Source organism: Vanellus vanellus, assembly GCF_965231255.1.
Source record: "Vanellus vanellus genome assembly, chromosome: 2".
NCBI classification, from domain to species: Eukaryota; Metazoa; Chordata; class Aves; order Charadriiformes; family Charadriidae; genus Vanellus; species Vanellus vanellus.
The window spans coordinates 134450642-134594820 of record NC_138906.1 but is presented as its reverse complement, the minus strand read 5'-3'; the positions used below and the strand labels follow the sequence as shown (position 1 = coordinate 134594820).

The 144179-nt window shown below is 39.6% G+C and overlaps 1 protein-coding gene across 1 annotated transcript; it reads left to right on the top strand.

The window, feature by feature from the left end:
* Window positions 1–51634: 51634 nt before the first annotated feature.
* Window positions 51635–87765, top strand: TRPA1 (transient receptor potential cation channel subfamily A member 1; the record flags this gene model as incomplete). The annotated part of the gene is made up of 27 exons (XM_082499462.1): window positions 51635–51754; window positions 54407–54569; window positions 55831–56006; window positions 57773–57880; window positions 58276–58384; window positions 58744–58889; window positions 60354–60490; window positions 62736–62784; window positions 66527–66626; window positions 67523–67623; window positions 68915–69084; window positions 69173–69337; window positions 70036–70150; window positions 71391–71557; window positions 72404–72497; window positions 73135–73194; window positions 74534–74632; window positions 75482–75552; window positions 75973–76120; window positions 79258–79347; window positions 79557–79726; window positions 81564–81693; window positions 81827–82009; window positions 82933–83001; window positions 84946–85056; window positions 85589–85686; window positions 87534–87765. The coding sequence occupies 27 exons, from the start codon at window positions 51635–51637 to the stop codon at window positions 87763–87765; spliced, it is 3381 nt and encodes a 1126-aa protein (XP_082355588.1).
* Window positions 87766–144179: the final 56414 nt, after the last annotated feature.

The window sequence follows — 144179 nt, the reverse complement described above, 5'->3', positions numbered from 1 at the left end:
GGAGATTGCCGTAATGCAGTTTGGGTATAGATTTGAAATGGGAGACAACAGGGTTTTTTTTCAGGGAATACTGCACTTTTCTATTTGGTATCTCATGCCCAGAGAAGTAATAAATTAGATGGATAGACTCTTTCATCTGTAGTTTCCCCTCCATTTCTCCAGGATTAAGTGGTACTATCGCACTCCTGTGCCACAGTCTCTTCCCGTGGCAGTCTGAGTGAATCCGGGAAACAGTGGCTGATTTAGTACCCGGAGTGCCATCTGCAGAGTGGCCCAAAGGTGGATGTGTTAATCTGTGATTGTCCTTGCGGTGCCCTGCCAGCTGCAGAACGATTCCCGTCCTCCTCCTGTTGCAGCTGCCATTGCTGGAAAATGGAGTGAACTGAGCTTATAGTGCATTTATCCCATTTAAATAGAAAGCTCACTGCTTGGGAGGTGTATCATTTGACATGTCTGACACAGGGCCTTGTAGGAGGTGGCTTTGAAGTAGCTTTTTTTGATAATTATTCTTTTTTTATCAGTCTTTGTTACTCAGTTGAAATAGTAGTCAAAGAAATCTAATGACACAACTAAAAGACAAAGCCTGTGATTCAGGCTTTTTAAAGTGTTTGTATGTCAGTTTAGATTTTTAAATTTTTTTGAACAGGTAGACCTTGACACATAAAACAGTCTTTGAAACTCCTTTAGTATCTGAATTGCTTTGTTGCCATCAAGTGGTTTAAGGAGGCATTTCACTGCATCACGGTTTGATAAGCCAAAACAACTGAAGTTATAGCATCAACCAAAATTAAGAAAGGTGGATTTAAAATGCAAACAGAACTCGTGTGGTAGCTTTTCTTTGGGTTAATACTGAATGGCTTGAGGAAGGGAAGATTTTTGCACTCCAGACAGAGTGATTATAAATTACTGCTGTCAAACAGGTGTTGTTAGAGAAAATACTGTTCATTTATTCTAGCTTGCACTTTCTTGGCCAAGCACAATGTATTTTCAAGTGAATGTTACAGATAAATGTTGTTACCCAGCACTGTAACTAAGTCAATAACTGTTCTGAAATATCACAGTGTTTTGTTCAACATTTGAATTCTGTTAAGGCAATGATGATGCTGTTTATGTTTTTAAGGAGTTTCTGCTTTTCTATTGATACCTGTGTTTTAGAAATAATCTTACCCTTATTTCCAATCTTCTGTCATTCTCATTATATTGATAAGTCATGCTTCTTAAAGCACCATATCCTCGTCATTAATTTGTATTGCCTTACATAATTGTAAGTACAGAAGAGCGTTACTCACTACAGAGGTGAAGACATTCATATTTTCTGATTCTAAAAGCCCCTTCGAAAAGCAACAGAAAGGCCTGTTGACGTGTCAATTTTTTTGATTGTTTTCCAGCTCACCAGTGAAATTTCTGGAGGAATATATCAATACTGTACAATAATAAGGTGTTTCTTTCATTATGTCCACATTTTCCCCAAATACAGCACAATGACGACTGCTGGAATTGTGCTGCAGATGGAAGTGGGAACAGTCAAACTTACAAGAGATGAGACTTAAAGGAGAAAATAAAGTTCTTAGTATAATCCAGCTTTAGACTTTATGTAAGCACCACACAGACCCAACTTAAAATTTTCTATTTATAAGTAGCCCCACAAAGAATGACATAAAGAAAAGCAAATGACAGTGATGTACCTCTAATTCTAATGATGTTGTTTTTCTAATGATACAACAAAAGAGTCGAGGATTTTAAAAGGCTGAATACTTGCATTGACTGAAAGCTGGATAACTAATTCATACAGTAACATTGTATTTAACACTTAGCCATTTGTGTGTTCATAAATTGGGCGCTAATAGATTCAATGCAAAAAAAACCCACTTTGGAAATTAACTGCATTGATCTGTAGAGTGCTTGAAAATAGCTATTTGTGAGCATTTGATATCTGATACATATTGTTTAGTTTGAACGAGAAAAGTCAGTTTGTAGTTGTAGTTTCTGATATCTGGAAGATTGACTAGATCTGATTCTTAGAATCAGATTTCCAACATGAGGAAGCCAATTTACAAAGCCTAATGACTTCCCAAATACAGGTACTAATAATTGCCTAAAAGGGTTTTTTCTCTGCAGACGGCTCCCAAAGTCATCCTGCTCTGCTGGTAAATTAAATGAAGTGGTCTAGATGGAGTCATTTAATTTTGTATCTAAGCAAATTTAAGCAAAAAATATTTTGTTTCTCTAAACTCAGGTTTACTCTGCTGTTAGGGTGAGAATTACCTCAAGCAGTCCTGGCTGCACTGTATATAAGTGACTCAGCATACGAACGCTGCCTTCCGAGCACTGACTCAAGAGAAAAAGTAAAATACAAGAGAATACTCTTCATGCTGTTTCAGAAGAGCCCATTAATTTTTCAGCAGTACATCAGGTGAATTAAATAACAGAACAGTGAAGATCATGCTTAAAATCCTGAAGCTAGGAACGTGAAAATTTGTTCCAGGACACAGTATTTTACAGGAGTTTTATTCCAGCAAGTAATGCACATATATAACCTGTAATACCTAGAGCATTAAGATGATCTCTTATTTCTTAAGGGTTATGATTTGGTACATTTTTATAGTATAGCTCAAATTGATCAGGACTGATGACATATTTTATCTATGTATTCACCTTTCCATATATTTCTATGCACACATATACACGTGCTATGCATAATTACACATGCTCTGAAGGAGATCCAAGCCTAAATTAGAGCAAGTTGGAACTCCATGGACATTCTCACTCATGCCAGCTTACCACGACACTCATTTCATGCCAGGGCTATGCCCATCTCTGAGATACAACAACAGGATGTTAATGTAACCCGTAAATATAGGACAAAGTGTAATGGTTTTAAACTAAAAAAGGGTAGATTCAGACTAGATACAAGGAAGACATTTTTACAATAAGGGTGGTGAAACCCAGGCACAGGTTGCCTGGAGAGGTGGTGGATGCCCCATCCCTGGAAACATTCAAGGTCAGGTTGGAAGGGGCTCTGAGCAACCTAATCTCATTGAAGATGTCCCTGCTCATTGCAGGGGGATTGGACTAGATGACCTTTAAGGGTCCCTTCCAACCCAAACTATTCTATGGTTCTATGAAATACCTTTTGAATCTGTTGCATCGGTTGGCTATAGGCTCAGACAAAGACTGGCAGACCTGTGTTGGTAAGAGGCTTGTACTTGCCTCTGGCCTTTTTCTACATATACAGACTGAGTTTCTGATCTCACATGACTTTAAAAGGTGGGAAAGCCTCTTGCTAACCTAGTCCTCTACACATACTCTTTCTTATATAGAGTGGCTTACACAGTTACATTCATCTTTCCTTTCCTTCCTAACTTGTAAAACATGACTTATTTTGACAGCTAATAAGTGCAATAGGAGATGTAGAGATTAAATATATGTTTAGAGGATGGAGTGGTGTAAACAGCAAATAAGGGCATGATACATGTTGAAAAGACACATGTATTGAAAAGGCAATGTTGTGGAGAAGGCTTAGGTACTTCTGAATAATCTCCTCCTATTCAATAAAAATGGGAGGATTTTCCAAGTCAAAGGAAGTGTATTTAAAATGAAAAAAAGCAAACGATCCAGGTGCCTAAACAAACCCAAGTGATTCACTGCCAAAGAATACAGAATAGAAAGCAGAAGTCCTTAAGAGTCCCTAAGTCCATTCTCAAAGAAGGATCAGCTATTCACAATACAGAACTAAGGCAATGAATTTAGCAGGATTCAAAGGGGAATAAACATTTATCTAGATCACAAAACCACTCCCATTTATGTTTGAATTTTAGAAGACCAGTAGGCACAGTCTTGTGTTGAATGCTACATTAGTAAATACTTTTTTCTGTTCAATTTTTATTTTAATTTATAGAGCAATGAAACTGGACAATTTAAGAGAGGCGTTGAAAGATGGGATTAGTGAAAAAGGTAAATTAGGCAGCTCAACTGATAAATAAGCAGACTATTTTAATAAGAAAATAATCATCTGCAGAGAATGGCAAGTTGTTGGGTTTTGTTGTGGTTTTTTTCCACAGTTAAAAGTACCTAGCGATTTGAAGGAACTGCCTCTTTCTGCATGTCACCCCGGAGCATCGAATAAGTCCTTCACTGAACAAGGTGTGCTTTGTCGCACAGCTCAATGCAGACTTGCATCACTTTCAGTAAGACCAGGCATATGCCTGGAAGTACATAGGTACCACCTATGTACCTAGTGCCTACGCTCACAAACAAGTCTCCAGTCAGGAGTGGTGTGATCAGATCCGTAGGTTTAGGCAGCACTTTGTGTTTGACTGATTACTGAGAAACTGTGTAGGGTCTCTGGAGTTCAGAACCCGGACTGTTCAGCAGAGGCTGAACGTGCTGGGAATAAGGGCTTTAAATAAGAGGGTCAAAATGAAAAGGTTAATTTTAGAAGTAGTGGGAAGTATCTGCCAAGCTGTCATCCAGAATGGGCATGGTGTGGGCAGGGATAAAGAGAGGTAGAAGGATCATGCAATGCTTGGGAGGAAAAGTAAAATGTATTTTGGCTACCATCTAGTTGTACTGATTAATCAGACTAAGCTGCAGTGCTGGACAAAAGGCTGAAAGAGGAATGAATACTACTACTACAGTTAAATAGTGCCTTATGTTTGAGATGCGATATGAATACTTTCACATCTCCACATGGCCTCAGAAATTAATACACCAGAAAAGGTTCAAATAATTCAGAATCTGTTACCCAAAGTTTTCAGTGTAGTGCTCCATAAAGGATTATGCAAAGTGCAGAATATTTTTGTGAGGCCTGTAAATTACAGCGTGATGCACAGAATCAATGTAGCATGGTTGGATATGTTTTTCCAATCAATCTGTTTTGTTCCCTGCTCTGTGATGGTCAAATACGATACACAGATCTTGCACACATGTGAAAGAGAATAAGAATGACAGAAACCAGCCTGATTTTATTTATAGAGTCATTTAAAAACTGTAATAGGCATTTGTATTGCATATAATTAGAAATACACATTATGCAGTTCCCTACTATAAGCACAACAGAAAACTTGATACAAGCAGTAACAGTAGTAGATAGACTAGTGCAATGTGGGAAGAGGTTCTTTTTAAGCTTCATTTTACCACATCAGTATTTCTAAGGCCTGCTATAAAAGGCTTTGGAAAAGGAAAGGAGATGTGAATCACAGAACAGCTGAGGTTAGAAGGGGCCTCGGGAGGTCACCTGGTCCAACCTCCCTGCTCAAGCAGGGTCTTCTAGAGCCAGTTGTCCAGGACCTTGTCCAGATGGCTTTTGAATATCCCCATGGAGATTCCATCACCTCCCTGGGCAACCTGTGCCAGTGCTCGGTCACCCTCACAGTGAAAGAGTATTTCCTGATGTTCAGAGGGAACCTCCAGTGTTTCAGTTTGTGCCCATTGCTGCTGGTCCTGGCACTGGGCACCAGTGAAAGGAGCCTGGCTCCATCCTTTTTGTACTCTCCCTTCAGGTATTTCTACACATTGACAAGATCCTCCTGAGCCTTCTCTTCTCTAGGCTGAACAGCCCCAGCTCTCTCAGCCTTTCCTTATAGGAGAGAGGCTCTCGTCCCTTCATCATCTTAATCTGGACTCTATCCAGTATGTCCATCTCTCTCTTGTAATTAGGAGCCCAGAACTGGAACCAGGACTCCAGGTGTGGCCTCACCAGTGCTGAGTAGAAGGGAAGGATCACCTCCCTTGACCTGCTGGCAATACTTTGTCTAATGCAGCCCAGGATATTACTAGCCTTCTTTGCTGCAAGGGCACATTGCTGGCTCATGTTCAACTTGGTGTCTACCAGGACCCTCAGGTCCTTTTCTGCCAAGCTGCTTTTCACCTGGGTGTTCCCCAGCATGTACTGGTGCCTGGGGTTGTTCCTCCCCATGTGCAGAATTTTGCAGTTGTCCTTGTTGAACTTCATGAGGTTCCTGTCAGCCCATTTCTCCAGCCTGTTGAGGTCCCTCTGGATGGCAGCATGACCCTCTGGCATATAAGCGACTTCTCCCAGTTCTCTGTCATCCACACACTTGCTGAGGATGTGCTCTGTCCCATCATCCAGACCATTAATGAAGATGTTAAACAGGACTGGACTCCCTATTGACCCTCTGGGTTACACCACTTGTTACCAGCCTCCAACAAATCTTGTTGCACTGATTTCCACCCTCTGGGCCCAGCCATTCAGACAGCTTTCCATCCACCTGACTGTCTGCTCATCCAACTTGTACATTAACATCTTCTCTATGAGGATCGTACGGGAAACAGTGTCAAAGGCTTTCCTGAAGTCTAGATAAACAATATCCACTGCTGTTCCCTCATCTACCAGGCCAGTCATTTCATTGTGGAAGTTTATCAGATTGATGAAAAGGAGAAATAATGCTTCACCAAAGATGAAAAACTTACTTTGCAACCAGGTAGATCACTGGAGACTTGCTGGTGTGGGGCTCTTGCATAATGTTCCCAAAGTATTCAACAATAAAGAGACAACCAGAGTATTACCCAAACACAGGTTAATTTTTCACTGTCTACAAGTGTTCATACTAGTCATGCTAGGAAAAAAAAGCTACCTTACATCTTTCATGACAGGAACAAACATGGAGACCAATGGATCGCCAAGCCTAGAGCCCAGCTAGTCTGTTGCTTAGTTCTGCATGTTTCCATGTGTATACAAAAAAAAAAAAGAGAAAAAAACCCAGCTGAAATACAAAGCATAACTGAAAAAGCCAGTTCAAGAATTACTGTAAAGAAAAGGGTTGCCATAAAAAAGCCACAATTTATACTGAATCATCAAAAACAAGTCTGCAAGATTAACTCAAGCTTGCTATAATTTAAGTGTGTTTTACAACAAAATATGGTCTGGAAATCATTTATACCTATAGTAAAATTAGGTAGTAAACACAAATATAATTACCAAATGTTGTAAAAATTGGGTCATCACTGAAGTCCTGAGGCTGGCAAAACTCTCCATGAAATCGATGAGACGTTCTTCTGACTGAGTTCTTGAATCAGGCAGCTTCTATGGCTGTAGGTTTTGGAGGGACATCAGGGCCTTATTTTTCATTTCACCCATTTCTTAATTTTGGAATGCCTTTCTTTGGATCAAAGGGATGTAAGGTAAACTGACAGATTGCAATGGATGATCTCCATCAGGAAAACAAATGCCTTGTTTATTTGCTGGGGTTTTTTTGGAAGGCAGGTTTTATCATATTGCAAATATTCTTCCAGACAGATGCAGACTTTCTTGAGAGATAATCTGATGATCCCTGCTCTGGCTTTCCTCTTTTAAATACAGCTCAGCTGATGAGTCAGCTGTTCCACAGTCTCTTTTGCCATCTGTTTTGATTTAGAAATTAGTTTAAATTACAGATATGATTTTGGTCCATTCTTCCTTTTTTTCCTGCTATTTTTAAAGGAATGAATTGCTAGTAGGAAAGGAAGAAAGAGAAAGGAACATTTGATTAGCAAATGTCAGTAGAAGATGTAATCATTTACTACTGTCAGAACAACTTAATTTGTCTTCCTCAGTTGGCCTTACAGGAGTATTTGGCTACTTTTGATTTCATAGAGAGTAATTGTTGGAGTTGTTTTGTTGGCTCAGCAGGACAATTGTATAATAGATGAGAGACTATTGAATGAACGCTCAATTTCTAAAAAGTCAGACAGTCAGAGAAACCATCTAACTGACAGGCGTTTGTGCTAGTGTATTCCTGTAGCTGAAGAACATATCTTATACTTAAGGAAAAGCAACTTTTCTCACAGTACCTACCACAAGCAGTATGATTCATGAGGAGGGTTAGCTGTCACTACACCACCGATTGCGGACAACCTACCACCAGAAGAGCTCCACAAGGTCTCATGGACATGCTTCAGGCACAATGGCTTCTGAAAACAGCACTCAGCGGTCACGCATCGATGGCATGAAGTGTTTGTGTTGGTACACCCACGTGCAGAAGCAGCAGAAATACAAGAGGTCTGTACTGTTGGTGTTGCTCGTGCTGTGAAGTTGTTCTGGTCGCTGGGTTCAAATGGACCTCCACCTTTTTCCCTCTGCAACACGCACCAGGAACTAGTATAAAAAAAAAAAAGTTGCATGCTTGTGCTTGCAATCTCAGGCTTCTTATTGTATATGTGGTAAGAACTATAGACTCTGCGTGGAGAAACTCCACACTCAACATGGAGTGTGGAGTTTTCCCATTTCAATTTTGAAAAAGGGGCATGTACAGTTGTGAAAATATAAAGCCAAACAATGGAAAACTTATTTGTTCTGATCTTCTCACAAGTCTTATTTGTATTTCCAAAATATAATATGTGTCTAAGGCTCAAAGCCATGGTGCAAGCTTCACACACAAATGTCAGCATTTGTTTGACAGGTATGTATGCTAGAACATCACTGTAGTTAAAGAAAATGAGTAACATGGGTAGGGATAAGAATCAGAATCTCAACAAACGGACTGGTGATACTATTGTACACTTCTCCACAATACTCCCCGGCAGATTTCAAAACTGGAACGACTACTGCATATATTTCTGTTTCCATTCCCACTCTTTTCTTTGCTGATGATTTCTATTAAAGTTATTTTATAATAAGAACATCTGTTTTGTTGAATACTTGAAAACTGGCAAATCTTAGAAGTTTCTATTCTTCTGGACAAGTACATATAACCACAATGATGTTTTTATGATTTGAAACAACTTAGAACTGTAAATTCAGGAACAAGACAAGAAGACGATGTTGCAACACTAACTTTCATGGCCATATATCTTGTAGAAGTACTGTAAGCTTGTTTGTAGTATTCTTTATTTTGGAAATAGATGAAAGAAGAAACAGCAGTATTAAGTAAAGATCACCCAGGAGATAAAGAACATGTCCACAATGCGTAAATGAAAAAAATACTGACTGATAGTTAACAAATTCTTATATACATCACATCATTATTTATGGACGATAAACTGTTCTATCAGTTGCTAAGCATTTAGTTGGCAGCAGATGAAAAAGAAGTCTGCTGTTGATTCTGGCACAGAAACCTAATGTTACTCAGCAACACAGTTATGAGCATTATAAATGCCGCATATGGAAAAACCTACAAGCGGCTGTTTGAGTGTGTAAGTGATTAAAATTCCATGTACTTCATTGTGTAAGGTCAGCTGTAAACATCCATTAAACTTGAATCTATGTCATGTATCTCAGCTGCTTAGCCCTTGCTTCTTTTTTTGGAGTATCTCCTCTTATTCTTCTGAGCGAGAATCTTTAAAATAGTCCTCTGACTATGCCCTGGTAGAGGTCAAATGCAGATCCCCAAATTGTCATGCCCTTCTGGCTCACTTTTACCTGCCTAGGTGGCAATGGTTCCGTCTAGAACATGAAACGGAGTGAATTCTCAGCTGAACAACGGTCATGGCAGCAAAGGCCACTTGCATCTCAGGCACATATATGTCTATGTATGTAGTATGTGTGTCTTTCAGCACCATTTTAAAACAGAATGTGCCAGAGAGAGCTGTGAATGTAGAAGGGTTGTCTTAATGTTGTTTTTTTTATTTGGAAAATGAAAAGAAAGAAGTGGATGGTGGAAAAGAAGATCATTCCTTACTTTTTTAATATCTGCCTCCTTAAGGGAAAAACTCCAGTCCGTTTTGGCAGGGCTGGGATTTCTACCTCTTGCACATGTCCCGACACCCCTGTCCAGTGCAGCCGACAGCGTCCTCAGCACACAGGGAGACCCATCCCAGGGTGCTCCACGTGTTCTGCTGTGATGACCACCGCTGCTACTACCACCAGCCCTGCTGCCCACACGCAGCAGCCCCATGGCATCACCCAGCCCTGTTCCCCACCATGTTGCCATCAGCAGGGCTTTCCCCACACTCATGCCTTGTAAAAAAGCCAAGGGGAAGAGGAGGAGTTAAGCTGCCACTGGGAGACACCTGGAGCCACAGTTCCTGCTTGCCTCCTCTTATTTTCCTCTTGGCTCCTGCACAATCCCGTCTTTTTCTTTCTTTTTTTCTTTTTCTGTGAGAAATGTGACCAGCATTTCCCCACTCCTGTCATGGCACAGCTGGGTTTCCTCAGAAAGAGCCCAGGCAGTGATTCAGTGACCAACTCTGTCATTAGCTGGTAACATGTCATTGCTTATGTGACAGATTGGCTATAAATGTTATATCCTCACCTGAAAATTAATTTCATTTTTGGGTATTAATCTCGAACTATAAAGCCACTCCATGGCTTTATAGCTGAACAAATATATATTTCTCTTTGATTGAAAATCTGTGTTAGAAGAAAACAAACTCAAATTCTCAGAAGGGAAGAGGAATGTATAGAGCATCTGTAACAGCCATCCTAAGCCCTGCCAGTGTGTGACACTGCCTGCTGCCAGAAAACCTCATCTCCACCCCGCTAAAAAGAAGGTAGCAGCACTTATTATGGAAGAGTACAGGATTGAAAAAAAAGTAAAATAACCAGTAGCAAGTTAATAAAGATATTGAATTGATTTCCAGCCTGCAGCCACGGTACCGGAGCAAAAGCAGGTTTAGCTCTGATGTAACTGGTGAGGAACGGGCTACTACAGAGGACTGGATCTGTGAACACATTAAACAAGGTAGAGATGTCTGTGACCAGTAGCAGGTGGATGGGAAAAGTGGCTTAGAGTGGCTCTAGCCTGTAAAAGAACCACAGCTTAGGCACAGGGATAGGGGAAATGCTGTGCCACTACTTATTAGTCATATATTCTGCCTCTGGCGATGGCTAATACTGTGTGCTTCAGGGAAAGGAAACTTGTTATAGGGGTTCTCTATGCTGCAAAGAAAGCTTCTCTCCTGCAGTGAAGGATGAGTTGCCGTTTTGTAATAGTAAAACTGTATTATGCAAGTATACATATTCATCTCAGGCCATGGATTATTCTGTTGTTTCAACTAACATTTATAATTTAGTAATGGAGTAGCATGACAGGTGATATGATTATCATCATATACAGCTGGATTTAGTTTTAAACTTCATGGACAGGGCCTGTTCCCTCACACACATGAGACTATCCAGGTGTTTTCAGCTCATGTTAAGGGTGCTGATCTCAAAAAAAGGAGCATACCTAGTGTCATCACAGTGGCTGAATAGGCCGCGTGTTTTATGGCTCCATTAGCTTTACCTGAATTTGCCCTGATATCAGGTGAGAGTGCAGCCTGGCTACTAATGAGTTTTCAGACTTTCATCTCCTCCTTTCCCCTCTCTTCCCCAATACCTGCAAAAGTAGTTAAAGGAAACCAACATTCATTTCCCTTCTCAACATGTGGCTAATAACCGTTTCCAACTTTCTGATGAGTTCCTTCAGCACCTAGCAGAGGGGCAGATTTGGTAAGGGGTGGAGGACAGGAGACCCTCTGCCCATCCTCCCAGGTGATCCTCACCCAGGGGCGAGCACGGAGCTCAAGGCTCACTGTGCTTTGCAACCAAGGCACCCATCTGGCAGTGACGGCGAGAGGGAGCTGGGTCCCTGTCCCTCCTCCGAGAGCGGCTATGCCACGTGCAGTGGTTGATAAAGGGCAGGACCTGCCCTCACCTGCTTCTACGCAGATGTGTGGTCTCCAGCGAGATGGGGTGGAGGAGTGCCTCCTTTCCGAAGCTCACTTGAACTCGGATGTCAGCACAGCCTGAACTTCTTCATCCTATCAAGAGAGGGATTCACACACAGGGTGATAATTTTTCTTAACAACTTCATTTTTCATGACAGTAGATGTCAGGGCAGTGGGAGGCAGGGCTGCCCTGCCAGGGGAGGTGGGCCGGAGGCTGCATGTGACAGCCAGGCTGGCAGGGCACCCAGGGTCACGGTCCCTCCGTGCCCAGCTGGGAGAGCTGGGCAGGGCCAGAGATGGGGACCAGGGATCCCAGTCACATCCCTTGTGGTGGGGCAGGTTGAGGCTGCGGCAGGACTGTGCTGGAGCACAGGTCAATAACATATGGGACAAGAGCAAGGGAACAAGCCTTCCCCTTAAATGCAGCTCCCGAGCAAGGCTGGGAGAGACCAGCTGAGGTTCTTCCTCCCATGGCTGATACACGGTCCCGTGCACCAGGGCTGGCCCTAGGCATAGGCAGCCAAAGCTCTTGGCAGAGGAAAGAGGTTACTTCAAGTACCTCGGTGCTCTAGTTTTGCATCTGGCACGTTGTCTTCGGTGCTGCAGGGCAGGACTCCCCATGCTACAGACATCCTTTCTCCTTCTTTTCATCCTTTCCTTTCAAACTGGAAGAGGCCAGATTTAGATTAGATATTAGGAATAAATTCTTTACTGTGAGGGTGGTGAGACAATGGAACATTTACCCAGGGAAGTTGTGGCTGCCCCACCCCTGGAGGTATTCAAGGCCAGGCTGGATGGGGCTTTGAGCAACCTGGTCTAGTGGGAGGTGTCCCTCCCCATGGCAGGGGGGTTGGAACTCGATGATCTTCAAGGTCCCTTCCAACTTAAACTATTCTGTGATTCTGCGATTCTGTGATTCTGCACTTGCCGAGCTTTTCCAGTGGCAGGGTGATGTCTGGAGGCCAGCAGGACGGTGCCCTGTTACCTTCCCTTTTCCCACGCATCTGTGCCCAGCCAGGCATTATTTGCTCTGCAATATTTGTTTCGCGAAGTGACATCAGTGAGGTGACACTGGCTGAAAGACACTGCACAAAGCACTTCAGTGTAACTCGGGGAATATTACTAAGATCTTACATAAAGCTCTTTTTGTTAAGGAAAGTAGTACAAGGAAAGGAAGGGATAATACAAGAATAATTGAAGATTAGAGAAAAAGAAAGACAAAGCCCCCGAGCTTTTTATAATATGTAATTAACCAGGAAATACTTTTTTTTCCATAATATTCTCCTACTGCATAACTAAATTGTGAAAATACTGCCATCGTCTGGATGATTGAAAATATAAGCCCGATTTTCTTGCTACGGTTCAGTAAAAATATTTGAGAAAGTAATAGATCAGATTTCCACCCAAATAAAAAGTGTGCTAAATCACAGCAATGAATAAACAACTAGTTTCAGGGATAGAGGGCTGCAGCTATATCTATGACAGTCTATGGATGTAATGAGGCCAGGCTTATAGACCAATTCATAGAGGTGTGTGTTGGAGGGGTGTTTGGGGAGGAGGGGGGCAGATAACCTTCATGGATCTGAAAAAGTGCTTGTATGTCCTAAAAGCTCTTACAGAGCTTGTCTGGTTTTGAGAAAAATTCATAACAAAGGGCGTGAAGCTTCATAGTTTTCTTCTGAATGTAAACTTTCTTTGGAGTCATGAGGTTTTTTTGAACTTGGAATCTAATTTTTAGATGCCATTTCCTCCAGAGTCCTTTTCTTCCTCTATTCCTTACTTGTAATGATAGCCAAATTTGTAGGTGTATATGCATTAAAAAATTACTAGTATTAAATGCTATCACAGACTCAAATCTCACTCCAACTTTGGGGCATAAGACTTGTAAAAACTAGTTTTTCACATATTTTGGGGTATTGTGCAAAACTTGGTTCTGCTTATTATTTCTGTATTCAGTAAGAGGCAGTGGTTTAATTCAATTTTAAAATATGAAGGATCCATTCATGCATGTACTTGAGCAATTCTGTTAAATGAACTGAACTTTCACTGACTTTTTAAATTAACAAGGACATAAATGACTTGGAGAAGGGAAATCCACTTTATTTTTTGTCCATTAGAGAAAAGCACAGCCTTCCCACATTAAAAAATAAACAGACTTATTAATTCCTTAACATTTGAAGTCAATCCAAATGGCATAGTGAAAAGATAGATAAAACCAGGAAAGTCCATATTTTATATTCAGTCCTACTAATCTAGAAAATATATGGGCCTCCAAGGAGGGCTGTGAAAATGTCTTGTGAATACTAAACAGACAAACTGTGTGGTTTCCGAACAAATCCTTCCACAAAGGGACTCAATTACCAGAGCATCTTGAGACCGTCAGCAAGCCGCAAGAGACCAACTTCCTAAGGTCTTTCCAAAACTTTGGGTTGTTAACTAAGTGTTACTTGCCGTATCTGTACTTGAGTATACAGTATATTTCTTATATCCAGTATACTAGATATCTAGAAATTATAGGAATAGAGAACAGAGAGAGCAACTCAAATTTTAAAAGTCCATGGTTCTTGCAGGATGAAACCTGTGAAAGTGATTACGATCATTGATCCTCTTATGTAGATACTACCATTTGTTTTTGCATACTCTTTAAGAGTACTCTCCTTACCAATCTATATAAATTAAGCAGTCTAAAATACCTAGCCCTTCTGCATATTTAGAACAACTAGGAGGTAACCAGTAGCTATAGGGGTAGTAAATGCAAATCAATATATTTTTCTAAAAGGTGATTATGCAGTCCAATACAAAATTATGAAGGTGGTGAACACAACGTATCATTCAGGCAAGGACAGAGATGGTACAGATAATGTCTATATAAACTTGTGTAAGCCCAGATAAGGTAACCACTATAAAAGACATGAACTTTCTTGTCCTGGAGCCAGTTGATCAAACACCACCAAAGTTTGCAAAGCTCAGAAAGCAAATATTGGGAACTGCACTTAGTTGTGTTCATAGACTTATTATTGACAAAAGTCAGAAATAGAAACAGGATAAACTTTGGAAGTGAATTTTAGAAATCAGTAAGCAAAGCATAAACTTGGCTTCATAAAAAGATGTGAACTTGCTACAGTCTTTCTCAAGGACAACACTACGCCAGGTCAAGCGAAATACCGTGCTGGGGATATTGGAAAAAATGTGGTCCTGGGCTGTTACATAGCAGCTGCGTATGTGGGAGTAGCCATGACGTGACATCGGAGCAGTGAAGGCAGGGGCCGGTGGTGGTTTGGAAAAGAACAAACATCCCCTTTGTTTCTGTTAAAAACTGTAAACAAAGATTTTGTGTTCATATATCCAGGGAGGATTGCTTTTTTTTTTGCAATAAGTTTGGGGTTTTTTTCAATAAATATTTTCATTTTGAATGATACACTGTTGTTTCATGCTTCAAGAACCAACTTTGTCATTGTTTAGGGATCTTCCCTGTCTCTGTGTTGTTTTTTTTCTGCCTGGCTGTTGCTGCCTGTGTATTTCAGACACCTAAAATTGGAAAAAGAAAAAGGAGTGGCCGGCCAGACCTGGCTATTCTGCCAGGCACCCCAGCAGAACTGGCTGTCTTCACCAGAAAAAGAGAAGCTGCAGAGTTGTGAGGGCTGAGGAGTACCCGGGTACCTCCAGCGCCCACCGGCTGAGGAGGAAGTGTACTGCTGCCCCATCCATGCAGTGAACTCAGGGCACAAAGTATTTCTGTATCATCAGAAATGAGGAGAGGCTGAAAAAGTTGGGGCTGTTCCACCTGGAGAAGAGAAGGCTCCGGGGAGATATTATTGCGGCCTTCCAGTACCTAAAGGGGACCTACAGGAGAGCTGGGGAAGGACTTTTTACTCGGGCATGTAGCGACAGGAGGAGGGGGAATGGCTTTAAACTAGAAGAGGGCAGGTTCAGATTAAACATTCGGAAGGAATTTTTCACTTTGAGGGTGGTGAGGCACTGGAACAGGTTGCCCAGAGAGGTTGTTGAGGTCCTGTCCCTGGAGGCGTTCAAGGCCAGGCTGGACATGGCCTTGGACAACCTGGTCTAGTGGGAGGTGTCCCTGTCTATGGCAGGGGGGTTGGAATTCGATGATCTTCAAGGTCCTTTCCAACCTAAATCATTCTGTGATTCTATGATCAGAGAAAAAAAAATGGCCTTCAGCAGGGGTCCAGGCAGGTGAATTGCATGGCTGTTTTGCATAAAAGTGCAGGGTTTTTTAAAGGATCACTGACACAAAACAACAGTATCCCCATCAGTTTGAGGTGTCCAGCATTTCAATTTATTTATCTTTTAGAATGAAAATGGCTGTTATCCAAATACTCATCCAAAACTTTTTATCATTCAAATCTGACATGGGCTGAATTTCTCCTCTTCCTCCACTGCCAGTGCTTAGGATTGCTAAACTTCCACCAGATGAATCTCAATTAAAAGCCTAAAGTCTAATGGGATGAATTCAAGCCTCCATATCTTTTGATGTGGTCCACTCAGTAGTGTGTTATTTCTATAGTACAAAATCACAGAATCACAGAATCACAGAATTATCAGAGTTGGAAGGGACCTCTAGAGATCATCTAGTCCAACTCTCCTGCTAAAGCAGGATTGCCTAGAGCACATTTCTCAGGACTGCATCCAGGCGGGTCTTGAAAATCTCCAGGGAAGGGGACTCCACAACCTCCCTGGGCAGCCTGTTCCAGTGCTCTGTCACCCGAACCGTAAAGAACTGTTTCCGTGTATTTGAACGGAACTTCCTGTGTTCTAACTTGTGCCCATTGCCCCTCGTCCTGTCACTTGGAACCAATGAAAAGAGCCTGGCTCCATCCTTCTTCAACCCACCCTTTAGATACTTGTATGCCATAATCAGGTCTCCCCTCAGCCTTCTCTTCTCCAGGCTAAAGAGTCCCAGCTCTCTCAGCCTTTCCTCATAAGGGAGGTGCTCCAAGCCCTTAATCATCTTAGTTGCCCTTCGCTGGACTCGCTCCAGCAGTTCCCTGTCCCTCTTGAACTGGGGAGCCCAAAACTGGACACAGTATTCCAGTTGTGGCCTCACCAGTGCCGAGTAGAGGGGGAGAATGACCTCCCTCGACCTACTGGCCACACTCTTCCCTATGCAGCCCAGGATTCCATTGGCCTTTTTGGCGACAAGGGCACATTGCTGGGCCATGGATAATTTACTGTCTACCACAACCCCCAGATCCTTCTCCTCCAAGCTATCTCCCAGCAGGTAAGCCCCTAACCTGTACTGGTGCCTAGCATTCTTCCTCCCCAGGTGCAGGACCTTGCACTTGGTTTTGTTGAACCTCATTAGGTTCTTCTCTGCCCAGCTCTCCAGCCTGTCCAGGTCACGCTGGATGGCAGCACAGCCCTCTGGGGTGTCAGCCACCCCACCCAGTTTGGTATCATCAGCAAACTTGCTGAGGATACACTCTGTCCCCTCATCCAGGTCATTAATGAATATATTAAACAAAATAGGACCGAGTATTGACCCCTGGGGGACACCACTGGTTACAGGCCTCCAACTAGACTCTGTGCCGCTGATCACAACCCTCTGAGTCCTGTCCCGCAGCCAACTCTCAATCCACCTCACTGTCACCTCATCTAGCCCATACTTCCTCAGCTTCCTAATAAGGATGTCATGGGAGACAGTGTCAAAAGCCTTGCTAAAGTCAAGGTAGATGACATCCACGACTTTCCCCTCATCCAGCCAACCAGTTATAACATCATAGAAAGCTATCAGATTGGTCAAGCACGATTTACCCTTGGTAAATCCATGTTGACCACTTCCAATAACTTCCTGTTCCTCAACGTGATTGGAGATGACATCCAGAATGAGTCGCTCCAATACCTTCCCAGGGACAGAGGTGAGACTAACCGGTCTGTAGTTCCCTGGGTCCTCCTTCTTGCCTTTTTTGAAGATTGGAGTGATGTCGGCCTTCCTCCAGTCCTCAGGCACCTCTCCTGTTCTCCATGACCGTTCAAAGACGATGGAGAGTGGTCTAGCAATAACATCCGCCAGCTCTCTCAGCACTCGCGGATGCATGCCATCAGGGCCCATGGACTTATGAATGTCCAGCTTGGCCAAGTGGTCTCTGACCCGGTCCTCCTCAACTGAGGGAAAATCTTCCACTCTCCAGACCTCCCCTTTTGCCTTCAGAGGGTGGGATTCATGAGGGACAGCTTTAGCAGTGAAGACCGAAGAAAAGAAGGCATTCAGTAACTCTGCCTTCTCTGCGTCCTCCACCACTAGGGCACCTGTCTCGTTCACCAGCGGGCCTACATTTTCCCTAGTCTTCCTTTTTCTATTGATATATTCAAAGAACCTTTTCTTATTGTCTTTGACTGCAGTGGCCAAGCTGAGTTCTGATTGAGCTTTGGCCCTTCTCATTTTCCCCCTACATAGCTTTGTTATATCTTGATAATCCTCATAAGTTGCCAACCCCCTTTTCCAGAGAATGTAAACTTTTCTTTTTTTCCTGAGGTCCAGCCAAAGTTCTCTATTTAGCCAGGCTGGTCGTCTTCCCCGTCTGCTCGTTTTTCGAGACAAGGGGATGGCCTTCTCCTGAGCTTTTAAGAGCACCTGCTTGAAGTATGCCCAGCCTTCCTGGGCACCTTTGCTCTTCAAAACTGCCTCCCAAGGGACACTCTCGACCATGCTCCTAAACAGGCTAAAGTCTGCCCTTCGGAAATCCAAGGTGGCAGTTCTGCTGGCTCCCCGCCTTACGTGATCAAGAATTGAAAATTCTATCATTTCGTGATCACTGTGCCCAAGGCGACCTCCAACCTTTACATCCTCCACAAGACCTTCTCTGTTAACAAACAGTAGGTCCAGTAGGGCACTTCCCCTAGTTGGTTCCTTCACCAGCTGTGTTAGGAAGTTGTCTTCCACACACTCCAGGAACCTCCATGACTGTTCCCTCTCTGCTGCATTGTATTTCCAGCAGACGTCTGGGAAGTTGAAGTCCCCCACAAGAACAAGGGCAGATGATTGTGAGACCATAAAATATTTTATACTAAAATAAAGTAACCAGCTTTTATCTCCACAGTTTATGTTCCATTGAGATTTCACCAAATATTGGGCAAATATGTCTGATTACAGGCAAATAAACCTTGATTTCTGTTACCGGTTCTTCATGGAGCCTCTGCGCTTGACAGCGAGACCCACAATTTTGGGGCTGTGTCTGTAGGCAGTATTCACAGTTAAAGGGAGTGTGAGCTATGCTCCTACATCTGTCATTTAAAGCCAGAATTGTCTGCTTGGATAGAATGTCCAGTCTCTTGGTAACCTGTCAATGAAGTTAAATACAGTACTACAAATCTTAGATGCTTTTGCATCTTAGGAAGATGAATGTGCATTGAGGCACACTGAAGACAAAAATGGAGATCTTTTCCAATCGTGTAAGAGAAGATCTGCAAAATTACAGAAGGCTTTATTTTCCCTATTGCTCATTCATTTCCCCGTGATGTGGCAGCTAAGAAGCTGAAGATCCAAAACCCACAGATTTACTCTAAGCAAATACTGTCAGTTTGGTAATAAAATCAGAAAAGAATTGCCTGCGAAATGAGATTTGTCAGAAAACATCAGTTCATTGACAGGGAAATGTTTCAAGAAAATGTACCGTTTTGTGACAGCTTTCTTGGAAGCTGCTTAACTGCGGGCTCTGGGCAGCCTCAGCGTGAAAGCAGTACTGGTGGGGGGGACTCTGGAGCTGGCGTCTGCTATTCTGTCCCATGGGCAGCCCCGTGGGCTCACGGCATCCCCCACACTGTGCCTGATGCCCTTGGTACCCTGAGCCTGGTGAGGACTCTTAAAACCCAGGAGGTGGAGCTTCTGAACTCAATTTTCTTTAAAAAAATATTGTATAGCAATGCTTTAAAAACTATTCCTTTCTACAGAAAATGTCAACATTTTCTATTTCTACTCATCACAGCTCCCTCTTTCCCTTCCAGTCCCAAGATATTCCTGGGGTTGGAGCTGAAAGCATCCAGCATCCAGTCACCCACCCCTGTCCCTCCCACCGTGTCCCTCCAGCCTCCTTAGCTTCTGTCCCTCACTCCCAGCTAGTGCTGGTGACTCCATTCACCCTCCCAGCTCTTTCCTCATTCACCGGCATCAGCCAGACTCCTCTGTAGCAGCACTCAGGTCAGACAGGAGGGCGGGAGGTGCCTGATACCAAACTAGATGGTACAAAACTATGGAGACGTCTGAGAAAACTCCTGTGGCTTTGACAGAAGGAAAAGTAACTCTCACAATACTTTTTCAAGTCAGTGTGTGCTACTCCACTACTAAGGAGAGGAGAGGTACAAGTACACTACTGCATTAATACATTGTTTGCAATATTTTCTTCTTTTTTAAATGGTTAAACAGGGTTGCAAGGGAGTAAATAATGTATTATAACATAAACCATTACACCTGCAGCGATCTACTCAAACTGTCAAGCAGCATTATACAACTTGCCTGATCTTTTACTAATTCTTGCTTTTTAGTAAAGCCTGTATGCCCCAAAATAAAGTTATAGTGGTTTTCTTTAAAGGGAGAGGAAAGATCATTTCTTGGTGATTATCTGCTGCTTACTGAAACAGGATATTCCATGTAAACTGCGGCTGACAGTTTTGAGCAACTGGCAATTCCAGGAATCAAACTGTGATCACAAGGAAAACATTTGGAAAACATTATCTCCTTTGGATTTGCTGCAATATTGTGCATTCGCAGGGAAATTGTAAAAGTGCTATTCCACAGACAGAAATAAAATCATCCGGGGCGATGTGTCATTGCTGTTATAAGCAAGTCTTAAAATAGTCTTTAGGAAGCGCGAGTTCTGCCAAAGTCCTGGGATGAAATTGTCCAGAGTAGTGATGCTGGAAAGGATGGCTTGTAAAGGGAGCACTTGAGGTTGCAAGAAAAGCAAAGCTAGAGGGAGATGGGAAAAGAGCAGGGATGATTAAGGCATCCATGAAGAAGGGGCACTGTTACTTAGGCTCCAGTTCATCCGTACCCAGCTGTGGTTTATGTTACTCCAGGAAGGTGGAGCAAAAGCAATCTGTCTCTGACAGCCTTCCTAAATATTGTCCTGTCTGTCTCAACCCACTTCGCCAGGCCTTAGGAAGGAATAAGCTCAATGCATATTTTTACTTAATTGAAGTGTGCCTTCAATGCAGAGGAGTGGTTTGACTGTTCAGTGCACCGAGTCCTGAAAACTGATAAGCAAAATTTATTTGCATACAGTGAATGCATATTTTAATGGACTTAATTAAAGGCTTCCTGCGAGGCAAATGGATTCTACATCCCTTCTTCTTATTTTACTCAAAATAGTCCATAAAAAAAAAAAAAACCCAAACCTGGCTTTATTTCACAGATCTGTACGGTTTTGTCTTTGTCTTGCTAGCCCCGCATAGCATGTCTAAATCTCACTCTCTGAGCTCACTCACAACAGGCTTAAATTCATTTGGAAATTAATGCACTGCTTTCAACAAAAGGAGTCTTGCAAGTAATTAAACCTGCATAGACTGGTATTTGGGAAAGTCTAATTTATTTCTAATCTTATGTAGAGCCTGTGAGCATATTGATGCATTTGCGTCCTTGAAAATAATACTCATTGTAAAAACTAGTCAACGCTAATGCTTTTGAGTATTGTCCCATAACTTTATCAAAACCTTATTACTGTTTCTCTTTCTCACCACCGTTTTGTGGATAACAGAGAAGAAGAGAAGAGTAATGGGAAAACACCACCAAACAGCCCAAGAAATTAGATACTTCTATACAATCGTTTCTCTCTCTGGCAAATGTGTCACATTTGCTTAGTGTAGTAATCCCACTGGTGTATAAATGAGTATAACTTGAACATAAGAATGATGCAGGGACATGTCATGTATATCCAATATGAACACAATTTGTAGATTTGGGCTGTGTAACAGGTTTAATAAATCAGCAAAATTTGTTAAATAATAAAATTAGAAAATTATGCTGTGTTTTATTTTTACAATTCTCTGAATTCATTAAACATCAATGATGTCTACCTTGAAATTCTCATTCTTTGGGTTTTTTGGGGATTAAGAGGCAGAGGACAAATGTCTAAAAAGGCTTTTTTTCTCTTAGAATGCTGGAAAACATCAGGAGTTCATGCTGCTTAACATTTCCGATGCCAGACTATGTTTCAGCTGCCTGTGCTTATGGAAACCCAGCTGAAAACAGAATCTGCCTCTAAATCCTATAGTTGGATAACGATGTCCCTTGAGTGGCACTTGCATTTTTCTGCAGAAAGAAGATGTAATGGTTATACATTTAGATAGCTGTTCTGAGGACTACAAATGAAACATAAAGAGCCAAATTCCCTTATATAAAATACTGTTTAAACTAGTAGAGTTGTTCTAGTTCATACTGGTTGTTAACTGATCTATGTCTTAGAATCGTTTGATAACTAGTTAGGATATCTTTTCAATAATATACACATTCTTGTAAGAGAAAAGTAATAAGAAAGCATGTGCCTCCTAGCTGGCAGTCAGCTCTCTGGTTATTTTGTCCTTAAATCCTTAGAGCTCTTCAGTGAAAAGACAGGACGCTCCTCACTGCCAAACAGAGTTTCATCCAAGTCAGGGCTAGATCAATAGCGAATGTAAGTCACGTTTGCCTGAACATTTGTTAGAAATATGTGAAATGAACTGTTGGTCATTTCCTCTTTCTGTTGGACAGATATGTTTACTGACTACTAGGAAAAGGAATTGAGTTGGCTGCAAATTTAACACGAAGGCAAAATAGTGAATGCGTGTGAAGATATCTTAGAGCACTTTGAAGGCACTACAGGAGTGAATGGAGAAAGTTGCATTTCTGAGTTTCTTTAGCTTTTAAACAGGTAAATATCGGCATTGACTCTAAATTATTTGTGAGTTTACTCTCTATGTATATTTTCTACTAATATTTTTAAGTGGTATCCTGTTACTATCTAGACAGCATGTATGCAGACTCACCCAAAGAGACAGGCAGAAAAGGGATTTGAATAAGGGTGCTGTTAGTTCTTCTAAAGGTTATATTAGCATTTTACATTTTCTCCTCATATGAATGACAAAGTTATGTTAGGAGAAATAACAAAATATTAAGAGAAGAAAAAAGAAGAAAACATAAGCGAATATCATAAAAATTCTTTCAGAACAGTGAGTGAGATGGAGCTAGGTGCAGGATGTAACGCAAAAGACATAAAAATATGACATTTGTTCTCCATATGTCATGGACAACAGACTGAGTATACTGGTAGGATATTTCAAGCTAAAAAGGAAGTATGAATGAAAGAATCATTACGCAGATCCTTTACGCAGCATGCCCCACACTAACACTACTGAATCACGCCATGAGAACTGAGAGTAAACCAACCACAGAAAAATCCCAATATACTAAAAGACAACATCTCTTTAGCCTTCTCTATTAAAAACAGATCTTATGTCACATCTTTTTCATTATAATGCTAGTTGTCATAAAACACTATTCGGTAGTGAACTGAAGTAGAAAACTAAATTCAGGATCTCCCTGTCATATCTCTCGGTATTAAAGAAACTTTTAAATTCATAAATGGATGGTATTGTCATCTTTCATTAGGGGCAGATAGAACAAGAATTGTATTTATGATGCTGAAAATCAGCTCTTGCCATGATCCTAATTATTTGCAGTATGTTTTGCTACTGAGCAAAGCAAGGATTATACCAACTAACTTCCTAATTTTTCTCTTCTGTATGCAGAAGGTCAGACACCACTTACTACTCATACAGTAGAGAAAAATAAGACCATTCAGCTCATAAGTGTCCCTTAATTTTTTTTTTGCCATAAGGATGTTGTTGTTGCTTGTGGTAAGAATTATATTTCTAAGTGGTCAATAATGTTGTTTCTTTTTGTTGAGTAGTAGGCTAGATATTTTCAATATATTTCATTTTAAAGCATTTTAAAATTGAAGCAAAGTTCTGTAGTACAAAAAGTATTCTGCTTTATAAGAAGTTCACTGGCAATAAAAGCTTTAAGAAAGACATTTCAAACTTGCACACTAAAAGGAACTAATCCCAGTATTGCCTTAGAGAACTGAGGTTTTCTTTAATAGCTTAGGTTGACAGTTTTGGCCACAAGTGTCTTCCTGACTTTCATGACAATTGTAAACTACTTCAGAAAATGGTTCCTTTTTGAGTGGGTGAGGAAAAATATTTAAAAAGAAATGTACTGCAGAGTTCACAAAATATTGGCTGTTGGCAAAATGGGAGAGGGTCGATAAACCAAAGGGTTTAGGCACTTAAGTGCATCCTGTGTCCAAGAGAAAGGTCCTCAAAATGCCTATCTCAGGTAGGTGCCTCGCAGGACTTCTGCTCATACACATGCCCAAAACAGCTGTCCCATTGTCATGCTCTGAGGTGCTCAGCCTTGTCTCTAACACAATCTTTCTTAGAAGATATGGTTTAAACATCTGTCTGCCTATCTGCTGTGGCTGACCCAGTCTGGCAGGTGAGCTTGGACTATTCTCAATGCTTGCTACCGTGGGTTCCTTACAAAATGTTGCTGTCACATCCCCTTTCATTTGAAGCAGTATCTGTCTAGCTTGTACTGTTCGTACTATACTACTTTTTACTCAGTAGCTTTTCTGATTGGCTCACCCATGCAGGAAGTGAGAAGTTTGCATTTAGTTATCTGTTAGTGCAGAAGACGTCCACAGCCATATTTCACATTTCATGAGTGTGTCAACCTGCTAAATCAGAGGGCAGATGCTAAAACGGAAGATGCAAGTATCCTCTGGGTTCCTTGTTGAAGCCCTTCCAGAGGAGAATGCAAATTCTTCTGGCCATGCATCTAAAGCACTTTAAAGACATTTTAAAAGGGACAGAAGTGTAATACATATATATTTTAAATTTCATCCATACTCGCAGAATCACAGAATCGCAGAATGACAGGGGTTGGAAAGGACCTCTGCAGATCATCTAGCCCAACCTCCCTGCCAGAGCAGGGTCACCTACAGCAGGTTGCACAAGATGGTGTCCACGCGGGTTTTGAATGTCTCAGAGTGGGAGACTCCACCACCTCTCTGGGCAGCCTGTCCCAGTGTTCTGCCACCCTCAAAGTAAAGAAATTCTTCCTCATGTTTAGATGCAACTTTCTACATTCAAGTTTGTGCCCATTACCTCTTGTCCTATCAGTGGGCACCACTGAAAAAAGATTGTTTCCATCCTCCTGGCACCCTCCATGTAAGTATTTATAAGGCGGTAATCACAACCCTCTGAGCTCTATTTGCCAGACAGTTTTCAATCCACTCCACTGTCCATTCATCTAACCCACACTTCCTAAGCTTGCCTGTGAGGATGATGCAGGAGACGGTGTTGAAAGCCTTGCTGATGTCAAGGTAGACAACATCCACTGCTCTCCCCTCGTCCACCCATCCAGTCATGCCATCGTAGAAGGCTATCAGATTAGTCAGACATGACTTCCCCTTGGTGAATCCATGTTGACTACTTCTGATAACCTTCTTTTCCTCCAGGTGCTTGGAGATGACACCCAGAACAAGCTGTTCCATCATCTTTCCAGGGATGGAGGTGAGGCTGACCGTCCTGTAGTTTCCTGGGTCTTCCTTCTTGCCCTTTTTGAAGACTAGAGTGACATTGGCTTTCTTCCAGTCCTCAGGCACCTCGCCTGTTCTCCAGGACCTTTCAAAGATGATGGAGAGTGGCCCAGCAACGACTTCCACCAGTTCACTCAGCACTCACAGGGGCATCCCATCAGGGCCAATGGACTTGTGGATATCCAGTATTCAATTTCACTCTGAAGTTTTAAGTCCAAAGTGTGTCAATCCACTAAAAGGCTAAATGCTAAAATGTCAGTTTCAGCATTTCAGCCCAAAATTTATATCCTAAAAACCTGCTTTCTAATCCTGGAAGAGCCTAGGGTCTATTGTCAAAAATTACAGGAGTAGAAGAAGAGCCCAGATTCTGTGGAAGACCCCTTAAGTTAAGCTTTATCAACCTGGCTTTTACTGTGTACGTTCAATGCCGTGCATGTCCTTAGAGCATGTTTAATAATGCCAGGCCTGCAGAAAAATTTGGCAGCTGCAGTTACTGTGTCCCTTTTTTTCCATGGCTCAGTTTTTAGAGCTTTTACCCAGAATACGAGAGTCCTAAACCTGCAATATTCTTTTTGAGTGGAACTGAACAGGTTTCTTCTAATTCCCTAGGAGGAATTCAACTTGTAGGCTACAGGATATCCTGGAAATAATCTCATTTCAAATGGTACTTAAATCATTAGCAAATTTTCACAACCACCTTGCCTCCTCTTGTCAGGAGAACTGCTCGTAACAAGGCCTAATCCCCACATATATGGAAAGTCTACTTTGTAATTCCAGTGGGAAGGTACCAGGAATGTAGATACCACCCTTTCTTACTTTTACCCTGTAGAACAATTTTCCTGTCACGTTATTCAGTATAGATCAAAAGTATTAATAGATGTATGAATCCAAAGCTGATTGTCCCCTTCCCTGGAGATTTTCAAGACCCGCCTGGATGCAGTCCTGAGTAATGTGCTCTGGGCAATCCTGCTTTAGCAGGGGAGTTGGACTAGATGATCTCTAGAGGTCCCTTCCAACTCTGAAAATTCTGTGATTCTGTGATTCTGTTGTTTCACACTTGCACTTTACTACCTGTGCACTTAGTATGGATATGACTTTTGCTGCGCTGGAATGCATACGTAGGTTTGCAAAAAGATAAAGAGAGTAGGCCTATGGAGATGAAAACATGGAAGGAGATTAAACAACTAAATAGAAAGCTAGATTAAAGCATGGCATCTTTTCACTGTGTGCCTCCCTCTACCAATGTACGCTCCGCCTCGCTTCCACTCAACTGTGTGTGAAGCAGTAGGGCAGTCTCCTGCAAATGAGCAACGTCAAAACAACGTATAGTAAAAGGAGCACAGGAACATTTAGTGCCTTTCTTCTTCTGCCATTACCCATTAGTGCATCACACCTGGCACTAATGTAAATATTATAGTCTTGCTGCTTTTAAACAGACATTTTGAAGTATAAATATGAGAAGAGAGAAAATACGCAACCAGATGCATAGAACAGTGACTTATTTTTCTCATTTCAAGGCTGAATCTCAAACAACAGGTGTTTTCCCCTGTTGTTTTTTTTATACATACATTAAAAATGAAGGTAAATTAGGTTGATAAAAGAATAGCTTAGTTGTCTAATCACTTGATTGAGAGTTAATATGGAGGTGAAACGCTTTTTCCATCCATAGCCTTATGCAAGTCATTTGACCTCTCTGTCTGCTGACAGGCATCCTGTAAAGCCCGCAGGGAGGATGACAGCTCCCTACTTCACTATGATACTCAAATTACTTAGTGTTTCTAGACTACTTTGAATGAGAAATCAGTTAAGCATGAATACAGCTCCCCATCAGGGGCAGAAGATAGTAGCCTTCCACTGCTGTGATTTCCAGGGTGAACCCGTGTCCTGCTTCCGTTCACGTTCATAACAGAGTCATCATTTTTTCTTTTCATTTAATCACTCCTGGTCTCTTTGTTTTGGGAAAAGTAACATTTCCCAAGTTCTTTTGCATCTCATCTACGATAGAACGATGAATTCAGCTACTTGAAGCATCTTTTTCCTGTTCAATAAGTACCTAAGTAGATTTCTTTTCCAATTTCAAATGGAGAAAACCCGTAATAACTACTTTTGTGAATAGGTAATTAAAACACAATTTTAATCGTACAATAGAAAGCATTTTTTTCAATTTTGTCCTCTACGTTTGTTAAGTTTTTTTTTAAAGAAATAATAAGAAATTCAGGAAGCACTTTACTTATAATCACAAAATCAAAAGAAGATCAAAACAGGATATTTTCCATTTTGAAGTGAGAGTGTTCTCTACACTCAGGTTGATTATTTCCCAGATTTCAACATGATGGAGATTCAGGAAACTGAAGTATTCGAGGTGTGTTTTACTTGCTGAATGAAAACTGCAGGACCAAAGTGTTCTACCTTATCCTTACTGCGTTTGGGTTTCCCAATGCAAATTTTCTGAGAGTACTGACTTTTGAATACATGAATTCTTATGATCACAGAACAATTGGTTGTGTCAGACTGGGTCTTATCTTTGGAGGGGAGTTGTTAGAAAGCCAATGACTATAATTCCTCTACAGGCTACTAAAGTGTCAGGGTGTGATGGTTTAGAACTCCTCACACCTGTGGAATTCACAACCAGTTCGGTTATCTGCATGGTAGGGCTTTTGCACTAACAGTGTTTCAGAGAGAGGAAAATATAGGAAACAATCTGGCCTGTGCTAGACACCATGAAGAGTATCAAAGAGAGGAAGCTTATCTATTACCTGGGTACACCACACCTTGTAATGGTAAAGGATGGCATATCAGCATCACCAGACGTTCAGGCCAAAAAGAAGGACCCATGTGTGACCGTAACAGGACCAACCATTCAGGAAATTATAGCAGCACTGGAAAGAGCCTATACTGCTGGCAGACCATTTTGTTTACACGACTTCATAAATGTACTTTTATATTGTTACTGCCACGTACTAAACCCTTACATATTGTTAGCCCAATATATATTTTTCATTGATTTAAATTGCTCTTTTTTCCTTCTTCAAATTCTTCAAATTAGTTAACTCTGTGCTTTATTTTCTACTTTGCTGAAGCTGGGTCATAATGTTGAACACCAAACCATTATTGGATAGTTTTGCTACTTTTTGCTTTACATTAGAAAGTCAAACGGGGAAAAAAATCCCAAAGGTGCCTTCCAGAACATATGGAGAAAAAAGCAGCGTTTACATGATATTTCTCAAAGAACCCCATGAGCAATGCATGTAAGTGTTTTGTACCCAAATCATAAGAGACAAGACGGTTTTGTGATGGTGGGTATGTGAACAGTTGGTGATAGTGGACAGATTCATGATTTCATAGTCACTGCAGCTAAAACATTTTCAGTTGCATTGATAATCAGTTGTTCATGACTGTTATCTAAACACATCAGCAGCTTGCACAAATACCTGTTCATCCAAGTTGCAAATCGTGTGTGGTATTTTTCCACCCAAAGGCTGCATGAGCTCAGTCTCAGTAATGCCAGGATTGATAGCGCTGGAAGAAGACACTCTCTTCATCTAAATCATAGAACATACACAAAAGATGCCAAGCCATGGTGTCCTAGGTTGTATTCAAATATTCAATAAAGCAAGATTTAATGGCCAGAGCTACTCTCAAGTTACAGCACAAAGTATAATGAATGTTGCATTTGCCCACATACATACCTCAGAATCAGCATTTAAATTGCTAAAATTACTTAGAATACCTAGTGGGAAAAACAATGTAACATAAAACTAAATTCTTAGCTACCCTGAAATGCAGAATGAAAAACCTGGAAGAAAAGGCAGTAAGGATGTGTTTTGAATCTACTAATGCTGAATGCTCAAATGTTTTCCCAGACAATACATAAAAAGTGATAAAAAAAGTTAATAGCTAAAGTTCTGTGGTTTATTCTTTATTATGTTGGCTGAATAATGTATGAGACAAAGACCCATCTCTACCAAATATTAGCAAAGTAAGTCCATTCCTAACTCCAGTGACATAACTTTGAGGCCAGTGTGATGTTAGATGCAAAGTATCTTCATGGATTTGGGCTTCGAACATTTTGTCCTTTGTGAGTCATGAGCTGAATTTGGCAAGGGATGCGAAGAATAATAAGAGCTTCTACAGGTACATTGGCCAGAAAAGGAAGATTAAAGAAAATGATAAATAAGACAAGAAAACTGGTGATAACCAACATGGAGAAGGCTGAGGAACTCAACAATTTTTTTGCCTCTGTTTTCAATGGTAATGTCTCTCCCTACATCTTTCAAGCCACTGAACCTCAAGACAGGGATGGGAGCAATGAAGTCCCTCCCATTGTAGGAGAAGATCAGGTTCAAGACCACCTGATGAACCTGAACATACATAAGTCCATGGGACCCGATGAGATGCATCCCAGAGTCCTGAGGGAATCAGTTGATGTAGTTGCCAAGCCACGCTCAATCATATTTGAAAAGTCATGGCAGTCAGGTGAAGTCCCTGGTGACTGGAAAAAAGGAAGCATCACGCTTGTTTTTAAGAAGAGTGAAAAGGAGAACCCTGGGAACTACCCACTAGTCAGCCCGACCTCAGTGCCTGGTAAGATCATGGAACAGATTGTCCTGGAAGACATTTTGAAACATGTGGAAGACAGAGAGCTGATTAGAGGCAGCTAGCGTGGCTTTACCAAAGGCAAATCGTGCCTGACTAATTTAGTGGCCTTCTATGGTGGAGTGGCTGCATCAGTGGACAAGGGATGTCATCTACGCAGACTTCTGTAAGGCTTTTGATACAGTCTTATAAGGGAGCTTATAAGAAATGGAGAGAGACTTTTTACCAAGGTCTGTAGTGACAGGACAAGGGGCAATGGTTTTAAACTGAAAGAGGGTAGATTTAGATTGGATATAAGGACAAAATTTTTTAAGATGTGAATGGTGAGACTCTGGAACGGGCTGCCCAGAGAAGTTGTAGGTGCCCCATCATTGGAAGCCCCATCATTCCCTCATCATTCAAGGTCAGATTCGACATGGCTTTAAGCAACCTAACGTAGTGAAAGATGTCCCTGACTACGGCGGGGGGGTTGGACTAGGTGATCTTTAAAGGTCCCTTCCAACCCAAACCATTCTATGATTCTACGAATACATAAAAGGGCACAAAGGCCTCTGGAGAAGAATAAAAAGACAATATATTATAACAATACCACAGGCAAGTACTCTGATCCTATTTCAGCCAATCTATGACATCACCTGAGGATCTCCTTATCATATGTATATTACACCTTTCATTTACATGACTAGGTAATTCTGATCACCACTCTCACGGGCAGATTGGCCTAAATATAGACCTGGTATCATTCTATCTGAACAAAAAAAAAAAAAAAAAAAAAAAAAAAAGTGTGATGTCTCTAAGCATCCTTTCTGGGCTCAAACTCAGTTACACAAAGGTTTCCTAACCTTTTTGCTGGGCATCGCTGCCTGCAGTGGTATCAACAGGCACCATCAGTGATGGCAGCAGCCACTGTTCTGGACTCTGTGGTGTGCTACATGCGATTTTGAAATGGCTGGAGTGATGTTAGTTCTACACATAACCATGATTTGTATTATATTATCTGACAACGATACATCTCTAAGGCTATGACATGCACAGGTTGTTGTGTGCTTAAGTTCGAAGCTGGGAACATACAGAAACTGAACAAGTCTTCCAGGAGATACCACGGATTTTAATGGATCCCTACAAGTTTCTTGTGCAGGCAATGGTAGCTGACCCTCAGGCCACCATGGCATAGTTAAAAGAGTGGGGAAGGGAAAAAGCATTTGCAGAATGTACTGAAACCAATTATTTTTGCCAAAACTAGCTCTCTGTCTATTTCACAGAATCACAGAATCACAGAATCATCAGAGTTGGAAGGGACCTCTAGAGATCATCTAGCCCAACTCCCCTGCTAAAGCAGGATTGCCCAGAGCACATTACTCAGGACTGCATCCAGGCACGTCTTGAAAATCTCCAGGGAAGGGGACTCCACAACCTCCCTGGGCAGCCTCTGCCAGTGCTCTGTCACCATCACCGTAAAGAACTGTTTCCGTGTATTTGAACGGAACTTCCTGTGTTCTAACTTGTGCCCATTACCCCTCGTCCTGTCACTTGGAACCATTGACAAGAGCCTGGCTCCATCCTCCTTCAACCCACCCTTTAGATACTTGTATGCCATAATAAGGTCTCCCCTCAGCCTTCTCTTCTCCAGGCTAAAGAGTCCCAGCTCTCTCAGCCTTTCCTCATAAGGCAGATGCTCCAAGCCCTTAATCATCTTAGTTGCTCTTCGCTGGACTCGCTCCAGCAGTTCCCTGTCCCTCTTGAACTGGGGAGCCCAAAACTGGACACAGTATTCCAGTTGTGGCCTCACCAGTGCAGAGTAGAGGGGGAGAATGACCTCCCTCGACCTACTGGCCACACTCTTCCCTATGCAGCCCAGGATTCCATTGGCCTTTTTGGCGACAAGGGCACATTGCTGGGCCATGGATAATTTACTGTCTATTTGATGGACTTATGTACCTGAGGGGGACACTATTCCAATCTTAAGAGCTACAAACCAAAATCATTGTGTAGCCAGGAGTCACAACACACACACACTGAAGAAGCACCCAGAAAGATCAGCAAGCTGGGGACATCAATCACAGGTGAGAGATATTTAAAACTGCCCTGGGGTTATATATTTCGGGTCTAGGTGTCTTGGGGATCTTGTGATATGCCAATGTCATACTGCAGAATTAGCCAGAGAAAATAATGACAATCTTAAAAGACTTCATAGCCCAGAGGTTCTGGATGACTTGTCTTCATCACCCTAGGGGGTCTCTGGAAGAGAAGATGACTGAACTCAGATCCTGTCAATGACAGATGTGTCGAAATCAACAGATCAGTTTCACTATCTTAAGCCGCCTGTTTAAAATTTTGATGCTCAGAAGAGTTCAGGTTTTAATGAGCTGTTCAGGACATAGTGATATTGCAAATCCATGGAAAAGCTGTAAACTTGTACAAGACTTTCAGTTTCATTGATATAATTACATGAACCTAAACCAGGCATGGGAATGTAATGCACTGTGGAAAAATCGATTAAGGTTTTTGCTTGACAAAAAAAAAAAGCAGTTTTAGATAGAATAAGCTGGTAAATCCTTGCCTATTTCCACTGCTATGCCACATAGTTGGTGAGCTGGGTAAAGCTCTGCGTGTTAATGGTGAGATCTTTAATTAGTAATCAAAAAAATATATATGTATATAAATAAATACATATATTTGTATTTCTAAACTAGAAACTGAGAATACTGCTATGGCAGAGGACAGTAAAAATCACTAACCTTAAATGGATTTGGCACTACCCCTAAAGACTCAGGTTAGCTGTATTGTCCCTTTGCTCCTGCTCCCTGTTAGATGTTACTCTGACCTGGACTATAAGGCAGGTGACGTGAGATCTCCGTTGTGCACAGGGCATGGGAGCCCTGACTGTGACATCGGGGTGCTGCCCTTGAAGAAGGAGCGATTGCTTGTTGAATATGGTTACATTAGAATGGAATACTGCCGACACAGAACTGCATATTGCACTTCACTGTCCCGTCTCAGGTCTCCCGTGCTCAAACATCTACTCGTCAGCGGCCTAACCCAATCAGTTCACAAGTCGACGTATGATTACTTCATTTTCTCTTCATTTTCTTTCTGACACAGTGTGCTGCCATCTTCCCTAACACGCAGCAACACAATTGATAGTGAAATTTCTCAATCTAGTCCTTTCTGTAGCCACAGACTTCGGTCAGCAGTTGGGCTATCAATTTATACCAATGTTTCAGCTACACTTTTCTGCTGCTTTCTTCTTACAATATTAAAATATTCCATTGGATTATATATTTATTGGTAATGTTTCCCTTCTCTTCCTGAGATTTTATTCTGCTTTTCTGTAGAACTTTAAGAATAGTCTTTTTTATTTTCTTAGATGATCTTATCACTCAGTTTGGAGCTCAGTACCGTCAGGTATATACAGCTGTATACTATACTATACATCTCGACCCCATTTTTAAAAGCAAAACTATGTAGCTAAATATAACCTTGTAAATGCATAAGTATTTTGCTTTGGATGCTAAACCTTGAGCCATTTTAATCTCTGGTCAGCACACATATGCCAATACATTTTTTTGTTCAGCAACTATAGTGAATCTAGTTCTCATTATCTGGCAAGAATTTCAGCCACCGATTCTGACAGATGTGGCTTTCTTCTCTTCTGAACAAGCAACAGCCGTGGAATGTGTGTATTGACATCACATCACACAAAATCAGGGGCTTTCAAATGGATTTAAAATGGAAATGCTGAGCCCATTTGCTAGGGCAAATGGTACTGAGAGAATTTATTAAATTCACCTGGTAGGTGGGCTGCCTGGAGGACATCTGTGAGGAAACTGTCACATTATATTGTTTTTCCTAAGTGGCTATTTCACAACAACCAAGGTTTCACTCTTGAAACTGGACTGCATAATTGAGGTTATTTTCTTCTATTACTTTCTAATTACCTCGCTCTATTTCCCCTTTTTCCTTCAGTTTGTCGAACCCATAAGCATCATCTATAATGACTATGGTGTTTTCACTGACTAATAAAACATTCCACTGAACTCAGGTTCATCAGCTTTATTGCCCCAAAGCTGATAATTGGTTTAGATCCGTTCAATGTAAGTGGCATAAGCAGACAGACTGATGGCTCTGTGCAATTGCATGTCAGGTTTTCTCTTCTGTCATTAAAGAAGTGCAAAAAGGAACTCTGCATATATACTGAGCGCTTCATCAGCTGTGATCCGCTTCTTGTTGTGTCGTTTCCAACAATATATTTTTTAATTTAGACTGAATTGAGAAGTAAACAAAGTCACATCTTACCATGTTTGCAAGAACGCTATTAATATCCAAGCTAATATTTACAGTCCTAACACAATTCGTGTAATAAAGTTTCTGCTAACATTATAAACACAAAAAAGGCACCCAGTGTAAATATTTAAACCACAGAGATCCTTATCCTGCCGAGGCCAGGGTATATGGAGGTGGCAGCTGCAAACAGTGCTTCAAGTCTTTGAGCCAGCTTCTGACACAGGCAAGGCACGACCTAGCTCTGATTGAGAAGTCACACAGCCCACTTTTCCGTCATCTGATGTCTCAGTTCCTGTGAGCTAGCTGAAAGGCTCGCAGCATTTTCAGACTTTCAGCTTGTATATCCCACACTGTTTGAGATGCAAACATCTTACAAATCTTTCTAACACATTCTTATTTTTCAACAGCTCTCAGTTGTATCTTCATTTTTCATGGCAAGATATTTTCAGTTGGAGTGACTGATTATCTTGGTGCAATTTTAATAATACTTTTAGGGAAACAATTATTTTTTGAATTGCTTATGACTCTCGATAAACAGAATGAGTCATATTAACGGATGTGGTCCTGCCTGTTGCCACACACAAGCATATTGCTATCTTGTGACTTCCTATGCAACCTAGTTGATTGGCGTATGGCTGTCATCCTATTTGTTGCTCTATTTAAGTAATGCAATCACTACGGCTACTCCAAACACACATTTGGAAGATAAATGCAGTGGGCAAGGCTGACAAATGTGGCAAAAGTGTAAATAATTTCAGAGGGTCTGAAAGTTACGAACCCCATTTTAATGGAGTATTTACTGCTGTGGGGTTCTTTGAAACTTCCTAATAGGAAATAAAGTAAAATGGCTATTGTCATGAATGCAAAAATACCACAAAAGGTCAATCCAGTTGGACTATTTATGAAAAAAGGTATATTCATGCAAATGAATTTTTTTATTATTAAAGAGGAAGAGACAGTATAGAAGCAGTAATGGTGAAGAATTCTCCTTCCCTTGGCCCGGCTTGCCTCTCTCTCCTTCCTGCCTTCTGCCTGCCTCCCTCTCCCTTGGCCTCCCAGCCCTTCTTCCCCCCCTTTCCTCCCTCCCCTTCTTCCCTGACATAAAGTTTGGGCTTTATATTTTCTTCTCCTTGTAGAAATATCTGGAATTATACATATAAACTCAGGTTCTCTATGAACTTGTGAAAGACAGAAACTTAATTCTCTACTAGTTTTGCGTAATTTACATGTCATTCCATGGAGTTTCTGATAAAATGAAAAATATTATTCATAGTTATTTCAGTAAACTATTTTATCTAAAAATCCAATGTCATTTCAGTGACAATGACTACTAGGCTGCACTATAATAGGACCTACCATTTTTTTCAGCAACGACAGGAGTTTTTCAGCCTACAGGAGAGCTGGGGAAGGACTTCATACACGGGCACGTAGTGATAGGATGAGGGGGAATGGCTTTAAACTGGAAGAAGGTAGATTTAGATTAGATATCAGGAAGAATTTTTTCACTCTGAGGGTGGTGGGGCACTGGAACAGGTTGCCCAGAGAAGAAGTGGCTGCCCCATCCCTGGAGCTCTTTAAGGCCAGGTTGGATGGGGCTTTGAGCAACCTGGTCTAGTGAGAGGTGTCCCTGCCCATGGCAGGGGGGTTGGAACTCAATCATCTTCAAGGTCCCTTCCAACCAAAACCATTCTATGATTCTATAAACAGTGACTGTTGGCAAAATCTGTGGAGTTTTAATACATATTTATTAAATAATTACTTAACTTTAATACATGCTTTTTCCATTATAAGCATTCTCATAAAAATTCTCACAATCATCTGCCCTTATTCTTGTGGGGGACTTCAACTTCCCAGACCTCTGCTGGAAATACTACGCAGCAGAGAGGGAACAATCATAGAGGTTCCTGGAGTGTGTGGAAGACAACTTCCTAACACAGCTGGTGAAGGAACCAACTAGGGGAAGTGCCCTACTGGACCTACTGTTTGTTAACAGAGAAGGTCTTGTGGGGGATGTAAAGGTTGGAGGTCGCCTTGGGCAGAGTGATCATGAATTGATAGAATTTTCAATTCTTGATCAAGTAAGGTGGGGAGCCAGCAGTACTGCCACCTTGGATTTCTGAAGGGCAGACTTTAGCCTGTTTAGGAGCATGGTTGAGAGTGTCCCTTGGGAGGCAGTTTTGAAGAGCAAAGGTGCCCAGGAAGGCTGGGCATACTTCAAGCAGGTGCTCTTAAAAGTGCAGGAGAAGGCCATCCCCTTGTCTCGAAAAACGAGCAGACAGGGAAGACGACCAGCCTGGCTAAATAGAGAACTTTGGCTGGACCTCAGGAAAAAAAGGAAAGTTTACATTCTCTGGAAAAGGGGGTTGGCAACTTATGAGGACTATCAAGACATAACAAAGCTATGTAGGGGGAAAATGAGAAGGGCCAAAGCTCAATCAGAACTCAGCTTGGCCGCTGCAGTTAAAGACAATAAGAAGAGATTCTTTCAGTATATCAGTAGAAAAAAGGAAGACTAGGGAAAATGTAGGCCCACTGGTGAATGAGACAGGTGCCCTAGAGGTGGAAGACACAGAGAAGGCAGAGTTACTGAATGCCTTCTTTTCTTCGGTCTTCACTGCTAAAGCTGTCCCTCATGAATCCCATACTCTGAAGGCAAAGGGGAAGGTCTGGAGAGAGGAAGATTTTCCCTCAGTTGAGGAGGACCGTGTCAGAGACCACTTGGCCAAGCTGGACATTCACAAGTCCATGGGCCCTGATGGCATGCATCCGCGAGTGCTGAGAGAGCTGGCGGATGTTATTGCTAGACCACTCTCCATCGTCTTTGAACGGTCCTGGAGAACAGGAGAGGTGCCTGAGGACTGGAGGAAGGCTGACATCACTCCGATCTTCAAAAAAGGCAAGAAGGAGGACCCAGGGAACTACAGACCGGTTAGTCTAACCTCTGTCCCTGGGAAGGTAATGGAGCGACTCATTCTGGATGTCATCTCCAAACACGTTGAGGAACAGGAAGTTATTGGAAGTGGTCAACATGGATTTACCAAGGGTAAATCATGCTTGACCAATCTGATAGCTTTCTATGATGTTATAACTGGTTGGCTGGATGAGGGGAGAGTCATGGATGTCATCTACCTTGACTTTAGCAAGGCTTTTGACACTGTCTCCCATGACATCCTCATTAGGAAGCTGAGGAAGTATGGGCTAGATGAGGTGACAGTGAGGTGGACTGAGAGTTGGCTGCGGGACAGAACTCAGAGGGTTGTGATCAGCGGCACAGAGTCTAGTTGGAGGCCTGTAACCAGTGGTGTCCCCCAGGGGTCAATACTTGGTCTAATTTTGTTTAATATATTCATTAATGACCTGGATGAGGGGACAGAGTGTATCCTCAGCAAGTTCGCTGATGATACCAAACTGGGTGGGGTGACTGACACCCCAGAGGGCCGTGCTGCCATCCAGCGTGACCTGGACAGGCTGGAGAGCTGGGCAGAGAAGAACCTAATGAGGTTCAACAAAAGCAAGTGCAAGGTCCTGCACCTGGGGAGGAAGAATGCTAGGCACCAGTACAGGTTAGGGGCGGACCTGCTGGGAAGTAGCTCTGAGGAGAAGGGTCTGGGGGTCCTAGTAGACAGTAAATTATCCATGGCCCAGCAATGTGCCCTTGTCGCCAAAAAGGCCAATGGAATCCTGGGCTGCATAGGGAAGAGTGTGGCCAGTAGGTCGAGGGAGGTCATTCTCCCCCTCTACTCTGTGCTGGTGAGGCCACAACTGGAATACTGTGTCCAGTTTTGGGGTCCCCAGTTCAAGAGGGACAGGGAACTGCTGGAGTGAGTCCAGCAAAGGGCAACTAAGATGATTAAGGGCTTGGAGCATCTGCCTTATGAGGAAAGGCTGAGAGAGCTGGGACTCTTTAGCCTGGAGAAGAGAAGGCTGAGGGGAGATCTTATTATGGTGTACAAGTATCTAAAGGGTGGGTTGAAGGAGGATGGAGCCAGGCTCTTTTCAATGGTTCCCAGAGACAGGATGAGGGGCAATGGGCACAAGTTAGAACATAGGAAGTTCCGTTCAAATACACGGAAACAGTTCTTTACGGTGAGGGTGACAGAGGACTGGCACAGGCTGCCCAGGGAGGTTATGGAGTCCCCTTCTCTGGAGAGTTTCAAGACGCGCCTGGATGCAGTCCTGAGTAATGTGCTCTGGGCAATCCTGCTTTAGCAGGGGAGTTGGACTAGATGATCTCTAGAGGTCCCTTCCAACTCTGAAAATTCTGTGATTCTGTGAAAATCTACAGGTTTTGGTAATAGGTAATAATATCGGAAACAGCACCTCCTTCTTTGTCTTAAGATAAAGTATAACTGAAGCTTTTCTGAAGTTCTATTTCCACATCATATTTCATCCAGATTAATGCATACATATATTTTGGCATATAAATTTCTGTATTCTCTTACATCAAACTGAGTGTATTTGCAAAGAAGACCAGATAAAATACGTTGATTACTACTTTTTTAATTCCTGAGTATAAATAAAGAATCTGTCTGAGACTCAATATAATACACTCAGGGAAAACATGACCTGGTTAGACTTAAGAGGAAAAGAAATTCACAATAACTCATACTTGTTTAGCACTGAATATAGGATATTTGAAAAATTTAACTATTGTCAAGTACTAAGACAATTACAGACCTGAGGAATGAGTCCTACCTCGTTGCTTGAATCTCTTTAGTTTTGAAATCAAAGGGACACATTTTCCATTTAGGGTATCCCATTATGCCTTTCTGATTTTGTGAAACTGCAAAAATACAGATGACGTAGCTTTTATGTACGCAGTATTTGAGAAACCTATGCTAGGAAAGGAGTGGCTCGATGCCATCCCTCTTTCCCAGGGCAGTTGCAGAGCATGCTAATGTTCTTGGTGCTGAACCAGTAACTCAAAAACTGGTACAGCCAGTGCATTACCGGAACAATTTTTATGTTCTTCTAATATACGTCACAAATCACAGTGGAGAAGATGATTTTGAACTTGATGGAAAGATTATCTTCTGATTTGGCAAGAATAGATGAGGTGATTCATAAGGATTTGTACTGAAGTATTTCTGTCAAATTGTTAAATTTTTTTTAATTACATACTAATGCCTTAAATATACTGGATAATACAGCACACTGTCATCCCATTGAAGTAAACTGTATCCATAGTTATCAGAATTTTCACTAAGTAAAAATAAATATCTATCCGAGAAACAAGAGTGTAATCCATTGTTTGCAATGTGACGTTAATATTTTAATTAAATTAAGTGATAATGAAATGAGATATGAAAAAAAACTTTTCTTTTCATGAAAGCCTCCCATTCATGAGAAGATAGAACAGTGCAAACGAAACACTTGAATGTAGTACAGGTTGTATCTTTAGATATACATTCTACATTATTTTATGAACATTAATCTTTCTTCTAACTTTGAAATACAGTGCAGTAACTCAGCTCCAGAGGACAAAAATGGAGTCATTAGGCAGAGAAAATGTTGAAGAAAAATCAACAAATTATCCAGGGTATATTCAACTGAATGTATTTGGACAATATTTCAGATTAAACTCTTCTAACTGTGAATGTGTCAGGTGGTTCCACCTTTTACAGTGCTGAGTACCTGGTGGGTTTTGACATTATGCATGAACTATACGTATGTTTTCTCATCTTCAGTTTATAATGAATCTCATTAAAGCACAACTTGCTTTTTCGAGAAAGAAAACACTTGTATAGTATTTCACTACTTTCTCAACTACTCTCAGCTCTCCCTTCCTCACAGTACGACCATATGAAGTTACCCTCTAAAAGACCCTTCTCCTACCTCTCCATTTGTCACTTTTTTACTTTTTTGTTTGCTTTTTTGTTTAATTAATCTTACCTCTGGACTCATTAGATGTGATATCTCAACACTTTACTTTGTCTTTACCACTTCTAGTCCATCACATTTTCTCCATTCTATGGAAGGTATTTTCATGAAAATATCTTTGCATTTATCTGTTTCTTTTTTTTCTTTTAACTGTCATTCTCTTTGCTTTCTCTGCTGCTTTTGATTCTGTAGTAACATGTAATCTTTTTCTCTGATATGGTGTACTTTGCTGTCCTTTTCTGTTTTTCTTTGTATATATTATCACCAGTTACCACATGACTTATAGAGCGCTACCATTTCCTCCCCAAACTCTCTGACTTGTTATGACTCCCGCGACAGAGCAATAAACTTTTCACCAGTAGTCTTCCTAATCCTTCAGTGTCAGTCTTAAAAACTGAATTCTTAAAATGGATAAATGATTCTGGTTCAGATCCTTGTGGAATTTAAGCATCAAATTCCCATTCATTTGATCGGGGCCTATTTTTAATTTGGTACTTAATGACTTTTAAGTGTTAAAGAATACTTTCAGTACTTAAGTGATGAGGTCTATAAAAGATGCTGCAAAGTTTATTCCCACACTGCACGTAGCCTAGGCACTCCTCCACAGTTGCATCTTGGAGGTCTTCCTTCATCACGTCATACTGCCTCTTCCCTGCTTTTTCCTTAAACAGGGTATCTAGGAGTCAGGGACCTAAATATCCTTGAAGCATAGGTCCCACTGGTTCTCAGCCCTCATGCTTGATTTGTAAATCCCTACCCCCAGAGGGATATGAGGAAAAAAAAGTACAATCTAACCATCAGGAAAAGAGAGAGGGAGACAGACGTCTTTGGAGCACTGTTAGTCTATGTTTGAGTACTCAAAAGTATGACTTCACTCTCACGGCAACAGAAAGGGTTACAATGAGTTCATTAGTCCCATTAAATGTTCTGAAATTAAGTCCTAATGTACACCTGGAATTCTTGAAAGTGCTGTTACTTGCACAGCTGCCTGTTTTAATATTCATAGAAGAAAAAACCTACAAATTGCTACTTGGAAACAGTAAGAACAAACAGGACCAGGTCCCAAGAGGCTGTTAGGATTTTGGGGAAGAAGATGAAAGAATACTTTGGTATGCTGATTCTGACAAAATCAAGGCTGCAAAGGGCTACGATTGGCCTCTTCCAAGTAAATCAGAAGGATAGATACTACAGTGAGGGAAGAATAGCTTAAAACAGAAAACAGTGTTAACCAAAATGAACTGGTCATCCCAAGATCATCAATAAATTTAAACTGGAAACTACAGAAACATTCCTAACTATGAAAACAGTAAGGTATCGGAGAAGCCTTTTAGCAGGAGCAATGGGGGAAAGAAACGTAACCAGTTTTAAGGTAGAATTTGTTCACCTGATAAATGACATGGTGTGACCAGTTGGGTGATCAGATGACTGAATTTAATGACTGCAGAAATCCCTTTCTAAAAAACTTTCCCTTTGAAGTTTTCCCACAGAAAATATCATGGTGATTTGAAGTTTTGATTTTGAGGAAATTAGGTTTTCTGACTGAGAACCACTATTCAATATCCACAAAATTCCAACCATGTCCATATTAATGAACCAGTACACTGTATCGTCTAGTTACCTGCTGTAACAAGTCTGTGAACACAACACGTTTCATGCTTCAAGCACTGTATGGCAGCACTGGAAAACAACTCAAAGTGCACTGGTAAGTCCACAAAGTCTATCAAGACCACTTTTTCGCAGGTTCCATATTTTTTAAAGATAATCATGTTGTGCTGTAAAGCTTCAACTCTCATTTAGACTATTTTTATGTGTGCCCCTACTTCATATTTACTGAGACAGAGACTCCATATCCAAAGAGACAGATAAATACAATTATGTAGTGATGATAGACAACTTTTGTAGGGAGAAATGTCTGAATTGGTCGGTTGTTGTGAGGTTAGAAAGCTGTTCTTCATCTGTCTTCTTGAGTCACTGAGCTCCATTGTTGTGAACAGAGCTAGCGTGACTGAGTTATAACGCTTGTTGGGTCAGTTTAGGAGATTTTATATAAAGTATCCTGAAGGCTTATCTAAATTTCTTTATCCCCCCCCCAAAAAAATAGATAAAGTTTTACTTAAATTTAGAATAAGTATTTTATTCTAAATACTTTGGTGTTGTCTAGCTTCTATGTAATCAAAATGATTAGAAAAGTTTGATAATGTGCCTCTCTGAACCACAAATTGAATCCCTCATTTGAAAATCAGTAAGGCTCATAGATTCTGAAGCACAGAGATGAAATCACACAGAACTTAAATTTGGGATACTGCTTGGAGTATATGAGCTACTTTTCCAGATTGCACAATTATGTATTTTAGTATATGTGTTCAGACAATTTGATTGATATGTGCTAGCACAAGGAAGCATTGTTCTGTACCAAAATGCTGGCCACAGTAACTGTGCCAGCGTCGGGGAACTGTGTAGTCCGACTTTCAGTCTAATGCAGATGGGGCCAAAGAGTCATTTGAGAATTAGTTCAAATGAACTGAGCAATTCTATGGCACTTTGCAAATAAAGTGCAGAAAACAAAGTATGATTTATATTTCAAAAAGAAAGCACATACAACTCTTACGCTGCCCTATATTGCATTAGGTATTGATCACAATCCACTGCTTTTTATATGGCAATTCTAATTTTTGAAACAATTATTAGCAAAGTGAATCTTCGTAAGTAGACAGTATTCCTCTTCGGTGATGTTTAGATTTTCCATTAAAAGCAATTAGTTCACTGCAAATAGGTAAACAAGTACCCTCCAGTGACTACCTAACAAAACTGAAACTACTCTAAGATACTGCATTAGGAAAAAACTTCTGGTACGGAAGGTACATTTGCAGCCAGAAATGAAAATGGATGGGGTTGGATTAGATGTATTAAAAAAAGAAAGCTTCAAAGATCCCTTGATGCTCCTCCCACACTGAGCAATGCATACCTACCTCAAATCAGCACCTGCCTACACAGAGCGAGCCACCAGATGACACAACTGGTGGCTTCACACGTCACAAGAACTTACTGATATAAGCATCAGATAAGGATTCAAATAGTCATATCTTTTTGTTCTTTATATATGTGTTGCTTCAGAGAGAAATCACCTGCAAACTTCTTGAATGGTAAGCGTAATACAGTTTTACTGTAGCTCAGATTCTGTTGCTCAAATTTTTGTTGGGCCTCTTTTTCTTTTGCTTTTAGGGAGATTTCTGTGTTAAAAATACAAGGTAGAATATTTGGAATTCATATTTAAATGTAAATCTGGCATAATTTCAGCTAATTGAAGAACTGTATGATACATTCTTAGTAAATTTTAATAAAATCTACTTTTTCCAAGCAGGAAAATGCAAGTAATATACAAATAATATGGCATTCTTTCATGTTCAGTGTGACTTTACATTTCTTTTTATTGGCAAACCTTTTTTACAACCTAGTTTTTCTTTTGGCCACCAGACTTTGTTTATTTTCCGCAGTAGACCCACAGGAAAAAACATTCTAAGTATTGCATCTACCCTACTGGTAGATATTAACTCTATTTCTAAGTAATGTTTGCTAAAATGAAATATTTTATTATATTTGCTTAGACTAAAATAGACTATTATTACCGAGGGTTTGCTCACAGTTTCATATCCACTAAATATGAAATAGAAAATATATTTCAAACAAATACCTGTATCTATTCCATCTAATACGCATACAGAACTAAATCTTAGCCAGTGAAACACAATGTCTGAATGACTTTGATATGAATACCATTCTGCAGTTAGGACAGGACTCTCCAGACTTGGGGAAATCAGGCCAAGAGGCAGCAAATTTTAAAGACGAGCTAAAATATAATATACTGTGCTTAAAGTAATTTCATTAAGATATTTTGGCCTTTTTTTTTTTCTTTCCTAAATTATATTTGTTTAAACTGACTAATTTTAAAAGAAACTCTGTATTTCCGTATTTTACAAATCCAGGTATGTAAGCATCATTTTCACTCAACTATCTATGTAACCATTTTCAAGATAATGTTTTCTTTCACTTTAAAATGAAATATATATATAGTTTATTTGCACTGTATAACATACATTTTAATAATTCTAGTTTTTTTCCTAATCTGTTAGAAATATAGTCTAATATATCAAAAGTTCTGCTTCACGATTTCGGTGCAAGTGCATGGGCAAGAAATAAAAGTGATATAGACATCTTGCAAAACAAATTATTGATATTTGAAAGAAGTGAAAAGCTGAGGTGTAATATGACATAGATAACAGGAACTGCATTCTATTTTGAAAAATTGATATTTCGTTGCGGTCTGTGATGATCCACAGAAAGCATATGTTGAAGAATTCCAGTGTTAGCTGCTTCTGAGATATAGACTCAATTTGCTATTCCCAGTTACTTATACAAGAGGTTCAGGTTAACCACTGGAAAGGTAGGATCCACGTCTCTCAGATATTAGAAATGATGGAAGTGCTTTCAGAAAATGAATGTACATAAGAGAGGTGGAGATTTAAGTGAATCCTCTTAGCTCAAGAAATAAATGTATAGTCAGCAGATGCTAATGGGAAGACAGACTTTGGCTGTATAATATGTACAGAACAAAAATAATGTCAGGGAAAGAAAAGAAAGAGGATTAAGCAGCTTTGAAATATAAACAGAGAAGCCAAGGGAGATGAACAGGCAAAAGAGGAGATAGTAGGAGGGACAGAGATATAGTCATAAAAATAAGTTTGAAATGCCAACATGAAGACAGTTGGAAATAATGTGCACTATAGTTTTAGTAATGCTTCTTTTCCATGCTTGAGGTTGCCACCCTTCATTTTCTATGATTACAAACTGGTGACCGGGGAAATATCCACGAGATTTTCCATCAGTGGTTCCCCGGAACAGCTATGAGCATGAAAAAGTTTGAGCACTCTGGTTTAGCGATGAGATGCACACCATGCTCTTTGAGGAAAATAGTATAAATATGTTTCCCCTGAAAACGCAGACATACATTTTTCCACAATTTCACCTGGTTTTATGATTTTAAAGTTTAGTTAATTTCTCTCTATTTATTTGGTTTCCCTGCCCCACTGCCCGTCCAAGTTGAGACTTTTCTATTTCATTAATTTCAAGCACTTTCTGGCACACATCATCTTTGATATAGTAGTTATTTTCTACAAACATGACTAAGTATGGCTAGATTCACACTCATCTAGTCATTTGTAACATACTTCCATCACTATTTTAATCCCTTAATGATAAAATTTCTTTTGGAAAGCATCTTCATTTATATCTAAAAAAGTATATCAGACATCCTACACTATTGGGAAACTCCAAGATAGTGACCTTAAAATTACTGTGTGTTTTCATTAGGAAGTAGTGAATGCATGGAGACATTCAACAGAATGATAAATTCCACTTATTTTGCCTTTCTGTTACTGTGCATAGTAAACTCAATTATATTTCTAAAGAGTGTTATGAATTACTAGGACACATCCTGACAGGTTTTCCTTCATACAGTCATTTTTAAGAACTTCCATCTTTAAAGACGTTTATCAATAACAGGCCGATATCAATAACCACCAGTGAGATTAGACTATACCTCTGAAAGAACAAAGGTCATCGGAGGCTCTTTCCAGATTTGTAAAGAAAAAGAGAGAGTAGGATTTGTGTGATTAAGACATCTTTATAGAGGACAGATTTTTCTGGATAGGATGTCCAGAAGAGAAAAGGGTTTCTAAGTAGGCAGACTAATGAATGGAAACCAGTCTTGATTTAATGGTGCTATTCCCTGACTCGCACAGCAGCATATATACCGTGTAGGAGAAATCTATGAATGCATGTTAAGACAGCAATGGCAATGTAAAAGACACAGCTGATGAGGAAAGACAAGTAGCACTAAGCAATAATGCTTTCTGAATGTATTATTGGTCATCAAGAAAGTACCTAAATTAGACTGCAGGTAGGATTTAAGCTTTGAAATTTAGGAGAGTCTTGCCTAAAACAAACCATTTCCTAACCCTTACGTTTATGAATATGCTGAGGCACCTTTATCTTCAACCTGATCTAGTTGAAGATATCCCTGCTCATTGCAAGGGGGTTTGACTAGGTGACCTCTAAAGTTCTCTTCCAACCTAAACTATTCTATGATTCTATGTATTTCATTACTAAGATTCTCCGGTTTTGTTCGAGTTGGTACAAGTGGAGGTATATCTTCACAATATCCAGAACTGAAATAAACTTGTCCACGATAAGCAGCATAATGCATATATACCATGCCTCAGTCTCTATTGACCAGAAAGTTTCTGAAGCTTGATAATTCTGATTTTCCTAAATTCCATAGTTAAGGGAAGCCCAGGACTGAGGTCCGTGCTTCGCAGATGGTTGCTGGGTTTGGTCAGTGGTAGCTGAATGTAAAAAACACAAAACCGGTCCTTGAGGCAGGAACAGGAAGGTAAGTTTTCCAGTGTGGTAGGGAGCCAGGCTTCAGCAGTTTGACCCTGACAGTGTCCGGCTGTACATTGGCACAGCTTCAACAGGAAGAGATGAGAGCATCACTACCAGAAAGCAAGCTGCCATTTGGTGGCCATGATTGCTTTTATTAAGAAGTAGACAGAATATGTTTTAATCTCTTTAGTTTGAGGGAGGCATATGATGCCTGGCGTGTAAGGCGCCCTCCACTTGTTTATAAGATAGTGTGCAAGAGATGGCTGAGAGCTCAGCTTCACAGAAGGATTACTGCCTGAAATGGGTACCTAAGTGACCCCTCACCTGTACACTTTCCACTCTGAAGCATCCAACAGGATGCTTCCCCAACAGGGACAGGGATTGCATTCACTTTTGCTACCATACACCTAAACCTTTTCTAGATACAGCTTATATACTTGAAAGCCTTTGTTTAGGAGTTAACTTGAAGCCAATAGTTGCTGCAATTAATTGTTGGGCTGTACTGGACACCTTGGGAAGTACTCTTACCAAGAAAGTTCTGATGGAGTGTCACCTCCCTTATTGAAATTGATATTAACTGTAAGATCAATTTATACTTACTTTCAAACCATAGATTGTATTCTGTGGACCTCTATTTAAATTTCTTTGTGTCCAAAACGCCAATAGTAGGACTCAAAATTTGTAAGATACTATTTCATATCTAATTATCATTTGGGGGGAAAAAAGGGGCTCTGCAGTGTAGTGGAATGAATTATCGTTTTCTAAATCCTCTTTTTTTTTTTTTTTTTTTTTAAATGAGGCATGTAATAAACCTGTCAATAGCTTAAATCCTTTTGCTGAGCATAGCAGCACGTTCCTTACTACAGAAAAATCTCAAGAAGAAAAAATGTAATGAAAATTCCATTAGACGTAAGTGTAAAATGTGAGTTAAATTCACCTTGCTGGTTTAAAAAGAGAGTAGGATTTTTCTCCGTGGTAAATACAAGCATGTTTCTGAAAACTCGTAGGAGACTGCATTCTTGTTTGTTTAGGCAATAGTTCAGATTAACTTGGTGACTGTAATCAATATCTGAAGTAGCACCATGAATTCATTTGGCTTACTGAATTAAGCTGATAACTGATAACACAAAATCCTAAATATCATTTTACACATCATCATTTGCATAACACTGTTACCAAATAAATCACTTCCAAAGCAAAAAACCATACAGTACATCCTCTTCATTATTGATATTTGCTTGAATTTATGGTTGCTGGGCCTGCAAAATTAACAAAACTGCAGTGCTGTATTACTAAGACTACAGGACTGGAATGGTGCATATTTACTGTATATAAAATTTAATTATTAAACGATCATATTTTTAATGAAATGCTGCTCTATGATTACCTTTAGTGAATTTTGCTTGTACTAATGGATCTACTATTCTACCATTAGCAAGATCATATTTGAAATAAAATTATATAAATGTATTTTAATCCACTCTTGGGAAAAACAGCTGTAAGAAAGGTTATACTCTGACTACTTATGTGAATTAGTTCCTTATGTCAAATCATTACGCAGGAATAAAAGCTGTGGTCAGCCCACTTAAAATTCCATTTGATTCCTCCTGGGAATGGAAAACCTTTGTATTATTTTTCATGCTCTGAACAGTCTTTTGAACATTTACTAGAAGACTGAAAACTAACAGTAATTTTAAAATGGGGCAGTATTATCAGAGTCAAGAAAATAAGTAAAACTATGGTTGTTCAAGGATCATGACGTCTGTTGTTTCACAGCATTACTCTGACTGCAATTTAGGGGATTTTAAGAAAAAATGATGATAGACTTACTAATGCTTACCAATGTTTCAGTGATACCTCTGTTTCCAGGTAATGATTCTTGCAGAAAACAGCATTTTTTTTCTTTATACAATATCCAGAGTGTTATTTGTTGAGTTTAATTTCTCATAAAGAGGATATAGGCAACAGAAAAGTCAAGGCCAGACAGGGAATTCAAAGGGACGTCACCATGGGAATGTGAACAATCTCACCAATGTGGTCTGCTCCTAATGGAAGTACCAGGAAAAGAGTTTACAAATACAGAGGGCTCCTCCAGTGACTTAATCCCAAGACACATAAATAGACTCTCTGCAGGCAGTAATGGCTAGCTTTCTTGAGTACAGCTTTCTTCCTATAGCATAAATGACCCTGTTTCTTTTGGTTGCAATTAATGATGACATAACAATAATGCATAACCTTAATGCACTGCTGTTGAATGTATGCAATACCTATGGCTACAGCAGAATGTGGCTGAAGAAACTTTCTTTGTTAATTTCTTTAATGTTGCCTGATAATTAATAGGACCAAAGCTCTACACCACAAGCACCTAAAACCACTCAGTCTTAGGGCTATTAAGTTTTATGATCTTAAGACTACTTAGTTAAGGTTGCGTAACTTAAGCAACTTAGTATAAATTATTCTGGAGTTACAAGCTCTAGGATCAAAACAACAGACAGCATTTGTAGAGAGAAGTCAGGCATTACACATGCCAGTGAAACTCTGATGGAATCTGCAAGCGTAAAGGTACAGATGATGCCAGTGATAAGTGGACTTGGGAAAGTTCTTCAACAAGGTCCCTCCTTATAGTCTCTTAATGAAACTAAACTGCCATAGGACAGGTAGGAAGGATTTGCTGAATCTGGTTAAGGGTTAAAAAATAAGGAATAGGAGTACATCTTCACAAAGTAGGGAGGTTCCTTAGAACCCCTTAAAGCCAGTCACAGTATCATAGAATTGTTTAGGTTGGATCATCAAGTCCTAGCACTGTGAAGTCCACCACTAAACCATGTCCCTAAGCACCACATCTACACATCTTTTAAATACCTCCAGGGATGGTGACTCAACCACTTCCCTGGGCAGCCTGTTCCAATGTTTGCGGTGAAGAAATCTTTCCTAATATCCAATCTATACTTCCCCTGGCACAACTTGAAGCCATTTCCTCTGTTCTATTGCTTGTTACTTGGGAGAAGAGACCAACCCCCACGTCACTACAACCTCCTTTCAGGTAGTTGTAGAGAACAATAAGGTCTCCCCTCAGCTTCCTTTTCTCCACGCTAAACAACTTCATTTCCCTCAGCTGCTCCTCATAAGACGTGTGCTGTAGACCCTTTACCAGCTTTGTTGCCCTTCTCTGGACATTCTCCAGCACCTCACTGTCTTTCCTGTAGTGAGGGGTCCAAAACTGAGCACAGAGGTGTGGCTTCATCAGTGCCAAGGACAGGGGGACAATCACTTCCCTAGACCTGCTGGCCACACTGTTTCTGATACAAGCCAGGATGCCGTTGGCCTTCTTGGCCACTTGGGCATACATGTTGGGAGCAATGGTGCAAGGACATTCTGGTGATCTGGGAAGCGCTATTGAATTTTTCGGAATGACCAAAAATGCAGATGATTATGGGAGATCCCACAAGATTTGGTGATACAGTAATGAAATGTCAGATGAAATTCAATGTTGATAATGATGCTAGGTGGATACGCAGAGGAAACCTAACTCTAACTACCCTCATATGAGCGAGTATAGCACGAGTGCTATTTATTTATACTATCACCACTCAGAAAAGGGATTGTGGTAGAGCAGCAAAAATTCTCAGGAAACTTAGCTCAGTGGCATTCAAAAACAAAAAGGAAATATCTTTATAGCATTTAGTAGAGAAATAAAGAAAAAATTGAACAACCAGTTAGTAATATTGTTTGAATATACCTTGACTTCAGCACGTAGGCTTTGCCATCCTATTTCAAAAGGAACACGGAAAGATGCAGAGTAGCAGGATAAGGATGTTCAAAGATACAAAAAGGCGTCCCTAAGAAGGAAAACCATATGAACCAAGCCCCATCAGCAAGCAAAGAGCTGGAAGAACTTCGTGAAATTATGACCGCTAACAGGGATTAAAAAAAAAAAAATGGGGAACAACTCTCCATTTCTCAAAATAAATAATAAAAAAAAAAACACTAGACAGCACTAAGTGAAGCTAGTGGTAAAAGAAAGCATTTTTCACAAACACATAATGAAATTATGGCACTTAGTGGCACAGGATGTTGTGGCACAGCCAGTATAAAAAAGGGTTCAAAAAGGGCATGAGCAAAGTGATGGAGAATTGCCAGCTGATGGCTATGGAACAGGCTGGACTGGACGCCACACCTGTTCTGGCAGTCCTTAAGCTGCCGACTGCCATAAACCACAAACACACGGGCAAAAACTCATCCCCTGTGCCTCCTACTGCCTTTCCTCAGCGCCCGCCCCGGCCACTACCTGACCTTTGGTTGGGCTGTTCTTATCACATAAAATAAACTGTTAGTTCTCCCAGTTAGAAGTGTTTCCGCTAAAGACTCAACAAGAATGACTCATTTAAAGTCGCTGTAGTGATTAACCCTTTGAAACACCTTGGGTGGCTTCTGGCTATACTCTTCCGCAGCTTTCCCCCGCTGCTCTGAACTTGCTGGTAAAACAAATTCTACAAGGAAATTCTATGACTGCAAAGTGAAAGGCTGAGAAGTTAATGGGAGAAAACTCAACTAACGACGTTAGGAGTCGCCAGGCCGGTGCGGACCAGGGCCTTGGCCGCGTTGGCCGCCCCGTGCCACCCGTCCCAGGCAAGACCAGCCTCTCTCCTCACGGGCTGCGCTGTGGCCGCTACGGAGAGCCTCACATCCCCGCTCCAGTTTTCCATTTATTTATTTTAAATTTTTGCACATCGCGCTCTCCTCGCCACAGTTCTTCCACGCACACATCTGCAAGGGCCGCTGTCACGGTCAGATACTCCATCGGGGAATCGGAAAAAAAAAAAAAAAAAAAAAAAAAGCCGCCCCAAAACCCAACGGGGATGGCTTAAGCCCTCTCCCGCCATTAACGCTGTCAGCGGCGCCTCCCGCCGCCGCAGCTCCCCGTCGGGCTGCGGGGACAGCCGCCGGCCCGCCAAGCGCCCACCCAGCACTAGTTTAGGCGGCGGCCCCTGAGGGGACCGGGGTTCCGCGCCCCCCGGGGACCGCCCGCGACCTGCCCTTTCGGCGGGGCGCCAGCCCCGGCGGGGAGCGGCTCGCCCTTGCCGGGGGCAGCGGCGGGAGAGCCCCCGCCCGCTTATCCCCGCCTCCTGCCGCCGCCGCTTCGGCGGGGTGTCCGGGCGCGGCCTCGGCACCGGCCGTCACTCGGTCTCTCGCCTCGCAGGTCTCCGGAGTGGGCGGGGTGGGCGCTGCTCGGAGCCGGGCGGGCGGGCGCCATGAAGCGGTCCCTGCTGCGGCTCTGCCAGTCGCGGGAGAAGGCGGCCGCCTCCAGCTCCTACCAGGGCGTCGTCTGCGAGGCGGATGCCGCCTCCGTCGCCTCGCAGGATGTCTTCAAGGTGCGTGCGGAGGGGCGCGGAGGAGGTGGGGGGGTGGGAGGGTGAGGGGACAGCCTGGGGCACTGAGGCTGATGTGGGACAAGATGGTTGCCCAGGTCTGGGGTTGCCCTGGGGCTGGTGTGAGGGCGTTGGGACAAGGAGGGGTGAAGGTAGAGGGTGAGGTGGTGCTCCGGGGGCAGCTGTGTGGGGTTGGTGTTGGTTACGTCCCAGAGACCCTTTCTTCCAGGAGGCCCTTCGCCCTCGCTCGTCGGCAGAGCCGTGAGGGGTGGGAGGCAGGCTGGGAGCCACCCTGGCCATGGAGTGTGAAGGCGTAGAAGGCTGTGGTGCTGTGTGGCCGAGTGTGGACCAGGGCAAGCAGGAAGGCAGGAGGGGGACCGGCAAAGGAGGATGCGGGGTGGCAGGGGTGGGTGGGAGCCATGGGGCTTGTGTCCCCCCCGGGGTGCAGCTCCCCAGAAAGAGTCCCCCTCTTACAGCAAGGTCCAGAGGTTATGATGGGAATGAGTAGACCATCTAGCAAAAACGTCCCAAAAGGAAAGTTTAGAAGCTCTGGAACTGTTAATGAAGTGAAAGGGAACCAGCGGCACAACCTACAAATGTGAAATTGCTGCCAGGAAGGATATAACCTCTTCCCTTTTCCACAGAGAGCAGGATGAGAAGTGATGTATTTATATTGCACCTAGGGAGACCTATACCAAATGTTAGGGAAGCCTTTTTTAAGAGTAAAAATAATTAAGCAAAGGAAGAGATTGCTTACCAGACGGATAACTTGGGTAACTTCAGAGATTTTTAAGAGCAGGCTAAACAAATTTGACAAAGTATATGAATGGGTTTAAAGACCTCTTGAGATCATTTCCAGACTTGTTTTCTGCATGCTAGCTGGTATTCCTGAGCAACACGTCCTCAGAATGACGTGGCTTGTCACTCCGGTGGGTGATCTGCCACTACAGCATTGTTCAGGCAAAGTGCAAAGGAGCTGCTGTTGTTTAAAATAGCTTGCTTTGCTGTTTTGAACAAACTGAAGTACTGAGAACACCTAACTGATATCATCCTTTCCTATTTTTTTTTTATGAAACACTGCAGTATTGGCTGGAAAATCTTATTTTTGTGGATAGAAATTATCATCATGCGACATTTCAGCCACATTTTGTCTTACACTGAAAAAAAATTCCAATGTGAAGAGTGGCAAAATGTGGTTTAAATTGAAAGATTTGAAAATCATTACAGTTAAAACTGAGTTACAATACTAGAAGGAATAGAAGATACTGAACTCTATAATAAGGTTTTCTTAAATAGCTTTTTGATGTGTATAAAATGTATAGATATTTATGTAAGTGACATCTTATTTTATGACAGGTGAGTCATCTTAAATATCCTTTCCACAATGATATCACCTGTTTTCTCTTAGCTTTTTCTGATTGCACTTTTGAAGCAGATGCTACCCCTGTATTTGACCCCAGTCTTCTAAATCTTTAAACACATTTGTAACGTTAGTCACATGAGTAACCTCACTGATGTCAATGGGACTATTAAACTGAAGGGAGTTAACCACCTGCTTAAGCATATGAATGGGCTGCCCTGTAATGTATATTTGCTTAATGACAGCAAAAATGGTCGAGTCTTCATGGCTCAGGGGATCCTTGGAGAGCAAAGTTTTCCTTTCCTTTTGCAGCTGAGGAGGGAACAGTGATTTTGGGGGATTTCCTTTTTTTACCTTTTGCTTGCTTACACATCTTTGGGAAGGTTTGCGTTTGATATGATATACATTTTTCTTTTTTTTTTTTCTTCCCTCCCAAGTTTGTTGAATTGTTGGTTTTTTGTTTTTTTTTATTCCTTCTTATTTTTTTAATAACTTGTTTTTAAATTCATGCCCCTTCTACTGCAATCATTCTTTTCTATCACTTTTCTTCATATACAAGTATGGGTTTTGAAACACTAACAAAAATATTTGGAGAACATCATAAAGTAAGAATCAGCAGGGTTTCCATAGTGGGCTTTGGTTGCAAAGCACAGTACCAGGGAGATGTCAAGGTATCAGTGGGCTGAGCTGTCGGAGGGGCTTTATTGTATTATGCTGTGAAGATACTGGGTTGTTTCAGACTGAGATAGCAGCCCATTGGATGCTTTTAGGATACTTCTGAAATTAAAGAATTTATTGTTTGCTCTGACATAAAGAACAGCACAGAAACCCAACAGCTGAACTTGAAAGCCCAGGACATACTATCAGACTTTGTAGAAAGATCTAGAAAAGGAATTTATCAAGATTATTAATTTTTCTCTCTGTTGAATTCATTTGACATGGCCACAGCTGGAGAGAGTATAAAACAGTAAGTGATAAATTTGCTTGTTTGAGATTTTCCATGGTGGAGGGAGGATCCTGAGCTCACTACAGAAGACAAAATAATATATTCAAGATAATTTCCTTTTTTGTTAATTTTGCATTGTTTCTTATCTGGGTCTGATTTTGCAATCAATTAATCAATCTGAATTTCACTGTTGGCTCAATCTGATCAGGATTTGTTTACTTATGTATGAAACTAAGCAGTTGGGAGAGAATTACTGAGTGGTAACATGCTCACAGTAACACATCATAGCATTGTTGTCATCTTGCCTATTAGGAGAATGAGAAAATGAGAATATTTGCATCCAAAATAGGTGATTTCAGATGGAAGTGCCTGTAGGCTACGGAGCTTCATTAAGAAGAATCGTTCAGGACTTACCAAAGTGGATGAATTAAATGCCACCCCATTGCATCATGCTGCAGAAGGAGGTCAAATAGAATTAATGCAGTTGATCATAGATGATTCTTCCTGTGAAGGTAACACACATTTTACAAACTATTTTATTTAACAGAATAAAAAAGTTCAATAATCAAAGTGTTTGTTACCCAAATGAAGCTGGTATGTGTTATTTACATTTATAGATTTAAATATAGTTCAAGCTGTCTGCCACAGGTTGCTATGTCTCGGGTGTGGTTTGGGTCGCCCTTGTTGTGTTAGGACTGTTTTCTCTCTAATGCAGTGAATCAATGTATCTTATTTTGTTTGGGACTCAGATTTACGGTCTTCAGATATGAAAGAGAAAGCGGCAGTGAAACACAGTAGGCCTGAATTTTTGTCTTATTTATATGTTATGTGTCTTTTTTTGCATTTATAACACTGGAAATTTAAAAGAGAATTTGGTTTCTTATACTTGTTGTCATCAGAACTTGTTTACTTAATAGTGGGGAAGAATAAACAATTGAGATAGGCCATCTAAATAAAATTAGGGAAGAAGTGATAAGTAGGAGAATGTGAGGCCTTGAATGATGGAAAAACACTCTGCGTAAAATGCGTTGTTTAGTGGTTATTTATAAGCATTGTGAACTAGGACTCCACTAGGACGGTGGGCTCCTGAACAAACATACAATGACCTTGAAAAGCTAATTTTTTTCACCTAATGATGGCCAATCTAATTTTAGATTATTATGGCTGAAATATATTCTTTTTCTTTTCACTATATATTTTTTGTCTTAATTTTTTAAAATATTTGTTGAAGTTTATTTGCAGTTTTCAAGTTTGAAATATATCTGTAGAACAGCCCAGTTTTATAACGGGCGTGAATTAATTTACTTCTGTGTTCTTAAGTGAATCAGAATAGATATGGTCTTTAATTTTCTTGCAATTTGCAAGCACTTATTTATTATCTCTTGTTTTAGATATTCACACTCACTTGTTCCGTGCAGCCTCTAAAGCAATAGGTGTGAAGTCTAATAAGATAGGAAAGAGAACAGGCAAGGAGAGAGGGAAATCAACTAACTCTTGGGGGGAGAAAAAAGAGAGATAATGTTGGGCAAGAAATAGACAGGTGTTTCACCCCTCTCATCTCTCTAACCAATACTGTGTGTTCAGCACAATATTTAATCAATTCAACACAATGCACTGCATGACATGTAATCTTTCCCTTTTTCTCTTCAAAGAAATGCAGTAGCACAGACCTAAACCTCCATTGAAGACACTTCTTTTTTTTGCAGCGTGATCAGAACATTTGATGGTTTTGCTTTAGTTTTGTTTTTATTTATTTTCTTTCCTTCAACCTAGTATTAAATGTGATGGATTCTTCTGGAAATACCCCACTGCACTGGGCCACAAAGAAAAACCAGGTTGAAAGTGTTAGTTTGCTTCTCAGCAGAGGAGCAAATCCAAACATTCTCAACTCCAATATGATGGCACCTTTGCATATGGCAGTGCAGTCCCTGCATAATGAAATTGTTAAGGTAAGTCTAAAGTCCACATAAATATATAGACTTGATAAGTAACTCAACAGCAGCCACGTGCAGAACACCAAGACCTTGTTTATATATGCTGTATCTCCTCATATGCTTTGTTTAGCAAACAGGATGTGTAACATATGATGCTTATAGAAATGTTTGTTCCCTCTTAGCACAGCAAGTAAAAAGTAACTTACTAATTTATATAAATACTGATATTTTTGCTATGATAGTAGTTGTTCTGTTTCATGGAGTGTTCTTTTAAATTTTCCAAACTTAAGGAATTTTCTTTAAAAAGGTTCTTTTTAACACTAAAATTTCATTTAGGCATGTTATTTCAAAAGTTTATGTTCTGATATTTTTTTTTTGCAATTGTATGGGGAGTCATAGGAGTATGAAAATTTCCTTGAAACTAGTGTATTATTTTTTTATATGAAAACCAGATTAAAGTTAGTCAGAAAACACAGTTCTTACAACCACCTTTGTAATAATCATTTGAATAACAGCAGAACTAAAGCTGCAATTAAAAATCACAAAAATATCTTGTGAAGAAATTAGTAAGGTGTCCATTTTGAATCTTGTAAAATAGCAACAGCATTGAGATTTTAAGCAGCATATTTTTTTATCACTTGTCCAAATGCAGTGGGAATGTTTTCACTTCAATATGCGGAATTTGAATAGAACTTAAGACTTTGTAAAGTTCTTGAATTTACTAGGTGAATACAATCTTAACATCACATCACTTCCTTTTCCCTTTCAAGTTGTCTCTTTTTCTAGTTCATCCAAACAAAAGAAAAATCATATTCCTGTATTCAAGACTTAAAATCCTGTAGAGATTTTCAGTGCTAAAGTATTTCAATCCCCACATCTTTTACAAAATCTGTTTTTATTATTAATTAAAAACAATAAAATCAGAAATACAATGACATTTTTAAAATGGGCTTTGCATCAAGTACTGAATTTGAGTCATTTTGCAGCTTTGCTCTTGACTCATTTTTTTCCCCACTCTGATGTTTATTCAGGCTAATTTTCCTTTGATTTCTATTGTCAAATTGCCTGAGAGTGATAAAATTATTCCAGTTCCTCCAGTACAGAAAAATTTGTTGGAACTAGTGAAAGACTATTAAGTCAATATGTAGTTAGAGGAGTAAATATGTGGTGCAGTATGGTCATTATCATTTCCAGATCCTTTGCTTCTCAAAAGTGCTGGAAGCAGTCACAGAGGTACTTGGTGATACTGATAGCTCAGTGTTAGCTGTTAATGTACGGACTGAAGCAGGAATTCAGGCTTGGAAGAGTCCCTCTTCTCATCAAGTCCGGTCTCCCCTGATCTTGCATGACACTCTCATAAATGCCTAATTGAGCAGTATCTACAACACTGCAACTTTCCAGGGAATACAGAATATTACAAGGCATTATAACAAACTTCAGTTGAAAATCCCCATCTGCAATTTGCAACAGAAAAGATTTTCTTCCAGTTTTGGGGAAATTGTTAAATAAAACTTTAAGATACTCTGCAGCTATGTGCTGTGTTTATTGTCATTACCCAGCTGTCTGCTGTAAAGAATTTTACTTTTCTTTGTCTGTTCCCACCTGCATTTTTCACCTTCATGTTTTTACATTCTCCCTTCTCTGCCTATGCGTTGGGCTGTTGGCATGCAAAAAGAGTAAGTCACAAGGGTGCTATGGGTGATAAACCACAAAAGCAATAGAATAGGTATTTATTGTTGTATTTGGTTTATGGTTGACTGCATGTTTTCTTAAACATTTAGATTTTAGTCCAGCATAGCAGTACAGATGTTAATTTGGAAGGTGAAGCAGGGAACACACCTATAATTGTAGCATGTTACAAGGATAATCCTGAAGCACTGACACTCCTGGTAGGTATAATTATCTATCATCTTTTGATGTCATTCTCTTTACCTTGATATAGTGTTACTTTGTTCCTGTGGTCTGTCTTTGTTAAATGGAGGAAGATTAATCATGAACCGAATATTCAAGATACTCTTCATAGATTACTAACAAACTTTAATCTTTTAAAAGCATGTATAAATATATCTGAGTGGTAAACAGAAAAAACTTGTACTAATTTTGAAGGTCATCAGAACACAAAATGAAGCACATGTATTTATAGATGTATGGGTATAAACTTTACAATGTATATACAGCATAAAAAAAAGGAGACAGCTACCCATGAGATTATACCTGTAATAGTGCATTCATTGGTCAGAATTTTCTGTATGTCATTAAGCTATATCTGGGCATTATTTTTCAGATTGAAAATGGGGGGAAAATATGTAAACCAAACAAAACGGGATGTATGCCTATCCATGCAGCTGCGTTTTCGGGTGCAAAAACATGTATGGAAATTCTTTTAAAAAAAGGTAAATATGTTGTTCCCAAGCAGTCAGTAAGATTGTGTTATTTATAGTAGCATTACCGATTTACTGCTTTAATTCTCAAAGAACTGTGTAAACAAGCACTTATAACTGTGAATGAACTTACAAGAAGTTAAGGCAATTATTCCTATGGGTAATTCATGCTAGTAACATTTGTAGGATTGGAGCTGCAGCTTAACTGCTTTCCTGAAGGTGTGCCCATCCATTGTCTAATGATAGATGTGAAAGGTTCATATTTTGAGGGGGAGAATATTATTCCACAGTTAATACATTTGTTTTGAAAGCTTTGATAGCTACTGTTATCTTTCTTGCTTAAAAAATTTCCATTTATTTTCATTTCTCAGGTGAAGAATTGGGTCACTCTGCTAAAACCCACATCAATTTTACCAATAATGGAAAGTGCAGTCCACTTCATTTGGCAGTTCAAAGTGGTGACCTCGAAATGATTAAAATGTGCATTGAATTTGGAGCCCAAATTGATCTAAAACAGGTAAAACTTCAAATGGAGCAAAATGTAATACTGATAAAACCTAGATATCTCTAAATGTCTAAGTGGTTTTAAAAAATATGAGCGCATAATCGTTGTTTGTTGTCTCTTCCAATGCAAAACATAGGGAGCAGCAAATGCAAACAAGTCTCTAGTTCATTCAGGCAAAGTGGCAGGTTTCTTTACACAAGTTATGTAGGATGTTGTGACTATGAAAAGCTTGCATGGGTTCAAAATGCATTTGGGCAGATCCATTGAAGAAAAATCAGTCCTCAGCTACTGAATGCAATGACATCCCCTCTGGCTCAGGAATTCCTTGAGTCATGAACAGATGGAGTCTGGGAGAGCACTGGAGAATGGTACAGCATTCTTCACGAACTCTTTACTATGCACATGCTATCATCCATTCTCAGAAACAGGGTGTTCGATCTGACCCTTTCTCACCATTCTTGTTTATCCACAGCCTTGCCCTGGCCTTTACACTATCTTCTTTGTAAGTAAGCACAAATTAGTGATGCTGCTGCCATGATACTGTTGGTGTAAGGGCTTATGCCCAGCTTCATGATGAATAAACATTCCTGAAGTTATCTATCATTAATCAAATTGTTTACAAGGATGAAATCAACTCATGAGAGAAAAGATAAACATGATTTAGCCTTCTTTTATTGGTTTGATTCTTTTAACACACAGCTTTTGAGTGAGATTATTTATGCTGCTCATTTTGTGATGGATAAGACTCTCTTGAGAATGCTTATGGCATTGTGGAAAAGCCCATTCCAGTGCATTCACTGAAATGTTCCTTTTCTAAAAAGGAGAAAGTCAGAGCCCTCAGGCATGTATCAGAGCTGGTTTGTCCCATCTAGCTAAATGAAATCCTGTTTTGGCAAATCTTGTTCTAATAATTTATTTATTGCTTAATAATTTTATGACTGTCTAGCTTCCAATAGTTTAACAACATATTAGACCAAGTTATTTTTAACTTGCAGAAAATTTTATTTAAGAACAACATCTAAGGAAGATTCCATTTAAGGAAGTAAAAAACATTTCAACAATAATGCGTTTTCTGTATTATATAGGCACATGTGTTTGCTTATTCATTTGCACTGGTCTACCTATGGTTTTCTGTAGTATTCCTTTTCTTCATCTTTTATATTAAAGGGTGCTCTGTGTGCCTATCTTTTGTAGTTGAATTAATAAACAGTTAAGAGTATAATTATCTCATGTCTTAGGAACTTGGCATGGAATAATAAGAACCTTTGTAGTGATCCTTTAAAACTATCCCCTTTAGTCTTTTCTAGTCTTTAAGATCTCTTAGAGTTCCGCTACTAAAGTTTCATTAATTGCATAGAAATTTAGGCATTCAGGAATTAACAAATCCTAGGCTAGATCACCGGTGTGTTTAACAGGTTGGAGGTTAGGTTGTTGGGGTTTAAATATTTAAACGTTGTTTTATTTTCCCATTTACAGAATGAAAAATGCACAGCACTTCATTTTGCTGCCACTCAAGGAGCAACTGAGATTGTGAAGTTAATGATGTCATCCTATGCTGGTGAGGAATCCATTATTGATGCTGTAGATGGGAATAAGGAAACATTGCTTCACAGGTAGGAGGCTGCTCTGCTTGACTACGCTATAAATTGTGAGCCACGATGTTCTTAGTTATTCTCAGCATCAAATTATACTTTATATAATATACTTTGGAACACCCTTCCACGTGGGTTGGAACTTCTTTGTAGGATAGGGGATGATTCTAGTACAATTTGAAAGAGTCAGTAATTTGGTGAGAATGTTAAAGATTTTGGTGCTGATATCAAAATCAGAACAGTTCCAGTTACCTTGGAACCATGTCAAGGAATGGTCACTAACAGTTTTTATTGAAAATTTACTCCAGTAAAGTAGTAGGTGAACAAGTTTATGGAATTGTTAACAGCTTCTGAGGTTGTGGAACAAATGAGCTCATCTAATGGGGTTATGTTCTCCAGAAAATGAATGAAAAATAATATAAACAGTTTAAAAATATTTTCTTTTTTTTTTTTTCCCTAAAAAATTATCTTATACCTGATCAGCTACAAGTTGCAGATGGCATTTGTGCATGTAATAATCCTCAAGACTTTCTGGTCTTTCACAGTCCATTTGAAACCAGAGCACTGGACTGTGGAGAAGTTTCTTCAGTCTTCTGTAGCAGAAAGATGCTTAATTAAATGTGCTGGCTTCCTCTATGGAATATAGTATATTTCCCTGTCTATACATTTTTGCAAGAAAGATACGTCTCACTGCATTTAAGTGTAATAATTTTACAGTGTTATTCTACAAGGAGTTTTACAATACGAGATAATTGGTAGAAGGTCAGAGACAGTAGAGGTGATTGTTCTTTGGACACAGTATAAAGTGGAATGATTCAAAGATAACTGAAGAAATTAAAAGGGGAGTGTGTTGTAAAGTTAAGATAAGGTTTGGGTACACTTGGAAATGCTACTGTGATAGAACACTACTGAAGACAAAGTGATGACAGAATACCAAAGAAAATTGTGCAGACACAACATAATACTTAATAGATAACTGGCTGTCATATCCATGAGCATGATTGTCCTTGGAAAAAGCTTAGGAAAAGAATGACACTCTTTTACTCCCTGTGTCTGTGAAACAGGAAAAAAATATTATTAAGATTCATCAGAAAGGTAGAAAATCACCCAAATCTCTGAGTATAAATAAACTGAATAGGAACGTTAACTTGTTGAGAAGTGAAGGATCACTGAAGCAACGTCAGGACTTGATCTTTTCACATTCCTGCTGTCATGTTTCCATCTAAACATTTTATAAAATGACTTAGCTCTCTCTTCGGTCACCTTGGAATTTATTTTGAGTGTGTGTGAAGCATTCAGTATTTATGCCTGGCTGGAGGGGTCTGCTATAGATAGTGGAGGTATGTCTACTTACTTGGAACCATGACATGATTTTTGAAATACGTCTTTTGATTAATCAGTTCTAACTATAGTACACCCTGCATTATTACCTCTTATAATGCTAAGGGAACTGTTTATCTTTAAGATACAGTACAACCTTGGAACTGACCTTCTGTATTGCTCATTGAGTCAAAATCTTTCATAGGGGTCTGACTTCTGGAGACATTTAGAGTGTGTCTATTAACTGTGCTATACTTCCTGCTTTGACCTTTTTTCCCTATAATATATAATTCAACGTCTTATTGTAGAATAAAACCTGAGAATTTTTCACATGTATAGACAGCTTTAAAATACAGGTATTAAATTAATAGATGTCATCATGACTTATATCAGTATATTATAATTTTTTGTATTTTTTCAAGTAGACTTATCTGCCACAGGTGGAGTACATGTTTAGCTAAGTCATTGCCATTTTAACCCTACTCTAGCATTATTACACAAAATATATAGCAAGTTATTTTTGAAGATTGGATCAATGGAGTAGATTTGAGGCTCTAGGTCTGCCTGGAACAAACTGAGTCTGAAGTTTATGGAATTCTGTATTGAGCTTGTGCAGTACAGTGAAAGATCTGACATACGAAATGACTGGTTCTGTTAAATCAGTGGTAAACTACCTGTTGACCTATCAATGAGGCCTTTGTTTCCTGCAGTGAGTTTTCAGTGTATTAATTGAACTGAAATTAGTTTAAAAACAAAACTCCATGACAAAAATGGAAGCAATTTATTAAAATGAATTATGTAATAAAGGTATCTCTGTCTCTTTATTTTAAAATGTGTTTATTTGAAAATACTAGAAAATGCGGCAAATGGAGAAAAATGCTACCCTTTGCCTTGTAAGTTCATTGTCCTTTCTAATGTTACTGTATTTTTGCATTTTTCCCCACAGGACAGCATTGTTTGATCATTATGAACTGGCAGATTATTTGATTTCAATGGTAAATATTTAATCAAGAAACATGTTTATAGAGATTATTGCTATCTATTACTACAGGTCTGCATAGAGAAATTCATAAAGGAAAATGCGTTCTCAGGTATAGGTTATTTAGATATATGTATGTTTCATAAAGCATAATTGACAGTTACAATATGGCAGTAGTTATGGCTCCATAATAGCATCCCACAGTTGCAGAGGATGAAAACTTGTATTTTTATTTCCATTTTACTTACTCAGAAAGGTTTCATAAAAATCTTTTGCCAGATGTGACAAACTGGTTCGGTCATCCTCACTTTTAGGATATGAAATAAAAGCTAAACATGCATCGAATATAATCTGATTTTTCCAGTAAGAAGTCCTATCTTTGAAGTATGTACATATGATTGTTCTGGGATCACATAGCTATATATTGAAGTTTGTATATGATCTAGAAATATTTTTTAGTCTGTGTGGTTTGGTTATATTTCTTCACTGAATAATTATGAGGGAGAAAGAGAAGAAATGCTACTGGCTATGCTCCAAGTGTCCATTTATACCAATTAACTACTGTTTGTCTAACCATTGTATGCCCCACTCCAATGAGGAAATTTTCAGAAGTCAACAGACTTATTTTCCATTTTATGTATGTTTAGGTTTTTTACTTAATTTCATGACAATTATATTAAGAAAAATTCCCTTCTACATATAGTTTTGTTTTTCTCAGAAACTGTTACAGGGGTTGGATTTAGTCAGAACTAGATGTTGTGCTTATTTTTAATTCAAATGTGAAATGGTGATGTTTGATTGCTTACACTTGTCTGACAACACAACCTATCTATGGAAGTTATTACCTGATAAATACAGGCACATGTTTTTGCACGTGGAGGCTTGTGTGCACAATGTATTAGAGGAAACATCTTTAAGATTACATTTGCTAAGAATAAGCTTTTAGTCCTTGAGTGTCATTTTGACTTTTTTGGCCTCTTTCATAGAGTCTCTGCTGAGGGTTTGCTTGGCTTTCCATATAAAGTACATCAGTTTTGAAGTTTTTTGGACTGTTTTCATTTGCCCTATCTGGGAACGGATCAAAATATGCCAGTTGGGGTTAGTGGGATGTGGCACTCACAACCTGTGCTGCCTGCTCTCTTGGACTCCTGGAAAGATCACTAGGTATCACCTATGCAATGCTACTACTCAAAAGGAATAGCAAATTCCAGTTCAGAATGTCTTTCTGGTTTTAATAAAGAACAACATTTATTTTGTGCGTTAAATATCCACATTTCATACATATAACTTACAATGATTACTTCCTTTATTGTATTTTTAGTACTTTTTGTGTCTGAAAAGAGAGGCCACTGTAAACAGACACAGTGTTACATCTAGCTCTTCTAGATAGAAAAGGGTAGATTAGCTACGCTAAAAAGAATTGTCCAGGCACACAATGTATCCTATTTACATTTAAATTACACCTATCTTTTTTGTAAGTTGTAGGTCAATGTGCTACATGAAAATCAGAGAATGAAACTCTACAGATATTTCTTGCAGAGTTTTTCATTATTTTGCATTTGGCCTCAACATAACATGGCAACGAGTACATGCTCTTGTTTTGGTGAGATGTACAGCTATGGTTTGCTGTAACTGAAGGCTAACTGAAGCTTTAAAAAAGGCAAAAGACAGAAACCTAGATCACTATTCCCAACTTCTAAACATTACAGAACTTTATAGCTTTAAAGAAATGCTACTCATAAATTGGTTTGCAAATTAAGCATTTTAAGTGCGATAACTAACAATAATGTTAGTGGCCATTGTCACATTTGACAATTTGGTGCACGGTATCTGGTTTGTGCATGCAAATGGCATGATTGTATTTACGAGTTATGTACACAACTATAAAGAAGAATAAAGATATGAAAATCAGAAAGTTCTCATGATTTAGCTAGTATCTTAGCATTTTCCCTGCATCTTTTAGTGTTTTTTTTTCTTGTGTACTGCACAATTTAGCATTAAGGTGTTTGCTGCTTCCTGAGTTTACTTCATTAATTTTATTGAAATATGCTTATTCAAAGGAAATAAGCAGTAATTTTACATATTTTCTTGCTTGTTTTTTTAACTTCCTTTTTCCCCTTTTGCTTCTTTTCACTAACAGAACAATGAGATTAAATTTATATAAATGCTAATTAATATTTTAAAAATTGCATAATAATTATTTTTTTATAAAATTATGTTTAATTAATACATATTCATGTATAAATACAAAAGTAAAAGGAGTTCAGAAACTAAATTTACAAATTTTTAATTCAGCTGTATCATAAATGTGGTAAATATATGTGGCAACATATAAGTTACTCCTTATTGTGATAAGTAATCATAAATGCTGCTGAATTCATTTTGCTGAAGGCTGAACAGTGATGTTAGCTGGAGGGAAAGTGATTAAAGATTGTGTTATTAACTGGAAATTGCTGCACTGTATTCACTGAAATGAATGGGCCACGTGGATAAAAAAAGGTCTGGTTCTTTGAGGAACAAAAACATTTTTAAGAGATTGTCTGACCTTGTAGAAAGGTAACTGGGGAAAGGGTCCTGCATGTGTTACTGTCAAACATTTCGTCAACATATATTGGAAGCTTCCTGTTCTCTGTGGTAAAGTAATCATTGTACATTTATTAAATGTTTCTTATTACTACATTACAGGTTTTACCACCCTAGAAAGTAAATATTGCTCGTGATTATGATTAATTCTCTCTCAAAGTAAGACTGGACTCAAAGATGATTCAAGTTAATGGAAAAACTCCCATTGATTTTTTTTTTTTTTTTTTTTCAATGATCTTTGGATATTATCTGAAATAAAATAGATTTTTTTTGTGTACTTTGTTCAACTCATCCAGTTTGACTTGCAAGTCAATATCTAGAAAAATTATATCTTAAACATCATAAAATATACATACATCTCATTGGTTCATTTACTTATATCTTGTCCTGCCCCTTGTTGGATTTTTTAGATAGATATGGTTATGCTCATATTATTTTGCTATGATATGATCATAGTGAAACTGTGACCATAGTGACTATACTGTCCTGGCAATCTGCATCTTGTGTAAAAACAGACAAAACTGAGCTTTTGCTGGAATATCTCATTCCAGTCCTTGTGCTCCTCCTAAGGAGCAAGGTTGTATCAAAAATCTTGAGTTTGGAGAATAAAACTTTGTCTGCTGTTGATACAGCTACCTTGGAGTCAAAATTAACTTCGCTCATACAGCTCATCACGAAGAATAGAAAATGAAGATAGATCAAGCTATACAGAGCGAACTATACTCATGCCTGGGTGCATTACTTCTTAAACAGTATTCCCATAGCGTAGAGGTTCAGAAGGGTCTTGTTCTGGTAATTGTTTGATAGGTAGGACCACATCATTCAAAAAGGTTACAATTTTTGCATTTTTCCAGAGCTTCAATCCCAGTGTTTTCAAGTTAGAATTATATATTTTGAGTATTTAAATGCATGGAAAGCTACCCTAACAAAAGATCATGAGTTGTGAGTTCAGTATACCTAGTAGGCATCTAAATTTATATATATTTAGGTGACTGAGCTGTGGCTGATAGTTTGAAAACATAGTGGTTTTATGTAGAGATGCAATGTGTTTATTGAATTTACTTATCTGGAGTTACTAAGAATACATGTAACTCTGCTATGCTTATAAAGGGCAGCACCATTTTAAAATTTAACTTACTCATTATTCATGATAAACTTGAAATTCTTTATTGCAGGGGGCTAATATTGATAGTGTTGACATAGAAGGTCGATCCCCGCTTCTGTTGGCCACTTCCTGTGCATCATGGAAAATTGTGAATTTACTGCTCTCAAAAGGTAAAAAGGAATATACACGTGATATACTTCCTTTGAGAGTTCATACATGTTAAAACTCTGTGTCTAACTGTCCTCTCAATTTCAAGTCAGTACTTCAGCATACAGTCCAGGACCAGCTAAGCTAAACAGCTGCACAGTGCTGGTATCCCCTGAGATAAAAGAATAATTAGTGTAATGATTCCATCCGTTTTAATACAGAGTGAACAGGCTGTAGAAACATGTGTATGCCATGGGTAATGCTTATCAAGGTAGAGGTGGCACTGGCACTCCATCCCTGCCTTCCTTAGCAGTTCACAAAGTAAGCGGAACTGTAGAATATTATTTATAGAGAGTCATGTTTCATATCAACAATCAGTCTTTAAAGGATAAAGCCTGTATTTCAGGTGTTACCTGTGATTATATATAATCACAGTCACCTTGAAAATGTTTGAGCTATATCTTTTAATTGCTACACTTGTGGTGGAGCTAATTATTCTTGCTATATTTCCTCTTGTTAATAATAATATAACTGATTTTGTTAATAAGCCCTGTAATAAGTTTTGAAGCTATCACAAGATTACAGCTTTAAAAAATTAGAGGAGGTGAGCATCTGCATCTTTAAATCACCTCTTGATTTGTGGGTGGCCAGTATCTCTGAATATAAGGGCCCCACATAAATCTTAGTGCTGCAATGAAATATAAAATGCATACACACATGAGATAACAATGAAATCTGAGTGTCAGTAGGGTTTTTTGTAAGTAAAATTGTATGTTATAAAGTTGACTTGAAATAATATTTGTTGTTTTATAGATTCATAAACACATTTGTTCAACACTTGTTCCTTTGTCTTAAACATCATCAATTAGCATCAGGGGCCAGCAGTTTTGAAGTTGCTGGTATTTATTTCCATATTTAGGAGCAAATGTATCATTAAAAGATCATCTTGGTCGGAATTTCTTGCATTTGACGGTATTGCAGCCTGGAGGATTACAGCATCTGAATGAGAAATTTCTGCAGGTACAGTAAGCACCAATTTATGTCTTTCTGTTACCCGTACTAGAAAATGTAAAGAAAAAAGCAACTACTATTTTATTTTGGAATGTTTGTAAAAGTTTGTGGTACTTGTTAAGTCGCCCAGTGTCACAGAAAATAGTTTGAAGAGGTAACATATCTCTCATGAAAACATTTCAAAGCAAATAATACAGTTTTCTTATTGCCAGGCAAAGGAATAACATAATCCCATAAATTATTTTGCTGTTGGGGGATTGAATAGCTCAAGAGGTAGGCAATGAAATACAGAATTTTTCACTTCTATTTTCCCAGCTTGCATGCAGTAAAGCTAGGGGACGCGCTCATATTCAAATCAGGCTCTAGGACTTAAATAGCTTACAGCATATTCTGCAGGAGCTTTCTGTGGACTGGACTGTAATGAAGTCTTGGATTTAGTTTTGAAAAGGATTTCAAGCATGGATTTGTATTTAGCTATGCTGAGGTGAAGCACTCGCACTGCTAGAGCCCGAACTCACTTGAAAGAATTAAAATTGGTAGCCTCCAGAGCTCCAGAAACAACCTTTTAAATGTGAATCAAATAAAACTGGTCTTAAAATATCTGCTGAAATCTGTAAACAGCTTTGATTAGTAATGCAGAATGGATTTAACTTCCCTTTTCAGCAGATATAAAGAAACAGTTTTAAGCCAGAGTGATAAGTCTCAGTTGTCTGCATTAACTTTCTGATTATTGATCATACTAACACTTCAGACGAAGGAGTGGAGCAGACCAGGGGATGAGTTTCTTAGTTGCTCTAAGAAAGGGTATATATAGGATAGTGTTAGGCAAGATACAGAGGAAGAACAGGGAAATGAAGATGAGGAAGAGAAATGGGTGAAGTAAAATTACGCTGTAAACCAGTGAACTGATGGTTCTTGACAGTCAGAAGTTTTGCTACTGAATACAGACTACAGACTACCCTTACGTTCTGTATAGGCCTTCTGCTGACAGCAATGAGTATTGTCGTTGAATGACAGCAAAGAAGAATCTCCTTGTACTGTGGATGGTTTGCAGTAAGGGTGCAGAGTGACAAGCTGCTGGCTCTTGAAAGAGTAGTTGTTTGAAAAAATGGTGACCCACAAAGCAGACATTAAATGCTGATTGTTGCTATATTTACTTTTCCTAAAGTTTGTTTCTTATTTTTAGATACTGCTTTAAAGTATGAATGCTGTTGTTACAAACTATTAGAAGCTGTGGAGCATTAGTGATATAAATGTAATTCCGTGCTTTTGGTTGTTTTTTTTTGGGGGGGGTTAACAGATGGAACATATTAAAAATCTTGTAGTGGATGAAGATAATGAAGGATGCACTCCGTTGCATTATGCATGCAGACAAGGTGTGGCCCTCTCTGTAAATAATTTACTCAGCCTCAACGTTTCCATCTACTCTAAGAGCAGGGACAAGAAGTCACCATTACACTTTGCTGCCAGGTTAGTAGTGCAGTCTAAGCAATAGAATCAATGCCGTTTTTTCCATCTGTATCTTTTTGACAATAATTTTTGTGTTTGTCTTTCAAAGCTATGGGCGCATCAATACATGTCAACGACTTATAAGAGATATGAAAGACACAAGACTTTTGAATGAAGGTGATAAGAAGGGAATGACTCCCCTTCATTTGGCAGCCCAGAATGGTCATGAGAAGGTAGTTCAGTTTCTTCTGAAGAGAGGGGCCCTTTTTCTCTGGTAAGTATGCAGATGGCCTAATGGATTACTGTCAAACCCTTTATTTCCAGTGATCTTAGCTGGACTAGTATGCCTAGCAAGGATAGAGATGATAATATATATATAAAAAAAGTATATTTATGTATGTATATCTATGTGTACACATGTATGCATGTATGTATTTTGGCTTAATTTAGACTTAAAACTGTCATTTTTTTTAAAGAAACATCCTGGTAGGTTCTATGTGATAAAAGGCTTAATGCATTTCATTATACTAAGATGAAGCAATGTTAATAGGAATAGATTTGTGTGCTTGTTATGTTTTGTATATTCACTATCTTTGAATGCAAAATTCTGTAATATGGCCATGACCTAAGCCACGTCTTTTGCCAAGTATTAGTAACAGTATATTGCAAGCATTTGTGCAATTTCAAGGGACATATAAGAAAATGGGTACAATCCAGATATAGACAGAAACAGAAAGAGAGAAGAAAAGAGAGGGAGACCCAAATACTATTACTGAGTTGAAACTTTTACTTCTGAATGATGCACTGATAATCACATAATACTTGACAGAAAGCATGGATATCTCTGCAGTAGTCATGCCAAAGAAAAGAGGTTTAAGTCAAAGGAGGAGGCATTTGCATTGACTTTAAATTTATAAGTTCTCCATTTATAATTCCTAATTTTATATGCATTTCATATATTTTATGTGTAAGTGATTATAAAGGCTGGACAGCCCTGCACCATGCTGCCTTCGGAGGATACACTCGCACAATGCAGATCATCTTGGATACTAATGTGAAGTGTACTGACAGAGTGGATGAAGAAGGGGTATGCGTTTACATAGCATTGTTTATTTCGTGTCTGCTATTAATTTTAGACCAAACGTCATTAGTATGCTATTAGTAGTTTTCCACTGTGCATTAAGTGTGTAATATTTAATTTCCTGTGGCAGATTTAAAGTCTTTATATTTCACCACTGTTAAAGTTTATGGCTTAGATTAATGTATGATTGATGAAATTGTTTTCCAGTTCTTGTAAGTGGGAGACAGAAAAAATGCAAATAGCCTAATAGAAAACATAATAACTAAGTATGTTAGACATGTCTCTCTTGCCCCCTTTACAGTGCAAGAGTATTTTAACAATTCAGCACGACCAGTGGTAATTTAAATTTAAAGACCTTATACAGATTAAAAAAAATCCAATATCAACTATAGCTCATTAACAGATTGTTTGAAATCCATCTGTTCTACACAGTGATGTCCAACAGATACAGCTCCTGTCGTGCTCTGAAGTTTGGGCAAATGCAGTATCTGTTGTGTCAAGACAGAATTCATTTTCTGGATTGGAGAGCTCTTGTATGAACCTGCCTAACGTTTCGCCATCAGAAAAGATAGGGTGGTCATTTTAAAGAACTATTAAGTTTCCAGCACGAAAGGTGTTGCTAATTTCTCTGAGAACTGGTGTTGAAAATATTTAGAATTATTAGATTAGGAACAAATCTTGCCTATAAATTAACAAAAAGCTAATGCTTACTTCTTAATTTCCCTCAGAAAAGTCTGAGTGAGTTGAGAAGGCTTTCAAAAATTAGTTTCAGTGTGACTTGATTCTTAAACCACTCATTCTCTTACTTTTATGAAAATACCAAATTAAAAAACATTCTTAAAACTGTGCCTGAAAATTTTCTTGTTGATTTCTTTGTATATATGATGCTTCTCTTCCTGATTGTCAAATGCAGGTGTTCTGTAGATACCATCATTTAACCTATTTGTGACTTGCAGTTTGTTAGTTACAAAACTAAAAGATATTAATGAATTGATCTTTCTTACCTACAGCTGAGTTTCCTCTTCAGGTTTAACACTGCTGTAGCTGTAGACATAGAATAAAGAACTTGTCACAGAGATTCTGATGGAGATTATAGACAATATTATACTTTTTAATGTTGCTAGTAAAAGTATTCAGGACGTGCAACTGAGAATTACATGTGGCTTTTCAATGTGGCAAAGGACTGAAATATGTACTTTTTTTTATGGTTCTCATGGATGCATTGTTGTACTACTTTTCTGCACAGAACACAGCTTTGCACCTGGCTGCAAGAGAAGGACATGCAAAAGCAGTAAGGTTACTTCTTGACTATGGTGCAAAAATTCTGTTCAACAAAGCAGTAGCTTCATTCTTCCATGAGGCAATACATAATAGGAGAAAAGATGTAGTGTCTGCTGTCATTTTGCACAAAAGGTAAGATACACAGAAAATGCTCTTTGAATTTATTTTATGTTGTGTTTTGGTTTTGTTGTTTTTTTTTTTTTTTTTTTTAACTGAGATTAAGTTCTGAAACACTGTAGTTTAATAAGACTGAGTACGTATTTTAAAATTCCAGGGATTAGGTTGTCTTCTGAGACCAAATAAAAAATGGCATAATTGTAATGGACATCAGATATGTGGCATGTTTTTTCCATGTTAGGTAGAGTATTTAGATTCTGTTACAAAAACCTACGTAGAAGCCATTAGAAAAAAGTAATCCTTCCCATGTCTTCCCTCTCCTTACAAATATAATTTTGGTCTTTCACATAATGCTTCAATACCTACAGAATTTTAATCAAAATGTGAATACAACTGATACCATTCAAGAGATTTAATTTAAAATTATTGTTTTAAATGTTGCAAATATTTTTAAATGTGGCAGTTCAACTGCAGTTTAGAATATTTTGTATTACAATATAGAGAAGCCCCACTTCAGGAATGCAAGTGTTGCACCATTGCCTAATGATCACATCTCTTGGTAAGAGTTGCAGGAACACTGCCAGTATTTTATTGTATTTATTATTACTCACCTAATCTTGTAACCCAAGATTCCAGCTTTAGTTCAGGTTTCATATCTTTTAGAAGGTCTGAGCATAGTTGAGGCATTTCTGTTTAATTGATAAAAGAGTTAAATGTGAATCATTCTTAGAGAAGCATCCAGAACATTACTCAGTTACTTCCCAAACAGCTGATTTTCCAATGGATGGTATGTAAACATATTACAATTAATTTAAACGAGAAGCAGCTAATTCATTTTTCGTTGTCCACTCATTTGTGCAGATGGGAAGAAGCTGTTGTGACATTCTCTCACTACTCTAGTGCCAATAAGTGTCCTTTGCTGGAAATGGTGGAGTATCTTCCTGATTCATTTAAAGTAAGTTTTCTGCACATATTAAAGAAATGACTGTACAAAATAACCTTAGTTACATTGCCTCATTTGCCATTGTTTTTCTAATGCTGTCCTTATTAATACATATTATTATAAAATAGAAACAATATAAATATAAATTGATTTAATTTTATTTTAGTGATGGTTTCTGTTTGGCCAGTTTAATTTCTTTAGTTTTAGAAAAAGTTATTAGCTTCCTGAGGTCCATGGAGTTATAAAAGTATAGAAGGAGTACGAAAGTGATGAAAGTCAGAAGAGAACTGGGTTCACAAATCCATTTGAGATAGTCTCACCTTCTGAGCTAACTGTTAAATGATGCTACAGAAATGCTTGATTAAAATAGCAAGTGACTTGGTATGCTTATATTCATAAACACTTCACACTTTATACTTGTAAACTAGCACGTAGCCTTGTAAACTGCATAGTTCCATTATTCATCTTCTACCTGTAAACTCTGGAGTTTTATGTCTTCAAAACATACACCATAAAATCAGACAGAATCATCACTTCTGATAGATGACTGTTGCATTTGAAGGTCATTTTCTTCAGGTATGAACATTATCTTCTTTCTGATGAATGTTATCTATATCACCTTAATTCACTTTTCTGTTCATCCTCAAAGCTGGTTTTGGACAACTGCATAATTGAGTCTTCAGAGGAAAAAACAAGTCGAGACTTCTATGTAAGTGGATGAAAGGATTTATGAAGACAGTACATATTACAGTCTTAAGATGAAATATTGTCACAACGTGCCTGGCTATATGTTAGCAGCAGTACGCTATTTACATAATAATAAAGTTCAAAAATCATCAGCTTGGCTTTTAGCTACTAATACCACTTAAATATTTTCTGTAGTTGCAATTGTAGTTCTATAGTTGGTAAATTTAAACTAGCCAATATTTTATCTTGTTTTATGAATAATTCAGTGGTTATTCACCTATAACAGTATTTGAGTCTGTGCTTTAATATATATTTGGCAAAAAATTCTTCAGTATTAGGATGACTTTTAAAAATCGCTTCATCACATACTAGCAATCTTCAACTATTAGTTTCTCTTTTTTTCTCAGCAAAGCCACTGATTTAATTCTCTTTGCCTCTGTGACACTGAAATGAAAACATTTTGGACTTGAAAGTTTGGGAAGTACACAATATGTATACTTTAATGTGTATGTCAAGTTCATGTGGATAAGATACACTTGTAAATGAATCAGATTTTAAGAGAAAACACAGATGACTGACCTTATTTTATCCTTTGGGGTCTAAACAGCTTTGAAGTTCAGTTTCTGTAATCTTCATGCTTATGTGTTTTAACAAGTTTAACATTAAAGTCGAGCAATCTATACACTTTCTTTGCTGTGTTAATTCTTGCAGTTGAGCTGGGTATCAGAGGTTATGGATATTTCAAAATAACAGTGATAGAAGACATGATATCTATTTATGCATATCAAAAGCATGCCTATCATAAGTAGTACTATTGTCATCAATAATTCAGAGTCCAGAATTTTTCTTTTTTGTAAATTCTTGTCCAAAATCTTAAGCAGTAGATTGCTTTCACAATGCTAAGGAGGCATGAATGTTCTACATTTATATTACTATTGAAAGCATATTGAAAACCACCTTATCAGTTAGTACATTGGATTGTGTCTACATCATTAACAGAAAAGTTGCAAATTTTCTACTGCTGTACATTTTTTTATATTGTGTTATCAAAGCCATATAACTTTAAATACAAGCTTTTCTTCAAAATCAACATTAAAACAAGTTACAGTTATGAGTATGACCTTTTTAAACTGTAATATTGTCTGTTTGCTTAATCATCTTACAGTCACAGATGTGATCTTAATGGCATGTGTTCACTCGCAGAGTAACTAATAATCAGTATACATCAGTGTTCTAATTACTTTGACACAATACGCCTTTTTTTCCCCTCTAAAGGGTAACTTTTTAAAATCAAGCACATTATCTCAGTCTTAGATTATCAGTTTCATCACATTAAATGCTGGTGTATGTTTATAATTCAGATTGAATACAACTTCAGATATCTTCAGTGCCCCCTGACACTTAACAAGAAAACAAAGGATGGTGAAGACATTTTCTATGAACCACTTACCACCTTAAATGTAAGTTCTTTATTTTACTTTGATGTCATTCCATGCTGTCTCGATTTAGATAAAATCAAGAGGTTTGAATTTTTCATCGTAGTATTTCTTCTCCAAATCCTGTAACTGGATATTTAAAGTATATTGGAAGAAAGTATGAGCCAAAGTTATTATAGTCTAAGTAATACATAACATTTCTCTTAGATTTACATAAAAATCTGTAGTTTATTTAAACAGCTATGAATGTTCCAAGAGAACATACTTTATGTGCAGGTAATGCATCATAGAAAACCATACTCCAGTCATCATAGTGACCATGCACTGGAATGTAAGGCGTTGAAAAACCTGACAAAACCAACTTTTTCATATGCTAATTGCAAAATACTTTCTGAACCTAAAGCAAATTTTGCTGTTCTTCCATGTTGCCAGTCTATTCTCTCATTCTTTGTCAGAAAATGTTTACAGAACAAACTTGCTAGCTTAAATTTTTTTTAAAGTTTTTTTGGACTTCCTGTTGTCAATTAGAATTGGTATACTGCCTAATAATAAATAAATAGGTAATTTCTTGTTAAATGTAACTAGAAAAGCTTGGTCATCTCACAGGTATAGTTGGCAATAGTCTGTGCAATCTTTTAAAGCTTGAAATAGAGTCACAGAGCAACAGGAGAGAAGCTGGATGTCTCAGTAGGCAGAGAAGGCAAGATAGTAATAGCTTTGGGCCAGAGTGCATAAACGAAAGAACTTTGTGATATCTTACAGACATTTTACTTTTCATTAGGCTAATATTCAAGTAAAGAAAGTGGGCTAGCCAGTTTTGTAAGCACTTTACTTAGCTAAATAATTTTGACCTTCTGCTTGCTTCTGTTGTAGGCCATGGTGCGCCACAATCGCATGGAGCTACTCAGTCATCCCGTGTGTAAAGAATATTTGCTTATGAAATGGTAGGTTTATTTTACTGTACATAAAATATAATATTGCATGTCAGGATGAAGGCTGTTGTGCCTGAGAGTTGTTTACTAAGATGTACATATTTATAGTGTTGACTGAAGCAAATTTCTTCTCCATATAACCTCTTGTAAGTAGATTGAGGATATACTGATGATTATCATATAAAACGTAGCTTATAGCTTTGATATTTACAGCAGAGACAACAACCATCTTTGTTTCCAATTTGTTGCAAAAATATATAATAGGATTGCCGAGTTGAAAAGAAAAGGAACGGTATTTCAGAATGGCCAATGCACTTTTGTCCACATAAAGCTTGATGAACGCACTCATCGCAAAAGGACGTTTTAAGAAATGTTTATGCATACTCTTCTGAATTTTTTAAGTGTTGTAACTTTAACATTCTTACTTTCAAGGATGGCTTATGGATTTCGAGCACATCTGATGAATTTAGGCATATATTCTCTCGGTCTCATCCCACTGACTCTTCTGGTCACTCACATACAGCCAGGAAGACCTTTGAATGGCACAGAGATCTATGAAGCAAGACCATTAGAATATGAGGTACTGAGTTTTCTTACTAGTTACAATATGTTTAGGATTTTTACAGCAAAAAAGTATGATTGTTTAAATACTTTCTAGATTTATTGATGGTTTTGCAACTCTAAGGAATACAATTGAAGTGTATATTTTTAGACATTCAGCTGCAACTTCTGTAGATAACTTTTAATTCTCATTTCTTGTTTCTAATCTTTGCTGAAAATTTTACATCTGGTACATGGTTAGTTCAATTTCATCCCTGAAGTATTTCTTTAATGTTGAAGAAAAAAAGATTAATGTGTAATTAATTATGAAAACACAGAAAACTGGATTCTTTAGCTTCCTATGTCCCTTTAATTTTCAACCTAAATAACTGGATGTTGCACATTTAAAATTTGACATAGAAGGAGCAGTCAATAGTAAAATGCTTTTGGATATTCAAATACATCTTTTTTTGCCCATATTATGCATTACTTTTCCTTGCAGGCCCAGTATTTCTTCACTAGGTTCATAATCTGTAAGGCTAAGACAGAACAATTTTTTCCAGTCTCTATATAGATACTTCATGTACAATAGCAGTGAAAAACATAACAGCAGAATTTGGTCATATATGGCTGGAAAACTGTGAAAGGTTTTTAAGTGCATTTGATGTTTCCTATAACCCCCGTTCATAAACTTAAAAGAAAAAAGAAAAACTTGTGTTGTGCTAAAATGTGAAGGATATACCCCCATTTTGGAATTATGATATCTCAAAATGAAAAACTTGATTAGGTAGCAAAGTGCATATGCATCATAGTGACTTTTGAATGTTTGTCTCTCAGTCACAGCTATGAGAGGTGTGGGGCTACTCTAGTCATTTATGAATATTGATCTCGTTCATGATATGCATTGGATGGAAATGATGCTTTAATTGGGGTCATAAGGAAAGCAAGCAAGGATGAACCCTGTTTCAGGATAAGCCTGTCCTCCATAGATACTTTGGGGTTGTTAAGAGACAAAGCTCCAACTGTTTTTCAGAAGCTAGAACTGGAATAATTAGGACACCAGAGTGAACTGAAGAAGTTAGACTTGCCAGGTCGACTGCTACAGGAGAATGAGGCTTTAGAAAAGAAAGACATTGGTGCGACTAGTTGATGTGCTTTTTCTAAGTGTTTCCTTCCTGCAGTTAAAACTAAGCAGTATTCTGTCTTTTAAGAAGGCTGTGATATCCCTAAGCAGAACGTTGTGCTAGACTTCCAGAGAAGGAACTGCAAGTTCTGCTGTTTATTGAACCTGTGAGTACAACTCATAGATAGTTGGGCCATAGATTTGGGATTTAGCCTGGAGAAGAGAAGTCTGAGGGGAGACCTTATTGATGCTTACAAGTATCTAAAGGGTGGGTTGAAGGAGGATGGAGCCAGGCTCTTTTCAATGGTTCCCAGTGACAGGACAAGGGGTAATGGGCACAAGTTAGAACATAGGAAGTTCTGTTCAAATACACAGAAAAACTTCTTTATGGTGAGGGTGAGAGAGCACTGGCACAGGCTGCCCAGGGAGGTTGTGGAGTCCCCTTCTCTGGAGATTTTCAAGACCCACCTGGATGCAGTCCTGAGTAATGTGCTCTGGGCAATTCTGCTTTAGCAGGGGAGTTGGACTAGATGATCTCTAGAGGTCCCTTCCAACTCTGAAAACTCCGTGATTCCGTGACAGTGTTACACTCCTGTGTCCATGTGAAGGGCAGGAGAGTCACAGAGCTCTGTCTCCATGACATGAGGTCATATATACTGAGAGGAGACACCTGTGTCATTAGCCCTGAAATGGTAACGTACTGGTGTTTATGGAGAAAAAAATTTGTTGTGTGGCGATCTCTTGAAATGATCCATTTCAAAGAAGTGATTTTATCAGTAAAACGAAGGATTTTGGCAAGAAAGAAAAAAAGGCAAGAAAATATTTTGTACTTCTCTTCAGAGAGAAGAGACATTAAAATAGGAACTCAAAAAGGATACATTAGTAGAAATATGAAATAAAATAAACTCAAGGGATATAAAAGGTTCATGAGGATACCCTGATATATGAAAAAAGTCTGGAGAATCACATACCTAGTGCAGTATGTCTGGGTTTCTCAAAGATTCAGAAGCAGAAGAACCAGCAGAACTGCAAGAATCGTGCTTCACTAACTCATTGATCTTCCTGGTGGAAGACAGGAGAATGACAGGAGCTGCGTATGGCAGACAGGGATGTCTGACCCAGGTCCTTGAATCATCAGAGACTGGGTGGAAGAAGCATAGTTGGAAGAGGGAGTCCTGTCCTTCAATGAGAAATGATGCCAGCTGGTGGAGAAGCAGTGCCCTGAACAGGAACTGTGAAGATGCTGCTAGAGAGGCTAGACCAACGCCAGTGGATATGAAATGTCATGCACTGGAGGAGACAGCATCCTAATGACCCAGTAATGGGAACGGAACGGGGAATGCCAGCTCTGTAGGGAGCAGTGTTACAGAACATGGTGCTATACTCTTAACCAGGTTAAAGAGGGACATCCCAATGGGGCAGATGCTGATGTGGCACCACTGAAAAGTGAACTTGTGGTCTGCCTATGAGTTAATGAACCCCTCAGGTGGGGAATTAGCTCCATGGGTTATTTATTAAAAGTGAAATTCACTGTTGTTATCTATGCCAACAGAAGGCTTTTCACAACAAAGTTGTGTTTGCCTATACTGGTTGTAAAGGGAGACATCAAAGGGAGCAGCCAAATATGGATGTCAGGATTTCCAATTTGTCCAAAGACTTCTATTGCCATTCTGGATACTGCAATATGATAATGAAGTTATGGACAACAGAGTTTGTCTTTATGTTCATCCAGTGGCAAAACGTACTGAAAATATGGCATAAATACTGCAATTTCAGTTCCCAAACTCAAATAGCAGTAATAAGGAAGTTGCACAGCAACTATTTATCATGGGAATGCTCAAACTTTCATACTTACTTTGAATTACTCAGATATAATATACGTGGATTACACAATAAATACTAGTAAAACATAATTTAGATAGTAATAAGTTTATTTGAAGCACACTAACAGGGTTTCTTAACTTGACAATATAATGTATATGTAGTAGGTAGAGCTGAAATAAACGTTCATTTAATAATTTCTAATTTGTTTTGTGCTCTGATTTTTGTTTCAGAACTCATACTTCACAAGGGTGTGTATGTGTTTAGTTTTAATTATGAGTTTACTGGGAATCTGCAAAGAAATATTTCAGCTCATTCAGCAGGTAAATACACAGAGAAGTAATATTAATCAGACAGTGTGCTTGCATAGCAGTTTGTGTGATACTGAAATAAATCTGATTTTCCCTAATTAAAAGGGAAATACTAATTTATATAAGGTTAAAAGTGAGAAGTAGCTTTAAATAGTGTATTGAATTCAGTCCTTTAATGATGTATGACTTGTAAATATGTATCTGTCTCTCTTAAATCCTAGAAATTGAAATATTTGTTGGATTACTCCAATCTACTGGACTGGACAATTTATACTACAAGCATAATTTTTGTGTCTTCTTTATTTATTAATACACCAGCTCATTTGCAGTGGGAATGTGGAGCAATTGCTGTATACTTGTCTTGGATGAACTTCTTGCTTTACCTTCAAAGGTAAAAGTTATTTACATCCTTTACAATAAAATACTTTTAATATTTTCAAATATTTTAAATATCCTAAACTGACTGACCAAGTGTGTTAGCCCTATTTTTTATATTTTTTTTTTCAAGCTATACAAGTTTCCACATTAGGACCATAGGAACTTTTTAACGTAATGAACTGTAACATAGTTTTCAGTTTTTTTCATGTGGAGAATCCCAGCATGTATTATGGCAACTAAAGAAATAACAAGATTTATTTTAATGTTGAGTAAGCAAAGCCACCGCATATGTCTTTTTAATAATATATATTCAATATACTATGAAGACTTTAACTTAAAAAAGAAAAAAAAAAAAGGATATGAATTACAAGGGATAAGAGGAAGTGTGTGTTTTTAATACCTGGGAGAAGGTAAATTCTTTTATCATTTTACAGATTAAATGACACACCCCACTTTTCTACACAATAGTGTTCTGTAAAAGAATTATAATGGATGAAATTACTTATTTAGTTGACATTAGGTCTGTTTATTGTCATTAATGATTTTAATGCTGTCAGTGGTGCAATAGTATCCACGAGTTAAGGACCACAGGAGAGCTGGGTGGAGGGAAAAATAGTGTGGGTGTAGTGCTTAAGGCTAATAAATTAAACATGTTTGTGCCTGAGCAGGACTGCCTTCCACCAAGATGAGGTGTGGCTGATCAGCAAAAAAAAAAATGGTGATTTGGAGCTGTTCAGAAAATAAGGATGACGATATCTGATAACAGTACATACATGCTCTTCTAATTCTTCTTGTATATATTCACTAATCATCCCCATGAGGTCTGGCAGACAGACAAACATGGCATTTGCTGATTAATTTCAGGATCGTTTTACTGTAGGTGGGTTGTTTAAGGACAACGTTTGTAAACAGAGTTAATGTCATAAAGAGAGACTAACTTTATGGTACTGCCTCTGCTGGCAAACCTACATGTCTGACCTTAGATGACTAAATGAATGGGTGAGTCCTGTGTGCTGTGGACAAAATGTGCGTGAACCTAAACAGTAAAAAGTAAATTAACGATTGCCCAACTTTCCTTCTTCTGCTATATGAAATGCTTCCCTGGCCTGAATATTTTTCATTTGTATAGCAGTAGAACTCTAAACATCATTTTTCTCATTCAGGTGGTCTTTTCTCAGAGAAGCCTGTAGCTCCATTGACTTTAATAGAATTTTGACTAATAAATAAATAAATAGGAGAAGATCAGGTTTGCTTTGCTTCCAGTTTGATCTTTTCAGCCTTGAACATCATAATATTTCAGGGGGAGAACCCTGTGGAGGGAGTTTCTCAGTTGTAGCATGGCACTCATCTGGTCCCTGAATCTGGCAGAGGACATAAATTTCCAAGTTCAGGTTTGGGGGGAAAAAGTAGCTTAATCTGCTTTATGACAACTCATGTTCTGAGGTCTAGTTTTTGTTTAAGCCAAGAACGGGAGAGGCTTGCCAAATGACAGGCTGTTGCTAGAAAGACAGGTGTCTTAAAATTGTGCTACTCCCCTTCTCTTCCTGAGCACTATTTTTCTTTTTGTTTCCTTGTTTTCCATACTTTTTAGTGTCATAAAACACAAAATGTTTTTAAATAATAAAATAATATCTTGAAGTACTGCTCTGATGAATTAAAATATAAGATTATGTAGTTTCTTTCAGATGTGGAAGTACATGTTCATACCATCTTAGAACATCTCAGAGAGGCAAAATGTCTCTCTTCACTCATCAGAATCAGGATTACTTACTGCTTTATGTAAGTAATGGGAAGGGACACTAGCTTCAGCATGTAATTTTGCATATGTTTTCTGTTTACTCATTGTCTAGATTTGAAAACTATGGCATCTATGTTGTGATGTTCTGGGAAATTTTGAGGACTTTGATTCGGATTGCTGTCGTTTTCTTTTTCCTGATATTGGCCTTCGGACTGAGTTTCTTTGTCCTTTTGGGTTCGCAGGTTAGTTGAATGTCATAGTTAATTTTTATCATTATAAATGCTAGTTTTGACTAAAGAATTTCAAGAGGTTCTTGACAAATTTCATTGGTTCAGGTGTTTTCTTCATTTTGGTATTATTTTTTTTTTTTTGCAGCAAACGTATAGCACACCTCTGCTTTCTGTAATGAAGACGTTTGCAATGATGCTCGGAGACATTAATTACCATGATGCATTCCTTGATCCATTACTAAGCAGTGAATTGCCATATCCGTTCCTTAGTTACACAGTTCTCATTATATTTACCTTGCTTATTCCAATCCTTCTTATGAACTTGCTAGTAAGTAAACTACTTATTAATACACAAAAGTGGCTAAGCACAGATTTATACACAGATCTGGCATATAGAATTACTTTAGTGCTGATTCGTGACATTCGTTATTTAACAAATTGCTATTTTCAATAAGATATTAAAAAGATGCCTTTCTCTGGACTAAATTTCCCTCCAGTTTACTATTCGGTGTATTTTCCCGCAGTTAACTTTTGCAGGGTTGTCTTGTATATCTTTAGGTAGTAACTGTGGTGGAATTTGAATTGGAGCTGCAATGTATTATTATGAGGTCTTGATAAAGAAAACTGGGGAATGATGATTTTAAGTACTTTGATAAATGTGTGCCTCCCAGACAATTGTTCCACCCCTTGCAGTATCATAACCTAGTGCTAACAGTATTTTCTTTTTAAAAAAAGCCAAAACCTAGATCTTTATTGCATACAAAACAGCAGTCAACAGTAGTGTTAAAACTAACTAATGAGCCTGACCTGAATAAAAAGAATCATAAAACCTGGTGAGGGGGGAAATATGTAATATATCTTCAGCCATGTTCCACTAAACATACGTATTTTTTTAGTAAATCAATTTTTTATGAGTTAAGCAACAAAAATCAAACGATTCAGTTTTTTTTTTAGTTATTGGTGCCATGATCTTCATAACAGCAGTAATGAAGAATCAAAAAGAAGGGATGTTATTCCTGAGAAATCTTTGAAGTAGCTCTTTAGTGCCTCACTGGTAAACAGATAGTTGGCATTAAAAAACCTTACTACATTTCTTGATATGGATTTACCAAATATGCACAAAAGATGTATGTTTCCAAATTCAAGTGAAACAAAATAAATTTAACTTAAGAGTAATTTTGGATTTAAATGTGAATAAGAAATACAGTTGAAATCACAGACTATGAAAAAAATCTTTCTTGGTATTTTCAGATTGGTTTGGCTGTTGGGGACATAGCTGAAGTACAAAAATATGCTGCGCTCAAAAGGATTGCAATGCAGGTATGTAGCATACCATAGAAGCACCAACTTTAGGGAGTAGGTGTCATTGTTAGAACACCATTTAGATAATTAGCTGATTTATAGTGAACATCTCTAACTAACATCTTAGCATCTCTGTAAAGCATCTTGGTGAACATGGGCATCCTATTCTGAATCTCATTTTCAGTCATGTTAGTCATTGTCAAGGAGATGTCTAAGCAAATGCATTTTTAAGGAACTTCTGAACAGTCAGCTCAATAAATTCTGAGTTATTCCAACAACAGAATCTCAAAATGAGTAAATGCAATGTTAGAAGTTGGAGAGTTTAAGGAGAGAATTGATGCAGTGGAAAGAAGGTTAAAGTACACAGAAACCAAAAGGACACCGATTTCATTGTGGTATAGTGAAGGCTTATGCTGGTCTGTGTGCTGAGGAGATACTATGCAATACCAGGTGTAGCTAAGGGACTTAATGTCACATTTCTAAATGTTTTTAGTTACCTTAAGATGTATAAAGAAACCTAACAGAATTTCTGTTAAAAACAGAAGAGTTTAGTAACCCATATGCTTTTGAAAACTATACGCGTCTTAGATATTTTCAAAGTAGCTTTTGCAAATGTAGTCCTTACAGCTTACATATTGGGGCTAGGGCAATAGCACAACTTCATAAAATTTTCCTTTTAAGAAATGATAAACTTGGCATCCAGTTTTCAAAAGCTTTTTTTCCTTGTGAACCGTATATCAAGCTTGACTTTCACAAGTGGAAGTACACAAAGTATACACCTGTCAAATAAAGAATAAAGATTACATCTCACTAGCATGTTGTTAGAAACTGTCTGTCCACATGCTTCCTTGAAGTTCTGCTCAATGTCTGTATTGTGAGAGGAACTGACCATTCATAAAATTGATGCAGAGAGTAGCTTTGCCTATATTCCCTGCAGGCTCTGCGTTTTCTAAAAAGTTTTGGAGCCTACCCAGTTGCGAGCATAAAGAGAGGTGTACACAGGCAGAATAGCCAAGATAAATAATTTCTAGTAGTCCTGTAACTTTAAATGGCGTGCTGTACTTGCTTAGTTCAAATGTATTTGAAGAATTCTCTTTTAGAGTAACATTTCCTCCCAAGAGATACAAACACTGGAGATACAAATGACTAAAGCACAGGTATAAGGGTAGCTCTTGTAGCAGTTAAAGCTTTTCACCTGTTTAGGCATTTCTTTGCCAACAGAGTGCTCAGGAAGGATGTTGTCTTCCAACTTCAGATAGTGCTACAAAATCTTTATTAAGGGTGGAACCTTCTGTATGTTTGACAAGATTATGGTTGTCTGCAATAGGCTTACACTGTGTATCCTGTTCTTTTAGATACATATGCTCAGTATTTCTGTAGCAATTTGAGAACAACTGGAAAGGTAGTATCACCTGAAAAGTCACTCACATACTTGCTTCTACCCAAGGGAAAATTCCTTTTCTCACAGGCATTCCAACTGGCATCTTAATCTATACTGACTCTGTCATAATCTAGTAAAAAGGTGTAGCACAATTAAAGAGAGAAAGATCACTCTCTTTCCCATTATTATCTGGTCTTAAAACCCACGGCTATGATAGTTGTTCTGTCTTTTGAACGTTTCTGCCTTGTAATTCTATACTTCTACCCACAGTGTACTAAGGAGCTATTCAAGCCATTACACAAGAGCTAACTCAGTTTTGGAACCATTTTAGTTATAAGAGTGCACATCTATGTGGAATAATTAATTCTGCTTAGATGCTTAATGCTGCTATGACTAGATGGTTTTAATGTCTGGGCCGAACTGTTCAAATGTTATACCATTCTTTGCAGCGTAGATATCCTCTGAGCCATGACATCTAGTAATACTGATTTGAATATGATGACATGATGGTTATTTTCACATGATAATGTGTCTTTATGTTAAAAGAATATATCTTATTCTAAATGCAAAACTGTGTTTAGGTTAATCTTCACACCAACTTAGAGAAGAAGCTACCATTTTGGTTCTTGAGTCGAGTGGACCAGGAATCAATCACTGTATATCCCAACAGGCCAAGATACTGTGGATTTATGGTAAGATGGTGCATCTTAGACTAAAGAATTCTTACTAAAATGGGTTATGATCGACTTTGTACACAGATTGTTAGGAACATCACATTAGTAAGACTCAGTCATTAACTGACATCAGTGTAATCGTGATTAGACCTTGACTATCTTCAGTGAAAATGATAAATCAGTTTGAGTGCAGCCTAACTTATTCAGATATAATTAATGTTTGAATTCTCAGTGATCTGTGACTTTACTAAGGGAGACAAGCTACAGAAGTTATTCAGACAGAAAATAGAATTACTCCCTTTTGGCATTTCTTCTTTTATTTGTTTACTTTTCATTTCAGCTGATGTTGGTAGACTAAATTTTCTCATTAAACAGATTTTACAAAAGAAATGTTTAATACACAAAAAATAACTTCATAACAGAAACTCTTTTCAACTTCAACACTGTGTGGAGACTGTTACCATTCATTTAGTTAGGATTTTTAGTCTATTGTCAGACTATAGTGTCTGATGTGTCTGATTTGTCTGATTTGGTTCCATGTTTTGTTTAGAGCGTGTTCCAGTATTGCTTTGGGTGTGAGGACTCTACCACAGACGCACAGAGCACTGATACAACATTAGAACTGGAAGTTCTGAAGCAGAAATACAGGTATTTGTTGTGTTATTTTACTGCTGCAAAAATAAGTAGAACAAATATTACAAATATACTCCTATTTAAAAAAAAGTGTTTTAAAGGTCTTTACTGTACCTAAAAAGAAAAATTCAATGTATCCTTAAGCACGCTCCCTCACTATGGTAACTTAGATAGTATTTTATATTCTGTAATTTATTTACTTTAAAAATACTTGTGTGCTAGATAGATGTGCTGGATAGATATTTTTATCCCATGGCAGAAAAAGAGGACAAATCTGTTTGTTCGTTAAAGTAAACTGAAGTAATGGGGAAAATGCATTTTCATTTCAGAATTAGAGGTTTGTGATGGAGGTTTTCAAGGGCTATTTTAAACTCACAATGGATGTAATTTCAATTGGTTTGCAAATATACACAATCTGTAACTGACTTTCCACTGGTCCGATGGTAAATCTGCTTCAGATTGTTTCCCCAAAAATGAGCGGGTGTTCTTTGAACAAATCTTCTGTTTCCCAAAGCCTTGGAAGGAATTCTCTGTACTTACTTTTCTTACTCATGTATCCATAAGAATGGTTTTCGAAAAGCCTTCTGTGAATGTACAGCTGGGAAAATCTATTCTTTCTCACTGTCTCACTCTCCCGTGTTCTCTTTTCTCTTTTTTTTTTCATTCTCCCCTTTTTTTAATCTACTAAATTTTTGTCTCCCTGCATAGATTCTGATTAAAGGCATGAGAATACACCCTACAGATGTAGGCAAACCATGGAATTTAACAAGTCTTTCTTCAAATCTATACTACATCAATATTTTAGGAACCAGCATAGAACATACTCTTGTTTTTTTCCTTACAGAGAGGGAAGAAATCTATCATTTTATAAAATTATAAAACTATTTCAAATAGAATAACTTGTGGCCATTTCACTATGGAAAGTTATATTTACTGCTCTGAAAATATTGGCTGAAAACTTTGCTTTACTATGTTGCCAGTATGTTTTTATTTTCAGAGTTCAAAACAGAGTTCTGTTCCTACTGAAGCTAGTGTCAATCAGTGCTGAGTGTATATGGTTTTGTTTTTTGATTTGGAGTGGGATTTTTTTTGCTTTGTATTAATGTTAGCTAATTGCTGCAGTATTTTAATTCTTGTTTAAAAAAAAAAAAAGCCAACTCCATCTAAAGAAGCCCCAAACTGTTACAGAGAACCTTTATACTTCATGCTGTAATTTTGTGAGTCTTGACATTCTGAAAAATAAATTTTCAAAAAGCCTGTTTGGTAGTTTTATGAAGACAGTTTCTAGACACCTTTCCCATTTATTTCATTGTTTCTTGAAAGATAACAGATACTATGTTCTGTATGTGTGATGCTAACTGATATTAACTCTTTATTGATATCAGTTGTGCTTTGGATAGCACTTTGTAAGAGATCAGTAAGTGCCTCATCAGTATCTTTCGTACACTGTTAAAGTACTTGTGAAGTTCACTGGATGTGTGTGGATGCCTAATTGTCATTGCAGATCTGGCCCTTTTTTCTTTCCAGAATACTTCAGTCTATAGGAAAAGCTTTTGACAGAACTGTTTAGAATTTTATTTTGAGAGTGAAGTTGCTCTGCTCTTTAGTAAGTTACTTTTCTCAAGAACCAGGAATTTGTTTTTTAAGCCTATTTCCTGAAACCTGGAGAAGTACCACAGCTTGAAAAATTAAACGAAGTCCAGATAATATCCTTTGTTAGGAGAAGGGTGAATTTGAGGACTGTTGGGACTTTTACATCTGTAATTTTAATGACTAAATTGTCCTTTGAAACCAAATGACAAAGTTTGCTGTATGCATATTTTTTTCTTTTTTGTTTTTTGTTTTTGTTTTTTTTTTTTTAGGCTCAAAGATATATCAACACTGTTGGAAAAGCAACATGACCTCATTAAATTGATTATCCAAAAAATGGAGATAGTGTCAGAGGCTGAGGATGAAGACAGCAATGATTTATTTCAACATAAGTTTAGGAAAAGGCAGTTAGAGCACAAGAATAGTAAATGGGATACAGTGTTAAAAGCTGTTAAAACAAATGTGCCTAACCCAAGCACAGAAAAGAACAATAGCTTCTTCTAGACATGGCTATGATATCATGTTGTATTATCGTTTTGTTTTACTTTAGGGTCACTTCTCTTATTGTCTGTGCATGTTAATGTGATACATCACGTATTCAAGTATAAAAAAAGGCCAGATCCGAAAAAAAGGCTGCAGGTGCTCAAAACAGTATTTAAGGAGACTGAAGATGTCTACATCCAAAACTGTGATCCTAGAAGTGGCTGGCTAATCAGGAAAGTGCCTAACTCACCAGATGCCAACCTCGCTGTCCTGACAGTTCCCAAGGCTTTTGCCTAGCTCTGTTCCTGGATTTGGCCCTAACACTCTTACATCTGGACTTAATTACATTATTTGCCGTTATGAATGTTTTTAGAATTTCCGAATTTTTAGAAATTCAAACTTTAATCATTTAGTATTCAGATGTTTTGAGACAGCCCGTGGGCTTTATGTAGGTTAAAGAAAAAGTAAGAAACTAACCTGACAGATTGCGTTGGAAGTTTTGCTGAGTAAGGACTGCAGGATCAGGCCTGAAAGGTAAGAAATAAAAAGATCAAGAAAAGGTAATGCAAGGGAAGGACTGTTTTCTTTTGTGGATAACTATATGCAGTTCTCCTTGGGATCATTTGTACTAGCATGCACGTAGCCACGATAGAATGGCATGTTCAATATTAGTCATTTACAACTTGCTGTCCTTATACTGCTAGTGTGATTTTGGCCTTCCTGATAACCTAAAAACTGACTTTGATACTTTAATCTGCACTTTGGTTTTATTATTTATTTACTGGATATTCAGTGCATTATGTAATATACAGTAGTATATCAAATGTGGAAATAAACATGAATTAAACTGTGTTTAAGTACCTGAGTATATTTGTTTCAAAACCAGTGCTAATAAACTAAACCCTCTGTGGTCTGCTTTGAATTCAGACGTTTTCTTTAAGAATGTAATATACATTAATTCTTCATGTAAAGAACAATTATGATTCCTCTTTATTTAAAAGGCAGCCACCAGAAGGTAATTTGCCTAGTACAGAACTTGTCCAGTCTTCAGAAAACACAGGAAGATGCACTGTAATTTAGTGAGACTTGTGCCTTAAAATTGCCATGGATAACATGCCATTCGGTAGTGAAGATCCTTTCTCACCCAACTGCTTTATCCCAACTTTGAGCCTTGAAATCCTTGCCTGGTAAAATAGAGAAAGGAGGATGTTATCACTGGTTATGCCTGTTCTATCACACTTACTAAGGTGAACAGTTGCTTAATATCTAATGGCCAATGGCATCTGTAGAGGTCCAGGCAGCCTTTGGAGTCTGTTTCTCTTCCCTGGCAAGTTTCGTTGATACCTTTGAATCCTGTGACATAAATCCACACCAGTTGTAACTGAAGTTGTTTGCTGTTAAAACTGAAGTTCTGTTCTGGGTTTGCCTGCCAGAATCTGCACAGGCATTTTGCATTTAAATGTGGCTGTAATAGTTTAGCTAAGTAATAGCTTGAGGCAGAAAATAAGCACGTGGCTACTGCATTCAAACAGCAGGTTGGGGGCATGGACATAGGTGTTGCCATGTGACTGTGTCCACAAATGTACTCCTGGGTGCCCCTGAGGCCCCTGTCCTTATGTCTGTCTAACTGTGCTGTTGAGATCTGGTGTGTACCACCACTCTCACCTACCCAGGTGGAAAGAAATGCGGTGCATAGATAGCAGAGCCTAACAGTATCTCCAGTTTTGTCTTGACAATTAGGGGATGAGGAAGGTGTGCTGTGAAGCATGCTGCATCTGCCCTGCAGGCTGCAGGAGGAGCAGCTCCAGGTTCCGCTTCAGGGCCAAGTCCGGTGTGACACAGTGAAACGGGGAGAGTTGGAATCAAGAAAGTAAAATTGAAGGTAACTGTAGTCATTGAAATTGAGTTGTGGCAGTCTGTTCCTGCGAATAACCTCTTTGGATTTTCTTAGCTAATGTGCCTCCACAGCTCCCTCTGCCAGTGAAAACAGGAATTTCGAGGTTCTCAGGATAAGGCCAAACTTGCAAAATGTAGATTTTTTTATTTTTTTTTTTCATTCTTTAAGCCAGAAAAATAATTTTAAATTCCTGACAATCTGTACCATTAACACTAGATGGCAGTGAGCGATAACATTTTTGATTACGTAAATTTGGCCTAAATACATAGTTTTAAGTGAAGATGAACAGCAGTATGGTTACAGCAGAAGCAAAGTAGTCAGCATTTATAGTTTTAAAGTTTAAGCCTTTTCAAACCTCTTTAAACAGAACTCTGAGACATTTATATACAGCAGCCTTGCAAGACAGGGATTTAATCTTTTCTGAGCTTTTAAGTTACAATTTGTGAAATGTTTGGTTTGGGTTTTTGTCGTGGGTTGTTTTTTTTTTTTTTTTCAGACTTTGCTTCTCTCATTCATTTAGCAGCTGTCATTATGGTGGAAAATAGGGGTAACCATATCCACCCTTCCCACATACACGTCCACATTGCATAGTTTGGCTGTGTGGAGGACCATTCGATGGTGGGTGTTAAGAAGCTTCCAGATTGCTAAGTGGTTTAGGTTTATTTCATTTTCTGTGACTTAGCTGTAGCAGGTTCACAGCCTGTTAAAAATCTTAGCAACAGCTCTTCCACAAATCAGAGTGGCTAGACAGCTTGGACATCCGATGTGGATCTAAATCCAGTATTGGCACATTATTAGAAAGCCAATGCACGTCATGGCATAGAGAAGTGATTTTGGCAATGGAAACACTTCTGGCAAACTCTATGGTGTGTCATAATACCATTTCTAAAGGTAAATATATCCCTAAAATTAACTAAATTATTCACTCTTCTGTAATGTAAAGGTCATTATTAAAGTTGATCTGTAATATTTTCAGCTCTCTGGATTTAAGGAAAAATTACCAAATATACATTTTTTTAGTGGGTAGTTTGCACAAAAATAGGTAGTTTAATAGATATCAGGATGCTATGATACATTGTTTTAGGTAGTTGCTCGTGGGTTTGGCATGCATTCTCAGGCTGCCGTGGCCACGGGGATAGACTGGCAGAGAAATGGTTACTTCCATTGTGGTGACAGTAGGACTATACAAACCAAGGGTGGGAGAGAAGTTTATGGTGGTTGGGGTACGGAGAGTGACTGCAGAGCAGGACTCTCTTGGTCCTGCGCAGAACCAAATTTGGCCAGTTCCTGGAAGAAAACACATAAATTTAAGAAAAGGTGTTTCCTGCAGTTGAAGGTAAAGGTGCAGGGTTAGACCCCGGCTTTTAAACTTCATGAAGGAGCAGTTCTTGGCAGATACAGAAATAACAGTGGATAGAAAACAGTTAAACCACCTGTATGATAATTAAAATGCAAAAACCCCCAACTGTGGTCAAGAGTTTTTTATATGGAAAGACAGATAAAAGGTATTTTATATTAGCTAATATCACAGCACTGAATTAGTTATTTAACTTTCTCTGGAAATCATCGGACTGATTATTTAATTGTCATGTGTTAGAAAGATATAATAGAGTTTAAGTACAAAAAGTATGGAGCTTAAGAAGCTTAATACAAGTGGTATCAATTGGAATACAAATCACAGTTATGTTTGAAAACAATTGTGTAGCCTGGAGTGAAGATTCTGGACCATTTTGGAAAGCTCTAGAAGGATTCCTGTTAGATACGTCCATATGTGTTAACTGAAGGTGTCATCGTGCGAATTTTTAAATTCACACGTAGGAATTAACATGGATAAATTTAACTGAAATGGATTCTGTGGCTATGAATGTAGTGTCCGCACACTGTGATGAGTGTGTATATCTGTACCCAAACTTCCTTGCCCACTTCCCTGTAATCTGCAGGGAAATACCACCTGCTCTTCATTCAGGATATGGGCAGTTCGGAAGGCATGTGTGGGCATCATTTCTCACTCAGTATGTGTATCGAATATTTCTGATAGTGAGGGTAACTATTCCAGATCATCTCCTGCTGTTCAGCAGCACTGGCGATGTTTTTTCCTCAAAGCAAACAGGAGCATGGGTCAGGCACCATCTCCTTCCACCAAAACCAGGACATCCCCAAGAGTTCTTGCCAGGAGGGTTGATTGTGCCTCAGCTGTGTGACACACAGGAAGGTCACAATTTGGGACAAGAAATGCCATTACTGTATTATTTGGCAGTCTGAAACAAGTTGCCAATCCCTCGCCAAAACCAAATGTCCAGAGGCTCGGCTTTCTAGTGAACGCATCGGACTCTTGCTGAGGAGGGCTGAGTAGCAAAAGACTTTGCCTGAGTGAACTAAAATCAGCTAAAGCAATAAATGCATCCTTATGAGAAAACCTCGAGTGCCTGAATTTGAAGTGGATTAGAGTGGGCCTGTTTTAGGGCTGGAAAACCCAATAGGTAGGAAATAACTTGCTTCCAGCTGTCTAGTGTGTGTAGTTGTGTCCTTCATATGATCGTATGCTGCTGGACCAAAGACAGAGCCACTCTTTCAGTAAGCCTCCACCATTTTTTGACTCACGTTTTGCCTCCAAAGAAATAGCTTTGCCTTCTCCTTACTCTGTTGTAGAATACCATTTTCTTACTTGCAACACACTGAAGACATGGCTTTGTAGAAAGTTTCACACCAAAATGTTGTCCCTTCCAGGTCTCAAGATGGTACCTGCGATGTGACAGGCTGGATTATAGAGGGTGGGTAGAGGAGACCCCCCCTACCTGCTGAAATCAGCCAGGAAGGCTTTAAATACCTTGGGGGCTACATGTGTTGAGGAAGAAGAGAAATCTGTATGAACAAAGTGGTGCTCCTACTAACTGTATAGGGTTTTGGTTTGTAAGATTGAATGTACATAAGCAGGGCATGTAGTGAAATTAAAAAAAAAAAAAAAAAAAAAAAAAAAAAAAAAGAGGTGAGAAAACATCCTTAGTCCTTATTGGAGGAGCCAAGAGAAGAAACCAGCCAGATTTTCCTTCAGGTGAATGTCCTTTTACCCCACCCTGTCTGTCAGTGCAAGGGATCACTTGGGCTGCAGCATAGTACACATCAGTTGTAAGATATCTTTACATTGACTGTCTGATAGGAGGGATAGAGAAATTAGGTTCATGTTATCAGTGATGAATGCAGAAAGTGTAAGATTGCAGCAAACCTCACCCTGGAGTTACGGACAGCAGGAGAGTTTTGTGAGCTTTCCCTTTGAAATGATTGAGAAGCTATAAAGGATGGTGCAGGGTATGAGAAAATCTCTGATGCCAAAAGTAAGAGTACTGCTTAAAGGCAGCATTTTCCAAGCAGTACAAAGATGCTGTAAATCAGCACTGGCACATGAAGTGCAGGTGAGCTCCATGTGAGGCTGTGCACAGGCTACTCAGGCGTGTCTGAACCTGTTCCATAAAGATGTTGGCATCCATATAGAAATGCAACAAGACAATGTCACAATAATCATGACAGAAGGTGCCTCAGACACTTGAACAAATAGCTCAGGCAGGGAGAAATCTCAGCGGCGGTAAGACTTGGTTTAGAAGTCAAGATGGGAAGTAATGAAAGTGATGATTTTATGTTGTTTCCTGATTAGGAATCACAGTTTAGGAAGAAGAGCAAAGTTTGAAGCTACTGTCCTGGTTTGAGCAACACAGGACTAATTTCTAATACTTGGGAAGACTGCACTTTAGAAGACTCTAGTGTCTGAATTAGTGAAAATATTTACTTTGTAGTCAGCTATGGTGTGTGGGTTTCAAGGTCTCAGTGTTTTTGAGTTAGCCAGGTGCAGGGATGAGGAGGAGCAAGACCAGAGCACTTAATCCAAGCTGGCCAACAGCATTATTTCATACCATCAATGTCACGTTCAATATAAATGAGAAAGTTTGCTGTGAAGTTTGCTCTCTGCCTTGATGGATGCCATCCTGAGAACTTCCTTGCCCCGGTGCCCCTGGGCCCTCCCTTCCTCCCAAAGCTGTAGCGCTTTGTGTCCGACATATATTGTCCACTGCTGTGAGTGCACAGCCTCCTACTGGTATGACTGGCTGAGTATAATCTGTACGTATTAGTATTGGGATCAATATTAGTTCTTTAGTGCTATTAATGTTCATTATCTAATCTTATTCTATTAAATCTGTTTATATTTCAACCCCTGGGTTTCCTTGCGTTTTTTCCCCGAATCCCCTTCCCGGGTGGGGAGGGGTCATCAGTTGATAGAATGATTGTCTAAATGACAAGAAATTGTTATGGGTTTCTCAAACCATAACAGCTACTTATTTCAGAAATAAGTAATAGTATTGTTAATATTTATTTATCCAGACAGGTGACTGCAGTCTAAAATCAATCAGCAGCAGGAAACTGGGGATTGAGAAAAGCAGTAGGCTCAAACAGGCCAGTAACTTGGAGAAAAATGAAGGGAGAGAAACCGGGAGTAACATTGACATTAGTGTGATCACACTAAAAAGGACCGAAAGCCGCAAGATGCCACTGGCCCGGTCTAAGTACCACAGCGGTGCTCACAGGAATGTCAAATTCAGCTGCATTCAGCCATCTGAGATTGAGGACAGAGAGAGCTGAGATTACTTAAACTTGTGAACACGAGAAAGCGTGCTCCTCAGCTTAGTCCTGATGGTAACCCCGGGAGCTGGCAATGTCCACAGTGACGATTCGGCAAGGCAGCGTGGAAGCGACGCAGTGACAGGCAGCCATAATGGGCCTTAAAGTAATTTCTCATCACTTGAGCGGACTCACTTCCTGCAGATTCAAATTCTAACATTTATTGGCATATTTTCCTAGTCTGTGGGATAATTACACTTGCATTAAATGGCTGAAAGTAATGACAGTTAAACGTTAGTGCTGGCACTGTTACTGTGTTGTGGGGAAAGGAGTGTGTGTATTTCAAAGGATTTGGTCTGCCTCATTGCAGTGTGGAGGTTGTGTCCACATCTTCTCTGGGGACACCTTATTGCGGCCTTCCAGCACCTAAAGGGGGCCTGCAGGAGAGCTGGGAAGGACTTTTTACAAGGGCATGTGGTGATCGGATGAGGGGGAATAGCCTTAAACTGGATAAAGGGTAGATTTAGATGAAAAATTTCTTCCTAATATTTAACTTTAAGGGTGGTGAGGCATGGGAACAGGTTGCCCTGAGAGGTTGTTGAGGCCCCATCCCTGGAGGCGGTCAAGGCCAGGTTGGATGGGGCTTTGGGCAACCTGTTCTAGTGGGAGGTGTCCCTGTCTATGGCAGGGGGGTTGGAATTCGATGATCTTCAAGGTCCTTTCCAACCTAAACCATTCTATGATTCTATGAGCTGCGCACGAAGACTTGTAGTAGGGTGGCTTCACTTTAATGAGGGGAAGGGATTCTCAAGTCAAGGGATAGCTGCACTTTCCTTGGCTGAAATGGTTTGTGTAAGAAGTGCATCAGGCATTCAAGAATGCAAAGAAACTGGTTTGCACGAGCATCGCCCAGGCTCCAAACATGGCTTTGACCCTCTAGCAGGGCTCCCTCAGAAGCACTCGTTGCTCTGGGCCATGCGCCATGTATTGAGCCTCTTCCCCCACTGCATCTGCTGCCACTTCCAGCTGTCTTCAGCTCCCACCAGGCCTCTGCGAAGCTACGAGACCAAAAACGCTGAACACAGCTGGGTCAGTCCTTCAAGGACCCAAACTGAAAAGAAAATGAAGCAGGCAAGGATTACCATCAACATTCCAACTAGTCCTGGAAAATTACAAACTTCAAAGTTACAGGGAAAAGAGCTGGATTCATGTTTTCAGCTGAGACTGAAGCATCTGTAGGTAATGGTTTTATACATTAATAATAAATTATATTTTAGATAAAACCTGGGAAGCAGAGGGTTCTTACCCTCTAGAGCCCGTTTGCTCCAGTGGGATCTTGCTCTCACGTATCCATGGTGGTGACAGGAATATAGTATTTCAGACCCGTAATATGACTGCTCCACTGTAGTCACAGGAGCAGGAAGGAAATGACTTTGCTTCTGGGAAGTGTCAGCATCTCCTCTGCTCTATGCCACTGCTGAAGCACAGCATCCAGGGCTTTACAGGTAGAATTTATGCACACGATTCCTTCTGTAAAAGTAGATAACTAGAAGATAAATTCTGTGTTTGCATGATCGAGACAGATCTTGCTGGGAGTGTGATAAAGAGGAACCAAAGAAGAAGTTTTTGTTCAAGTTGAAACCATCATTGTTATCCTTCAGCACAGGCTCATTTCTCACAGTTACTAAGACGCATGGGATGTGTATCACTTAGAGAAGAAAAAGATAAAATGTGAGAATGCTGTTCTTCATCCTGCTATTTGCCCAGAGCTGTTTTTGTGGCCATCATGGTCAGCCTCTACCAAAAACAGAGCAGTAATAAACTGCATCCATTTCTCTCCAGCACGGGAACTTGTAATACAGTTGCTAATTTTATATATAAAATTTAACTTTTAGTGTCGAAAGAGAAATGTACTGAGGTTTGCCTGTGGCCTTGGGAGTCTGCAAGAGCATTTTATGTACTGTACGGCCTCACTTTGTTTATTGTCAAGTTAAGGACTATGCTAGTGGTTTTGTCTGGTGTCTGGCCAAGAGGTGGCTTTGTCTGGCCTTACCCACAGGACATCAGCATTTCTAGAATGCTCTTGGACAAAATAAATACCCAAAAGCAAATTTATCCTCGGAGTGATACTCCTCTATTCAGCAGAGGCAACACCTTGCCTTGGTGGAGTTGCCTAAGGGTTGGATCCTTGCTGTGATGCTGCACAAGCACCCAGCTTTTAAGAAGTTGCCTCTCTGCTTCATGCAGAAGGAAAGCAAACTAGCTCGCTCTCCGGAGAAAACAGAGACAACTCCTTTGGGCTAAACAAAAATGTAGGTTACTGTATGCATGCATTTATATCTGACCATCTGGCTGTAATAATCCACTACACACTTAGAATGAAATAATCTTTATTTGTACCCACATATATTACATATAACATGTACTCTATTTAGTATATGTATCATACATACAATGTATGGTTACAATTACTATATATAAAAAAAAAAATAGGTGGCAGGTATTTCATACTCGTGAGAGCGGCAATCAGCCGCTCATGGCATGGCGTGCCCACTGTCCCCAGGCAGAGACTGTCAGTGGGCGCAGGAACACCTCTCCCCTGAGCTGCGTGGGACAGGCTGGAGCCTCTCAAAGGGGCCGCCTGGGAGAGATGCCTCCTCTCGTAGGGTTTTAGCCAGGTTGTTGTCAATTTGCAGCAGAAGAAGAGGTGACAGCTCAAATCTCAGCCAGCTCTAGTAAGTTCATAGGATGCCCTGAGCATGCGTACCTCATTTGGTTTTGAGAAGACCTGGGATTAGCGTTTCAAATCCATATCTGGTCTAAGTTTTGGCACTGACTGTTTCTCCCTTAAGAAAGCTGGCTGATAGTCCTGTAAAATGTGTACTGCTTTGTGAACAAGTTTCACACAGGAAGGAAAAGCTAGAGAGTTCTGTAGTACTTCAGCCTTTAACTTCAACCCAACAAACTTTCATAATTAATAGAGCTGGACTGATTTAATTTCATTACAATTTGGTCCCTTGCTAGTTACAGTAAGACTTTCTTTCTGAGCATGTAAAAAAACTCAGTTATTTCATGTTTCTTCATTAATATATAAAACTAGCCAAAAGATTTCACTACTTTCTTAATTCCTTCATCTGACTCAAATAAATGATATTTTGCTTTGAAAAGGTCTCTGTTATTCTGTAACATAAGCAAATAAGTACGTGTGTGTGTGTGTGTGTGTGTGTGTGTAAAAAGACAGGCTACAATTACATCAGATGAAAGAGACAGATGACCCCCATCAGAAGCCCACACCTTCAGCCTCCTGCCCACCAGCCAGCCAGGGTCCTGGGGAAGGGCTGAAGGTGATCCAAATGTCAGGCTGCTACAACCAAGGAAAAACACTGGAGAAGTCAAAGACAGTGTTTCCCACAAAAAATTGTTACAGGAAGGTAAGGCAGGAATACACATTGCTAAACACTATAAAAGGGTCTTAGAAAATGAAGGTGACTGCTGGAATACGCCTCCGCTGCCGCCAAGCCACAGCATCAGCTATGGCCTGAAGTTGGGAAGCCTCCTGTGACCTGGTGGTGCCCTCTGTCTATTTGTCCCTTATGCCAAAACCAATTGTCACTTTCCCATCTGCTTTTGTGGCTGCTGAAGTGGATCTATGATGTCTTCTCTGCCTGAGATCAGTTGTGTGATGGATGTCACCACAGGGAGAGGTCAGGCACAGGGTGGCACAGAGGTTACCACCACCCCTCACTACCCCCTTGTGGCCAAACTGTAGCTGAGGCTTCCCTTGAGATGCACAACTGGGTTTCTCCAGGGAGCATGAGCAAGTGAATGTTCACTGTTAAAATAACTATTTTCTTAACTGTGTAATCTATAGACATGGACAAAGAAGCTAAGGAAGAGCAGTGTGGAGTAGTGAGTGCAAGATGAGGAGAAGGAGGTGCAAATGTAAAGAATATCTGATCCAACCTGGGGGCTGTAAGCAATTATGGCAGAACTTAAAAGGAGGAGAGACAATGTGAAAGGTGCTATAGAAAAGGAAGCTTAGAGGGCACATGTGGTGTTTGGGTTTGGGACAGCAAAGTTTTCAGTGCTGTAAAGCTTCTTAAGTTTGACTGGTGAAAGAAAAGGCAAGAGGTGCTGGTGGAATTAAGGATGGAGCCAATAGTCCCCAGCAAGGACTGTGAGTCACCAGGGAGTTTTGTTTGTTTTCCAGCAGAGTCATAAAAGCATCATCCACTTATCTGAATAAATACAACAATGCACAAATTATTCCTGAGGAACTCATAAAACATGTATTAATGACTCCAGAGATAAACAATAGAATCCCAGCTCCAACATGCATATTTTCTGCTGTAAAAGTCTGCTTTTTAATGCCTACAATCCTACTTTACAAAATAGTCTTTAAATAAAGACCAAATGATTGGTAAAGAGCTTACTTCTGAATTCTGAAATCAAGTACCAATACATTTCTAGGCCAGGGGATTTCTTTCCTATTAGGCTTTAGAAAGAGTTAAAATGTCTAGCTAGAGGGAAATAAGAGGGTCTGAAGAAAATAAAAATAAACATCACTTAAGCTTGGATATTTGGTTTATTTTATAGTGTATCTAAATAGGGTCATGAAAGGCAAAATTCTTCAGTGACCTCAAAGCAAAAGGAAAGCAGGGTTGGTCATTCTTAGATTCAGCACTCAAAATCCTTTTGTATCATCCCAGCTCCTGGTCTGCCCTAATGTATACACTTAAACAGTGCTGCATTAGATGACAGCAGATAAAAAAGGGGACTGAATACCCCTGGTTATTTTGACCCCAGTGATAAATCCACTATTGATTTCCATGAGATCTCACTTCCTCTCAGGTGATCGTTCCTTCAGGAATCTCACCGGCGGGTGGTAATTCTTGACCGGTCACACTGAATGCCACACCGCTGCGATGGGACCCAGCCCAGGCAACCTGCTCCGAGCCCTCTCCCGTGTTCCAGGTCCAGCTGCACCCCCACAAAGTGGGATATATTGCTACTCTCCTGTTTTATTCAAATGGAACGAGATAGCCTTAGGGTAGTTTATTTCAGATACTCCATTTCTGGGTTATTTAGGGGTGGTTTTTTGCAGTGAGCCTTCCCTACTTCCCTGCCGCATTCACCCTTCACATCACCTAGGAGTTTAGAAAATGTTTGAAGTGCCTAGTGACTGCAGGTGACAATACTGGTCCTTGCCTGGGGACACAGGCAGGTGGTTGCACCCTACTTCAGGTACGGCATTCCCAGCCTGATAAAACTTTGGGAATGCCTGAAAGATTCATGCAAGCCTTCCAGCAACTTAAGCCAGTTTTCAGAGCCTGCATGGGATGTCTGAAGACATCCCAAGGAGAACCGCCAGCGACGTTTTGCCCTGTGTTACACAATCCCCCACTGAGCACTTTCTTGGGTAAAGGAGCAACAAACCTGTGCTTCTCTCAAAGAGTGAGTAGACTATATGGTCCACATGAATAGACTATGTAGTTCCTCAGTGTTCAAAATACAGAAAGTTTCTCTTTACCTCCAGGACCTCTGTGCTAGCACAGCGCTTGTTTCTCAGTTTCTATCAGCAAGATCATTTTCCCAGGGAAGCAAGATAAAGGGGTCCTGGTTGTGGCAGCATTACTGTTGTCATAAGTGGCGTCCATCTTATGTTAATGCCCTGCTATCCATAATTTAAGTTGTTTGGGCTCCTTCTGGGGGCGGCTGGGAGATTTGCTCAGTTTTTCTGGGCTAATAGCGGAACAAGCTATTCCCAGGGCTGAATGCCTGTGGTGGCACCCGGGCATTGCTGCTCTCCCTGGGCGCTTCCCTGGCATGCAGCAGCCGCGAGAAGGTCATCCAGCAGGAGCAGCGCCAGCAGAAAACATGGCGCTGTGAAGGACAACCAGTGCGGCAGAGGGGACCCCCGACTTCCCCGGCTCCACTCGTGGGGTGCGCTGGCAGAGCAGCAGCCGGGAAAACAAACCAACAGGTGCTGCAGCATGAGTTATATATGCCACAATAAAAATAACCTCCAAAAGCAGTGTTGGCCCAAGTGACTGCCCTGACCTGCTGGGAAACTTCTAACCTGCCACAGAAACTGAAGTTTTACCAACTGTTTGGCTTTTCCTGGTTCAGTGGCCTGTGGTCTTCCTGAAATGCACCCTCGGGATGTTTATAAGGAGAAGAATATGAATTACTGTGGTATTGTTATCAAAATAAGAAGATTTTTCAAGATCACCTTCTATGCCAGAACCAGCAAAGCAAAGCAGTGACTGGCAAGAAACGTGTAGCAGGTGGCACAAGTACTGTAACATGTGTGGTCTTTCCCAAATCAAAGCCATATGATGTTTTCTGAGAGGCTGTGAGTTGCAGAACCGTGTGGATGTCCTGTAAAGTTGCCTGTTGGCACTTGGCAGCATTTGTAGCACAGCTCACAGCCACGGGAGTGGAGGGACAGTGTGGCTGCCCTCAAACCTGCCAGTGACTCTTCATCCCCCCTCATATTTTGCCATTAGGCTAATTAATAACTGCATTATAACGACCATGACAGCAAGTCCTACAGATCACTGAAAGCAAAGGAAAGATCCGTTTTTACTTCAGAGAGTTTGAAGGCAGCTTCCAGCTGTGGCTCACGTAGGCAGCAACATGAAGATGATTCAGGCATAGTCAATACGACGGGTAGACTAAAGGAAAGCAAGTCCCCACTGAGAAGGAAGGAAGGACAGAAAACAGTACCCTGTTCTTCATAACTCCTAAATTAACTCAGTTGTCAGTACAAAGGATCGCCTTAATTTCTTTCTCTGCTATTTCGAGCCTGGCCAAGGCTCCAGGCTGCTAAAGGGTCCCTGGTCCATGCATGGAGCAGTGACGCCCAACAGAGAGGCTCCTCGCTGCGCTCGCAGGGAGCTGCAGCTGTTACTGTTCACCCACAGAAGGTTAAAGCAGGCTCCAGGGAAGGCAATTTGCCCTTCCTGGGGCACTGGCAATCTTTTTGTTTACTACTTTTCTCCTTTTCCCATTAAAGAAAAAAGAAAAGTTTGCTTTCTTTATATAAGGATTTCACCAAATACAATAAAAGATGTCCCTACTACCACCCATGTAAGACAGTCCCACTGACCCTGGGATGCTCTTCTCCCCATTTCGATATTCAGTAGAAACATAAATTGAATATTTGCTAGAGAAGACAGTGGGAATAGACTCTTGCTTCCTAGTGCAAAAAAAAAAAAAAAATCTGAGTTTCAATTGATCAGGATACATATATTGTATGCTTAATTACATCCAGTATAAACTTAGCAGCCTGAAAGAGGCTTTTAGATAGGAATCACCATTCTTGTTTTTTTCTAAAAAAAAAATAAATATCGTGCTTAAAAAAAATACAGCTTTCCAGTTCTACAGCAGCCAGGAAGCTGAGAGTGCTTTGTAGACACTACTTCATGGCATCTTCATGAGGCCGCAGCTTTTAACCACTTGATACATGCAAGGAAACATCAACACATGCTCACTGGATTGTTTTAAAATATTTTTGTACAGAAAGAGGTCTTTTAACAGAAAACACTGATTCGTCAAAATATAGATCACTAAAGAGAAAATCATCATTTCAAAAAAATTGATAAATTGTGAAAGCATCCTATTGTTTTACTTACTTGAAGTCAGAGGGGTTAACCATTAGGCCTACTTCATTTTCATTTTGAAATTTTAGTGTTTTGTAAAAAAAAAAAAAGAAAATAACTACTGAAAAATATATCATAATGATCAGAATGAGGTATTAGAATTAAATATACCATGGTGTTAGTTTTAAAGTTTTTAACCGTCAGCTCCATGGGTTTTATTTTGGATGGAGATTTTTAATTTGTTGGCTTGATCTGGCCTGTGAAATATATTTTTAAAACTCACGACGTGTCATAAGGGGGGACATTGTGCTGACCCAGCTCTAGCTGCAGGCTTGTCTGGCTGCTTCCAAGTTGTCCATCAGCACGGGTGACTGAGTCTCGCACCCCTGGAGCTGGCAACCCAAACGTCACCGTTCAGCTCCACAGGGTAGCACTGCAGTCACCTCTCTGGCCAGCCTGGGGAAGGTGGCGTCGCTTCGTTTGTACTCTCCTGCTCAAACAAATGAGCGAAGATCCGAAGATAGGGCACAAGCCCAAGTCTCCAGACCTCCGGCTTAAGCCTTTGCTCCTCCAGCCAATGTTTTAGCATGATTGTATCAGGGAAAGCGGATAGAGAAAACTCTGTTTTGTTCTTCCTGCCAGCTCTCAGTTAACCTCTGAGCCCTTTGGATTAGCAATGTAGTGAAGATGTGTGTCTTGTACATTGTTTGCTGACTTCCAAGTCACTCTGTAATGCTCCTTTCTGGGAAAGCGAGCAGTAAGGACTGACTTTAGGGGAATCGCAGTTTGATGGATGTGGGAGGTTTTCGTGTTTGGAAAGAAGTGTTCCAATTTTCTTCTGATTACTTTTTTGTACACATGCCCAGAGATGTGGCTATGGGCCCACTTAGAGCTAGTTAATAAATACATTCAAGGCTTTGGGTGTTTTTAAGGCAAATTTAACCCACTCACTCATACGCTACAGAGGCTGTTGCGCCGAGAGGCTCCCTGGTCACACACCGTTTTGTAGCAAAGGCAACATGGAGGAGATGGAGCTTTCCCTCGTCGTTACCGGCTCCGAGCCCTGTCCCTGACATTAATGTTAGATTCAGAGGAGAGTGCCAGCGTTAGCAAGTCCGCTGCCAGGAGCCCATCGGTGGGTGGCTCTGCCTCTCCTGCCTTCCTCCCCTCCCTCCGGGGCTTCTCCGGCCGCCCCCTGAGCGATGCTCACTGGTAGTGGGACGTAGGCCCCGCTCTCCCCTCTCCCCCTGCCCTGCAGGCACCCAGCCCGAGGTGTGACACCCTGCCCTCTCCTGCCTTCGTCAGAGAGCCCGGGGAGCTATTAAAAGGCCATTATAAATCATAGTTATTAGCCAAGTGACTCATCTTACAGCACTGAGAAGGAATCTCCGATCTCCCGACTGCTCAGTGTCTCACACAGAGAGCGCTGGGGTGTCCATGAGCCTTTACGGTATCCTTATCTTGCATTTCCAACAGCAAAACCTGACCTGTGTTTTACTCGTGCTGTTTATATATCTAATCAAAGTGGGTCAGGAAACGTGGAAGACAGCACCAGGGCTGCCTGAGAAACATAATATTTGTCAGAGAGCATTAACTCAGCCTCTCTCTTTCAGGGAATGATAGATGAAGTGTGCCTGAAACTCTGTTTAGATTATGTGAAGTAATGCACTGGTGGTTACATTCATCCTAGGCAAATCATTTTCACTCACTTGAGCTGCCTTACAAAATTTTCCAATAACACTTCAGGCAGCCTAAACCAAAATGAAGTCTTCACGGGTCGCTCGCATGGGAGTTCCTCTCAGAGCCCGCTTGCACACCGACTGACAGGTTCAGAGGGCTCTGTACCTAAAATAGAGGTGGGCCCCAGGACAAAGCCTGGATCAGCATCTGTTCTAAAATTTGGGAGGTGCCAGGGCTGGTGCCCATGTCCGCTGTGCAGTATTTAAGCTGGTTTGAGCAACAGAGAAGCCTGACATCAAAGAAACCACTGCAGCCCTCGATGAAATGGAAGGGTGACCTTCATGGCGGCTCTGAGAAGCTTCTGCGTCCTCACGGTCACCCAGGCAAGGGCACCTGCCCACTCTCTGCCAGGGGCAGCAGAGGAGGGCGACTCTGCTCCTGCCAGGAGCTGCTCCCTCACCCAGCTGGCATCATCCCCAAGCAGTGGTCAGCATGGAGGACATCACCTGGGCCCCTCTATTCAGGGACCGTGAGGGCTGTGGGCCTGCCAGTCCCCCAGCTCTGCGAGCTCTTGGAAAAGAGGAATAAGCCAATGTGCCGAGCCTTTTCTTCCCCAGGCACTCGCAGCTCATTAACAGGACAGGGAGCCCACACCAGGCCACGCACCAGCAAAACGGGCTCTGGACCAACTCCGTCATGCCTCGAGACCTGTTCCTGCTCCTCCAGGAAGCCGAAGTGAAAGGGTTGCTCTGACGAGAAGACTTCAACTTTAGCACATCTCTACTGAAGCCCAGGGAATCTTACTAGAGATAATTATGGCTTGCTCAATTTAATAATTACACAGGGATACATTTCATCCGCACTCAGTGCCAATTCTCAGCTGAAGTGAATGTATTTGCTTAAGTTTAATATTTTTTAGGGAGGAGTGCTATAATTTTCAGGGGAGGAATGCAATTAGATGAAGCCTAACAATGTTTCTGCTAGCCAGCATATTTTTTAAGGGTTTTGCCTTTATCTTTTTTTAAAAGGAGCCTTTGTTGACATCAGCTCCTGCTTTCACACATGGTGTGGCCCCAGCAATTAGGAGTTCTGGGGATTAAGTAAAAAGTCTCATTTAAAACTTTTCAGAAAATACTTTGAACAAGAGGGGGAAACCACTTAAGTCAGCTGCTTCTGTGCATGTCTTTTTGTGCTATGAAATATGACTTCAAAGAAAACCCTTCTGTTTCCATTTCAAGGTCTTTTTGTAAAGCAAGGAAGATAGGCAACCGGCACTGGAATGCTGCCGCTGGGAGATTTATTGGAAGTCTTGAAGGGCTCAGTAGACTGGGAAGGTAATTTTTGTATCCTACTGCACTCAAAACTGATTTAATTTTGTGTCAGTTCTGGAACTGCAACCAGAATATGAGCTGCGAGTTTATAAATTGCTCCTCCGAGTGCCTGACCTTGCAGGGGAGGGGAAACGAGAAGGAGTTAGAAGATAAAGAGATCTTGCACAGCCGATCAGATGCATTTCACTGGGTTAGTGGACCTCTCATTTGTTCCTCATTTCACCCTCAAGCGCTCTCCCTTTGACAGGATGCCTATCTCCTCGCCAGCCCTTATGCTGCAAGGGTGACACTGTCCATCAGGATATGTTTGAAACTTGGATCAGTCTTTTACGAAAGGAGGACACAGCTGCTGCAATACCCTATACATATAACAATTATTATTAGGATTATTTTTTTTAATTTTGATACCATAATGCATACAAATCTTGAACTGAAGTGGAAGTTCAAAGAAAATATTTACATGCAGCGAATTTCATTCAAATAGCAGGAAAAATATATTAATCGGTTGATTAGATTTGGGAATATTCTCTGAAGGGGAATGCCAGAAGTCCCATCATATGAGTCACTTACAAATAGATTAACAAAGTTATTGGGGACGCATTTCAAAAAGCAGTTTTATTTTGGCAAAAAATAAAGAGAAAAATGAGCTAATAGTACTGTAGTATTATTCATTGTTCAGTTCCAACTCAAAAATCTATGATTCAAGTCCTGAAATGTGTGTAATCTATGAAGTCCCACTAGAATCTAAGTTTCGTTTCCAAAGAAAATTTGATTAGAATGAATTGCACTTTCTTGACATTAAATCATTTCTATACATAAGATATGAAGCATAGGGTGACCGCCTTTAAAAATCATTTCAACTACCTGAGATTAATATAAACATTACACTGTAGTTGCAACAAGTTTCAATTTTTCTACAATCCATCTATCTCCTCTGCAACAAGCGCAAAGCAATTTAAATAACACCACACATATAGAAATAACATCGTCTAATTGTGCGGGCGATTACCACCACCACGCAGCAGATCCTCCACGTGCTGGATGTATAATACAGGATGGGGACCGTCAGATGGCAGTTTCTGAGCTGTGGCAGGGTAACAGGCCACATGCTACTGAATCCTATCCTGCCTTCCATCTCATATTTTTGCTAGAAAAAAGCTAAATTATACTACAAATGTTGCCTGAACACCAACTTACCGTGTAAGCTGCACTCACTGCTGCACCAGGAGCACTATGAAATCAGTAGTGGAAAGCCAAATGATCCATGAACTCTGCCGGTGAGACAGAAAAACTGAAATCCCCCTCTTACATATCAAATCAACAATGCCTTACTGTATTATATACAGTTCATTAATAAATGTCATGTGTGATTAGCACTGGTGGAGCTGTTAGGGGAAATCCATTTTGTACCTTTATATTTGCTGCACTGTCCACTTCAGCGATCACTTCGCAGTTTTATCTTTTGAAAGAGTTATCTCAAGGCCAGGTGGGAGACGTACCATGTATTACCTCCCGATTCCCCCTTATCTTGTTCATTCGCCACTATGAGCCAGAGGCATGGAAAGACTGGCACCGTTTTCCAGGGAGAAATGTCTCCAGCATTGAAATATTTCACTGAAATTGGATTTTACCATAGAGAAGCTACAGAAAATATAATAAACCTCATGTATTCCCCATCTTTACGGGATCAACAGACACTGTACATTTGTGGCTATAGCAACATGCCAGTCTGCCATCCTCTCTTTCCATTCTCTATTTTGTTTGATTTTCATCATTGCTTACTGTTCCCTCACCTTTGGGGTTTTTGGGTGCGGGGAGAGAGAGTCATTCTTTGTGACTGATCTATTCCAACAGTACCGCAACAGTCTGCTCTTGTCCAGAGCATTGTGAAATGTTCTCAGTGTGCAAATCCCATGCGAGATAGCCTATCAGATATCATCTTGGAATCCTTTGAATTTGTTTACTCTATTCCCACTGGCACTGGGGAGTCCACGTATCATGACACACGCTTTAAAAAATCTCTGCAACAATGGTTGGTTGACTTCAGCTGTAACTAGCAGTGGAAATCTCAAATGGAAATTACACGTTGTTTTACCGCAAATGGGGCTGGGTGCCATGCTCTGCTCTCATTAGTGCTATGATCATACTCTCTGCACTTGATTGTGGTGACGTTTTCTATTTCATATTCAGCAGACTACAGAAGACAGCAGAAATCAAGTGACCAGCATTTATTCTACTAGAAATGGGAGACCGATCTTTCAAGTGCTCAGTAGGACTAACTGAATCCCTAATTGAAAAAAAAAAAAAAAAGGCAAATAATGCCAGCAATAAACCATAAGGAAAGTTTTCGTTATGTGCATGTCTGTGTTTGCTAAACATCCATATCCTAACTAGGAACTGCAAAGATAGAGGCTACTGAAAACTCTGGAAGAACTAGTCTAAAGAAGATGACACAAAGACTAAAGCGATATTGTTACAGCTGAATTATCAACACCGTTTAACTTGGCTGGAGACAAGTTTCCTTCCTGACACACAAGCTAAACAGAGCTGGTCACCGCTCCATAGCAGACTAAGACCCAGTCCCATCTGGGATCCAGGCTTCTGTTTTCACGACAAGTATTTAATTCCAGGTGCTGACTTTGTAGGTGTCTTCTCATTTGAGACGATTGAGTTGTCAGGCTCGAGAAAATATAATTCCAGAAGGAATATCAGAGAAAGAAACAAGCCATCACCCAGTGGACATTTAGTACTGCCCCTCATACTCCATCCCATTTTGCACCATCCGAAAGGGACCAAGAGGTGAAAAGCAGCTCTAAAAGTCCGTGTCTGTCCAGGCAGAGGGGACACCTCTGCTAGGGCACTTCTGAAGACAGTTGTAAGTCACCTTCAGAGGACACCATGGGGCTGGACTAGGAGCACATAAGATTATGGTGGGATGGAGCTACGTCTCCAGGGCTTCAAGTGATGATAGTGCTCGCTGAGAAACCCCCAAAACCCACAGCCTTGTGCCTTTGCAAGAAAGCGAAGGGGCAGAGGGGGAATACAAATACTCACTGTCAAGTTCATCCTCCTGCCCAACAGGGTTTATCAAGAGATGAGAAAATCACCAACTGGTTTTTGAAGTTGTTGCATTGCAATAGCTGCTTTAAGGACCTTTCTGTTGACGCTGGGTGTTGGGATACTTCCTTTTGGCCAGATTATTAATGGCATGACCTAAATGAAAGTGTCAGGCATAACTTTAGCTTGGAAAAATTTTGTCTTTGCTAGATACGCAGAACCCTGAAGTATAGCAGGAAAGTCTCTGCAATCACCAGCCAGATACCATCTCCAGGTTGTCTCTGCAGTGGCTGTCGGTGCATTACACTAACGACTCCTTTCTACCTGCCCATACACAGACTTATTCCACCGTCTACCTACAGTGTCTGCAACAGGCGCATTATCACAGTAGTAGCTGCTGCATACCCAGCTCTGAAAATACGTGTCACTAGTGAATAAGTCTATTGCATCTGCAATAATAGTGGGACTATCCACATGAAAACTAAAAATACAAGAGCTTTGGACGTGTCCGTTCGAACCAGCATTGTGTGTCTGCATTATAGACCTGCTATTTTCATTTTTGTTACTCTGGAATATCTTCCATGCTTGGAGACACAGTAGCTGAGACGTTATTTCTAACAACTTTACTGTTGTTGTCTTAACAGCTGAATTAATGCTTCCATTAAGACTTGTGGTGCTCTAGAGAACATGCTGAGCTAACATGGTTTTGTATGTAGCAAGATTAAAAATCGTGGTGCTTAAACTGAGATATAGCTTGATGTTAACTAAGCATCGTCTCCTATCATGTGTTTTTGGCTGAACGGAAGCTCAGAAAACAGAAGGCCTTTAGTAGAAATGGCTGTGACTGACATTGGCTGGCACTGATTTTACTCACCTTATGTATGTGGTCTTTATTTTCAGAGGAGTTTGCAGGAGATGTATACCTCTTAGGGTATTGTGTGTTTATAATCAGTAGCTGCATTGAGGACTGAAAGCTCACCGAGGCTTATGTGGAGATAAACATACTAAAATAAAAACACTTTGGGGACCCACAGACCGGAAGATCTTTTTTGTCTTTATTCTTTACCTTTCCCAGTGTGATTCATGTGTTGTGCCTCCTGCGTGAGCAATTTGCAACGTGGAGTTCCGCACACAAAGATGAAGATACCTGTCTCATAGCATTTTATGGAAGAACCACCCAACTTATCCTGTTGTTATCACAGGTTTCCCAATTCATCAGGTACTTAGCATTTCCCTTCTGCCCCCCAGTCTAATTTCTCAGGTGTAGCCTGGGCTGTTCTACAATAAAACTTCGTTCTGTCAAAAAAATCAACCATGTTATTAAGTCCTTGAAAAATCTTTCACTTGGCTCTGTGGTATTAGCATTTCAGTATTCACGTATACATTTTTCTTCCCAAAATTAGGAAAAATGCTACATGACATTCTGGTTGTTTTTCCCTCTTGGCAGTGCTGCTCATTACAAGGAACTTTCCCAAGTGGTTCTGATAAGTTTTAAGTATTTTTGTTCAAATGAATCATGTCAGCTACCTAAAGCACAAAAAAAAGCAAACTTAAATAAATATTTTGGGTGTAGGAGGGGAAACATTCTGAAAATCTTCTGTGTATTTTCCTGGGATCTGATGTTTTATGATTTGTCTGTGAGCAAGCTGGAACACTTCTTAGCTGCTCCTAAGTAGATCCTATTTTGCTTTACTACTCTTCCCTTGCTGTTTATTCAAAACTATAAGGGATCCTTGGATATTTTGCTATACTATTATTCAGTCAGAGGATGAAAAGTCTGTGGAATGCCAAGGGATTATTATAACAGTATAATTAGCTTGCAGACAGCTCTCTTCTCAACAGCTTTCAAAAGCTCTTCTATCCATCTCAGTTACCCAAGTAATTAATTAAACACAGCTGCAGACTAGAACAACTGTTGCAAGAGAAAAAAAAAATAAAAAAAAAGCGTTTTGCCGTTTGCTTTTCCTGCTCACTTCTAGCCAGTAGAAGAAGAGGAAGTCACGTAGGAGCAGTTTCGACAGCTAAGGGCTGTCTGCTTTTGCCCCAAAATCCTGTTAAGTAGGAGAGAGGGGCAAAAGCATCTGTGAAGCACAGCACTTGCTGAAGCCCATTCATGCCCACAGCAGGGGTGAATCTTTTAAAACCATTGCTAGTCTCATGTGACTATGTCCTGGAAATGACCTAAGGAGGGAAAGCCCTGAGGATCCTTGCCAAAACTCCTGTGTCATGTCTTTTTTACACAGTGTTAGAAATGAAGTACATAAGTGGGAAAAATGGAATAACTGAAGCAGGCTGAGTTTGGAAGGGAACTGGCAGAAAACTGGAGCAGGTGACCTTAATACTTTCAAATGTTCCTGGAAGCAAACGGTGCTAAAAAAAAAGTAATACTGGAAATGGTACCGTCTTCTCAACTGCTAGATGTGGCAGGCCTGAAGGTGTGGGGGGATTAAAATAAATTCCTCTGGGAGACTTAAAGGGAAAGCAAACCGCGCGAAGCAATCCCTCAAAACATTCAAGGATATCATGATCCACGGAAGAAAGTGACTTGGGAAAGGTATATTTTCTGTCCAAGAAACCAGCTCTCAGGCCAGACGATTGAATGTTATATGGCAGAGTTATACAATAAAGGTATCGTTAAATGTGAACAGTTAAGGCACAGACAAGCTAAGCAATACTGGGCAGCCATGTTATTCTTTCCTTTTAATGGCCTTCACCAGCCAAACATAGCAAAGACCACAGAGAGAAAGTAACTGTACCGCTCACCATAGCCAGTATTACTCGGGGCCTTAGGAGCACGAAGTAGCTATGGAGGTAAAGACCTGACCTTGCAGGTGAATCATATCGCGTCTTTGTTGTCTTTTCACATATCAGCTGCTTTCCTGGCAGAAAATGTAGAGAAGTGCAAGAAGCCAGGGTTAGTTTTTTTCAAAGGGTGTCTGGGGATGCACATGTGCTGTCGCAGCCTTCCCTGTTTGGGACTGATAAATGGCCTGCTACAGCACAAAATATTTTATGACCTGTATGACAAAATGCCAACACTGTCAAGGAGTAAGGAAGCCCTGTACCCAGGGTTTGGGTTTTGTTGGTTGGTTTGGTTTTGGTTTTTTTTTTTTGCAATGTGTTCAATGGCAGCAATTCTGGTTTAAAATGAAAAAGGGATTTGTCCTGGAAGGGGAAACCATTTATCCTCACAAGGCACAGGTTGTGCAATGTGTGGAATGTCATCGCCCATGTCCCGTCCAGCTTTCTTCACCCTCTACGTGATGATGGAGGTCCTGCCTGCTTGCCCTGAATGAGTCAGGGACCATAATGAGGTTTCCAGAGTCACGGCTGGAGCCTATGGCTCTTTCCAGACACTTCCCAAGATATTTTAAGGGCACTCTAGACACATGTACTTGTCATGAGCTCCTGTGCAGACTTGAGGCTGAAAGATACAATTTTAAGGGTCGATATTTGAAAGCAGATGTATAGACTGTAAATAAGTGCTTGAAAGGCCTTTGCAATTTTTTTTTGTGTACATGAGGTGATACATGTTGAACTCTTGTCCCTTGTCTCCTAACTGGCAAACAAGACTATGAAAAAGCACAATGTTATTCACTGGTGAACTAAAGATACTGTAAATGAGATGTCTGGGAGGTAATGCTTGCATATATTGCATATATTGTCTGTTATTAATGGTACTGAGATGCGTTGTCTTACAAGAGAGGTTCGGAAAACACAGAATTAACCAGTAAGGAGGAGGATAAAAAAGCAGAGGCCAAAAAAGCAAGTGACAGCCCTTAGCAAGATTCTTCAGGAAAGGAGGTGTTCTTCAAATAACGTAATCTCAATAGGTAGCTGGTATTCAAATTAGGCAGTTCTGGATTTTGCTTGGTATCGCATGGGCAGCGGGAAGGAAGGGCGCCAGCTGCAGCAAACCATCACCTCACACCTTTCCTGAGGTCTTCCAGTGGTGTAGCCAGTGGGAGCACAATGAACTGCTCTTTCCAGCACTTCAGATGTTATAAGCTCTGGCAAAAGTGGGGGTAGAGCAGTTTCCATATTCTTTAGAGCACGTATCCTGCATTTTTTCAGGGCTTTCTTTAGTCAATGTTGTTGGTTTATGCTATTCTTCCTTGCCCTAAGTTAAAAAGCAGGCTGCATCTGATCTTCAGCGATTTCTACTGTTACAATGTCATTTATGGGCTCTCCATAGATTTTAATGTGCACAGTGACTTTCTTACAGGATGTGGTAACAGAGTCCCAGCTATCTTCTTACAGTGTTTCTCTTCAGGCTATTTAATAAAGTCATATCCTGGAAGCTTAGGATAGTAACTCCACTTGTCTTTGCTCAGCGTCCTTCATGTTCCTCCTTCATTTGCATTTAACTGCATCACGTTTTAAATTAAAGACCCTGTTAATTTTGGTTCTTTTCTCAAAGTTTGTAAGTTTTATCTGTAGCCAGTTTCCACAGTTTATTTTCTGACACCTCATACATGCTGCTTGGTTGGCAGTGCCTCTGCCAGATACTCTTACTGCACCTTTGAGGTGCACAAGTAACTGGCTGACCATGACCTTCATTACGATTCTCACCACATGGCAGAGAAAGCTGGTTTCCCACTGCAGGTTGGGTTGCCTTGGTCTCCTACCTCCATGTTTTGTCTCAGGTCAGGCTGCCTCTGCTCTGGGGGAGGATCAGAGCAAGCACGCACTGTCATCTCTTCTTGCTTAAGTCTCTTTGCTGCCGGACAGAGAGCGAGTAGAAGGCAAATTGTCTGCACACCACGCATTCACAGCTACAATGGGTGATAAGGGTGTCACTGCCAGTGTTTTTCCAGTTCCTACCATAGAAATCAGATAATTAGATTGGTTTAAGGGTTCAAAGAGAATTTCCATATATAATTTTAAAGGACACTTGCTTCTCTTTGTCCTATTTTTGCTTCTCTACCTTCTTTTCCCTTTTTTTTTCCCCCTGAGTTTCTTGGTCTGTGGTCAGAAGATCGATTCTTTTGTGCCCCATTCAATAACTGAGACTCCCTAAGATATTCTTGATCGTCGCTGACTCAAGTATTGCGGGAGTCTGGGTGGGATTTGGGTTTCTTTGTACAGTTGAATACTCCATCTGATCTGAGATATTGCAGGTTATATTCCACCAAGCCTCTCTGCTGATCTGGAGTTTCATTAAAAGGCTTCTCAGAACAACAGTAGGCTATGAAAATGTAAATGTAATGAAATCCTTTCTAGGATGTTGTAGGTTTAAGCAAATTTGATTGGCATTTATGTTTTTATATTAAATTATGACTATAGGAAGATGTGCTATTGCAAAAACTCTAATTTCTTACTGAAATGCATCTCTGAAAGACTTTAAAGAGAAAAACAGCAAGGACTGAAGTCCAAATATTTACTTGGCAAATGGATATGGCAGCATCAGTGCAAGGTCCTGTTGGTGCTGATGTAACTCTGTTTCCCAGGGTAAAGCTTTAGAGACCTCACTGATACTGCAGCATACTGACAGTGGGCACATTCTGGATCTGAGCTGCCTGCTGAGGCTGGCGGCTGGAACAGGGGTTACAGCAGGTTTTCTGAGCTGAAAGGTGTCTCTGATCATCCACCTTGCCCATGTGGGTTACAAAACCGCTCTAGCTGCTAGCAGCTCTCAACTTGGGTTGAACCAAAAGTTCAAGGAAAGGCCTGGTACCAGCGCTGCAGGATGACTGCTTTCACTTCATGAACGTTCAGAAAACAGAATGTAGTGAAATCTAAAATGTTATCCATGAATTAGCTGCAGGAGCTTCAGCTCAAATACGCCTCTAATAGACTTTATTTGACTTCATTCGAATACATTAAAAAAAAATAAAAAAAGAAAATCAAGTATAAATCTATCACAACTGTTAGCTCTGTACTTACTGTTTGTGCCACTTTCTACCTGCTGTTAAAGTGAGGAAAGAAAATCTTGGGGTGGATCCTTAGACATCCCATTCCCAATGAAGCTCTGTGAGGATTGCCCCCTTTCTACTATGCACCTGCTTAGTTGCAAGTATTTCTTAGATTTCGACTTTTGCACTCTAGCAAGCTGTGGAGTGGCATATTAAAGATAGGGAAAGCATGGTCTTGTTTGGAAGTTTTGATTTAAATTTGTCAGCCGAGGCTGCGTGCTCTTAAACACCCCTCTAACAGGTTTCTTCTGTATCAGCATATTTAATATTTTATTTTCTCTGCAGGAGGTCTCAACAAGTTGTATTAACTACGATATAAACACCCGTTGGCACACAGACCCTGGCACAAAAGCTTTTTAAGTTAACAAGATAAGATAGAAAAAGGATAGGGAAGAAAAGAAAACAGAAGATGTACTATTCAAAAATATAAAAATGTGGAAGAGGAGCACAGGGAGATCAGAGGCCTGTGCAAAATCACCCAGGAAATGTGGCAGAATCAGAAATGAAATCCGGGTCTTCCCCATTCAGATCCAGAAGCATGTGGGCAGGCTGACTACCATAGCATATACCATAGAATATAAAATTTTATTGGGATGACCTCTGCCAACACTGAATGTTCCATATGTCCCAGATAACACTTTCTGGGAGGTGTGCTCACTCGAAAGTAAAATTTTGCATCCTTTCTCCATGTTTTCTAAAAGAAATCAATTAAACAGGCTGTATTTCAATCGCGAGCTTGCTGCTGTTCACGAAACTGCTAAGGCTGTCCTCTCGTAGTTTATGATGTCAACAGGCCCCTTGATTGAAATACAGCCTTGAAATCCACCTCTTTCTTCCAGACTCCAGTATATATTATTCTTGTAGTTTTTAAAGACAGCTGTGTGAATTAATGAACTGATCTGAGAATCGAGGTTGGCCAAAAGCGCCATTTAAAAGTCATGTAGATGACCTCATAAAAACTGCAAAGAATGCTTACAGCTTGCTTGTAAAACAAATCTATTCCTTAATAACTCAAAATGCCCACATAATTCAGTACACATTTTAACCCAAGTGATTGCTTCATAAGAGAAGATGAAAATTTCCCATGAAAAAGACATTTAACCGGTACAGGCAACTATAAACTTTAATTGATATTTCACAGTATGTACAAGTTTGCTCTCCAGGGAGTGTAGAATATCATTTTTGCACCTGCACTCTAACTGCAGTCTTATAGTATTTCAGCCATTAAACATTTTTCATTAAAGCACTTCATATAGAATTAGTATAATCTGATTTTAACAAAAGCATTCTATATATAGGTTTTTCACACCATATTAATGCAGAACTGTTAGAAGTGGAGAAGCGGTACTGTGCAGGCAAACCCCAGGTTTCAATCCACAGGCAGTAATAGGGGTGGTCTGTACTCTGAGCACCATATTTGTAAAACATATTTATGGTAATGCACTTGACTGTATCGGAGAAGAAAGGTATTTCTAATAAATTAGGTTTTTTCCACATAAATTGCTTTTTTGTGCTAGATTTCCCCAAAGAAATTGGGGAATCTAGTGAAATAGCAGTTTATGGTATAGCACAATGGTATCACATTCTTTACAACTTCCATCCTCGGCAGTCATAAAACTTAACAGTAGAGAGGGTGTTTGCATATTGGGCAGCAGAGGGAATATTTTTGGATGGCTATAACTTAGCAAATCTGCAGAAATATTTGTCTTATGGTTTGTATTTTATAGCTGTTATCTAGCTGGCAATCAGAGGTGAACAGCTGTGCAGTTTTAAGACGTATGATTTTTAAACAATGAACTGGAGGCCTTGCTAAATGGTTCAAATTAGATGTGGGTAGTAGCAAACATCACAGGACTTTTCACCTTGTGTTTCAGACAGAGATTGAAGTTAAAAGTGCTCTGCAAACTCAGTGAAGGCAGCACCTCCTTAGTCATTTGTAAGAGACCCTCGAGAATATCTCCAGCACAGAGCTAAGATTTCCTTGAAAATATTTTCTGGGATTCTGTGAATCTTTTACGTGCGGTATTTCCCTCAGATAGTTCTCACAGGCCCTCGCCCCAAAAACACTTCCCCCTGCAGAAGAGCCAAACTTCACGGGCATTGCTCTCCATACGTTTGACAATGATTTTACTGTTTGAGCAAAGGCGTTAGCTGGAAAATGGAGAAAATAAGATATGCAGAAACTTGAAGGGATATAGATCTCAGTTTCACAAAAGCCAGTAAATGACAAAGTTTCCAGCATACACAATCTGGGATTTGTACAGGGCTGCAGGGAATGGTGGTTTGCCTATGCCTGTGATGAAAATATGAGACACGGTTTGTGTTTAGTAGAGGTACAGGGAGATATGGTTGTTTTGTATAAAAATAACTCACTCCATACCCTACGGACTTACAGAGGAGATGTATGAAGGTGTGACTGATTGACTTTGTGATAACCAGCTTCAGACCACACACACGGAGAAATGGCTTTAGGCATGGGGGTTTTTGCCTGTAAGAGAGACATAAAATATAGTTTAGGATTCAGAGCAGTCCAGCAAACAGTATGCAAACACTACAGCAAAAACATTTGGGAGGATGGCGTGGCACCTGAACAATTCTGCCGTCACTTTCTTTAGAGAACACCACCTTGCTCACGACGGGGAATTGGCCAGATCCGTGCTTAGAGCACTCAAGATAGACTGATAATTAAGGTATTCTTCCTTCCATTGTCCTGAAAAAGAAGGTCTTCACTTTCACAGACACAGAGACATTGAGGGAGCTCTTATTTTGCTCTGGATTTAGCACCTGACAAACTGCTTAAACTTTAAAACTTTCAGGTGATCTCCCAAAACACTTTGAGCCAAAGATCTCTACCACACAGAAAAATGTGCAAAAACAGTCTATGGGATTGCACGACTGAGCGTTACTTGTGCTCTTGTTGACAATATTTTGTCCCTGGACTTGTCCTACTCACGTGAATACTGAGGCGTCCTCAGTCTCCTCCTTCCCTGTGAGTCTCCTCCTTCCCTGTGAGTCTCCTCCTTGTGCACGAGTCAAGGTCTTGGTTTTTTTTTTTAATATTCTGACTAGATGTTTATCCTTCAGGAACACTTATACCAGGTCACCTATCACATTAGCATTTTAGTAACGACTGCCTTTTTTAGCTGAGTTTTTAACTGGTACATTAAAAACAGTGACCTTGCTAGGAACGTTAATGATCTATTCAACACGATAGATTGGTAGAGCTTAGGAGGCCACTCATCTGACCGAACTCAGCGACCACAGGGCTAGGCTATGCTGCAGAGAAATCCCAGGACTTTTAACTGTACACCACCGGTGTGAACCCACGGTGATCACTTCACTATCCAGGAGTTGCTAGGTTCCTCTGCGTGTGTTTGGCAAACTAACAAAAGCATGTCATGCTTGTGAGATATTTTTTTTTTTCTTATGTTGGCCTATTTTTCCCTCTGCAGGACAAGGTGAGGTGAGGTTTCTAAAACCACTCTGAGCCTCATCCAAACAAGATCTCTGGATTTGAAAAGCGATGTGCATGCAGCTGGGGGGGTAGCGGGATGAAATCTTGGGCAAACGGGATGTTACGGAGCCTGTCGGGGGCCCAAGGCAAAGCAGCTCCCAGGCTGCAGCCAGAGCAAGGTGTAAGGGGCAGCGGTTCACCTCCCCGAGACCCACATCGCAATCTGGCTAAACAGCTGAAGTGGTGACGTGATTGTTTACAGTTCAGAAGAGAGGGGATTGCAGGTGATTAAGGCTGGTTGTTGAGTGACGCTTATCCCATAATATACTTGGAGATAATGGGAAACAGTTCCTCTTTCCTGGCTTTTCTCACCCCTTGGAGAACGGTGAGGGGAAAAGATGGGGACAGAACCAAGCTGGGACAAAAAGCGCTTCTGACCTTGATTCAGGGAAAGGTTTCCTACTCAGTTTTAATTTTTTTTTCTTAATTGCAATAAAGTTTACATAAAAGAGCAGTTGATTTTTTTTTTCTGGTGGAGGACCCAGTGCAGTGGTTAAAGAGGCTGGATGGAACTCGGGAAGCAGCACAGCAAGAGACCCCCCTGCTCTCCTCACTTTGGCGGTGAAAGTCCCACCCTTCACATGTGTGGTCAGAGACACCATGAAGTTTGCTTATGAGGTTTTAAGAGGGTTCTAGTCCCTGGGAACAATCCTTTTATAAATATCACTTATAAAGAAAGGAAATCACATTCATTGCTCACAGAACTGTCAAGCAACAACAAATATAAATCCTGTCTAGGAGACAAAGCGAGCTAGGTGAACCTCACAAGCAGTGCAGCCTGTGGCAGCCTTTTGGGAGGTATTAAATTTGGAGGGGTTTGGTTTGGTTTGTTTTCTCTTTCCATCCCACAACTGGAGATGAAACTGGTCCCCTGGAACACCACAGAAAATAAAATGCACAAGAAAAATTCTAAGCTAATCTAAAGCTATTTTTTAGCTATTTGCCAGATAATATCTACTTCTTCTGGGTATAGCTTAAAGAGTACATTTTGTAGGCAAACTCAAATGCAGGGCAAAACGACGAAATAGCTATGGCAGCAAACTGAGATAGAGGACACTTGACTGTATTGCATGATCTTCAGCAAATCGCTCTCCTGTCTGCGTTATTGCTCTGACCTTCGTCTGCTTTGCTCAGGGAGATGCTGGTATCTCCAAATCTGGGTTGGTCTCTCACTATGGATTTGCAAAGCAGGTGGAGCACAGAGAGGTTCTGATTTCTGCTGGCACATCTTGACATCACTTCCGTGTAAAGGCCCATTAATCAGTAAAGCCTTATATGGAGGCTGCTGCGGAAAATCTTAATTCACAGAAGTAGGTGGTTGATGACTAAACTTCCCTTGACTTCAACAGAGTCGGAACTTTAATCCTGCATTTTAGGGAAAAGGTTTAAAAAGAAACTTACCTTCCTTTTAACATTGGTTAAATCTTAGATCCTGCTCCAAACCCGATGTTACTGTATGCAAGTGCAACAGGCTCTTGCTGCCAGCATTTATGCCACAGACAACTATATTATTCTTTGGATGCTATTGTAAAGACAGAGACCAGAAGACTGTTCTCTTACTGTGCTCACATAGTGTCTTGAACTTCATTTGCCAGGGCTGACATTTAGTGGAGCAGTGATAGCATATCGCTAATGTAGGATGATCTCTCTGATAGGAGAAGGAAAACAAATAGCTAAGAATAATCAGAACAAAGTAATGTGTTCATAACAAATCATTTTCCTTTTTACTTGGGATGCCCTTTTAATTGCACTTCTTACACATCTAGAACAACTTCATTATTATGCTTGAAACTGAATTGATTCTGTACTTATTCCCATATTTCAAATGTTAATTTTTCTTGATTATGTGTGAAATGAGTTTATCTATGGAGTAATCAATCAGTTCTGTCTGTTTGTACAGTTCACATCTGTGATGGTAGCCACTTTTATAAATAAGACACAGTAAATTCCATAATCTGTGAAATAATTTTAGCCCAAATGAGCATTTTGTGCCCTTCTTTCATGGAGATTGTTTAAAACAAGGCACACATGTTTCAATAGTAACTGTACCCTTACTGAGAGAGGGAAGTTTTGCATACTCTCTTAAATCAATCATTCTTGCATATTTGAAGAGGGCTGGGTACAGCGAGCTGAGCAGCAAATGTAAGGCCAGCTCTGTCTTTTCTCAGGATCGGGAACGTACGTTTTCCCCTTTACCTGACTGGCCTTTTTTGGGGGACTTTGTCCACGAGTTCCTGTGACATTCCTTACAGAAATGCAGCTGCTATCTATTGAAATACAAGTCATTGTTCATGGATCACATTTATAATCCACCCTACCGGTGAGATGCATAATTGTATTTGCCATATGTGAAAGCAATTACAATACTTTGTGCAGAAGAAATGCCTTTAAGTGTCTGCTTGGCCAACCAAGCCTAGTCTGAGTTGTGTATGTGGGAGCAAAGCTGAATTTTCTTAAAAGTAGCTGTTGATTCATTCTGATGAGCCAATACCGAGAATTTTAAGTATGTATACAACCAACCAGGCTTTTTACCATCCTGGTTTTCTTGCTACAGCCATTTTTGTCCATACCAAGTAGTTGGCTTTCAGCTAGCATAGTTATGCTGATTCCAGGGAAGATATACCGATTTATTTCAGCTACAGATCTGGACTCTAATACTCAGGTTGTATTTTCTCCTTAAAAAATGAGACTTTTTTTCTGTCCTTACCTCAAGTGTTATATATATCATTCTTAAAAGATAGGCTTACCATTCCTGATATGTTCTTGATGAAAGCTACTTGTCAGGCTCTGATTTCATTTTCTCGTGGAATTTCTTAGTCTGTAGATTTATTCATAGGCTTTCCTATAAGTAGCTACATAATTTTAAAACGTCAGCAAAAAAACTTCAAAAATATCTCTTCCTCCATTAACAGAAATTCTTTGCTCAAGTCCTGTTTCAAGTTCACAGGGACTGTTCATGTAACACTTGTCCTATTCAGTGTAAGTAAGAGTGAGAGGTTTGGTCCTCTACCCTTCCCTGCTTTTTTGAAAGCGAGTATTCCATAATAGCATTTCTAGGGATCTTTTGCTCAGTGCTGTGTAAATCACCTCAATCTTTTTAATAGGATTTTGATCATATAACTTAATACCAGAGAACAGCTCTTCTATGTTAAATGTGAGTAGGTCAAGGCTTTACATTTTAATGTGTCCTTTATGCTTATTCTGCTCTTCTGCTGTAATGATTCAGGGCATTAATATATCATGTTGCCACCTAACCAAGTATATGAGAACAGCTTTGTGGGATTGATGTTTTGTATTATTCCATGAATCAACCTAAAAGAGCTTGCCACAGACACTGCCAAACTCCCCGAGGGTGGCTTGGATTTAGATGCTCTGGGACTTTAAACCGTGGAGTGTTGAGGAGCTAAGAAGTTCAACGGGAGCCCACTGTCTACCAGAGGTTAGCAAAAAGAGGCTTTTAGTTTATTCCTGTGGCAGAGCTGTGTGTTAGATGTAGTATGGAGGGCTTTCAGGTTTCTATCTAGTATCTCTTCAGTTTTATATTCAGATTAAATAGTAATGATGTAAAACACCTCCCTACTTCCGACAAAGTATTGCAAGAAGGAGATATCACTTACTTACTTACAACATTAATATATATTAGACATGTCCTTGCATATGAATAAGGATTAAAGGTATATCAGAAATTTATTGTGTATATTTTTAAGACATAGCCCTAATAAAATAGGGCATTCTTATTTGCTAGCAATTCTTAAGGCGAGCATGCACAATGCTATAGAGAAGCTGGGTGTCGGGGTACATATGTCCTACCCCTAGCTCAAGAAACCTGTGTTTTCTAAATCTGAGAGGCAAGAAATTCTCCATGGCTCTCTTAAAAAAAGTGTATTCTGTAAAGCAAGCAAACTGTTTATCCCTAGATGTGTCTCACTGGAGTACCCAAGGAGGATGAGAATGAAGAGAATAAAAGATGCGTTTTCCATATTGAAAAAGGTTTTTTGTTAGCTAAAATAACATTGAATCATCACTTCATCACAAATGTTCTCACCTTTGTATAGTTTTCATGACAAATAGTTACACGTGCACCTGCAAAGGCAGGCGGTTTTCAAAACTGGCTTCCCAAGTTAGTGACACAACTTTTCATTTTTTCCCCAAGACTAACATCTGCCAGAGATCACCAAAGGCATCAGTGTATTACAGATCTCACTGTTCTGAGGCATGGCACTTAATTTTCCCTTGGGTAAACAAAGCAAATAATGGATAAATACTGTAGGATCAAATGTCTTCAAACTATCAGAGTTGTGACTGCAGACTTTAATCCACATCAGAAGTGAAAAAGAAGAGAGAGCTAAGAATTGTGGCAAAAGATTTTTAATTGTTGGGTAGTTGGCAATGACAGATTAATGCCACTGCTGGCATAGCATCTTAGAAGGGCTTTTTGAGAGGAAACACTGAAACTGAAGAGCTTGGTTTAAAACGGTCAAATTCAGAGTTATTCAAATAATTATTTATGAGTGTTTGTGTTGTTTTATAACTGAACTAGAAGAATTTTTTTAATCGACATTTCTGTTGTGAGCACAGTACTGCCTTACCCTGAGTGTAACACTACGCTGGGCGTACGTGCAACCACTTGCTGCTGTGTTGCAGTTCCAGACAAAGTCTGGCGTACAAAGGAACCTTTGACACTGCTGCCATTTTAGTGCGCAGTTGTTGCCATATCTGCGGAGCAGATTTCTCAGGGAAACAAACAGCCTTAGTTTATCTTTAAATTTAGGGTCCTGGATTCTCTGGGGATAAATATTCTAAATTAAGGCTGAGGAAACCTCATGACTGTTTGCATAACAGCAAATAATTTTAAACAGGCAGCACTTCAAAGCCTACTCAGCCAACTTCTATATAAAAAGGAAGCTTAAAAAAAAAAAAGAAAAACTGTTTAGAAATCTATTTTAAATAACAATATGCATCCTTTGCAAAGTCATGTTTGTTGGTTTTAGATGTCGATATGGTCAGGGTGGAAAAACTTAGGGGGAGCATAGACACACAGAACAGTTGTTTCAATATGTCTGGAGTTTCCAGTGACTCCATATTCAAAAAGACAGAGAAAGAGAAAAAGAAAAAAAAACTACACAAATTGAGTATTTATTGTATACTCTCAGCCAGCAAATGTATTTTTTTCAAGTTTGAAAGAAACCATCTCACTTCTGCATTTAAACACAAAAAAGAATGTTATTTTAGAGTGAATGTCTTTCATCAGAAGTTGTTTTTGTACTGAAATGACTTGCAGTGGTTTGAAAGTTTAAAGTTCGGTCTTGGCCATAGATAACTCCAGGTAAGGAATATGTGTTCTGTCTCATTGAGAAAATACTGATAAAAAATTAAAAGGGGATAGATAGAAAGTTTCATATTGAGTCACCCTGGGCATGTGAAATCTGGGACAGGTAGACACAGTTTCTTTCCCGATCCTTCCCATTTGTTGCACGGGTAGGCACTGTCTGATCCGCCTTGTCAGAAAGGGAATGGTGACTGGCACGAGAGCCTGGCCTGGATGCCACCACTCTTCTCGTCACACAGCAAGGACTTGTGTAATGCAAGGGGCAACATTTGCAATAACGACTCTTTACATTTACAGACTTCATATGGAGGTTGTACTCTTGCCTGCAACCTCACATCCGCAGAGTCCAAGACAAAACCTGGCTCAAAGCTGTGAACGTCAAAAAATGGCTTGTTATTTATTCTTTGTGAGAAGATGGTAGATCAAACATAGGTTCACAACAGCTCTCCTGGATGCCACCACCCTTGATCAGTTGGACACAGTTAATCCCATAAAACCTTCCACCTTCTCACACAGTCTGCAAGTTTTCTGAATTGTCACTTTTCTCAGTTCTGGCTGATGTGAGGACTGGTCCCCAAAACAAAACAAGTGCACGGTATGGGGCAGTTTTGATCTTTCTCTCAGATAGCGCCAAGCTCCTTCAATACCCCCCAGCTAAAGTCCATGGAAGCTTTAAGCAGAAAGTTATTTGCTAGGCATAAAGGGTTAATCTGGCTCAGTAAAGGCCTTTGGGTGCAAATGGATGCTCTTGAGTGGCTTTAAAACATCTCTTTAAAGGGCTAAATGAAATGAACTGCTGGGTATTCTCCGATTAAACCTGAGGGTATATCAAGAATGCGTTGCTGCATCAGGACAGCTGTATAAATGTCCTTGGGCTAGGCTGTCGACAAAGCACAAAGGAAATAAAGTTGAACTTCACTGGATGCCGCTCTTCCTTACAACAAGATGTCATTAGTTTCCTATAAGGTTTTTATTATGTTTTGAGATTATTTTAGCCAAATCCATGAATTTTTGGTAGCTTTTGACAGCGTTTTCCACTCTGCTTAAGGTAAAACCAACTTCTAACAAGGCAGAATATTTTTTTTTTAAATCTTGGATGTTATCATTAAGCAGTATCTTTCACTATCTTTCTTGTAAACAGGCTATTATTCAGGGGCCCTAATGGAGAAGTTGAGAACAGAAGCCGCTTGCGCTCCACCGCAGTGCCCTGCCCAGTGCAGCCATTCCCCTAAATTTAAGCAGGGCTACGCTGGTATTTTGCTTTACGCTCATCCAGAGAACACAGATGAAATTGTATCTGCAAAGATGGTCTACTTCTTTTGCAAGAAATAATATGATGTGGGTGGAAAAGTGAACCATTCTTCCCATCATAATGGCATGCGGGCTTCTGATGCTAAACTACAGCCTCCCTTTGTAAATTCCCATAGAGAGTCTCTTCCTGGCATTAGAAACACTTGTAATGACAACAGCACAATTAAAATGGGACTTTCAGATCTGGCCTACTCTGGTAGATCTTCTGCTTTTTTGAAGTAAAAGAGAATTTTACCACTGACTTCAGTGAGGGCCTGGATATTTTTTAAAATGCTCCTTTTTCATGGCCTTATTTGCTCCATCTAAAACTGTAAAAGAGCTCAGCTCTGTGGAGTCCCTTGCACTAAGCAGTCTTTTCCTCCATGCCTATTAAAAGAATAAAGATGTTTTCTTTGGCCAAGAAATTCTTGTTTTTACTTCTGTGCTCTCATATACTTTCGAGGTCAGTTGGGGATGGCTTGTCTGAGCTCGCAAGAAGTTTTTGATTAATTAGCAGAACCTCATTTCAAGACGTTGCTAATAATTGGTAAGGAAGGGTTGAATCTTTTTATAGGAAAAATCACTACCCAGCTAAAAAAAGAGAAACATTTACCTTAGCTCACTGCAAGATAAATCTAGACACATAAACAAAACAAAGAGAGGAACAGTGCTCGTTTAAATTAGCTTAAAAATCTAAAATATCAGAAAGCTTACAAGTAATTTAAAAAATCTCTGCGCAATTTGGTTTTATCTGAAGTTTCTGTTATTCAAGTATTTTAGCCCCTGTGAAATATTACAGTAACCATATTTAAAATGCCAATTAAATTTTGAACAGGTTCTGATAAGAAGCAGGTAAACTTCTAAACTTCCTGTGTTGTGGAGGAATTTTGATTTGATTCTCCAGGTTAATTTCCCACATCAACTTAAATCCTTATGCTGATACAGCTATAACTTCTCAAGATCAGCTTTCCATGCTCAGTCCAATATAAATGTATCTTAAAATTTGTTTGTGAAGCTCAAACATACCTAAGCCATTTAGAAGGAAAAGAAATCACGGAAATTAGGTGAGAGACTTTTGGTCCCAGCTTTCTCCAGACCTTTCGAAATCTCCATATTTTTAAGAGATTTATATTCTGAGACTCTATAAAATATAGCAGCAGTTTTGTAAACTTGATGGATTTGGTATGTATAAGACAAATAATGATTGCATTGAAAATGTTGACATTTGCCATCTGAGGGAAGCCTGCTTTGCCGTTTCTTCCTCTGCCTAATACATCAGCGGCAGGAACTCTGTGTTAAATATGCATATGCATGATTGTTGGTAGAGATACATTGGAAATGATACAAAATCTACAGACTGCTTCTCAGCATTGCAGTGTGGAGGCAGCTTGAAAACAAAATATCTGTGAATCCTTGGGACTAATGAGCTGGTGTACTCTGACAGCGTTCTTGGAAAGATTACCATCCAGACAGGGCGCTTCTGGCACTTGCGTGCAGGCTGGGAAGATGATGATTGTAGGGAATGAGGTCCCAGAAACATCTGCCCTTGCAGCAGTAGGAAACTGATCTTCTGGGATATACGTTTGTGATCCTACGTGATGGCTACTGTGACTGTGTGAGTCTGAGCCTCTCTCCTTGTCGCTTGGAGAGGGTGAGCAGTCTTCCCCACCTTACTTTCTGCCACCATGCCATGCTCCTACTGGCCCCAGCCAAACTGTGCGTGCTTACCCATGCTGAACGGCAATTTACTTCAAGTGTGGTCCTATTTGCCACCATGAGCAAAGGCTTTAGGATCCCAGTACCTGTCCTGTGAGAATTATGACCCTATAGCAGCAATGAATCAGAACTTCCAGTTCTACAGCTTATTTCCAGACACTCTTCTGGGAATGAGGAGGAAAACAGAGATGTCCAAGATAAGCAGTTTATGGGAAAACAGCAATTTTATTAATAACTCAAAATATTCCTTACATGAATGCAAATAAGATTTCTGAAAGCTAGTTTAGTCTACCCACATAGGGTTTACATGCAATACTTCATTTAAATCAGATTTGCCCTGCCTGCACATGTGCTTTTAAAGACAGAAATCAGCATTCTCATAAGGTCTTAGACTCACTTCAAAGAAATTGCCGTACAAATTTACTCCAGCAGAAAGCCATTCCCCCACCCTGCTACTTTCCCTCCTTACAGGATGTGATTCAGTTTATAGTTGCAGGATGAATTTAGCTGAGATGAAGAGAATGACTTGCACAACAATTCATATCCTATAACACATATATTTTGTTTATATCTGTAGCATACGAGGGATTTCTCTTTTATATGAAGTCCCAATAGCACTGTAGAAGTGGGCTGTCCTCCAGTTTCTACCTTCAAAGGCCGGAGAGAATGCACTAAAGAGGTAAGAATATTGCTCTGTTATTTTCTCTCATATTAGTTGTTCACTCCTTTGGGTATCATGAATTCCTGGAAAAATATTCAAAAAATCTGCTTCCAGAAAGCACCTTATCAATCTTGCCAGGGCTGCACTTTCCTTGCAGCTGTCAAGCCCAGCTTAATTTCCATTCTGGTTTCTGTTCCTTTTCTTACAGCATTCTTACAGTGCTCCGAGGCACACCTGCGCAGCGAGCGAATAAAACAGGTACAGGTTTTGCAGAGCTTCCCTAGAGCACAGCGATGAAATGATGATGAGAACAGAGCATTACCATTTCTTTTGCTCTTTGGCAAAACTTTATGATTGTTTCAGTTACTATGGTGTAAGCATGGGGGTGGTTGACACATTTCAGGGTTACTCCACTTTTCACATTATCGTCTGTCTCTGTTATCTTGGAGCAGCTTCTTCCTTCACTTGGACTGGTGTAAATCCAGAGATATTTCTATTTTACAGCAATGTAACTGTGTAAAGATTGGCATCTCTCACGCCTAGCTTGACTGACCCAACAGGCTCATTTTATCTTGCTCCTACTGACACTGAGAAATTTTTTGGGCCCATATTGAGTCATCTGTGGTCATCACTATGGGTTGCACGAGCGTGCTTGCAACTGGCTACCACTGAAAATCTTACCTGTCCCTACATTGGGCAGCGTCTGGCCTTTACAAGAGGGACTGCAGGCTCACTTCTCTGTTCTGTGTTGTCTTCATGAAGCCAGAGCGGGAGAAGCTGGGATGGCCTCCAAGCCGGGCAAACTTGAGCCCTGCAGCTCATCCTTCTGTTCCTGCACGGCACTGGATGGGCAGCAAAGTGGCCTTTCTCTCTTTCCTGCCTCACTAGTTATATCCCTTATTCAGGACATATTCTTTTCCTACCTCACTAGTTATATTCCTTATTCAGGACCAGTTACACCTGCAATTTCAAGAATACCTGGAGCAGAGAGGCTGCTGCATGTTGTCACTCCAGGTCTAGAGATTCATGCTCATGGAGAGGCAACCAAGTTCACCTTCTTTGTGTCCTTCTGGACTTCTCTGGAAAGATGGATTGCTTAAAGACGCAACGGCTAGTCAGCGTCTTTCCACAGACCCCAGGGGCCTCTAATCTCCCTGTGTTTGACTTTCTGTCATCTGCAGATACCGGTATCCATCTTGGGGATCACTTTACTCGGTCAATTAGTCCCACTGATTGAAGGGGACTAGTGCTAGCTCTGCTCAGCACAGGAAAAGTCTCTGGCCAGGCACAGCCGTGTAATTTCAGTCCTTCTCAGTACTTTCCCTACATATTAAACTTTAATAACCTCAGTGTGGCAGGAGTTCAAGTCTGCTAGCTTTCAGTATGTTTCTGAATGTTAATGTCCATTTTCAGCTCTGCTGCACAGGAAAATGTCTGGTCAAAAATGCTAACGGTTTGCAGTTGCGATTTCTAATGCATCAAACACTATCAGTTTTTCTCAGCAGCTTTTTTGTTTGCTCATTCTTGCACGTTTCATTAAGACAATTCTCAATATAAATTTTGTTGTGGTTTTTATGACAGTCACCTGAGATGAAATTTCGCAAATTTACAAACGTGAACTCTAAAATGTACCCAGGGGTCTCATTTGCCTGCACATAAATACTACGAATACTTTGTAAAAGCACAGAAATGATTGGAGTTGCACATGTGCCATTTACTGTGAGGCAGCAAGTAGGCGAACCAAGAGAGGGCCACATACAGGCATGAAATTTGTCCCTGCTGTGATTTTCCCCTTAAATAAAATACACGCTGAGTTCCATAAATCACTTGCAGGATCTTTGTATAACAAGTGGTATATGTTACGACCGAGGCCTGCTAGGCAAGGTGAAGACAAAATGAGCAACGCCATGGTGAAATTAACAATTAAATCTAGAGCAACCCTTTTAAAAGTGGTTCTTATGCACTTGCTTAGTCCTAGTCAGATTAGCAGGTAAAGAAACACATTAATACATTTGCTTTGATGAAAGAATGGGAAGTATGTGTTTTAACTTAAATCCACAAAAGCTAAGGAAATCAAGACTTAAGTCAAATGAGGAGCTCTGGCTGTAAAGTTGGAATCCAGATCTGGATTTGAAGTGCCCCAAGTTGAAAGGATTTTGGCACTCCGGTGATTTGGATTTGATATGTGTCCTGAAGTGAAATTTTCTGCCCCATTTAAATACACAGCTGGATTTAAACCTACACTCTTCCATGCAACTCATGGTCATTTTTACTATTAAACTAATTTACTATTGGATCGTGGTAATATATAAAAATACTTATATATATTTAAAAAAAACTTCTATTGGCATCCAAAATCCAACATAACACTAAAATGAGATACATTAAGCAGTTTTTCTTCCTTTTCTGGAGATCCACAATAATATTTTTGATTCCATATTCCAACAGTTATGAGAATTCGTGTATCCTTAAAACATCTCTTACCAGGTAGATCCAATAAAGAAGACATGGCAGCGTAGAGCCCTGCCAAGAGCGAAAGAAAGTTAGCTATTTTCTAAAGGGGCACAAACCAAAAAGTGCCTGCTTTGACCAATACATCATGATACTGATTATGAAGTCTTAAATAAGGAAGGTCTGTTGTGACTTTTTTCATCAAATCCCAAAGGACTACAAGAATATAAACATAAGTCATTTTCTACAGCATACTTCAGTTCAGGAAATAATAGGTAAGTGAATATTTTCCTAATAAGACCTTTTCCCCATTAAATTTTGTTCAAAGCATCCTACTGTTCCACACCATCTGCATGTAGAGATTTTACACAGAGGTCTAGGTCCAGCTCTTTGGGTTGGATGTGGGAAGCAGCAGGGCCAATGAGAAGGTGAGATAGGGGATGAGCCTGTGCCAGCCTTTGCCAGGGTTCTCTCTCTTCATCTTGCCCATTTGTATCTTAAAGTAGGTGATACGGCTCATACACTCAGTAACCTGTCCAACTGTTTGTGTTCTTATTTGTGCAGTTCCCAACAACAAATTTCAATCTGACAGAAGCTTTTTTCTTTTAAGCTCAAAATCCAGAACACCTTCACGCACTGTCGAGAAGTACGACATGAAGGAGCATCTCGCATTAGACTCATAGCTGCAATGCTGATACATACCACAGTTTTAACAGCAGCATCACTTTATGATAAAATAGACTAGTGGAAACTCCAAGAAATTATGTCTACTGGAGCTCACATTCTGTAAATGCTCTGTGGGTCCCTTCTCAAATAACCATCACCTGCTTTCAGCGGTCCCTCAGACTATTTCTGCTGTAAGTTTAGGCAGAACCAGGAAGAATCATAAACTTCATTTCTAATTTGAGTGACATTCAGAAATCAATAGAAGTTTGTCTCTGAATTGAAAGGTAATGAACTGGAAAAACAACAGATTTTTTTTTAATGATTCTGTGGTCTCTAGTTGAAATTACATGTGTAGAGGAATGAAGCAAATAAAGTTCTGAGGCTCAGGGTGGCATCAGATTCACTGATAACTACAACAGTAGTCCTCTACAGCTTGATATGTTTAGTTAAGTGCTTTAAATCCCATAGAGTTCTTGGCAGTTTCAGTCAAATAGTACTATTCTAGATTCATGCTGGTGGGCTAAAGGATGGGAATTGGAATTTTAATTTCCAAATCATGGAAACAGTGTGGGCTTTTTTTAACTAAACCCAGTCTACCACTGAGAAAAAAGGAAATCATTATTCACTTTTCACTTTTCAAATATGCCCTTTAAAAATTCATAACCTATTGACGTGACCGGTTTCCACACACACAAAAAAAAGCCTAAACCCCCTCAAAATGTAACAACTGAGGCACCCAAGCATTGCTGACTTGCTACTTGTTAATTATTCCATTTGCTAATGTAGAGTTGGAGGGTGCTCTAATTTATCGGGACAGAGCCAAAGGTTATATTAGCCTGGTGTGAGTAGACATGGAGTTCTCAGATAGAGTTGCTGGGAGCAGACAGCACTGAAAGGAGCACCTGGCCTGGACTCCCAGCAGTGCATTAGTTAGAAACAGGAGAGAGAAACAATTGCAGCACTAATGAGCCCCAGGTGAAAAGACTATTTAGCTAGACATGGGTCTTTCCTTTCTTTCTTTCCTCTCTTTTTTCTTTTTTTTTTTTTCCCCTTTTCTTTTTTTTTGGAAAATGTTAAGGTTTTGATTGATGACCCAAATTGTTTGGAATTCCTAATTGTTCATTACAATAAAACATACCTTTTGTGTTCCTTCCCTTTAAAATACAGGTTGCTTACTACTAAAAACAAATATAATGATTGAGGGAAAAAAAATTCCAGACGCATACTAGAAGCCACTTGGTGAGATAAAGCTCTGTATCATATCCCGTGTTTGCTGAGTGTTTATGAGTCAGAGCAGTGCAATGGGATTCCCTGTGAGCTAAAAATGGCTTATTAGGCATTTACAATAAAAATTTTCATATAATTGCTTCTTTTGAGAGTTTGTATTCCCCTTTTCCTTTCTACCAAGTCTTTTTTTAGTGTGTCATTAAAAAGTGCTTTTGATAGCTACAAATATATGTATTAAATTACGTATGTGTTGATGTGGATAGGTTTACTCTGTCAAATTGTCTGTCTAATACACATGTATATGTATGGAGTGAGCTGCTAGCTAAAAGCAATGGTTGCTACCCATTGACATTCTGTTATTATTTTATTGATGGCTAATTTTCTGTACAAATATTTTAGAATGGTTAGAAATAAAGAAAGGTAGAATTATAATTATCACAGCAGACGACATTATAAGAATGGATTTTCAGATCAGCAGTAAGAAAAAGGTCATATTTGCATACACTCCTGTTTTGGCATCATGTAGCTTTTGGCTGCTGAGAGGATATACATTGGCTCAAATAAGGGGCAGATTTCAACTTTGATCACTGTGGTGCAGAATTGTGTAAATCTGTATTAACGCTCAGCAGAGTCACAGCAGGTCACCTCGGTGGCACTGGAGTCATCCAGGTAGATCTCTGGAACCGAGGTCAGGATCCAATTTTCCCAGACTGAATGATCAAGCCAGGGCTGACAATGGGCCCTCACTTTCTGCTTTTGCAAGGGCCTGGCTCTGAGTCATTGAAACATTTTCCTGATATTGAAATATGAAATATTTTCTGCTGTCCACTCTTGCTTGCTTATGACTAACCATTTGCACCAGCTTGACCTATGTAAGGAAAAATCTCTTTGACAGACAGTGAAAGGATTAGACGTGACAGGAGATCTCACATTAACTTTGCTCTGAGACAAATTGTACTTATTTCTTCTAATTCAAGCAATAACTTCACTGCCTGTATTTCAGCAGCAAAAGGGAGCTTATATTGACAGCGCATGATTAGTGCATGACAGTGCACGAAGTGGAAGCCATTCAGTACGGGGCTCTAGTCAATATGCTGCCGTTACATACTGTTCCTTAGTGTCGTTGGGGTGGGAAGATTTGTAGGGACTGCCTCAAAGCTGGTAGATGTCAACCTCAGTTCTTGGCTGATGTCTTTTCAAAGCGGTTGTGAATGGCAGTGAAATAATAATGGCAGAATTCACACCTGCGTGACAACGCAGTGTATGCTAGCACGAGCTGTCCCAGTGATAAAATAGTCCGTGGAGCCCATTGCTGCTGATGCAAATGAGGAAATGGAAACTAAAACCCCTAAAATCAGAAATTAAACCTGCGTGGGACTGGGCAGACAGAAATTAAATATTAGAGAATGTCCTCAGTGAAAACTCTCCAGTGTGAGATTCTGGTCTTTTAATTTAACACCAGATCTAATCAATGTGAGTAAGCCCAGGGAAATTCACTTTGTATTCAGCGAGGATAATCCATCATGATTCTTATAATACGCTATATTCATTATGAGTGGTATGAAAACAGACGATACCATTTTTAGCTAGAAATGTTAGGAAATGCACCTGCTGATAAGCCCATCAATTTTAATATGCTAGGGAGCTTAAATGGGCAAAATCAGAGTTATGACCTATGTCTATAACCCACAACAACTTTCTGGTCTTCCCCACAGGAGAACAGTGACCATACCAAGCTTTAGTGGCTTATCTTAACTATTCTCTGCTTCAATCAAAATCTCAGCTGCCAGACAGCTGTGCAAGATCAAGCTCAATTTTTTTTTACTTGACATTGAATTTGAAGGGTGAATCCAAAGGCCTAACAGACCCATTCCATTGCCAAGGGGGGTTTTTTGCCAGTTGATATAAGTACTCATTGGATCTTCAGAAAATTCTCATTACCATGATGTCGGCCAGCCAAAATATAATCTGCTCGGCAGCAGAACTGTCACACACTTGCTCCTTTTCTGCACCAGATGGATGGGTTCACAATAAATTCTCCTCTTGGTCCCTGGACTGGAAATCTCACATAAGAATTGACTTTTTAAAGGTTTTGTTTTACGAGGTACTTCACCCCAATGAGTTTCTAGGTATCTCCTAGCCGGAAAGGAATTGCTTTAATTCATATCATGTTCTTCCCCTCCCTACCCATGCAAGACACCAGCTTATTTTCCACTACAAGCTCTAAGCTATAAGGGAGCATTTTGTTGGCTCTTTACATTCATCTGGCCATTTCAGCAACAATATTCTTTTCCCAAGAAGGCTTGTCTTTACTCACATCCAGGCTTGTTCCCAACTTTTATTGTTTAAATCTTCAGCTTTGACTACGTTTCAGCTGATGATTTCGTCTTTCTCATAACAATTTTGGATGAAACTTCCAAAAATGAGTCATCTGAACCAGATTTGCCCTTGCTAATTTACTGGCTGCTGTACAGAGCTGGTTGACAAAATCTGACTGATTCAGACGTTAATTAGAGGCAAAGTACAAAGTTAAAGAATTCTGGAAACAGGGATTTTATTTTATATAGAAGAATCTTTATGCAGATAAGCAAAATCTTGGTTAAGATAAATCAGTTATACCACCAATTAAAAATTTATACTGATAAGTGTACCCTGTTAAAAGTGCAGTGCTCATATTTAGTTCAAAATGATACCCCAGGGAACCAGCAGCAAACTACATGCACACTGCTGTGGCAGGGAATGTAGCACTTAAAAAATTAGGTAGGATATAATAAAAAACTAATATAATTTAATATAAAAATGATCCTATTAGAAGCACGGTGAGATCTCAGGACCCCTGGAAATGAGGATATATATTTACGTAGAGCAATGATATGGTCCTGGCTGCTATGTTATACATCTTAATTAGATTACCTATTGCGAGAAGAATATAGTTGATATCGAAAATGTTCCATTGAGGGATGACAAAGTGGCTAGCAGCAGGGTAGATGAGTTCAGACACTGATTTACATCAGAGGTGGGCTTGGAGTTTTTTAATGTTTAACTGCATGCATGAAAGTGAGTTGAGCATTTGCAAAACCATTTCAGCATTTAAGGTTTTACAAATTGGAATTAAAATTCAGAATAACCTTTATCACAGTAACAGTTTTTACTTTGTTTTCATTTGTTGATTTATGTATTTTGCACCGCTGTTGATAGCATATTTAACTTGAAATTCATGAAAGTGCTCTAAGCTACAAATGTTAAGGCCCAAATCATGTAAACAGTTATGCCCATATTACAGTGTGGTAAAGGCTGTATCTAATGTAAATGTATTTCTTTCAGTGGAATAAAGCTTTTGTCATAGTAAAGCAAAGTTGATTTCAGTTTCAGAAATGATAAATCTTATTTTAACTCCAAATAAACTAATGGACTTGTAACTTAAATAGACATGTACATAGGTATGTATATACACATGTATGCATATATATGTGTGAGTATATACATGTATGTGTGCATATATATATATAAATTCAGGACATTTTTTTTCAAATATAGGAACCCAAGTGAGTGCCGATTAGGGGTGTCAGGGTGTTGTAGCTGTTTTTATCAGTACATCTTTCTTCAGCTAATACACTGTATATGTCACTGGGCTAACGAGCCCTAGTGATGTATATCACTAACACTGCCCTCTTCTACATCAAGCTCCTCAGCATGGAGACACCTCTCACAGGACTAAAGGATACTAATTTCCTTAAAAATCCTGAAGGAAAAGTAGGCCTAGACAAAACATCTGAGCTTTTTATAACTGTGGAATTTCTATACAGGGGAAGAAAGCTTTGGCTGCGCATAAAGCCGAAGTCCGTTTATGTCTGAAAGTGTGTTTTCCTCATAATGAAGTCAATTAGGCCTCAATCTTTTTCTTTTTTTTTTTTTTATGCCTGCATAGGCATTTCAAATACAAACCTTTCCAATTAAAACCTTTGATTTCAAATCTAAAATGTAACTGATACTTAAGAAAGCAGTTGGATAAAGCTTGCACAAGAATAAATTAAGATCACAAAACCAGAAAGGAAGCAGAAAATTATCATTTTAAAACATCTTTTCTCAGATGAAGAAAAACTGACCTTACTCATACTTACTTTAACTAAGCAGTTAAAAACACTGCGATACAGCCTTATTTAGAAAATAATTATAGAGACTTCATAGACAGGTATTTAACAGGTATTGTCTTGAAGATCCGTGCACAAAAAGCCATTGATATGTGCCACGCACACCAGTGTCATTATTTTTCTCCCTAACAAGAGTTCACCTAATCAGGACAAAGCTGAAGGATCTTTTTTTCAAGTTGCTGTAAATAGAGAGGTCAGGAAGAGGGACGTGACCTTCCATAAGTGCCTCCCTCCCTCCTTAACCTTGCCCCAGGCTGTTGGGAGGTTTACAGGAGCTCTGGTTCTCCTCACACTCCACACAAGGAGTCGGATGCTCCCAGCGCACATCCTATTATTACTCAGACTCGATTTTGCTGCACAGTTAAAACCAGGGAGATAAGATGGGAAATAATTGAGAGTACGACAGCTGCAGCCTCTGCCAGAGTGCTCAAATTTCTGGTAACTAAGTCCCGGGGAAGACATTTTTCAGTCACTTGAAGATAACTGCTACAAATGTGACCCTCCCATTTCATCCACTTGGAAGTCAATTTTTAACCTTTTGTTTTGAAAAAAAGAAGCTCTTAAAAATTTGCATCGGGTGTTCCTCTATGTGTTCATGCTATAGGCCTGCTGAAGGGGACAGAAAAGGTGGACCCGTCTATGGGAAAAGAGCATGAGAGCATTGGGAACTAGCTGAAGGGCATCTTTCCCAGGTGATGGCTTTGGGATGTCCCAACCCAAACTCAGAAACCATCAACTTTCTTTCCAGAACTGATAAGTGTAATCGTTACACCTAAAGAAGAGTATGGGGTTTTGCTGTGATTTGGATTATGCTGGCTCTTGTTAATCTAGCTGAAACAGATCTCGTTTGAGGGACTTTTGACTGAAGTAGCAGTCATCTGCCTTCACTGTAAGAAAGTGAGAGCAACTGGCAAATGATGTAGGAGGGAGGAGGCCTTTTCTTTTCAAGCTTAACTTTGATTTAGCAGTGCAGGAAGAACACTGCACCTTCAAGTTTGGCCCTCATGAACACAGTCACAATAAATTTCTCTTACATCACTTCTTACTCTCATTCTTTTAGCACTAGTAAGAGAATTAACAGTTCTAAACTCCAAAGTGAATGTTTGACTACTGTAAACGCTCGTTTTAAAAGACATCATGTTAGTCATGCTGTGTTGCACGCCAGTGATTTCGCAGTGAATACCCTTGCAGGCGAGACTGAGAAACATTTGCTCATCGTGGAAGTCAGGAATTTGAGCCCTTTATCAACGTGTCTTTTTCTTCCACACAGTTATCCTGTGATAAGAAAAAAACATAGAGATGTATTAGGGAAGAGGAAGTATTCTGCTAGTCAGCTCAAAATGTAAAAAAACTCCTCTATTTGAAAGGGGATTTGTACAGACGGTCTGGTCTAGAAACTTGTCCTGCTCAAGTAATTCCCACCCTGATACATGTAGTAGAGTATATCCCGGAGGACTGAACTTTTACAAATATAGACATAAAAAATTAAACCAATGTGGAGATCCTGATCTACAGTTATTTATTTTAACCAGACTGACATAAGAAATTATCAAACAATGCTGTGATAGAGAAGATAATCTTACATTGTTGACCGATGGAGGTAAAATCCACGGAAATTTTGTAAGAAAAAAAAAACCAACATGATATATTTAGAAGCTGTTTAGACTTCATTTCCAACAGGTATATACTAATCTTCTGAAAACACACTGTCCCTGCTTATACCTTATATCTCAGAAAGAAGTTTATTAACCTATTTGCACTCCTTTACCCTGTTGGTCATCATTCAAAGAAATAATTTAATTCTGGCTTTATTGGGTAATTTTATTATTATTTTAAAAAAAATTAAGCTTGGTTTAGCTCAAGAAATTACACTGAAATTTTAGCTGGTTCTGGTTTCAATAGTTAAATATTGTAAAGTAAATATATCTTTATCACTACATTTGGCAGCCCAAAGAATTCCCAGTAAAAGCTGGAAGGAATCAGAGTAAAGAGGTCAGTTTGGAATGTAGCAGCTTAATCTTAGGAGTATTTATATGGACTGGAGGTTTAATATTATGTTTTAAGGGTAGTCAATTGTATCTGCAATGCAGTGAAAACTCTTTTTGATAGCTGAGAGTAGTCTATGCATGGAGTGAATCAACAAACAAATTAAAATGGTTTTGTTCTTATTGGTTTCTGATACCAGCATGCAAAGTGCTGAACCCTTTTGATTCCAACAAGTGCAAAGGGACTCTGTCAGAGCTGTACCATCCATGACATGGCTCTTGCTGGAATGTTTTTAAAATAAATGCATACTGCTAAAAGTCGTGTAAAGGGTGGACATTTTTGAAGTGAAGTGCCAAGGCAGCGCTTGTAATTTCTTGGCCCTAGTTTTTCAAATCAATGCCAACTACCTATTCAGCTGCTGTTCTAGGTCTCTAGGATATATGTAGTATTCTTGCACGGAACAGCTGGGCAGTTCAGAAATCTTATCTATTTTTTTTTTTAATTTTTCACTTTAAAGTTTATTGATCAATGCATTAGGGCTACAAAGATGATTAGGGGATGAGAACATCTCTCCTATGAGGAAAGGCTGAGGGACTTGGGTCTTTTTAGTTTAGAGAAAAGAAGATTGAGGAGGGGTCTTATTAATGCTTATAAATACTTAAAGGGAGCGTGCCAGGGGGATGGGAACAGTCTTTTTCCAGTGGTGCCCAGTGATGGGACAAGAGGTAATGGGCACAAACTTGAACATAGGAAGTTCCATCTTAACTTGAGGAGGAACTTCTTTACTTTGAGGGTGGCAGAACACTGGCACAGGCTGCCCAGAGAGGTGGTGGAGTCTCCCACTCTGGAGACATTCAAAACCCACCTGGACGCCGTCCTGTGCAACCTGCTGTAGGTGACCTTGCTCTGGCAGGGGGGTTGGACTAGGTGATCTCCAGAGGTCCCTTCCAACCCTGACCATTCTGTGATTCTGTGATTCAGTGAATATAAAGCATAAAAAGTAATAGTTTACCTTGATGGTCAGGCACAGACTGCAGAATCTTCTGGAGGACACCAAGGCAGTGTTAAAGGCCAGCCTGCCTTGGCAGCAAATCAATGCATTTTTGCAAAATGACTGAAGATATCTGAAACTTTGTTCAGCGCCTCTTTTCCTCCCCCTACTCTGAAATTACATCACTTCATTCTTTGCACATAACAGGCAGTGCTGGTTTACTTATTCAGGTGATTTAAAAGAAAAAATGTGAAACAAAAAGTGTTCTAGTACCTAGAATGACTACAAAACAAATCTAAACTATGTAATACACAAGAAGTTGTAAGGAATGTAGATGTGTGACCTGTGGAGATCTTTTTTTGAGAAGACCTGCTATGTTCACTGGGCTTTCACCTGACTGTGACCAGAGTCTGCTTGAGGGCAACCAGTTGCAGCGGTGATGCTTCACCAGTGGTGTTCAAGCACCAGCTGTTAGCACAGAATTTCTGTGCCTGATGCTGGTTTTTTATTAACTTTAATATGCACATAGTCTTGTTCTGCTGGTACCAGCCTTTCCAAGGCATAAGTTTAAAAAGCAATGCACTAGGGAAAATTGCTAGGAACAAAACTTCTTGATTTACCTTAATAAAAATTTGGTCATTCATAAAATGACCAGTACCCTTCTGAACTTGTCACTCACCAAAACCAAGAACCACAGGTGTGCATGCAACTCTCCCCTGGGAAAAGATGGACAAGACAAGGAAAACATCTGCAGAAGAAAAAAACAAAACAAAACAAAACAAAACCAAACAAAACAAAACAACTAATTGTTTTGCTTATAGTCTTTCCACAAAGTGAATCTGAATCAGGTCTGTGTGCACATCATCTACAATAGAAGCCTAATTTATGTGTATCTGCATATGTATAATAGAGTTCTTAAGCACTGATGTAGAGTCAAACTATAAAAAGCATAGACTGTTTGTGTTTATCTGTTTTAATATTTAAATCTATGTGCATTTGATGCTGCAGATTGAGGAGCAAGATATGGACAATCTCTCTCCTGCCAGAAATAGAAGGCAGTGTATATGATATCATAAAAAGAGAACAAGGCAGTATGATGGCTGGGTAACAGCCTTAGGAATCAGAGTTAGTTGAAATGTTAACTGAGTCATGTTCTTTTATCATTCAGCTCAAACGATACACTCAGTCCTGTGCAAGGCTGAGAAGAAGACATGATCTTTGTCCTAAGGATCTTACCATGTAACCAGATGGACCAATGGAAGTATAAAGGCAAATTTATCAGAGAAAAATTAATCCTAGCGGGTTTTAACCTCCTTTGACTTCTTTCTTTATTCTCCCAGAACAGGGGTCTGGTGCTTTGGGGCTAGAAACAACTTTCTGAAGAGTAGCTTGAAGGAAAAGAGTTGATAGAGTCCCTTCTTGACTGGTGCTATCATGTCAAGAAAAGGAAAGAAATGAGAAGAGAAAAACTTGTATTATGTTTGGGCAGTAGCCCAGGAATATGTGGAGGAGGACTCTCATCCCAGAATACACTTCAGGAACATCCTCTAAATCTCAGTAAATTGTATCTGGGTTCTTATTTTTCTCAGTTGTAAAATAGGCTTAATTTTAAGGCATGACAAAAGCTCGTTCATCATCTGCCAAAAAGCACTTAGATATTGCATGGCAATAAGAGGGTATGTGCAGAGTTATTGGGATGGTTGATTTTATTAGTGTGCATTTTTGGCATTCTGTACAGGCATGAACCTTCAGCAGAAGCTGGAGCAAGCAATTTTTGCCAATCTAATCAAGAGAATGGCTATGGTTCATTTCCAGGGGCCTGAGGACCACACATACTATCGTAAAGAATACTACCATTCTCCAGACTCTACTTCTTAATTCAGTTCTTTGATTCAACTTCTTATCAACACCTGCTGTAACAATGCCCTTCTTAGAGACAAGCCTTGAGGGAGAACCTGAGGGTGAGATGATGCTTTCCTGTATATATATATGTGGGAATATTTGTGATTCGTATATTGCTTTCTATCTACGCTTATTAGGCAGAATGAAATCCTTTGAATTTGTATTTGCCTTTATTTCTACAAAGTTCATTACAATGGAAGTCTTCAATGTAGTACTTTATTACATGGGCATCTTTTTTAGATCCCCCTCTTTGAGTGGCACGTAGGGGCACAGATCTAGGTGATCACAACAATCCCTTCCCACCTCAAGACTGATAAATCTCAGCTAGCTCTCCTGAAACCCATCAGATGTTTTGAGATGATTTTCTAAGTCTTTTAGTAATTACTTAGCTCTCAGAAATGCACAGAACTTTTTGTTTGTTCTCTGAACAAATCTACATATACTGGTCTGTCAGAAGCAAAATCTTATGTGAGAGGAGAAACCAAACACTTTTACTTTGGGGTGAAATTTGAATTTAATACTCCCTTTTTGTGACAGCTTGGCTTTATCTTTATTCTGATGTTGTGAAGAAATATACATAAATCTTTCAAAAAATTATCACCTACTAATATCTCAAATAAAAAGTTTTACCATAGTACATTCTGGGAATTATGCCAGCTAATGAAACCTTTATTTATTAGATCATTTTATTACTCTGCCACTTAAGTGCCACTTAAGATTTTAAAATAGTTGTTGAAAATGATAAGTTTATTGTACATATGCATATCCATTACTCTTTGCTACTACTAGCAGGAGTTTAACTCCATCAGCAAAGATGAGCCTAACTGTTGTGGATGTCATCACATAGTCAGTCCAAGTCTCCATGCTTTATTTGGCTTCCTCTGTGGTCATTAGGTAAAAGGAGGAAATTAATTCTGATCCATAATGATTCGGCTACTTCCGGCCTATTTTTTTTTTTTTTGCAATCTTTCCCTCCATGAGTGATTTTTTTCTTGCCCACCTAAGTAATCTTGTCCATATGCAAGGGAGTCCCACAGATTTACTTGGATGAATTTTTCAAAGCTGCAGTCAGGTTATGAACAGTGACCATTTTCACTTTCAAATGGAAGTGTGGCCCAGTCCAAGGGGTTTCACTTTGAATGCTGGGCTGTGGATGCCCTCTTTAGGAGTCCATCCTTACTACAGCTGTTTCTTGAGATGGACTGTAAGGGCAGGATTCTTCTCTCCCAATGAAGGTGTCTACAGGGCAGATGCCTTCATCCAAGCTAGTGTCCTAGACTCCTGTTATAATCACCATCAAGAGACCGGTCAAAAGAAGTGATTGTTCCACTATAGTCAATGTTAGTGCAGCCTCACCTCGAGTACTGTCTACAGTTTTGGGCTTCACAATATAAGATATAAAAATATTATATGTCCAACAGAGAGCAACAAAGGTGAAAGAACTACAGGGCATGTCTTATAAGGAGTGTCTGAGGATACTGGGTTTGTTCAACTTAGAGAAAAAGAGATTGAGAGGTGACCTCATCGCTGTCTATAACTTCCCCATGACGGGGAACAGAGGGAGATGCTGATGTCTACTCTCTGGTGACCCGTGATGGGATGCAATGGAACGGCTTAAAGCTGCTTCAGAGGAAGTTCAGATTGGATATTAGGAATAAATTCTTCACTGAGAGGGTGGTCGACACTGGAACAGGCTCTGCAGGGAAGTGGTCATGGTCCGATTCTTGTCGGTGTTTGGACAACACTCTTAGATACATGCTTTAACTTTTAGTTTTTCTGGTGTGGAGTCAGGAGTTGGACTGGACAATCCTCATGAGTCCCTTCCAACTCAGGATATTCCATGATTCTATAATTCTATGGCTGGCACTTGCAAGGAATTGTTAACTTCAGCCTAAAGTAGATGGCTAAAACAGGTCAGGTGCCGGTGCTTGCTGTGCCCAAGAAGTCCCTGTTTCTCTGCACCATATAGCAAAAGGGAGGTGCAGTACGTCTGCATGGCAGAGTCTTAAGTTACAATTAGAAACATCTTCATAGAGAAATACAGCTGGTGCAAGACATTTGACTTCTTCCTTCAGTTCTCAGACTTTTTTATTCTTTTTTTATCCTGGAAGTTCTCTTTTACCTACTCCTTATCTTGACAATGGTTAGACAATACAGCATGTATATGCACTGCTGTTTGACAGGATTTTCTATTTTTGTAAAATATGCCTCAGCAGAATTCCAAGGAGAGGGTTTAGATTTGTGATCATCTCAAAACTAGTTCAACTGAGGGACTCACAGGTTAATCTGGATGATGACATATGTAATAGTTAATTTATGATCTTGTGTTTGAGTTATTAAGAATAAAGTCTGTCTAGTTCAAAGGGGGAAATCAAGACTCTAAAATTTAGAGACGTATATTTTGGACAAGAGAATATAACCAGTATTGTCTCAAACATATGTAGAGTTATGTCTAAAATGAAATTCTAACTTCTTGTTCACCTCTACTGCTGTTCATGTCTGGACTGCTGTCTGAAAGACTGGATTTCAGAGATTCTTAGATTAAAATACATAATCTCAGAAGGTCCCAGTTTATCACCCAGTTTGATTTCTTGTCTCATTCCTTTAGTTTCATAGGCTGTAGCCTTAATTATTGTATGAACAACACGTACTTTGAATCCTCCCATATACTTTGATTCCTCCTTAGCCTCTTTCATTAAGTACTTCATATTTTCTGCCAAATAATTTTATTAAATGTATGAATGGAATCCCATTCCAAACACATTTTTATTGACATTTCCCTATTTAAGTCACAGCTTAAGACCTATCTTATAGGCTATGTTCAATATTTAGGCATCTTTAATGATTTTGCACTATATCAACTTTTTCATTCAATCTTTTTAATTTTAAGTATTTGACAGAAACTTTTTCACCACTTACAGTGACTTAAGAAGATGACCTCTTTCAGGCTTGACAGTTCTTCCTTACAGTGTGTGAGAGTGAATTACTCCAAAGATCATTTTGGAAAATGAGGATTGATAAAGAGCAAATATGATAGCCTCAAGGAATTTATTGAAAATATTTGTCCTCTTGCAGTCTCCCAAGTGTAGTATACTTCTATCAGAAGGGGTTGGGGTTATGTCTCCATCACTCCTGCATTCTGCAGTCACAGCACAGATTATACAGCATTGTGCTTTGAACAGGGAGATATAATTTCCTTCCTATATAATTTACCTCTTTCATTGTTTGATTGGAACGAAAGCAAGTTCCCGCTTTAAAAGTGCATAATTCACCCTTAAAAGAATACTTGAGCTGAAATTTGATATACAACCTGCCGGTCAGGGAACAGACGTGCTTTGCTTAGTACGGTGCTTTGCGGGTCCATGCAGAAGCAAGCTAGGCATTTTCGTGTTCATACTTGCTGTTTATCTCTAGGAAAAAAAAAAAAAAAAAAACAAACCCAAACAAAACAAACAAAAAAAAAACCCTCTGCCTTTTTTTAGCAACATAATACATAAATGAAGGGAAAATCTTTTTTTAAATGCTGAGGGGTTTATGCCAAGGACATACATTTAAGAAAAAAAAAAACAGTAAATTACATGCAAACTTGTTCCCATTAGATCGAATATAAAGACCAGAATTTTAGTATATATGTAGTCTTAATTATGGTCCCTTAGCAACTGACTGAAGTAGTGACCATGCAATAACTATTTTACTGCTTACAGAGATTTGAAATGGGCTCAGCACAACAAGAGTTTATGTACTGTTGGATCTTTTCCCTCTTACAGTTTAATGACTGGTTCAGTGTTCAACTGAGAAAATACTGTTATTTTTAAGGCTGTTGTATAATAAAGGAAAATTTAAGAAGGAGCCAGTCACACGAGGTGTTGAGATATTAACCTATCCTGACTTCAGAGATGGTTGATCAAGTTCACCACTTCCTGGAAGAAACTCCTGTTACATGATTTCAGCTACTTTTTCTACAAAGCTCTTGAGCATTCGCTTATTCCTTTGCTGAATCTGGGCCCTGGCCTGGCTTTATCCCATTCCCCTCTCAGGCATGGGAGCATCTGACTCGTACATTGAATTCAACTTTTTTTGCAGGCAAAACCAGACCATTGTAGGTACTTTTGTATATGTTAATTCTGTTTGAAACAGGAAAATGATTTCCAGGAGTTTTTTCCTTGAGATACTTCTTTCTAATAGCTAGTGGCCTGAAGAATATGTAAGTCAGCGATATCATCCACCCTGTTCCCTTACAATTTCTTTCTGTTATCCGATACCTCTAGCGCCTGCTGAAGGAATCTTTCCTCTGGGTTCCTCTCTCGCTGACTCTTCCCCTCTTTGTCTGTTGTTCCCTGCTCCATAACTTCTTCTTACTTGGGTCTTGGCCAGCTTGCTCCCCTATGATCTTCTACTTTCCCTTTCATCCTCATCCCAGACTGACTCTGACTCTGTGACTGCAAATCCGCTGACAGCT